The 135698-nt window shown below is 46.3% G+C and overlaps 1 protein-coding gene across 1 annotated transcript; it reads right to left on the minus strand.

Moving 5' to 3' along the window:
* Window positions 1-1115: 1115 nt before the first annotated feature.
* Window positions 1116-53054, minus strand: TNFRSF13C (TNF receptor superfamily member 13C). The gene is made up of 3 exons (XM_069233330.1): window positions 51950-53054; window positions 32530-32904; window positions 1116-1985 (listed from the first exon to the last, which is right to left on the minus strand). Exons 1-3 carry the CDS (start codon window positions 52023-52025, stop codon window positions 1702-1704), a joined length of 735 nt encoding a protein of 244 aa, XP_069089431.1. The 5' UTR covers window positions 52026-53054; the 3' UTR covers window positions 1116-1701.
* Window positions 53055-135698: the final 82644 nt, after the last annotated feature.

A 135698-nucleotide genomic window follows, 5' to 3' on the forward strand; every position in this document is an offset into this window, starting at 1 on the left:
CAAGGAACACTGGGGGGTTCTCAGTGCCAAGGCCACAAGTCCTGAAGTCTAACTGGCACCCTTGGAAGCTATGGCAATCAACATTACAGTATAACCACAAGACAGGACAACAGGGAACAGAGCAATGAAGAACAAAACAGAAACTGATTTCAAACCTGTGTTTCCCAGAGCCCAAAGTCAGGGGCAGAACTCTAATACAGGTCATGTTCAGGACTGGAATACAAAGACTTAGAGCAAGGAGAAAATAGAAACAGTAACTGGGCTCAAAAAAGCAGGGCTGGGATTAAAGTCAATTTTGTGAATGGAACACACGGACCAGACTAAGAACAATGACAATCACAGAAACAAGGAGGCAGTAACACAAGAGATAGAAACTAAATCAAAAGGCAAACCAGGTATCATAACAGAGAGGACATGACATGACAGAGGACTGGGATACTCAAAAAACAAGTTAGTTGCATGGAGCTGCTGCACATACAGAGCTGAAATAGATATAGACTCAGGGGAGGAGCACAGATGCAGGAAGGGAGACAGGTGCAAGAAGTCAGAGAACCACCAATGAAGGAAAGGCTGAACCGGAACTTGGAAAAGGGAAGAGCAGAGGAACCAGGAAACACAAGACAGGGCATAGGAAAGCCCAGAATGGAGTGTAAATCGGAGCCAATAAAGAATAAAGTCCAAATGCAGATATAGACGTGTCGTGTCAGAATAACTGAAGAATCCATGAACCAAGCTAGTGAACAGTAAACCACCACCAGGACATGATTTAGGAAGGGCCTGAAGACGGAGGGAACTACAAGGATCATAAAGCAATATGGAAGTGGAACAAAAACCTGGACTAAAAGGTGAAGTGAAGCTAAGCATGGTAAGTTTTGATGTGTATGTTGTCCTATACAGATGTAAAGGCAGATTTGTGAAGGGCCCTCGTGAGGGACATCTAGTGGCACAAAAGCAGATTCGTGACATAAGGGCATCCATTCAGGGCAAATACAAGGCTAATACTGTTGAAAAGATTAAATTACATGTCAAAACATTATTCTGTTTAAATCAATTTTCACTCTCAATGCTACTGTCTTCAAACTCTAGGACGTCAAACAATGACGGCACACCAGAGGCACTGTTATATATCTGTTTAATAGGCGTTTTTTTTTTTTTTAAATGCACAGTGTGACGTGTGCTGCTGCATAAGTCTAAGCCTTTTTCCTGCTTTTCAAATAGCTCCTCATAAATGACTAAGTCAAATCACGCCATTGAAACACTCAACTCGCCATATCACTCCCCTCTGCAAACTCCCCTTCTTCTCCAGAAGAAACCAATCCCGACCAGATTCCACCAAGCACCCTCATTAGCTTCTCCAACATTGGTATTGGGCTTCCTGATATTGCTAATGCTCTGTTTCCCCACGGTCAGATTTGAGCAATAGAAGTACTCAAACGCACAAAGAGAATATCTGCTGTGAGGTTCTGTGGTCAAGCGACGTGCACAACTGTTGTGGATGAATTAGTCAGTGTCAAACAGAGGTGGTCATATGAGCAACTAACCACAATATACTGGAGAACCGATTCACAGCACTGCTAGACAATTCCAATAAAAGGCTCAGGGATGGACTGCTGAGATTCCTAATAGTGGGAATTTAATTGTATAGATCTAGTTTTTTGAGACTTTTACACGCTGACTTTTTCCACCACCAAAGCCAGGCAACTACTGTACTGCACTTTCCATTGTGAAGTCCACAGTACTCTGCAGGGTTTTTGTGGTCACAAGGATGGCTGCTCCTAGGTCTGTGGCAGGCAACGGGAAGGCATGGTCAATACTTTCACTGTTGCTTGTGCTGCACTGGATAGCCACTGGGATGAACTGTGGCGCAGTTGCCTCTGTCGGCAATGCTTCTTCACGGCCAGAGTGTTGTGGTATGACCTTCACATAGGGCATCAGTGACCCCTTTTCCAGCTGGTCCTCAAGTGCTTGTATGGATTTACTGTCCTCTGTGACAAAAAGGACAAAACACAGAAATAGGGGTTGAGTAGCTATAGCAAAATTATTTAATACACATTTTGATACCCATGTAAGCATAGTCTTTGCTAAAGTAAATCTCACAAATAAAAAAATTATTTTTATACAAAAGTTCATCAAGTCACAAGTAGCTTCTAGGCACTATGTAAGAGATTTAATCAAAGGTGAAAAAATTAGGTGCAGCAAGAAGACAAAAAGATGATTTATGGTGCATTTATATTAAAATACGTGCAATTTCTTATTGTTTGAATTTTCACCTGCACAATTGTCTGTGCTCCAGAGTCGCACAGAGAAATTCAAGAATAAAAAAACAAGCCAAGAGGTCCATTGTCCTTTTCACCACTCTATTATATATGCAACTGCCCCCAGGTATAGAGTCGAACGGTGGGCACTTTCCGAATGACAGGGACAGTGGCAGCTCTTCACCTGGAAACACCATTTTCGGTTGGTGCCACTGCATCGTGTTCCAGGATGACATCTCATTATACTTTTCGTTTTACATTCTACCAGTATTTTCATGTATATGCCACATAATAAATACATTGTGTTAAGCTGCTCAATTCTTAAGTGTTTCTGATGTATTTTTATGATTTTTAATAACTCTACAATTCACAAATAAATTCTAGTGTCTAGGTTATATTGTCTGGGCCTAGTAGTTACTTTATGTTTCACAGATTTGCAGTCTTGTATTGTAAGAAGCTGGGTTATTGGTGAACGGGGTAGGTAGCCATCGCAGGTAATAGCCACAGTCTTTGTCAGGATAAATCCTTAAACTCACCAAATTAACCTGAGCTCAACCCCCTGGTAGCTATGGCACAGAGCAGACAGGCTTAACTTAGAGGCAATGTGTAAAATATATATGCATTACTAAAACAATAATAAAGTTGAAATGCAAAGTAATAAAAATCCCAAAACAAATTAGAATAACAGAGTAAAATATAATAAACAAAAGGACACCAATATGGCAAAAATCCAACTGGATACATTTTCAAAGTTTTAAGAACAAATGATGCCAAGAAGGATAAAGTGGGGCGTGTCTAGCGAGTTCTGAAACGGCTCCTGGCGGCCATTTAGTTACCCAACAAAGTCTCTGGGGTGATTGCTAACCATATTTTCTCCAAGGCCCATAAAAACAAGCAGGACCATATCTTATTTACTGGTGGGGTTTGTGGCACCCGGCCAAAAAGGATTGGGATGGTATTCACGGACTCAGAGGCCCATCCTTATGGCTGAAGGCCTCCTCCTTGGCCCTGGACCAGAACCAGGTGGCCTGTATCTACCCTTGCTAACTTCGAAACAGCGAAGGAGGGGGCTTGAGTGGCCTCCCCTTGTCCTATGAAGCTGTTGGGTACACCATGCAGGTGAGATTCTCACCCAGAGAGATGGCACAGAGATAGTCGGCAACTGGAATCCTTAGATTGGTATTCCCCTCCCTGGATACTGCCCCTGCACTTCTGCCCTCCTTACCTGGTGACCTGACCAGCAATACCTGAGGTGGGTCAGATTGAGAGTGCTGCGCGCCAAGCCATGACTGCCACCCTGGGAGAGATGGTGCCCATATACCTGCCTGCAATGGCCCCTGGAAACAGCTGAACGGGTCAGGAAGATTCCTTTGCAGAACTTGATGCTGGCGCCTGTGGACCTGTACCCTATTAGAGGGGCATCCTGATTGAGATAACATCATCCCAGGCCCCTGTTGATGTGTCCCCAGAGGTTGAAGTGGATATGATCGGAAAGGGCACAATGTGCGGATACTTTATAATTTATAAAAAAAGTTCCCCTACTTTTTATAAAAAGACAACCGTTCCGGGACATTTAATTTCAATAATTTAAATGCTTCAGCCGAAGTGCCATTTAGGGAGCCTCCTGTGCTGTGAAAATGAAGTTGGGTAGACAGCTAAACAAGACTGCCTGTCAGCGTGCCTGGTTGCCTGAAAGAAATGCAAATGTGCGCAACACATTAATCTTCAAATGGTGATCTGCAAATGTAAAGGATGCTTGGGAGCTGGTACTGGCTTTAATTAATCAAATCACTCAAAGCTGTGATGACAAAGAGTTAACAACTGAGCTGTGATATGTGTGCTAATTGTATTTACATAGTGCTACTATCTTTGATGGCTGTGGAAAGGTCAGTAATGTAAAAAATACATTACATACAGTCTGGGTAGCACTACAATCTATATTTTGGAAGCACCATTTTATCTTAAACCTTTTTTAACATTATGTAGCAGTGTATCTTATACTGTCTGTAATGCAAATTCAAAATAATAACTAACATTCACAGTGCTTTTGGTCAGAGGCTGTGACCTCACAGCACTAAAATACAAAAGTGACTATCCCCACTGCAACAATTAAGATTGAATTCTGTGGATCTCTTGTTACATACAGACCTCTCCAGTGCATTAACTAAATAGATGTTTCATTATGTACTGTAGTGCATTTCCTAGTGAGTAACAACTTGTTTTTATTTATTTTTCATTGAGGCTGACGTTATTTTATGTGTACCTAGCGAATGGTGAAAGACTAAAAAAACGTACAGAATATTTTGTTTTTTCAGCCACACCTTTGATCCTGCCCCCACACTCACTCACCCTGCACCCACTGCATGCAGCATCACGGTTTCCATTTTAAATTATTTTGGGTCGAGCCTGCGATAGCATGCGCTATCGCATGCAAATCGCTAGCGAGATGCTGTTGTAGTTAGAAAAGGGCTTGGAGCATGCACGTGTCTTACCATTTGTTGGCTTGCGTGAGACACTTCTTTACAGCCTCGTAATTCGTCACTGGAGGCCATATCATTATTTCTGTTCTTGACAGTGAAACAGGGACCAAGCGCTAACTAATTCAACTTAATCAGAGCCGTCTGATTCTCCCGACCTGATTGAGGTACTATTTTCTTTTTTTAACTTCTAGTACCCCACAAACAGAAGACTAGTGACTAGCAAAAATGTGCCCAGCAGGACAAACAAAATTGCAAAGTTGTAGTTTCTATAGTTAACGTTTATTTTTATTTTCCCAAGTCTTCTTTTCTCACTTTGCACTCATGTTTTTTTTTTTTTCCAACTTCTAGTGCCCTGAAAACTGAACGTGGATGACTGGCAAAAACGTGTCCAGCAGGACAAGAAAAACAGGAAAAGTTGTATTTTTGCCAGGTCTTCTTTTCTCACTTTGCCCTCATGTTTTGTTTTTGCTCCTGGGCGCGGTTCTTATAAAATGATTATTATTTTGTCCTGGATACTGCGAAGCAACATTCTTTCCTTCTTATATGTAAATTCGAAATTGTACTTTAACACATAATCGTGCAGTACACCCCTATCCATTCCAATCTGCCCCACTCTAATCCAAATCACTCACCCCAGTCCACTCCAGTCCACCACACTCCAATCCTCCCAACACACCCCACTCCAATCCAAAACAATCTACCCCACTCTCACCAAAAAAACAACTGCCCCACTCCAGTACAGCAATCCAAAACAATCTGCCACATTCCAATCCCCAAAAATGTGCCCCACCTCAATCCAAAACAATCTGCCTCAATCCAATCCAAAACAATCTGCCCCACTCCAACCCAAAACAATGACCCCCACTTCAGTTTGCCCCACTCCAATCCAAACCAATCTGCCCTGCTTCAATCAAAAACTATCTGTTCCACTCCAAAACACTGTACCCCTCTCCAAACAGCCCCTCTCCAGTCCATTGAGCCCCACTCCAGTCTAATCTGCCACACTTCAATCCAATCCACCCCACTCCATCCCAATCTACCCCGCTTCAATCCAAAACAATATGCCTCATTCAAATACAGCAATCTAAAACAATCTGTGCCACTCCAATCCGAAACAATCTGTGCCACTCCAATCCGAAACAATCTGTGCCACTCCAATCCGAAACAATCTGTGCCACTCCAAACCCAAAACCGTCTCTCCCACTCCAACCCAAAACCGTCTCTCCCACTCCAACCTAAAACCGTCTCTCCCACTCCCAGTCCAAAACCGTCTCTCCCACTCCAGTCCAAAACCGTCCGTCCCACTCCAGTCCAAAACCGTCCGTCCCACTCCAGTCCAAAACCGTCCGTCCCACTCCAGTCCAAAACCGTCCGTCCCACTCCAGTCCAAAACCGTCCGTCCCACTCCAATCTAAAACCGTCTGTCCCACTCCAATCTAAAACCGTCAGTCCCCCTTCAATCCAAAACCATCAGCCCCCCTGAGTCTGCCACTACAATCGAAAACATCTGCCTCACTCCAATCCAAAACAATACGCCTCACTCCAATATGTCCCATTACAAACCAAAATAAATGCCCCTGTAAGGAAATGCCTCCTTGGCATGGTTGCCCCCTGACTTTTTGCCTTTGCTGATGCTATGTTTACAATTGAAAGTGTGCTGAGGCCTGCTAACCAGGCCCCAGCACCAGTGTTCTTTCCCTAACCTGTACTTTTGTATCCACAATTGGCAGACCCTGGCATCCAGATAAGTCCCTTGTAACTGGTACTTCTAGTACCAAGGGCCCTGATGCCAAGGAAGGTCTCTAAGGGCTGCAGCATGTCTTATGCCACCCTGGAGACCTCTCACTCAGCACAGACACACTGCTTGCCAGCTTGTGTGTGCTAGTGAGGACAAAACGAGTAAGTCGACATGGCACTCCCCTCAGGGTGCCATGCCAGCCTCTCACTGCCTATGCAGTATAGGTAAGACACCCCTCTAGCAGGCCTTACAGCCCTAAGGCAGGGTGCACTATACCATAGGTGAGGGTACCAGTGCATGAGCATGGTACCCCTACAGTGTCTAAACAAAACCTTAGACATTGTAAGTGCAGGGTAGCCATAAGAGTATATGGTCTGGGAGTCTGTCAAACACGAACTCCACAGCACCATAATGGCTACACTGAAAACTGGGAAGTTTGGTATCAAACTTCTCAGCACAATAAATGCACACTGATGCCAGTGTACATTTTATTGCAAAATACACCCCAGAGGGCACCTTAGAGGTGCCCCCTGAAACTTAACCGACTGTCTGTGTAGGCTGACTGGTTCCAGCAGCCTGCCACACCAGAGACATGTTGCTGGCCCCATGGGGAGAGTGCCTTTGTCACTCTGAGGCCAGTAACAAAGCCTGCACTGGGTGGAGATGCTAACACCTCCCCCAGGCAGGAACTGTGACACCTGGCGGTGAGCCTCAAAGGCTCCCCCCTTTGTCACAGCCCAGCAGGGCACTCCAGCTTAGTGGAGTTGCCCGCCCCCTCCGGCCACGGCCCCCACTTTTGGCGGCAAGGCTGGAGGGAACAAAGAAAGCAACAAGGAGGAGTCACTGGCCAGTCAGGACAGCCCCTAAGGTGTCCTGAGCTGAGGTGACTCTAACTTTTAGAAATCCTCCATCTTGCAGATGGAGGATTCCCCCAATAGGGTTAGGATTGTGACCCCCTCCCCTTGGGAAGAGGCACAAAGAGGGTGTACCCACCCTCAGGGCTAGTAGCCATTGGCTACTAACCCCCCAGACCTAAACACGCCCTTAAATTTAGTATTTAAGGGCTACCCTGAACCCTAGAAAATTAGATTCCTGCAACTACAAGAAGAAGGACTGCCCAGCTGAAAACCCCTGCAGAGGAAGACCAGAAGACGACAACTGCCTTGGCTCCAGAAACTCACCGGCCTGTCTCCTGCCTTCCAAAGATCCTGCTCCAGAGACGCCTTCCAAAGGGACCAGCGACCTCGACATCCTCTGAGGACTGCCCCTGCTTCGAAAAGACAAGAAACTCCTGAGGACAGCGGACCTGCTCCAAGAAAGGCTGCAACTTTGTTTCCAGCAGCCTTGAAAGAACCCTGCAACTCCCCGCAAGAAGCGTGAGACTTGCAACACTGCACCCGGCGACCCCGACTCGGCTGGTGGAGATCCAACACCTCAGGAGGGACCCCAGGACTACTCTGATACTGTGAGTACAAAAACCTGTCCCCCCTGAGCACCCACAGCGCCGCCTGCAGAGGGAATCCCGAGGCTTCCCCTGACCGCGACTCCTTGAATCCAAAACCCGACGCCTGGGAGAGACCCTGCACCCGCAGCCCCCAGGACCTGAAGGACCGGACTTTCACTGGAGAAGTGACCCCCAGGAGTCCCTCTCCCTTGCCCAAGTGGAGGTTTCCCCGAGGAACCCCCCCCCTTGCCTGCCTGCAGCGCTGAAGAGATCCCTATATCTCCCATAGACTAACACTACAAACCCGACGCTTGTTCTAACACTGCACCCGGCTGCCCCCGCGCCGCTGAGGGTGAAATTCCTGTGTGGGCTTGTGTCCCCCCCGGTGCCCTACAAAACCCCCCTGGTCTGCCCTCTGAAGACGCGGGTACTTACCTGCTGGCAGACTGGAACCGGGGCACCCCCTTCTCCATTGAAGCCTATGTGTTTTGGGCAGCACTTTGAACTCTGCACCTGACCGGCCCTGAGCTGCTGGTGTGGTAACTTTGGGGTTGCTCTGAACCCCCAACGGTGGGCTACTTTGGACCAAGAACTAAGCCCTGTAAGTGTCCTACTTACCTGGTTAACCTAACAAATACTTACCTCCCCTAGGAACTGTGAAAATTGCACTAAGTGTCCACTTTTAAAACAGCTATTTGTCAATAACTTGAAAAGTATACATGCAATTTTTATGATTTAAAGTTCCTAAAGTACTTACCTGCAATACCTTTCGAATGAGATATTACATGTAGAATTTGAACCTGTGGTTCTTAAAATAAACTAAGAAAAGATATTTTTCTATACAAAACCTATTGGCTGGATTTGTCTCTGAGTGTGTGTACCTCATTTATTGTCTATGTGTATGTACAACAAATGCTTAACACTACTCCTTGGATAAGCCTACTGCTCGACCACACTACCACAAAATAGAGCATTAGTATTATCTATTTTTACCACTATTTTACCTCTAAGGGGAACCCTTGGACTCTGTGCATGCTATTCCTTACTTTGAAATAGCACATACAGAGCCAACTTCCTACATTGGTGGATCAGCGGTGGGGTACAAGACTTTGCATTTGCTGGACTACTCAGCCAATACCTGATCACACGACAAATTCCAAAATTGTCATTAGAAATTGATTTTTGCAATTTGAAAAGTTTTCTAAATTCTTAAAAGACCTGCTAGGGCCTTGTGTTAGATCCTGTTTAGCATTTCTTTTAGAGTTTAAAAGTTTGTAAAAGTTTGAATTAGATTCTAGAACCAGTTGTAGATTCTTAAAAAGTATTCCAACTTTTAGAAGCAAAATGTCTAACACAGATGTGACTGTGGTGGAACTCGACACCACACCTTACCTCCATCTTAAGATGAGGGAGCTAAGGTCACTCTGTAAAATAAAGAAAATAACAATGGGCCCCAAACCTACCAAAATACAGCTCCAGGAGCTTTTGGCAGAGTTTGAAAAGGCCAACCCCTCTGAGGGTGGCAACTCAGAGGAAGAGGATAGTGACTTGGAGGAAAATTCCCCCCTACCAGTCCTATCTAGGGAGAACAGGGTCCCTCAAACCCTGACTCCAAAAATAATAGTCAGAGATGCTGGTTCCCTCACAGGAGAGACCAACACCTCTGAAATCACTGAGGATAACTCCAGTGAAGAGGACATCCAGTTAGCCAGGATGGCCAAAAGATTGGCTTTGGAAAGACAGATCCTAGCCATAGAAAGGGAAAGACAAGAGATGGGCCTAGGACCCATCAATGGTGGCAGCAACATAAATAGGGTCAGAGATTCTCCTGACATGTTGAAAATCCCTAAAGGGATTGTAACTAAATATGAAGATGGTGATGACATCACCAAATGGTTCACAGCTTTTGAGAGGGCTTGTGTAACCAGAAAAGTGAACAAATCTCACTGGGGTGCTCTCCTTTGGGAAATGTTCACAGGAAAGTGTAGGGATAGACTCCTCACACTCTCTGGACAAGATGCAGAATCTTATGACCTCATGAAGGGTACCCTGATTGAGGGCTTTGGATTCTCCACTGAGGAGTATAGGATTAGATTCAGGGGGGCTCAAAAATCCTCGAGCCAGACCTGGGTTGACTTTGTAGACTACTCAGTGAAAACACTAGATGGTTGGATTGAAGGCAGTGGTGTAAGTAATTATGATGGGCTGTACAATTTATTTGTGAAAGAACACCTGTTAAGTAATTGTTTCAATGATAAACTGCATCAGCATCTGGTAGACCTAGGACCAATTTCTCCCCAAGAATTGGGAAAGAAGGCGGACCATTGGGTCAAGACAAGGGTGTCCAAAACTTCCACAGGGGGTGACCAAAAGAAAGGGGTCACAAAACCTCCCCAGGGGAAAGGTGGTGAGACAGCCAAAAATAAAAATAGTCAAGAGTCTTCTAAAGGCCCCCAAACACCTGCACAGGAGGGTGGGCCCAGAGCCTCTTCACAAACCAATCCTGGGTACAAGGGTAAAAACTTTGATCCCAAAAAGGCCTGGTGTCGAAACTGTAGTCAGTCTGGACACCAAACTGGAGACAAGGCCTGTCCCAAGAAAAGTTCCACTCCAAACTCCAATCCAGGTAACACTGGAATGGCTAGTCTCCAAGTGGGATCAACAGTGTGCCCAGAGCAAATCAGGGTCCACACTGAAGCTACTCTAGTCTCTGAGGGTGGGGTGGATTTAGCCACACTAGCTGCCTGGCCCCCTAACATGCAAAAATACAGGCAGCAGCTCTTTATTAATGGGACAAGTGTAGAGGGCCTGAGGGATACAGGTGCCAGTGTCACCATGGTGACAGAAAAACTGGTTTCCCCTGGCCAATACCTGACTGGAAAAACTTATACAGTCACCAATGCTGACAATCAAACTAAAGCACATCCCATGGCAATGGTAACTTTAGAATGGGGAGGGGTCAATGGCCTGAAACAGGTGGTGGTCTCCTCAAACATCCCAGTAGACTGTCTGCTTGGAAATGACCTGGAGTCCTCAGCATGGGCTGAGGTAGAACTAAAAACCCATGCAGCAATGCTGGGTATCCCTGAACTGGTGTGTGTGAAAACAAGAGCACAATGCAAGGCACAGGGTGAACAAGTAGAGCTGGAGTCTGGAAGAATGGCCCAGCCTACCAAGAGGAAAGGAAAGTCAGTTGGGAAACCAACTGCAACACAGCCAAAGAAAGGGAACCTCTCTTCTCAGGAAGAAGTTCTGCCCTCTGAGGGAACTGAGCCTTTGGAGCTTGAACCTTATCAGGTTGAGCTCTTAGGCCCAGGGGGACCCTCAAGGGAGGAGCTGTGTAAGGGACAAGAAACCTGTCCCTCTCTTGAAGGCCTTAGGCAGCAAGCTGCTGAAGAGTCCAAGGGCAAGAAAAATGGAACACATAGGGTCTATTGGGAAGATGGACTCCTGTACACTGAGGCCAGAGACCCCAAACCTGGTGCCACTAGGAGAGTGGTAGTGCCTCAGTCGTTCAGAGAGTTTATTCTGACCTTGGCCCATGATATTCCCCTTGCTGGGCATTTGGGACAAACCAAGACGTGGGAGAGGTTAGTCAACCACTTCTACTGGCCCAATATGTCCCAGAAGGTTAAGGAGTTTTGCCTCTCCTGCCCCACCTGTCAAGCCAGTGGTAAGACAGGTGGGCATCCAAAGGCCCCCCTCATTCCACTTCCAGTGGTGGGGGTTCCCTTTGAAAGAGTGGGTGTGGACATAGTTGGTCCACTAGAACCTCCCACAGCCTCAGGAAATATGTATATCCTGGTAGTAGTGGATCATGCTACCAGGTATCCTGAAGCTATTCCCCTTAGGTCGACTACTGCCCCTGCAGTAGCCAAGGCCCTCATTGGTATCTTTACCAGAGTGGGTTTCCCTAAGGAGGTGGTGTCTGACAGAGGTACCAACTTCATGTCAGCATACCTGAAACATATGTGGAATGAGTGTGGAGTGACTTATAAATTCACTACACCTTACCATCCACAAACTAATGGCTTAGTTGAGAGATTCAACAAGACATTAAAGGGCATGATCATGGGGCTCCCAGAAAAACTCAAAAGGAGATGGGATGTCCTCCTGCCATGTCTGCTTTTCGCTTACAGGGAGGTACCACAGAAGGGAGTAGGGTTCTCACCCTTGGAACTTCTGTTTGGTCATCCTGTAAGGGGACCACTTGCCCTTGTTCAAGAAGGTTGGGAGAGACCTCTCCATGAGCCGAAACAGGACATAGTGGACTATGTACTTGGCCTTCGCTCTAGAATGGCAGAGTACATGGAAAAGGCAACCAAAAACCTTGAGGCCAGCCAACAGCTCCAGAAGTTTTGGTATGACCAAAAGGCTGCACTGGTTGAGTTCCAACCAGGGCAGAAAGTCTGGGTTCTGGAGCCTGTGGCTCCCAGGGCACTCCAGGACAAATGGAGTGGCCCTTACCCAGTGCTAGAAAGGAAGAGTCAGGTCACCTACCTGGTGGACCTGGGCACAAGCAGGAGCCCCAAGAGGGTGATCCATGTGAACCGCCTTAAGCTCTTCCATGACAGGGCTGATGTGAATCTGTTGATGGTAACAGATGAGGATCAGGAGGCAGAGAGTGAACCTCTCCCTGATCTTCTGTCATCAGACCCAAAAGATGGCACAGTAGATGGAGTGATCTACTCAGACACCCTCTCTGGCCAACAGCAAGCTGATTGTAGGAGAGTCCTACAACAGTTTCCTGAACTCTTCTCCTTAACCCCTGGTCAGACACACCTGTGTACCCATGATGTGGACACAGGAGACAGCATGCCTGTCAAAAACAAAATCTTTAGACAGTCTGACCATGTTAAGGAAAGCATCAAGGTGGAAGTCCACAAGATGCTGGAATTGGGAGTAATTGAGCGCTCTGACAGCCCCTGGGCTAGCCCAGTGGTCTTAGTCCCCAAACCTCACACCAAAGATGGAAAGAAAGAGATGAGGTTTTGTGTACTACAGAGTGCTCAATTCTGTCACCAAGACAGATGCTCATCCGATTCCAAGAGCTGATGAGCTCATAGATAAATTAGGTGCTGCCAAATTCTTAAGTACCTTTGACTTGACAGCAGGGTACTGGCAAATAAAAATGGCACCTGGAGCAAAAGAGAAAACAGCATTCTCCACACCTGATGGGCATTATCAGTTTACTGTTATGCCCTTTGGTTTAAAGAATGCCCCTGCCACCTTCCAAAGGTTGGTGAATCAAGTCCTTGCTGGCTTGGAGTCCTTTAGCACAGCTTATCTTGATGATATTGCTGTCTTTAGCTCCACCTGGCAGGATCACCTGGTCCACCTGAAGAAGGTTTTGAAGGCTCTGCAATCTGCAGGCCTCTCTATCAAGGCATCCAAATGCCAGATAGGGCAGGGAACTGTGGTTTACTTGGGCCACCTTGTAGGTGGAGGCCAAGTTCAGCCACTCCAACCCAAGATCCAGACTATTCTGGACTGGGTAGCTCCAAAAACCCAGACTCAAGTCAGGGCATTCCTTGGCTTGACTGGGTATTACAGGAGGTTTGTGAAGGGATATGGATCCATTGTGACAGCCCTCACTGAACTCACCTCCAAGAAAATGCCCAAGAAAGTGAACTGGACTGTGGAATGCCAACAGGCCTTTGACACCCTGAAACAAGCAATGTGCTCAGCACCAGTTCTAAAAGCTCCAGATTATTCTAAGCAGTTCATTGTGCAGACTGATGCCTCTGAACATGGGATAGGGGCAGTTTTGTCCCAAACAAATGATGATGGCCTTGACCAGCCTGTTGCTTTCATTAGCAGGAGGTTACTCCCCAGGGAGCAGCGTTGGAGTGCCATTGAGAGGGAGGCCTTTGCTGTGGTTTGGTCCCTGAAGAAGCTGAGACCATACCTCTTTGGGACTCACTTCCTAGTTCAAACTGACCACAGACCTCTCAAATGGCTGATGCAAATGAAAGGTGAAAATCCTAAACTGTTGAGGTGGTCCATCTCCCTACAGGGAATGGACTTTATAGTGGAACACAGACCTGGGACTGCCCATGCCAATGCAGATGGCCTTTCCAGGTTCTTCCACTTAGAAAATGAAGACTCTCTTGGGAAAGGTTAGTCTCATCCTCTTTCGTTTGGGGGGGGGGGGTTGTGTAAGGAAATGCCTCCTTGGCATGGTTGCCCCCTGACTTTTTGCCTTTGCTGATGCTATGTTTACAATTGAAAGTGTGCTGAGGCCTGCTAACCAGGCCCCAGCACCAGAGTTCTTTCCCTAACCTGTACTTTTGTATCCACAATTGGCAGACCCTGGCATCCAGATAAGTCCCTTGTAACTGGTACTTCTAGTACCAAGGGCCCTGATGCCAAGGAAGGTCTCTAAGGGCTGCAGCATGTCTTATGCCACCCTGGAGACCTCTCACTCAGCACAGACACACTGCTTGCCAGCTTGTGTGTGCTAGTGAGGACAAAACGAGTAAGTCGACATGGCACTCCCCTCAGGGTGCCATGCCAGCCTCTCACTGCCTATGCAGTATAGGTAAGACACCCCTCTAGCAGGCCTTACAGCCCTAAGGCAGGGTGCACTATACCATAGGTGAGGGTACCAGTGCATGAGCATGGTACCCCTACAGTGTCTAAACAAAACCTTAGACATTGTAAGTGCAGGGTAGCCATAAGAGTATATGGTCTGGGAGTCTGTCAAACACGAACTCCACAGCACCATAATGACTACACTGAAAACTGGGAAGTTTGGTATCAAACTTCTCAGCACAATAAATGCACACTGATGCCAGTGTACATTTTATTGCAAAATACACCCCAGAGGGCACCTTAGAGGTGCCCCCTGAAACTTAACCGACTGTCTGTGTAGGCTGACTAGTTCCAGCAGCCTGCCACACCAGAGACATGTTGCTGGCCCCATGGGGAGAGTGCCTTTGTCACTCTGAGGCCAGTAACAAAGCCTGCACTGGGTGGAGATGCTAACACCTCCCCCAGGCAGGAACTGTGACACCTGGCGGTGAGCCTCAAAGGCTCCCCCCTTTGTCACAGCCCAGCAGGGCACTCCAGCTTAGTGGAGTTGCCCGCCCCCTCCGGCCACGGCCCCCACTTTTGGCGGCAAGGCTGGAGGGAACAAAGAAAGCAACAAGGAGGAGTCACTGGCCAGTCAGGACAGCCCCTAAGGTGTCCTGAGCTGAGGTGACTCTAACTTTTAGAAATCCTCCATCTTGCAGATGGAGGATTCCCCCAATAGGGTTAGGATTGTGACCCCCTCCCCTTGGGAGGAGGCACAAAGAGGGTGTACCCACCCTCAGGGCTAGTAGCCATTGGCTACTAACCCCCCAGACCTAAACACGCCCTTAAATTTAGTATTTAAGGGCTACCCTGAACCCTAGAAAATTAGATTCCTGCAACTACAAGAAGAAGGACTGCCCAGCTGAAAACCCCTGCAGAGGAAGACCAGAAGACGACAACTGCCTTGGCTCCAGAAACTCACCGGCCTGTCTCCTGCCTTCCAAAGATCCTGCTCCAGCGACGCCTTCCAAAGGGACCAGCGACCTCGACATCCTCTGAGGACTGCCCCTGCTTCGAAAAGACAAGAAACTCCCGAGGACAGCGGACCTGCTCCAAGAAAGGCTGCAACTTTGTTTCCAGCAGCCTTGAAAGAACCCTGCAACTCCCCGCAAGAAGCGTGAGACTTGCAACACTGCACCCGGCGACCCCGACTCGGCTGGTGGAGATCCAACACCTCAGGAGGGACCCCAGGACTACTCTGATACTGTGAGTACAAAAACCTGTCCCCCCTGAGCACCCACAGCGCCGCCTGCAGAGGGAATCCCGAGGCTTCCCCTGACCGCGACTCCTTGAATCCAAAACCCGACGCCTGGGAGAGACCCTGCACCCGCAGCCCCCAGGACCTGAAGGACCGGACTTTCACTGGAGAAGTGACCCCCAGGAGTCCCTCTCCCTTGCCCAAGTGGAGGTTTCCCCGAGGAACCCCCCCCTTGCCTGCCTGCAGCGCTGAAGAGATCCCTAGATCTCCCATAGACTAACACAACAAACCCGACGCTTGTTCTAACACTGCACCCGGCTGCCCCCGCGCCGCTGAGGGTGAAATTCCTGTGTGGGCTTGTGTCCCCCCCAGTGCCCTACAAAACCCCCCTGGTCTGCCCTCTGAAGACGCGGGTACTTACCTGCTGGCAGACTGGAACCGGGGCACCCCCTTCTCCATTGAAGCCTATGTGTTTTGGGCACCACTTTGAACTCTGCACCTGACCGGCCCTGAGCTGCTGGTGTGGTAACTTTGGGGTTGCTCTGAACCCCCAACGGTGGGCTACTTTGGACCAAGAACTAAGCCCTGTAAGTGTCCTACTTACCTGGTTAACCTAACAAATACTTACCTCCCCTAGGAACTGTGAAAATTGCACTGTGTCCACTTTTAAAACAGCTATTTGTCAATAACTTGAAAAGTATACATGCAATTTTTATGATTTAAAGTTCCTAAAGTACTTACCTGCAATACCTTTCGAATGAGATATTACATGTAGAATTTGAACCTGTGGTTCTTAAAATAAACTAAGAAAAGATATTTTTCTATACAAAACCTATTGGCTGGATTTGTCTCTGAGTGTGTGTACCTCATTTATTGTCTATGTGTATGTACAACAAATGCTTAACACTACTCCTTGGATAAGCCTACTGCTCGACCACACTACCACAAAATAGAGCATTAGTATTATCTATTTTTACCACTATTTTACCTCTAAGGGGAACCCTTGGACTCTGTGCATGCTATTCCTTACTTTGAAATAGCACATACAGAGCCAACTTCCTACACCCCACTCCAATCCAAAACAATCATCCCCACTCCAATCCAAAACAGTCTCCGTCACTCCAATCCAAAGCAATCATCCGCAATCCAATCCAAAACAATCTGCCCCACTCCAATCTGCCCTACCCCAACCCAAAACAATCTGCCCACTCCAATCCAAAACAATCAGCCCCACTCCAGTACAAAACAACCTGCCCCACTCCAGTACAAAAAAATCTACCCCACTCCAATCTGCTCCACTCCAATCCAATCCAAAACAATCAGCCCCACTCCAATCCAAAACAATCTACCCCATCGCAATCTGTCCTAGAACAAAACAGAACAATCTGCCCCACTCCAATACAAAACGATCATCCCCACTTCAATCCAAAACAATCTGCCGAACTCCAACACAATGATCCTTACTCCAATCCAAAACAATCTGCCCCATTCCAATCTGCCTGACTCCAGTCCAAAACAATCTGCCCACTCTGGTCCAAAGCAGTGAGCCCCACTCCAATTTGTCCACTCCAGTCCAAAACAATCTGACCCACCCCAATCCAAAACATGCTGCCCCACTCTAATCCAAAACAACCTGCCCACTCCAATCCACAACAATCTACGACATTCCAATCCAAAACAATCTGCCCCGCTCCAATCCATACTAATCTGCCCCACTCCAGTCTGCCCCACTCCAATCCAAAACATTCTGCCCCAAACCAATCTGCACCCACTCCAATCCAACCAACTCCAATCCACTCCACCTCACCACAATCAACCCCTCTCCAATCTGCCCCACTTCAATCCCCCCCACTCCAGTCTGCCCTACTCCAATTTGCCCCACTCCAACCCATAACAATCTGCCCCATTTCAATCCAAAACAATGTACCTACTTCATTCCAAAACCGTCTGCCCCACTTCAATCCAACACAATCTGCCCCACTCCAATCCAGAACAATATGCCACATTCCAGTCTGCCCCACTACAATCCAAAAACTCCTCCTCACTACAATAAAAAACAATGTGCCCCACTACAATCTGTCCCAGTACAAACCAAAGCCATCTGCCCCAATCCAATACAAAATAATGTGCCTTCTCAATCCAAAACAATCTGCCCCACTCCAGCCTGCCCTACTGCAGTCCAAAACAATCTGCCCCACTCCAATCCAGAACAATCTGCCCCACTCCAATCCAAGACAATCCCCCCACTCCAATCCAAAACAACCTAACTACCCCACTCTAATCTAAACAATCTTCCTCACTCTATTCCAAAACAATCTGCACCACTCCATTCCGAAGCAATCTGCCCCACTCCAATTCAACCCATCCCTCTTCAATCCAATCAACCCTACTCCAATTCAGTTCACCTCACCCCAGTAATCTGCCCCACTCCAATCTGCCTCACTCCAATTTGCCCCACTCCATTCCAGAAAGGTCTACCCACTTCAATTGAAAACCATTGGCCCGCTCCAGTCCAAAACAATATGCCCCACTCCAACCTGCCGCCCTACAAACCAAAAAATAGGCTCCACTACAATCCAAAATAATCTGCCCTACTCCAGTCTATCCCCTACTAAATCCAAAACATCTCCCCCACTATAATCAAAAGCAATCTGCCCCACTCCAGTCCAAAACAATCATCCACACTCCAATATAAAATAAACAATCTGCTCCACTCCTATCCAAAACAATCTGCCCACTCCAATTCAAAGCAATGTGCCCCACTCCAATCTGCCTTACTCACATCCAAAACAATCAGCCCAACTCCAGTCCAAAAGAATCTGCCTCACTTCAATTCAAAAACATCTGCCCCACTCTAATCCAAAACAATATGGCCCACTCCAATCCAAAACAATATGCCCCACTCCAGTCCACCCACTATAATCCAGATAATCTGCCCCACTCCAATCTAAAACATTCTGCCCTACTCCAATCTGTTCCAGGAAAAAAACGAAACAATCTGCCCAACTCCAATCCAAAACAATCTGCCCTGTTCCAATCCAAAATAATCTGACCCAGTCCAATACAAAACAATCTGCCACACTCCAATCCAAAACAATCTGCCCTACTCCAGTCCAAAACAATCTGCCCCATTTCAATCCACAACAATCGGACACCCCTCTATTCAAAACAATGTGCCCCACTCCAATCCGAAACAATCTGCCCCAAACTATTCTGCACCCACTACAATCCAAAACAATCTGCCACAATCCAAAGCAGTCTGTCACACTCCAATCAAAAAACATTTGCCGTACTCCAACCAAAAACCATCTGCCCCACTCCGATCAAAAACCATCTGCCCCACTACAACTTGCCCCACTACAACCCAAACAAATCAGCCCCACCACAGTTCAAAACTATTTGCCCCACTCCAGTCTGCCCCCTATGAAATCCAAAACAATCTGTCCCACTCCAATCTGCCCCACTCCAATCCACATTAATCATCCCCACTCCAATATAAACAATCCAAAACAATGTGGGCACTCCAGTCTAAAACAATCTGGCCCACTCCAATCCACAACAATCTGCCCTATCCCAATCCAAAACAATCTGCCCCTCTCCATTCCTATTAATCTGTCCCACTCCAATCCATAATAATCTGCCCTACTCCAGTCTGCCCCACTCCGATCCAAAGCAATCTGCCCAAACCAATCTGCACCCACTCCAATCCAAAACAATCTGCTCCACTCCAGGCTGCCCCACTCCAATCCAAAACATTCTGCCAGACTTCAATCCAAAACAAGCTGCCCCACTCCAATTGAAAACAATCTGCCCTATTTCTATAAAAAACAATCTGCCCCACTCCAATTCAAAACAATCTGCCCTACTGCACCCTCGCCCACTCCACTCAACCCCACACCACCCGCTCCAATCCAGTCCACCGCACCCCAATCTAATCCACCCCACTCCATCCCAATTCACCCTGCCCCCAACTACCACAAACCACCCCACACAATCCAATCCACCCCAATCCAGACCAATCTAATCCGCCCCTCTCCAATCCAATCCACCCCAATCCAGACCAATCTAATCCGCACCTGTCCAATCCAATCCATCTACTACAATCCAGTCCAACTCACCCCAATCCGCTCCAGTTCAATCTGCGCCACTCCAATCTGCCCTACGATATGCCCTACTCCAATATGCCCACTCCAATCTGCCCCACTCAAATCCAAAACAATGTGACCCACTCCAGTCCGGCCACTACAATCCAAATAATCTGCCCCACTCCAATCTAAAACAATCTGCCCTAATCCAATCTGTTCCAGGAACAAAAAACAACCTGCCCTACTCCAATCCAAAACAATCTGCCCTGTTCCAATCCAAAATAATCTGACCCAGTCCAATATAAAACAATCTTCCACACTCCAATACAAAACAATCTGCCCTATTCCATTCCAAAACAATCTGCCCCACTTCAATCCACAACAATCTGACACATTCCCATTCAAAACAATCTGCCCCACTCCACTTCATAATAATCTGCCCCAAACTATTCTGCACCCACTCCAATCCAAAGCAATCTGCTCCTCTCCAATCTGCCACAATCCAAAGCACTCTGCACTACTCCAATCAAAAACCAATTGCCCCACTCCAATCCAAAACAATATGCCCCAACCCAACCTGCCCCACTACAATCCAAAAAATCAGCCCCACTACAATTCAAAACAAATTCCCCCAATCCAGTATGCCCCCTATTAAACCCAAAACAATCTGTCCCACTCCAATCTGCCCTACTCCAATCCAAGACAATCATCCACATTCCAACCCAAAACAATCTGCCCCACGCCAATCCAAATTAATCATCCCCACTCCAATACAAACAATCCAAAACAATTTGGCCAACTCCCATCCACAACAAGCTGCCCTATTCCAATCCAAAACAATCTGCCTCTCTCTATTCCTATTAATCTGTCCCACTCCAATCCATAATAATCTGCCCCACTCCAAGCCAAAGCAATCTGCCCCAAACCAATCTGCACCCAATCCAAAACAATCTGCTCCGCTCCAGGCTGCCCCACTCCAATCCAAAACATTCTCCCAGACTTCTATCCAAACAAGCCGCCCCCTCCAATTGAAAACAATCTGCCCTATTCCTATCAAAACAATCTGCCCCACTCCAATCCAAAACAATCTGCCCTACTGTACCCTGCCCCACTCCACTCAACCACACACCACCCGCTCCAATCCAATCCACCCCACTCCATCCCAATTCACCCCACCCCAATCTACCACAAACCACCCCACACAATCCAATCCACCCCAATCCGGACCAATCTAATCCGCCACTCTCTTATCCAATCTACCCCAATCCAGACCAATCTAATCCGCACCTCTCCAATCTAATCCACCCACTAAAATCCAGTCCAACTCACCCCAATCCGCTCCAGTTCAATCTGCGCCACTCCAATCTGCCCTATTATATGCCCCACTCCAATCCAAATAATCTGCCCCACTCCAATCTGTCCCAGGACAAACCAAAACAATCTGCCCCCACCCCAACCTGCGCCACTCCAATCCAAAACAATCATCCCCACTCCAATCCAAAACAATTTGACCCACCCCAATCCAAAAACAATCTGCCCCACTTCAATACAAAAACAATCTGCCATAATCCAGTCCAAAACAATCTGCCCCCCTCAAATCCATAATAAACTGCTCCCCTCCAATCTGCCCCACTCCAATCGAAAACAATCTTCCCCAAACTATTCTGCACCCACTCCAATTCAAAACAATCGGTTCCAGTCCAATCTGCCCCCACTCCAATCCAAAACTGTCTTCTACACTCCAATCCAAAACAATCTACCCTACTCCAATCCAAAACAATCTGGCCTACTCAGCGCGCTCCAATACACTCCACCTCACCCCAATGCAAACCACCCCATCCCAATTCACCCCACTCCAATCCACCACAATCCACCCCACGCTAATCCAATCCAACCCAATCCAGACCAATCCAATCTGCCCCTCTCCAATCCAATCCACCCCACTCTAGTCCACCTCACCCCAGTCCCCTCCAGATCAATCTACCCTACTCCATTCCAAAAGAGTCTGCCCAACTTCAATCCAAAACCATCTGTCCCACTCCCATCCAAAACAATCTGTCCCACTCCAATCTGCCCTGCTCCAGTCCAAAACAATCTGCCCCACTCCAATCCAAAACAATCTGCCCCACTCCAATCCAAAACAATCTGCCCCACTCCAGTCCAAAACAATCTGTCCCACTCCAGTCCAAAACATTCTACCCTACTCCAGTCCAAAACAGTCTTCCCAACTTCAATCCAAAACCATCTGTCCCACTACAATCCAAAACAATCATCCCCACTCCCATCCAAAACAATCTGCCCCTCTCCAATCTGCCCTGCTCCAATCCAAAGCAATCATCACCACTCCAATACAAAACAATCTGCCCCACTGAAATCTGCCCTGCTCCAATCCAAAGCAATCACCATTCCAATACAAAACAATCGGCCCCACTCCAATCTGCCCTGCTCCAATCCTAAACAATCTGCCCTCTCCAATCCAAAGCAATGTGCCCCACTCCAATTCAGCACAATCAGCCCCACTCCAATCCCAAACAATCTGCCCCAGACAATCCAAAACAATCTGCTCCACTCCAAAACAATCAGCCCCACTCCATTCCTAAACAAATCTGTCCCACTCCAATCCACAACAATCTACCCATTCCAATCCAAAACAATCTGTCCCGCTCCAGTCTGAACCACTCCAATCCAAACAATCTGCCCCAAACCAATCTGCAACCACTCTAGTCCAAAACAATCTGCTCCACTCTAACCTGCTCACTCGAATCTAAAACAGTCTGCCACACTCCAAACCAGACAAGCTGTCCCACTGCAATCAAAAACAATCTGCCTTACTCCAATTGAAAACAGTCTTCCCCACTCCAGACCAAAACAATCTACCCTACTCCATTCCAAAACAGTCTGCTCAACTTCAATCCAAAACCATCTGACCCACTCCAAACCAAAACAATATGCCCCACTCCAAACCAAAACAATATGCCCCACTCACGTATGCCCACTGCAATTCAAAACAATCATCCCCACTCCCATCCAAAACAATCTGCCCTGCTCCAATCCAAAACAATCTGCCCCATTCCAATCCAGAACAATCTGCCCCACTCCAATCCAGAACAATCTACCCTACTCCACCCCAAAACAGTCTGCCCAACTTCAATCCAAAACCATCTGTCCCACTCCAATCCAAAACAATATGCCCCACTAAAGTCTGCCCACTACAATCCAAAACAATCTCCCCCACTCCCATCCAAAACAATCTGCCCCACTCCAATCTGCCCTGTTCCAATCCAAAACAATCACCACTCCAATCCAAAACAATCTTCCCCACTCCAATCTGCCCTGCTCCAATCCTAAACAATTTGCCCTCTCCAATCCAAAGCAATGTGCCCCATTCCACTTCAGCGCAATCAGCCCCACTCCAATCCTAAACAATCTGCCCCACACCAATATATAACAATCTGCTTCACTCATAAACAATCAGCCCCACTCCAATCCTAAACAAATCTTCTCTACTCCAATCCACAAAAATCTACCCATTCCAATCCAAAACAATCTGTTCCACTCCAGTTTGCACCACGCCAATCCAAAACAATCTGCCCCAAACCAATCTGCAACCACTCCAGTCCAAAACAATCTGCTCCACTCTAACCTGCTCACTCAAATCGAAAAGTCTGCCACACTCCAGTCCAAACAAGCTTCCCCACTCCAAAAGAAAACAATCTGCCTTACTCCATTTGAAAACAGTCTGCCCCACTCCAATCCAAAACAATCTGCCCTACTCCAGCCGCCCCATTCCACTACACACTGCCCCACTCTAATCCAGTCCACCTGACCCCAATCCAATCCACCTCACTCCATCCAAATTCCCCCCACTCCATCCCAATTCACCCACTCCAATCCACCACAATCCAGACCAATCAAATATGCCGCAATCCAATCTACCCCACTCAAATCCAATTCAATCTGCCTTCCTCCAATTCACCACAATCCAACCCACTCCAGTCCAACTCACCTCACTACACTCCAACTCACCCTACTCCAATCCAACCCACTCCAATCCAGTACACCCCATCCCACCTAACCCAATCCACCCCAGTCCATCCCACTCCAATCCACCTTAATTCACCCCAGTCCAATCCAGTTCACCTTAACCCACCCCACTCCATTCCATCCCACACCACCTTAATCCACCCCACTCCACACCAACCCGATCCACCATACTCCACACCAATCTAATCCACCCCACTCCAATCCAATTCATCTCACTCCAGTCTAATCCACCCACCCCAATCCGCCACTTCAAATCCAATCCACCCCACTCAGTCCAATCCACCTCACTCCATTCCTCTTTCCCATCCCACTCCAATACAATTCACTCCACTCAATCCATCTCACTGCAAACCAATCCAATCCACCCATTGCATTCCACCTCATTCCAAACCACCTTACCATACCCCAATCCAATCTAACTCACCCCACCCCAATCCAATCTCACCACTCCAATCCAATCCACCCATCCACTCCGATTCAGCTCACCACACTCTACTCCAACCCACCACACACTACTCCAATTCTACTCACTCTACTTCTATTAGCCCCACTCTACTCCAAGCCACACCACTTCACTCTACTCCAATCCACCCCACTTTACCCCAATCCAATCCACACCACCCCGTTCAGTCCACCAACTCCAATTCAATCCACTCCAATCCATCCTACTCCAGTCCAATTCAACCTAACCCAGCCCACTATGATACAATACAATCAACTTTAGTCACCCACTCCTGTCCAATACACTCCAGTCCAAACCACCTTAATCCAACCCACCCCACACCAATCCAATTCACCCCACATCAATCTAATCCACACCAATCCAACCTATCCCACTCAATCCAATCCACCCCACTCCATTTCAATCAACTGCGGCTCCTCAGCTATGGCGGTGGAGCGTCACCCCCTTTCCCTCCGCCATCAGCCGCAGCTGCAAATTGAAAAATAAAAACGATAATAAAGAATGTTTATTAACGTTTTTTATTTTTCAAGGGGTGTGGCCATGGAGGGTGACAAGCATGGAGGGGGGAGTGATGTGCACTCCCCTCAGTGCGCATGTGTGTTTGGCGGGCCGTCTCCAATCCACCCCACTTTAGTCCAATTTACTCCACTCCATTTCATTTCAATCCACCCCACTCCAGTCCAATTCACACCAGTCCACCCTGCCCCACCCAATACACCCCAGCCCATTCTAATCCACCCCACTCCAGTCTACCCCTCCCCAATTCAATCCAGTCAAACCCACTCAAATCCACCCCACTTTACTTCAGTCCCCCACCCAACTCTAGGCCAATCACCTCACTCTAGTCCAATCCACCCACTGTATCCAATCCATTCCACCCCACCCCAATCCATCCACTCAATTCCAGTCCAATCCACTACATAATTCACTCCAATCAAATCTACCTCACACCAGTCGAGTCCACCCCACGCCACACAAATAAATCCAATCCACTCCAATACTCCCCACTCAAGTCCAGTCTAATCCACCCTCTCCAGTTCACTCCACTCAAAGCCACCACAATACAATCCGCCCCACCCCTAATGCAATCCACCCACCCTAGTCCTATCACTTGAGTCCAATCCACCCACCCCAATCCAATCCAATCTAATTCCCCCACTACAATTCACCTCTCCCATTTCCAACAATTCAACTCCCACCTACCCCACTTTACTCCAATCCAATCCCCTACTTCAATCCATCCCACTACCTCAGTCCACTCCACCCTATTCCATCCCACAACACTCTGTCAGTGACCGACCATTGAACTCTACTCACCTACCCTACGGAATAATTTTTAGTCACTAACGTATAACATGCCACTTTGCCAAAGCCAATAGCACTTAAATAACCAAGTCCTATAGGCTTTGCCAATTGGCTTGTTAAAGCACTTGAACCGCTGCTCGTCCCACATCTGAAGGTGAGTCTCACACCAGCATCCTACATACATGCTCACTGAACAGGGGCTGAAGGGACATATTCATGAATGTTTCCCTGTGTAATATAATAGGTGTTCATGTAAAGCGCTCGAGTTCGCGCTATAAAAGAAAAATCAAAAAAGGCACCATCGCAACACAGTAAATTGAATGATCGGGCCCTTTCTAGCCCCTCCCTGCTCCTGCAAGATCGCGGGCACCCGTCTCCTCATGAGGGGACTCCTGCATTGGGTGATGACCTGTGAGGGGCCCAGTGCTACCAGATTTGTACCCTTGTTCCTGCCCTCCTCCCTGGGAGGATTTGAGACATGGATACTGCGAGGTATGATTTATTCCAGCGATTGAGTCACCCTACCCTTCCAAGCACCTCTGTTGCTGCTGCCTGGGCTGCTCGTGATGCACCCTTGTGAGGCCCTCATGCCCTCTCGCGCGAGACCTGAGCTGCGTGTTTCCGTATTGCATAACTGGAGGGCTTACCACCCTGGAATCGAACCGCTTCCCATCTGCAGGCATGGGGCGGGCTAAATCAACCAGCGCGGAGACTCCATTGTCAGGGAATCCTTTACAAGCTTTTGATGAGACCACACCGCCGTTCTCCTCTTATAAATATGGCATTGCACTGCAAGTCATCAGTTCTTGTCAGGAGGCTCTGGAAGCCAAGTTAGGCGTCATTGACGTTAGTTCCCTCCGAGCAGACACCCGTTCCTTCCTTGCCCGCCTGTTGCACTATCATGACAGGGACAAAGTGTTGCGAGCATCTTATCAGGCAGGGGGATTGAGTTTGAAAATAATCAGGGGCTGCTACTCCCAGATAATAACCTTGGCGTTCAATAACCACGATCCTCTCGTTTTGGCCTCAGGAGAAAGTTCGGCGACATGGTAAGTATTCCTTCCCCTCCAAACTTAAAATCATGTCAGATGGCAAAACGTTCTTTCTTACTGAGCCAGCAGCCGCCTGGGACTGGGCGGAAGGGGACAACTCAGCCTCGCAGTGTTCTGTGCGGTCTGTCATGCATATGGCCGGGGAGCCCTGTGCTTCAGCCGGGGGCAGGGCTCTTCAGTGCCCTCTCTGCAGCAGTGCTGCGACAGCTGAGGGAACCTTAGCAGTGGCGACCACATATTAAGACACTTCTACACTTCCCTCCGACTCCTCACCATCAGACGAAGGCGCATATCCTCGTCACCGCCCTCCCTGGACTACCAAACTTCCCCGCCGTTGGTAACAACCCCCTCTCCATCCCCCAAAAGCAGATGTCCTCCTCTCAAGCGCAAACCTTGCCCTGAACCGGTGCACATGGCTCCTGTTGTGTTTAGTCATGGGCCCGCCAATCACGTCCACATTTGCAGGGAGATGACATGAATATCCCCTGCCATAGTAGTAATGGTTGGGTCGGTGACGTAATCGACTTCAATAAAAGGGACTCGGGAAGTCTCCCCCCAGTCCAGTAACTAGCTAAAGGTTATTTCAGTGCGGCGGCCCAGTAAAGTGTGGCCTAGTTACACCACACAACAGTTCCGTAATCTAAAAAATCCAGCGTTGTTCTTTATCAAAGAGATATTGTGAGATGTTTTGAACAGATGCCGGCGTTCCCCTCGTTATCTTTCAGGGGAGTTCCTAGGACTCACTCTTGCTTTGTACGCATTAGAAACTGTATGGTATAGACACTGTATGGAAATACGCAGCTATGTCTTTCTGAGCTGCTTTTCCATCACTGCTCCGCCCTGCCCCCTCACACCATGCCTGCCATGGATGTCATTAAGGGGTCACAGCTACAAACCCTGGCTTGCCGTTTGCGATCCATGGCCTCAGAGGTGGCAAATTCAGTGCCAGGAAGGAACACAGGGACTGCTCCTTATGGATGTCAGTTGGGGCTCAACTTTCTTTGTTTTCCTTCAAATTTTAATTACACTAATAGTGAAATTGTGAAATGTAGAAAGTGGCCATATCTCTGTGCTTATAACTATAGTGCTTTGCAGTCTGACTCTGATCAACTCTGGGGCAGAGTGACAGCTCCAGTTTCCAGACAGCCATCGCACAGGAGTGGCTGGGGATGACAGAAGAGGCATCTGCATATTGAGTCTCCCTGAGCTGGGGAGAGCAAGAGTCGTCCACACCTTACATGTGAATTGGCTGTGTCCTGCCCTCACACAATGGACTGATTACCCCCTGCTGATGTCTGAAGACAGGGCTGGGTTGAAATGGTGTTGAGCTTCTCATGAAAGGGCTCTTGAAGTTACCCCCTGAACAAAGTCATTTCTGAGTGTAAGTAGAGGGGCTGTAGCCCCCTGATTTATAGAGCATTTTTTGAACTAGGACCAAACCTCTGCCAGAGGGATGGCTGAACTGCACAGAGGACTTATCTGGACTGCTCTTCTTTTGTTGACCTCCTGCCTGGTGTCTGCTGAGTGGCCAAAGAACTCATCTGGATTGCTTTTCTGCATGTTGCCCTGCTGCCAGCCTGTTCCATGACTCTGGAATTCTTCAGCACAATCGGACTGCCAAAAGGAACCACCCTCAGTTGCCCCTATGATGCTGGCCTACCGGCCTCCCTTCTTGTGCCCCCAGTACTCTTCCCTGTTTTTTAAGAATCCCAGGGTCTTAAAATATACCTTCTGAGCACTGCTGTAGCCTGTCCTGGGTCTTACTAACGTGTGGGGAGTGCTGACCTTGTCCCCCGCCTGCTTTGTCAATACCAGCGCAAGATGAGCACTCCTTCATTAGCCCTTTCTCTCCCCTCCAGTAGCGCAGGAGAAGCGATTTTCCAGTGACCAGGACGTATCATTGGCCCCAGGGACAGTCGGCACATGGTGAGCACTCTAGACTAACTGCGGAGCACCGTGGGGGCGTGGGTGCCATGATGCCGTGATGGGGCACCCGCTCCCTGGAGCCTGTCCTGCAGCCATGAGACTGCGCGGGGCCACAGGAGGCATTCGATGCGGCCCAATTGGGACTGCCTGGCACACCTCTGGAACCTTCCTCAGTGTACCTCACCTGAGTGCGGCCTGACAGACCTGATGTGTTGAGGGAGACAGAGGGCTGGGCGTCATGCCCAAGAGCCAGGAGGCTCAAACCACCCTTCCCATATTTCTCCTAGATGAGTGGCAGCCGTGGAGGAGAGAGCAGCTGTCCCTCTGGGGGGAGAGACTGCACCCAAGTAACTCACTGGTCGAGTCCCCGAGCCCTGAGGCTCATCTAACCTTACTGTATCCCGTAGTGGCCTCAGAGGCCCATTTGGAAACTGCACGGGGAGGGGGAGCCCAGGGTGGGTTCCCCCTTCATTTACCCCATGTTCCCTTCTTCTTCGTGTGGCATCCACAATACGGCTGGCAGGACGGAAATCCTCAGCTGAGGTGCCGTCCCAGCTGAGTTCTCCAAGATACCATACTTACTGAGGCAGAATGAACACCGAAGCTTCCAGCCATTTCCTTTTACTGTGCCAGGGTACCGTATATTGTATAACAGGTGCCTAGATGTGCTGTGCCCTACAGTGATGGGGAAAGGTTAGGAGATACATGTGGATTGGGGCACCCTTCCCCGTTTTACTGCTGCATTTTCCTGCTATATTATGTTGTTGTATGCCTTTCCCTGACAGGATAAACAAATAATATATCAGGGATGGTATAATCTGCTCAGTAATAGTGTTTGTGATGACTTGTGCAATGGAAAACGGCTTCTCTCATTTGTCCTATGATGATCTGACAATTGCCTGTTTGGCAAAAGCATTACTGATTTACGTCATTTTTGGTCTAATGAATTTTATGCAATATAGTTCATTTATTTTATACAACTTGTTGTGGTGTTTCTTTGTTGGTGTATTTATTGTGTCACTGGGTTGTGTGTGTTGTGCGAATGCTTCACACATTGCCTCTGGGATAAGCCTGACTCTTCATGCCAAGATACCAAGGGGGTAAGCAGGGGTTATCTTGGGTGTGTAGCTCCCCTGCCCTGACTAGAGTGGTGGTTTCTGCCTGGCTGAGGTGCATACCCTTGCCAACCAGGAACCCCATTTCTAACACCTACCTATCGTATTCCCCTACAGGTTGTAGTGCAGTGGATCCGCTGTTGAAAGTCACTGTGGACCACTTATTGGTTTTGTATTTTATTTTTTATTAGCACGTTAGATGAGCAGAATCAATACTTAGAGGTCATGACAAATGCCAATACACCTCTTTTGAGGGTCTAATTGTCAGAAACATGTTGGCCTATATTTAGTGACACTTGATAACAGGGTCAATTGACCAGTGCAGTGTCCCTCCTCTCTCTTTAATCCTGACCCAGGCATGCATGAATAAAGTTGTACGCCTGATCTGGAGTCAGTTTAATCATTTTTCCACTTATTGCACGCTCTGCAAGCCTCGCCCCCCTTTAGTTCACCATACGGCTTCTACCAACAATCTCAAAACATCCGAAGAGCCCCTCCTTCTCAGAAAGGGAGTTGTAGGCCGCACCATGATCAGATGTCACAGCACAAGGAGAATCCCAATGATGAAGCACGCCACCTATGGTGGGTGAGGAAATACTTTCTAAAGTTGGAACATTTCTGTTCAGCTAGGGTTTTCTAACTCTTCCCAGGTGTTTCTGTGCGTGTATATGTGTGTTAGATTAAAAAAGAAGTACCCATAAAAGGTGCATAATGAAGAGTGAGTTCTCAACGCTTGGCTGTCATCAGCCTTCCTGAAGCAGCAGTCAGGGACAGACAGAAGGTCAATCCTGGCCTAGAAACTTCCTAATCTTGAAACTGCAGTTCCACACCCGCCCTTTCACTAAATGGCTGTGCTCAGGAAGAAGTCATCAGCAGGCCTTGGTAACAAAGACTTCATGGAATTCCTAAAGGTAGCACTTTCTCCATCCCCTTCACTTCTGTGTCTGGGTCTCAACCTTCAAGCTGCAGGAAAGCAGGCAATGTGCTTCCACTACCCGGGGAACTATCCTCACACCTCCTCCTTCTACCATGCTAAAACAGGGACATCCGAAATGGATGCCACTGGCTTCAGTGCACACAGAAACTACTACCATACATGTGCCACATGCTCTATACACACACACAGGATATCAGTGCCAGGCTCTGGGTTCCACATAACAATAGAACTGTACACAGCAGGGATCAGAAGATCACACTTGCGGACACATTTTATTCTGTTTTTTAATGCTAGTGGCTTGCGGAAGCCTAGCAGGGGACAGACTGTGCAGCAGTTTCTAGTGCCTTTCGAAGTAACTAATGTACAACTAGCTCACATTCATATTACATTGTTTCTTCCTCCAGGTTTGAATCCTCTGATTGCATGAATTCACACAACGCATCTATTATAGTCCTAACATTCTTGATGGAAAGATTTCTGTAACCTAAAATGCAAAACAGTCGCCTCTTTTTGTTTTCTTTCAAATTATCTAACACTGCCCCACTTGTGATCACATCTCACTCTACATCATTTTATCTACCAGAACGGAAAATGGAGAAAATGCATGTAATGATTTCCTTGGGAACACAAAACTAATCCCAATAATCAACATCAACCAATAGCCATTGTATTAACCACTAATTTTGGGTTCTTGAGCAGCGTGCTGCCCAGAGTGAAGTTCTTCACTGCCTCTTTAGGGGTAATAAATGCTATATAAATCCAATACATAGGACAGGGTTTCATGGGCCTGCTGTGTGAAACCGCAGGCACTGGGATCACCTATGCAGCAGGGTTCACAGACTACCTACACAAGCACAGAGTGTGCAAACTCGAGGGCCCTTTGCCCCACCATGACACAGACACCCATACATACACACAGGAAGAGTGAGGGCCACAGGAACCCCTGATTCACCCTATGTCTGGGTTTTCCAACAGCGTCAAGAGAGAACAAAGTGAACCTGCTCAAGTTCATACAGTGTCAGCTGGAGGTGAAGATAGGGTGGGTGGAGGGGTGGTCAGGATATTGGAATTCCAGCCAGTTTAGGTATCTGTATGCCAAGGAAAAGAATGGAGAGCATATAGGGTGGGGAGTAAGGAAGAAGTAGGACAATGTGCAGATTAGATGCTCCCAATCTAAGCTATCTACAGAAAACCAGCAGTCTCACCAGCCAACATATTATGTTTGTTTGCATCTGAAAACTTTGGGGAGAATGGATGACATTAATCTGCAGAGACCTTTTGAGACGGTGATAGGCAAGTTTAGAAATGAGCACTGGATATAGTATGAGGCTATGTTGTTCTACAGGAAGCAGGGGCACAGGCAACATGGGGCCTGGAGGAAGCAAGCTGCCCCTCGGACTAGTCTAAAGAGAACTCACAGTGGTTAGAAGAAGACGAACAGTTTAGAGGAGAAGATGTGCCATTAAAACCAGAGGTGCCGCTTTCAGAACTGGGAAACCTAATTCGATTTTCTGAGTTGGTTCAACAACCTGTGGTTCTGGGCAAATCACTTAATCCTCCTTACCAAAAAAAAAAATCAAATTAATGCGACCTTGTTTAATGTAATGCAAAAAATAAAAAAGCTCTCTAAATTCCTTCCTCAGAATAGACTGGTGATGACTGGTAGGCCTGTTTAGGAATCCCCTACCCGAGCCCTCATCTCATTATGAAAGTCCCATGGGCAGGGTGGGGACTGCTCATTGTAGGCTTCCACACTGCCTGAAACTCAAGATGAGGAACCGAAAATGTGAGGCAATGTGGATGGGCTTATTAGATATGCATGGGGATTGAGCATATCATATCCTGCTTCTTCTCCCCTGGGTGCCACCCCCGTATCCGTGAAAGTGGTGTTTGAAGGAGGCAGTCTCTTACCATTCTTGCCAGCTACTCGTTTCCGCCACAACAGGACAAATAAAACCACCAACCACAGCAAGGTGGCCACTGAGAAGGTGACCACCACTGCCATCACTGGGAATGCAGAAGACGGAGGGGAGTAAGTTGCCATAGGAAGCCTTGGAAATGAGTCCATTCCCCCAAGGGCAGGTGAGGGAGAGACCGTCCTACGCGGAAGCCCACAAGCAGAAAGACCTGGAATAACCTCTGGAGAAGATATCATTGTTGGCGAGATGATTGGAGGAACTGAAATTGCATGTGGCCCAATCTTGGAAGGAACAGTTGGAGACACGAGAGGCCTGGTGTTGACAGCCGGGGTAACAACCTGCTCCTCACGCCCATCAGACACATCATCTGCAGATAGAAAAAAAGGTTGAGGATGGAGGGAGGTTGTAATTTCAAAACAAACACGTTTATTAGATCTTACAAAAGAGATCTAATCACAAACCATCACCACTGGTGCTCCTGTCTACATACTCAGGACATAGCTAGATGTGCTAGAAGTCTGGGCTTCTGCATTGTGCTCCTATGCAGGCCAAATGCTTAAGAAACTGCAGACAGTCAGATTCCTGAGCTCTCAAGCCAGCACTTTTCATTTGTACAAGTGCACACAGTACGTTCACTCAAATGCTCAGAATCAAATTTGTTCACAGAGGAATCTATAGCGGAAAGCTCATTCCTTACAATGGTGACAACAGTACCCATTGTCTATTTCTCTCAAATATACAGCACTCACTCTGGAAAAGCAAGCTTCTTGTGTTTTCCTACTTGAGAAAGGCCAGAGGTGAAGGTTGAATTAGCTAATAGATAGTTTTCGCTACAGATGTAGGTTCTCTTCCTGTCTTTCTGATCAACCCCCATTTCAAGTTATTAAAATCTAAGGACAGTAAAGGCTTCTGCCTCACAAAAGAAGCCACTGTAGACCTGTGAGTGGAGTGAAACGTGTGTATTTTTTGGGCACCATTTCCCATGTACGTCTCAGTAGAAGCAGTTTGCAGCTGCATTGGCATTAATTGAATTCCTTTACTGTTCCAAACAGGACCCTTTGGAATATACCTTTAATAGATTATGTAACTTCTATTATTGTGTTTTAAGTTTAAACACTGTGGTCCTCATTACAACCCTGGCGGATGGGGGAGAAGTGGCAGTAATACTGCCAACAGGCCAGCGGAAAACAAAAATGGAATTATGACCATGGCGGTTACCGCCATGGTCATCCGCCACTTCTCCACTCCGACCGCTGGGCTGGAGACTTCGGTCTCCAGCCCGGCGGCCGTCACCAGACCGCCAGTGGTATCACAACCCTGTATACCGCCATGGATTTCGGGTGGTTTGGAATGCCACAAAATCCATGGCGGTAGGCACAATCAGTGCCAGGAAATTCCTTCCCTGGCACTAATAGGGGTCTTCCACCCCCCCTGAGTCCTCCCCCCACACCCCACACCCTCTGCCACCCCCCAAAGGTGGCAGGACCCCCCTCCTCACCCCCAGATGCACAGACACACACCCCTACATGCACACATACACTGCAACAACACATACCCGCACATATACAGACATGCACACAGACCGACACGCACACATTTCACATACACACAACACCCCTGCATGCATACACGAACTCACACACCCCCTCTACATACTCACACCCCCATGCATGCACACAAAACCCCTCTCCCCTAATGGACGATCAACTTACCTTGTCCGTTGATCATCCGGGAGGGGACGGGATCCATGGGGGCTGCTCCGCCGCCAGCACCCTGTCACCAGAACACCGCCACACCGAATCATGGGACGTGATTCGGTGGGCAGTGTTCTGATGATGGGGCGGGGGAGGTGGAGAAACCTGCACTTCCCCACCGACCGCCAGTATGGCTGCTGGCGGCTCTCCATCCGAAAAAGGACAGAGGGCTGCCAGCAGTCATAATACGCTGCGCGGAAAACCGCCTGCACTGGTGGTCTTCAGCACAGCGGTTCCTCAGCGGTCTTTGAAAAATACCACTGAGGTCTAAATGAGGGCCTGTATGTCCAGTTTTTCACCACAGTACTGGGAGTTAGTGGGGACATTTACAAACCCCTTTTGGGGTCTGGCTGGCACCAGACTTTGTTTGATCAACAGAAAAAGAGCTTTCAAAAGCACTAGTGAGAAAGGGATGTTGGGTCTGCCCCGATGTCGATATCATTGAGAACAACATTTGATTTGGCAGAAATAAAGAGTGCTTGTCTTGTCTTTTTGCCCTGTGGAAAAAACATATGCTCAGCATGAAAAGGTCAATGGGAGCCCTTGAGAGGGGATTCCCATTGACCTCAGTTTGATCCGTTCCTGTCGTAAGCACTAGGCCCAGCCTCACAAATGGCGCAGCGTTTTTATTGGCACAAGTGAGGTAATGCTGGGTGGTAGGAATTTGGTGGATTCCTGTAGATTCTGAAATTTCCATCACCGAAGTGTATGGAAAATGCATGATTTCAGGCAAAGTTTGAGGTTTGAAAGACAAGAATGCGGGCTGCAACATAGAAATATATAACACACCATGCAGGAAAACCTGTCGGACATGAACCTGTCAGCGGACGGCTCCACTGACACTTACCGCGTTCAAGACAGCAGTAAGTCCTAGGAACAGACTGGAGTGATAATATGGTGATTGAGAGTATCTGAGTGAGTCTAAAGGAAGGAGTCTGTAGGGAAAGAGGTATTGTCTATTAGTTACCAATTTGTGATTTATATCAATAATACGTAATCAGACATGTACTGCTGCCAACCACTTACTTGATATGTAAGACTGAATAGTCATTAATACATTGTAATGTATGCATCGTCTCCTTGCACCATGATTCTGTACCGATTGCAAATAACATGTTACAAAAAAAAGGTTTGAGGTTTGAACGGCATTGTGGGTAGGAACACCTCATGTGATCCACGCACTAACCTGGAATCCCCTGGTTGTCTAGTTTTCATAAATTTCGGTGGTTCGCACGCGTGCTTGGGCAGCGCCATAGCACGGCCCCAAATACCTCAGCTACCCCTACTGCTTATCTTTCAACGTAGCACTTTAGGGGCTTTTTGTGTTGTGGTCTCTTGGCTCATGTACACAAATGGGTACCATTCTTCTCAGATAAAATATGGGAACCCAGGGTGGTAGAACATTTGTGGCTACCCACAGATTCCAGACCTTTCTGTCACAGAAATTTCTGAAAAATTTGTGTTTTTCTGACATTTGCAAGGGCTTCTGGGTAAAAATACTTAGTGAAAGCCACAGAAGTCACACACCCTGGAATACCCTAGTTGTCTAACTTTCAAAAATGTGCAACGGATGTTAGATCTGGCATCCTTGGCGTTGTCTCCCTTGCCTTATTTTTTGCCTTCTGACCTCCAATTTGATGACTGTTTTTGCTGGCTTTAGGACTCTTGGCACTTTACCACTCCTGAGGAGTGCTAAAATGCATGAGCTCTTTCCCTAATACATGTTACCATTGGCTAACCCACAATTTGCATATTTAATTTACTTATAAGTCCCTACTAAAGTGCAGTATGTGTGCCCAGAGCCTGTAAATTAAATACTACTAGTGAGCCTGGAGCACTGAGTGTGCCACCCACTTCAATAACCCTTTAAACATGACTCAGGCCTGCCCTTGCGGGGCCCATGTGTGCAGTTTTAAACTGCCAAACGCACAACTGGGTATAAGAACTGGACCCCAAACACCACCAAACCAGTACCTTTCTGGACACAAGGACATTCTGCCAGGAAGAAGGACTCCTTTGCTGCTGAAGGGACTTTCCCTCTGCTGGAGTTTACTGGAGTCCTGCTTTGCTTTGCCTGCCCTGCTGCCCTCGTTGCCTGGGAGTGAGAAGGAATGAACCTGCATCTCTACATCCCCAGAACCAAAGTGCTTCCAATGGCTTGCTGGCTTGCCTCCTGTTCTGCAGTCTCGGGGACATCAAAGACTTCATTCAACTCTGCTACCGCTTGTGGACTCCACCACCTGTGAGTCTTACCCTACAAGTGGTGCCAATCCAGTCCTGGGCTCTTGGAAGTGGGTTCTGCACCTGTTTCCTACAGAAATCCACCCTTCACTATCACCTCCCCGATTGGAAGCACCACATCTCTCCTCGATGCCAATGCATCGCCACTGAGGACAAAGACATCGCAATACACCGCCGCATTGCTCTCAGCCACAACTCATTGCCTTCGCATCGCTTGCTGCGTGGCTCCACGATAATGCATCGGCTTTACCATAAATGGTTCAACACCACTCCTCAAGGACAATGCATCAATGACTGTGCAGCTAGACGACAATGCATCTCTGACTACGCATATTAGAACAGAAGCATTACCTTTGCATCATCTCCTCTGCTCCTCACATCAGGGCTTCGACATTGATGCAACCCGCCACACAAGGTACTGTTCCAGCGGGACAAGGTTGGTCCCTGTAGCAGGCCCACGCTCCATCGCGGTCAGCCTGAACTTTTGGATTTACCCCTGTCTTGCGCAACCAGATAAACATAGTTGGCGCTTTATGTTTCTAAGCACTACATTTGAAATATTTTCTTTATAAATTCATATCCAGACTTCTTCTTATTGGATTTTTGTTGTTTTGGTCTTGTTTTGTTAATTAAATTAATACATATTGTTCTAAGGTGGTGTGGGTTATTTTTGTGTGGTGTTTTCACTGTTTTTAGTTTTGCACAAATATTTTACACATTGCCTCTTAAATTAAGCTTGACTGCTCTGTGCCAAGCTACCAGAGGATAAACACAACGCGGGTTAACCTAAGGAGTGTTTGTGGCTTACCCTGACTAGGATTGTGGCTCCTTCTTGGACAGGGTGCATACCTCTGCCAACCAAAAACCCAGTTTCTAACAGCAGCAGAGCTATGGCACAAAATCCACAGCTACCCACTCTGTAAAAAAAAGGGTTAGTTTTCAGTGGAAAAATGAGATGTATCCATGTTGTGTTTGGGTCAGTTTCCTACTGCAGGCACTAGGCCTAACCATGCACGTGAAGTACCATTTTCATAAGGAGTCTTCGGGGAATGCTAAATGGAAGAAAGGGTATGGCTCCCCACAGATTCCAGAACTTTCCATCACAGAAATGTGAGGAAGATGTGTTTTTTAGTCGAAGTGTGAGGTTTGCAAGGGATTCTGGGTAAAAAAAAAAAAACCTGGTTAGAGCCATGCACGTCACCCCACTCTGGATTTCCCCATGTGCCTAGTTTTCAAAATGTGCATGTTCGGCGATATTAGCAAGGAAGAGATAACACAAGTTATAACAAACCTACCCTACCATAAATGTCCAGGAGAGGACGGATTCCCTGCGGAATTTTATAAATGGGCTGGGGAAGAGGCAATCACTGCAGGACATGAAGCACTAACGGAAGCATGTCAGGAAGGCTCTCTGGGCGCTTTATCCAACAGGGCTACAATTGTCGTTCTGCCTAAGCCAGGGAAGGATCGCCTCCTCTGTGGCAGCTAAGCCCCTATGTCCCTCCTAAACGGAGACGTTAAACTCCTAGCCAGTGTTTTAGAAGCACGCCTACGCAAAGTGATACCATCTCTGATTCATAATACCCAAGTGGGGTTGGTACCGGGCTGCACTTCCAGAAACCACATGCGCACTCTCTACCATACACTGCGGGAAGCTCTACATATGCCTGAAGAGGCCCTAGCTTTTTCCCTAGATGCAGAGAAAGCATTCGACCGCATTGAATGGTCCTGTCTATTCACTACCATGAAGCAATTTGGCCTAGGGGAACAATTTATCTCTAAAGTTCGTTTATTATATGACCATCCCACAGCACAGGTCAACTGCGGGGGCTTCTTATCAGACCCTTTCCCTATTGGAAGAGGCACACGCCAGGGTTGCCCCCTGTCACCGCTTCTATTCCTATTGACCATGGAACACCTGGGAGCTACCGTACAGAACTCCCAACAGATAAAAGGTATTCAAATAACCGGGGGTTTATCCAAAATCTATCTCTACGCAGATGACATCTTATTTACCCTGTCCGATCTAGAAACTTCCCTACCCCCCACTGCTCTCTACCATAGAGGAATTCGCACCCCTATCCGGATACCGGATAAACTGGGACAAAAGCGAAGCACTACCTTTATCCTGCATAACGACGCGAGCAGCGGTACATGGCCTTCCATTCCAATGGACACCGACCCGTCTCAAATACCTAGGAACGTATATTAACCGAGGCCTGGAACACATAGTTAGGGACAACCTAGACCCCCTCATATCTAAAATGAAACAGGACTTTGCCAAATGGTCACTATTGGACCTGTCCATGTGGGGTAGGACACAGGCGGTCAGAATGACTACACTACCACGCTTTACATATGTGCTAGGCATGCTTCCCCTACAGGTACCCCTCCCTTTACTCTGCTCGATTGATGCATCCATAAGTACCTTCATCCGGGGCTCCCTACGCCCAAGACTGAAACCTGCAAGTATCCTGGCGCGACGACCCTATGGAGGCTTAGGCCTACCCTCGGTAGAACAATACTCACTAGCCTTACAACTATCACAGTTAGTATACACACTCCCAGACACACCTGATCCACCGCAATGGGTAGCCACAGAGAGTCTCCTAAGAGGACTGCACACAGAGATGTGAGGGATATATGCAGACCACCCCCCGCCTAACCCCATTCTCAAGGCCACCAACACAGCGTGGCACAGAGCCCACCGCTTACTAGGTATACACCCTTCCCTACATGCCCAGGCCCCTTTTGCAGGGAATAAAAACATAAAAATAGGAGAAAATCTCCTCATGTGCCCCAATGGCTCGAGGCAGGTATCTATAATATATCCCATATAATAGATGGAAATAATTTTCGAACCTTCGCCTCTCTTCAGGAGGAGTTCGGCATCCATAGTAATCAAGAATGGCGATACATACAGCTTAAACACTGTATGCATAGAATATTAGAGGCTCCCCCATGGACGCTCAAAACTTCACCCATTGTTACCTACCTCCAGAAATGGGGCCGACACAAAGGCGCTATGGCTGGCCTCTATGCCGAGTTAACAAATCATCTCTATTCACAGCCCCTCCTTGAACGACTACGCTTAAAATGGCAGGATAGACTTGAGATTACCTATACGGATGAAGAGTGGTCAGACATACTAGAAGCCCTTGACAGGGGAGTACGCGAAGCCCGCCTGAAATTCTGCTTATTCAAAGTTCTTCAAGACTGGTACTGGACCCCCGTTAAACTTCTCAGGGCAGGCCTGCTGCTGCATGCGAAATGTTGGAGATGCATAGAACCTCACTGCGACCTACTTCACATCCTATGTCATTGCCCGACGATACAGCCCTTATGGGATGCGGTACGTCACGCCCTATTGGACTTCATACAGATTCCAAATCTGACCCCGCCACCACTTATTTTCTTACACGATATACGCCCATACCCCTCCCTAACACGAGCCCAAAAAAGGTTACTTCACACAGCACTTGCCACAGCCAAAATATGCATACTCCGGCATTGGAGGTCCAGTACTGCCCCCACGCCGACAGAATGGATGACTGCCATGTATCAAACAGCCACCCATGAGCGAGTGATCTATAACTTACAGGACCAAGCGGCGCTATTCAAGGAAGTCTGGCCCCCATTTTTGACAAAGTCATGAAGCAGCTGGCGGATGGACAATGATCAACGGTCGGCGAGAAGCAACTGCCCTCTCAGAATCTTTCACTTTCTTATTTCCTTCCCCCCTGTTCTTCCCTTCTCCTCCCCCAGCTATTTTCTTTATCCTCTCTTCCCCTCTCCCACCTTCTAGCTGCCCCACCCAGACAAACGCACTAGACCCTGGACTAAACAACCTGACATCTTCCCCTGTCCTTTTACATAATCTATGTCTGGGAAATCAACATACATAAGAATAACCCATTCTTTAAAGGACCTCATAACAATGAACAAGTCACTATGGACGACCTCTTTATTCTCTTTTCCACTCACCCCTCCTTTGACATTACTCTCCCACAGAGGTTGGAACTCCTACCCTCACCTTACTCTATACCACAACAAATTAGGCCCATATGCCATATTGCCCACCTTCGTACGACAACTCACGCCGGATGGGGAACCATGGAACAACTTACACTCAGGTCTTGCCAGCCACAATACGGGGTCTATGGCCTCCCTTACCCACCCACTCGTCTCCCCCCCTAGCAGCCCTTCCCCCCAACTCTCCCCCTTCTTCCCCTACCTTCTTCACTCCACAAGACATACCTATCTCTCCCTTACTTTAAGATCAACACTTCATATTGTCTTTCTCTCCCCTCCCATACCTGTTCCTTCCCAAGAGTGTGTTTATAATCTTTCAACTATCCAGCCAGGAACACCTGTCAGATTGTATAAGTTTGTATATCTATTACAGAAACATGTACTGTATAAAAGAAAAAGCTTTGAAAAGTACATTTCTATACATTTTGAATCACCCTATATCTTTAATGAAACATTTCAAACGTTAAAAAAAAAAAGAAAACAAACGTGCATGTTTGCTAGGTTTCCCTAGGTGCAGGCTGGGCTAAGGCCCAAAATCCACAGCTACTCACTTTACAAAAAAAGAGTTAGTTTTGAGTGAGAAACTGAGATGTATCCATGTTGCGTTTTGGGCCGTTTTCTATTGCTGGCACTAGGCATACCCACACTAATGAGGAACCATTTTTATCAGAAGACTTGGGGAATACTGAGTGGAAGAAAATTTGTGGTTCTTCCAAGATTCTACAACTTTCCATCAGAAGAAGGTGAGGAAAATGTGTTTAAGTCAAAGTTTGAGGTTTGCTAGGGATTTAGAGTAAATAAAAAAAAAAACAGATGAGAGCCACGCAAGTCACACCCGTTCTGAATTCCACAAGGTGTCTAGTTTTCAAAAAAGGTACAATTTTCCTTAGTTTCCCTCGGTGCAGGCTGAGCTAAGGCCCAAAATCTACAGCTACCCGCTTTGCAAAAAATGGCCAGTTTTGAGTGGGAAAATGTGATGCATCCATGTTGAGTTTTGGGCTATTTCTTGTCACAGGCACTAGGCCTACCCACACCAGTGAGGTAACATTTTGTATAGGGAGACTATAATGGTGGGTGGAAGGAAGTCTGTGGCACCCCACAGATTCCAGAACGTTACATCACAGAAATGTGAGGAAAATGTGTTTTTAGTCAATGTTTCTGGTTTGTACGGGATTCTTGGGGAAAAAAACAGGTGAAAGCCACAAAAACCAGGTGAAACCCACTGTGGATTCCTCAAGGTGTCTAGTTAAAAAAAATATTCAAGTTTGCTAGGTTTACCTAGGTGCCAGCTGAGCTGTGGCCCAAAATGCAAACAAAGGATCAATTTTAAGTGGAAAAATCAGATGTATCCATGTTGAGTCTTGGACCGTTTCCTGTTGCGGGCACTAGGCCTACCTACACAAGTGAGGTACTACTTTTATTGGAAGACTTGAGGGTAATGCTGGGTGGAAGGATTTTGTGGTTCCTCAAAGATTGCAGAACTTTCCATCACCGAATCACAGAAATGTGAGGTCCACAAGAGATTCTGGGTACAAAATCCCAGCGACAGCCATGAAAGTCACCCTACACTGGATACCCCAAGTGTCTTGTTTTTTAAAAAAAATGTTCAGGTATGCTAGGTTTCCTTAAGTGCCAGCTGACCTAAGGCCCAAAATCCACAGCTACCCACAATGGAAAAAAGGATCAGTTTTAAGTGGAAAAATGTGCTGTGCCCATGTTGCATTTTGACCCGTTTCACGCCACAGGCACTAGGCCTACCCACACACGTGAGGTACCATTTTTATCAGAAGACATGTGGAATCATAGAACAGTAGCACATTTGTTATTACTGGTTGGATTTTGACGCATTGTGCCTTCCAAACTAATGTGTGAGAAAGAAATGTTTTGAAAAATACCCTCTAAATCATAATCTAGTAGGGGTACCCATAAATTGTGGGTATAAATAATTACTGCTCCTAAACTCCATATCTAGTGCCCCTTTCAGAAACACATAGGTTTTCTTGATACCCATTTTTCTCTCTACATATTTTCCCATATGAATTGGTCTAAACTCTGTACACAAATTAAAACCATTGTAAAATGCAGCTCAGTTGTTGTCTTTGGTTACCTTAGGTTCATGAAGAACCTACAAACACAAAAATCCCCTATACCAGAAGGGTCTAGCGGACATAATTATATATTGCTTTTGTAAATCGACTATTGTGACAAAAGCTTTTTTCCTATTTATTTTCAATATCTTTATTTCAACACTTAGGCTCATATTACGAGTTTGGCGGGCGGCAGAGGCCGCCCGCCAAACTCGTACCGCCACCTGACCGCCAGAACACCGCTTGTCCTATTACAAGTTCACCGCAGGGCCTTAACTTTGACTCGTAATCGAGCCGGCTGCAATGTAGAGGTGCGGTGGGTGCTGGAGCACCTGTTGTGCTTTCCACTGGCCCTAATTCAGGCAGTGGAAAGTGCAATGGGGCTGTCCATGGGGGCACCTGCACTGCCCATGCTAAGTGCATGGGCAGTGCAGGGACCCCACTGGGTCCCACTGCACTGCCATTCTGCCAGCCTTTCCATGGCAAAGGCTGGCAGATTGGAGAGTCGTAATCCCCAGGGTGGCGATGCATGCAGTGCCACCCTGGTGGATTTCAACCGCCGAGACCACTAGACTGTTGACTGGCAGCACCTTGGCGGTGTAGGCGGTCGACCATGTCAGCTCCGCCACAGTCGGAATGTGGCGGTTGGACTGCCACAACTGCTGCGGTCCAACCGCCACCGTGAGTCTGGCAGTCTTGTGACTGCCAGACTCGTACTGAGGACCATAGTTTCTTTGGGAAAATATTGAGGGATCTACACATATGACCCCTTGCTGAATTCAGAATTCTGTCTACTTTTCATAAATCTATAGCTTTCCTGGTTCACCCTGGGTTTCACACTGGTTTCCACCACTAACTTGAAGTAATATGAGGGCACAAAAAAATTTTTTTATTCAGCTCTGCAAGCTCTTGAAAGCTGGGGAGATAGTGACTTTAGCACAGCAAACTATTCACTGATGCCATGTCTAAGAAGAAAACAGACAATTTTATCCGGAGCACTTTTTTCCTATTTTTCCTGAAAAACTCAACATTTAGCTATCTTTTAACTATTGTCTTGGTCCCCTCCAGGGGAATCCACAAACCTTGGGTACCATTAGAATCCCCAGTAGGTTGGAAAAAAGGATGCAGATTTGACAAGAATAGCTTATGTTGGGAAAAAAAAACCTACCTCAAATAACCAAAAAAAAGGTGTGGGGCAGGCAGCAGTTAAGCGGTTAAGGCTAGAGGCCTGATCGTTTTATTATGGACAATTATGACAGAGGTAGTAGGCATGATATATTTATAATGAAAAGCGTATGCAAAGTTAATAAGCATTTAAGAGTGGATTTCATTAAACTGTGTTAAAGGGTGTAGACAGGCATTCGGTTACATTGAAAATCACAGATAAACAGAGCAGGCAAGGCATTTGTTGTTGGTTACCCACTCTGACAAACACATGGGTTAGAACATTTTCACTGTGATAATCTTTGCAAACCCTCCTAGGAGGGATTGTGTATTGTTTTGCAAACTGCCATTTGGAATATATGTGTAGTTTTATGACTGTATGACTGATGGTTGCCTTGAGGAAAAGCATAGGTTCAATACAGTCGGCCTGAGTTGGTTATTGTGACAAGCCAATGATAAAAGCAATAGACCTGATTGGTTCGTTAGGATATCAGATGCTGTAGGCCTGATCTATTGATTCAGAAAATTTATGAAACAAGCAGTAAGCTGACTTATTTATTACAGAAAGCAACTGCTAAAGTCGATAGATGTTTAAGGTTAGATTGTTATTATACTGTATTAAAGGTTCCAGATGTTTTGTTAAATATAATCTTAGAGATTACCATGCCAGGCAAGGATTTTGTTGTTGGGTATATCCACTGACAAAGCCTCAGAGTTGAACATCTGCAATGTGATCATTATTGTTTTGCCGTTTTAAAAAATATTGTATTCTGTGTTAGCAACTATCATTTTGGACATATTTTAATTTTATGACTGCATGCCTACAGGATTACCTGTTAGAAATTTAACAATCTGCAAAGTAGGCCTGTTTAGGTTATGGTGACAAGCAAATGATAGGGCTATAGTTTTAACTGTCCCAGGACTGTGATCCTCAAGCAGGTATCCACTAACTAGACCCCAGACAACAGTGTTTTTCCGAGGTACAAACAGCCTTTCTGCCTCCCCTTGGGACAGAAAGACAGCTAGACAACAAGGAAAAAGGACAAAAAAAAAATTGCTGGAGCGGCCAGTCCAGGCATTAGACCATGCCCCCACCACAGTAGAATTTCTGACCTGGGCAGATGCGGGCAGTTTATCCCTAGGCTGGGATAGAAAGCTCAATAGACACCAGGGAAAAAAGGTTTAAAAAAGGCACTAGCAAATCCAACTTTGAGGCCTAATGATTTTTTGTCTAATCCTTTTGGTGACATAGTACCACATCAGCAAAGTGCTGTGCAGTATGGTAAAAGAAAAAAGTTTTTAAAAAGCACGTTGAGGAGATGCAGCAGCATCATTCTGTAGGCCTGCGCATGTTTCGTGACATGCATGCATGTGCCTACACTAGAACACCGGTGCCATTTCTTTTATTTAGTGGTCCAGGATGGATCTGTAAACAAAAACACTTAATTAGAAGTAGCGTGCACGTTTTAAGGTGGAAGAGGTAGCAGAAATACACATTTTCTCACTTTAACCCTCCCTGGGAGCCTTGCTTAGGCTTTCTCATGCTCCATCTGCAAAGCAGAGTTGAAGCATGAGCCCAATGAAAGTTGGTAAGCACTGCTGCACTCCCAATTCAAATTCTTTCAATGTATTTGGGGTATATTGTGAATCTACAATGTCCAATCATCACTTTCACTATGTGGTACACCTTTGAGTCTGGTCCCCATTGTCGGATGGCAGCACTATATACTCTCCACTTAAGGTGTCTTGTCATGAACATTGTGTTTTTTATTTCAGACAAGTACAGGCTATGGCACCAGTGAATTCCAGCACATAGCTGACCTTGTGAACAGGTCGAATTAGACCCTATTGTTTACCTACTACCCACTGATGACAAAAAACATTTATAGGGTCCACTGGGAGGTGGTTAGTTTTCCCTTTGTACTCATCAATTTTTACACACCCATGCCTACCCCTTTGGAGAATTCCCTAACAACTCTGGAGTGCCCCTCTCTCGCGTGTTGTAGCAGGTACCAACACCACGTGACGAGTTGATGTGAGGAGGGGCTCGATGATGACGCATGCCACCTCAGTGGGGTGAGGGCTACTGTCTGTTAAAATGGACAGGACTTGCACACTTCAGTCAGACTTTCTACTCTCTCGTCATTTGACCATGAGCGCTCATTGAAAATGTATGTCACCACATTGTGTTTTGGGGATTTCACAGTTGCAGGCCATTGGCCTACCCAAACACGTGGGGTACTATTTTTATCAGGAGAAGTGTGGTACACAAGCAGGTAGGAATTTTGTGGATCCCTGTAGATTTTGAAATTTGACTTCACAGAAATGTGAGGAAAATAAGGAATTTTAGATAACGTTTGAGATTTGCAGAGCATTCTGGGTAAGAAAATGTAATGTGATTCAGGCAAGTCACACCTCACCGAACTCTCCTATGTGTCTAGTTATCAGAAATGTCCGGGTTTGGTATATTTCCAAGGCTGGAGGCCAAGCTCAGGTGCAAATTCTGCAGCTATCCACACCGCCAAAATGGGTTGTTTTCCATGATAAAAGTTTGATATCTCGGTGTAGTCTTCTGGGGGGCATTCCTGTTGTGGGTGAGTCCCCAGGAACCTCCATCTCTAACTGCTGCCCTGTTCCTGTGCCTGTGTCACTCCCACCTCAGTACCTAATTGCAGAAAAATTACCCCCTCACTGTGGGCTCAAATCCTTATCAAATTACAGTGTGCAGTCAACAAATTAGTGTTTAGGGTTTTGTTCCCCTCATTGGGGGCATCTCCAGATTCCAGAACAGTTGCCAACATTTTGCATATGTCCTCAACACTGGAAAGAATTTGAAACTATCCTTTGTACAACATTTTCAACTTCAACTGTTTAAACAGCGACGCCTGGACACCACCTGACTTAAACTGACTGAAAAGTCAGAGAATCTCCTTCCATCACCAACCTGCAGTTATTGACACGTCCAATAAACACCTGGAGTTTCAACTTCTCTACTATGGGAAATTCTTTATGCTTAATTGCAGCAGCCAAAACCTGTTCTATAATCCTATATTCACTGACAATCACAAGAATTGTTCACTGCTAATTCATGTTTCGACTCTGATGAGCTAGTGCTTGATTTGCCCAAATAATTGTCTGATCTTAATCAAAGCCAGGTAGAATATTAGTTCTTATCAACTTTTCCACCTGCTGGATCAGATGAGTATGGCCACCATGCATCTCCACACCTTCAGGGTCTCCTAAAAAGTGCAAGTTGAAGCGCCTGCTTTAGTTTTCAAGGTCTTCAATCTTGTTTAGTAGCTGTCGAATTTGTTTCTGGTCTGTCATTAATTCAGCTTCTTGAGCCTTAATTTGGTCTTGGAGTGTTGAAATTCTTTGCTTGACTTCCTGGAGTCTCCTAGGGAGCTATGTCAAAGCTTCTTAGATTTTCACCAGCCGTTGACTGTGCGCTTCAATTTCCTTCCTCTGTATGCGTTTAAAGTCTCTTATCTCGTTGGGGATGTTTTCTAAAAGGACTGTCAGCGGCTGGAACCCCACTGATTGTGCCAGAGCCTGATCTATTTCTGGTCCCACCACTGTTGATCCCCCCTGATCGCCAGGTTCTTGGCATTTTGCAGGCTCGGACTCTCTGAACTGGAAGAGGAATCTTGAGACTCTATAGCCACAGATCCTTCCTGGCGATGTTGCTCATTCAGCAGCCTTAGGAGTACGGTTTCTGCTATGATTTTATTTGTCTCTGGTTGGCTGGCTGCTTGACTTTCCTCTGGCTCTGTGCACCCCCAAGTCTTGGTGACCTTGAAAAGGGGGATACTCTCTCGCACTTAACCCCTTATTTGAGTCTGTCTCCCTCCGCATTGCCTGACTAGTGGGCTCTTTTGCAGGGGATTCTTGAACTGCAGCCCTGCTGTCCGGGACCCCACCTTGCTCATCCTCTTTTACTGCAGCTGGAGACCCTGTGGGTGGGATATTGAATTCAGCAATTATTGAGGGGGCTATTAGCACATCTGTGGTTAAGGCTGCATCATAGTTCATAGAGTTAGTGCTGCTTTCAATGCTTTCTCGCTCCTTAAACAAATGAACTCTTATTAAGACCGTCTTCTGCCACCCAGCTTCGGTTAAAGACATTTTCTCACCTTTTGCAGAGGTGAGTCTCTCCTGGACTTCAGGCCTTTTCCCTTTCTCAAGGGCCACAGCCATGTTATTGTCTTGAAATGGGTCCCTCAAATTCAGCTTCCCCATTTGGTTTTGCCTTCTATTGACTCTGGGTCCATATACCTTCTAGACATCACTTAGCACCCCTGCGCAAACACTGAGCTTCTTCCGGATGCCCTGACTTCCACTTAAGTGTTGCACGACTGTCGGTTCACCTCAGGTCGACACCTGTCCACCAAAACAAATTTCTTGGTTGAGGCTCTGGATTACTTTAAACACAAACAGGTCTCGGCCCAAGTATTGCTTCTAGATGCCGAGAAGGCATTCAACCTGGGTTGCTGGTAAAGTCTTTTTGTTACCATTGAGGAGTTTGTTTTTCCCGCTGGTTTTAGACCGATTTTATCTAGAATGTACAAGGGGGCTATGGTGTGATTAACTGTAAACTCAGTTGACATAGGCATGTGCATGGTCAACAGAGGAACACAACAGGATTTCCCTCTGTCCACAATATTGTTTGCTCTTTTCATAGAACCACTTCCCATAGCCATAAGAGAAGACAAGAGTATAGAACCTTCCCCCTCCCCCAATCAGTGGAATGACAAAAAACAAACTGTACGCTGATGATATAATTCTGTTCCTCAAACCTAGTTTGGAAAATCAGAAAAAGGGCTTTTGACATTTTTGAAGAATATCAATCTATGGGTGACTATAAGATCAACAGGTTAAAAACTGAAATTCTCCTATGCAACTGCACGATAGACACCTTACCTTTAGAAAGACACCCTCTCGTTAATTCCAAACCTAAGCGATATCGGGGAATACGTGCATCAGAGGATACATATAATTTATTTGCACTATATTACCTACCTCTGATTAGTTAGATTACATCACTACTTTCAGGATGGATCCATTTGCCCATATCCCTAATGGGGCGCATCACATTAATCCATATGTCTGTGTTAACACTGTGCAAGTTTTTATTCTCCTCTCTGTTTTTGCAGTATCGCTGTTCAATTTTCCTATGGAAAATTGCACATGGAAAGGGTGTTTTGGGACTTTATCCTTTTTCTCAGTCCCCGCTGGATGGAATATCCCAAAACTTTCCAGGAAGGAGCTGAGGTGGATAGGACTTGTTTTTGGAAAGTTTTGTGAAGATTTGTCAAGCAGCCCCAAAGTAATAGGTGAGCAAAACATCCAATTTCCTAACAATAACTATTCAACTGCAACTGGGAGGTGATTGTATGTCTGCCACTGGGTGATAATTGTATTTCTAATGATTGCCTTGTGAGACCACTTATGTTCAATATAACATGCCTCTCTTGGTTATGATTACAAGACAATATTAAAGGCTATAGAAAAGACTGGGACATTTGGAAAAGCTATGTCAGAAGCCATAGGTCTGATCTGTTCATTATGATACGTTACCATGAAGGCAGTGGGTCTGGTTTCATTATTATTAAAAGCATAGTTTAAATGTGAAAGAGCTTTAATGGTGGATTGTTATGACACTGTGTTAAAGCCAGAAGACTTGTATTTTATTACATAGCATCTCACAGATTTCCTTAGTAGGGAAGGATTGTGGTGTTACTTAGTCCTTTTGATGAACCTTGGTGGAAGACGATTTGCCCTGTGAATAATCCCTGCTAGACCCTCCTGACAGTTTTGTTTGCCACCCTCTTGCAAATAAAATCATGAAAAATACATACACACACATGTATCTATACGTAGAGGGCTTCAAGTCTGCCCTCTTCTACCGCAAGTTTGAGTTTCATTAGAGCCCTGCTATCATCCAGTTGCCAGAAAGTGCTGCCCAGAGTGTGCCATAGAAGGTCAAAAAAAACTAGGAACACTACCTGAAAGAAGTGTGCTTCAGTACCAGGGTTGGTGGAACAGTCATTTGGTTTTCCTTCTTCACAATGTACAAGTTTCCTTTCTTTTCTTCCTCATTTAATCTGTACTACTCTGCATCTAGAGCCTCTACATCAGGTGGCCATCTTGGAATGGAATTTTTCATAGTGTATGGTTGTATTTACCATTACAAGATGACAAATTTATTGCAGCCATGTTGAAACTTTAAAAACAACTATATACTATGTACAATACATTTGCAAGATAGCTGCGCACTGCTGTGTTTTATTTTATTTGTTATTGCAAGCATACGCCTGTCTGCTTTAGGCAACATCATATTTCCTTTATATTTTTATTATTTTAATTTATCTTGCATATGCTTGTCTAGTTAATGAATGTGCTTTATTGTGTATTGGAAAGTGAGTGAATGAAAGAATGAGTCAGTGGGTGAATGATGAGATGTATATGCAGGGCCACTGGAATTATGAGGTTGTGCAGCTTGAGCAATTTTTGCATAGTTCTAGATATGCCACATAATCCATGGTCTTCTGCATAATCTCCACATTTTAAGAAAAAAAATGTTTCTACTCAAAAGTTACTACAAATACAGCGACATTTGTGGCCACATGGTGAAAGGCCCTTTGCAAAGCTGAACAGATCGCCTTGCTGTTGCTTACAGCTATATTTGGGTCTTAAACTTGTACTAATGAGGTGCAACCAATGCCCAGACAGTTACCAAGTTTAAAAACAATGAAGTAACGAAGTAATACTATTACAAGATGTGCCACATAATTTGCTTTTTTTGCTGCATAATTTACTAAACCCTGCCTCATACTGTGCCTTCTCCTGCTGTATAATTCCAGTGGCCCTTCATGAAAGTGCAATGATGAGTGACAGAGTGCAAGGATGATGATTTATTGCATACCTACTCACCAGTGAGTTCAGAGATACTTTCAGTTATAATCCAGACCTAGTGGCATTGCCAATGCTTGTTAATATTTTATTTTCAAACGTTTACTTTCTACGCCTCTTTAGGAAAGGGCTATAACCTTAAGGTCAACTGCTTCTAGAAGAACTAAACCAGTGCTAAATTTGTGCTGGTGTTTCTCGGTGCTCAGCACCGGCACTTACTTAACAACACGGCACTCGGCCAATTTTTTAGCACAGCATATCAGGCAAGTATTTTAAAAGTATTTAAAATTATAATAAAATGATGTCGTCAACGCCATTCTTACAACCTTGTGTTGCATGGAATTGTCCAATCTGCCACATTTGTTGGGAGTGTGGTGGTTAGTAGGCAACAGTAGGAGAGAGAGAGAGAGAGAGAGAGAGAGAGAGTGTGTGTGTTGCATGCCTCTCGTGCCAGCCCCCTGCTTCCTTTTAATTATTGTTCGGATGTTTTAAAAGCCCTTGCTGAGAGATGAAGGTGACAAGACGTTGGTACCTGGCATCTCTTTCTTCAACCAAACTAGTGAGAATGGGTTCTAGATCTGCGGGTATTTTTGGAGGGCAATTCCTACGCTAGTTGAGTATTACTTTTGGAAGCATGTTAGGATTAACTCTTACAAGGCACGAGGAGGCACCTTGCTGACTGCTTAAAACCTCCTTGATTGTAAATGTAGCTTCAAGCCACAAGTGCCGATTCAGCCGTGGGGGAATTACCACGATGGTATTCAGATGATAAAAAGCCAGCCACTGAGGCCAGGGGCCTAGCTTGGTCAGTAAAATTGTGGGGCGGGGTACATAATGTAAAAATTCCTAATAAAATCCAACAGACTTCTCACCATACCCGACTGAAAGCACCTCTACCCAACTATTTACCAGACAATGCATTTATTAGGGGGTGTAACACACCAAACCAACGTCCCCTCCCCAGCGTGGCCCCCCTCTTTTCATCAAGACCCGGCATTGTACAAAAAAACACCAACAATGCATTCAATGTGCACGTTTCTAAAACGTCTTTTAGCTTAGCTGAGCTGAAGTGAATGTAACTGAAATTGGAAGTTAAAATAAAGTTTTAGTTTCACATTCCCAACAAATAAAAGCCAGGAGCTCTAGCAATGCCACCGAGTTTGTATGAACGAGAGACGGAGAGAGAGAGAGAGGTGGGGGAGCCTGGCTCTATTTTGCTTACCTCGCCCATCATAGTCCACACAGCCCCTAACGAGTTCATCATAGACCTGGTCGGGGTTCTGGCAGGGCCGTCCCATCGACGCTGCAAGGGAGAGGGCTCTTCTCTCTTGGTCTCCTGGGCAGCCCGCAGTCACCCAAGCCGCCCTCTCGCCCAGTCTCTCTTTAATGGAGGGCTAAGAGGTGCGCTCACCCTCTCTGAAGCCGTCCGTAGGTCCGAGAGCTGTCAGGCTGGCACAGAGCTTTCCCAGAATGTCTGTACGCTATGTCTAGGCACTCTCTGAAGAGGCGCGTCCGCCTCCCTACAATGCGGCCTGTCTCTGATGAAGGCAATCGCACTCGGAGGTGCAAGCCCCTCTCTCCACGTAACAGCCAGCCGCTAATACAGTCCGACTGTCTCCCCGGTGACCGGTGAATGCAGAGTGCTCACTTTCTGAGGTATCAGACTCTCTGAAAAGCTGGTTATCTCATGTACAGAGCTGCTTCTGTGCATATATATATATAGCGTATTCAGGCTGTCTCAGATGCAGAGGTGCTGTCAGGCTATCTGTTCGATGGTGTCTGTCTCTCTGATACAGAGTGCTGTCAGTCTATTTGATGCGGCCGCTCTGCCAAATGCAGAGTGCTGTAAGCCTCTCTCTGTAGCAGAGTGCTGTCAGTCTGTCTCTCTGATGCAGCGTGCTGTGAGTCGGTCTCTCTGATGGAGCTTGCAGTCTCTCTGATGCAGATTGCTGTCCGTCTGTCTTTCAGATGTAGATTGCTGTGAGTCTGCCTCTCTGATGCTGCGTGCGTCAGCCTGTCTCAGTAATTTGGACTGCTGTCAGTCTCATTCTCTGATGCAAATTGCTGTCTCTCTGGTGTAGATTGCTGTCAGTCTGTCTTTCTGCTGCAGCGTTCTGTCAATCTCCCTCTCTGTTGCAGAGTGCTGCCTGTCTTTCTCTTGCAGATTGTTGTCAGTCTGTCTCTTCAAAGTAGAGTGCTGTCAGACTGTCTCTGATGCAGAGTGCCATCGGTCTGTCTTTCTCTAATGCTCTCTCCGAGATGCTGCCAGCCACACTCTGATGCTGAGTGCTATCTGTCTGTCTGATTCTCCCGCTCTCTCTATGAGTGGTCTTTGCTCTCAGTATCGAGACTAAGAGGAAGGAAATGTGGCAGTGACGTCACTGCCCTCCCACCTCACCCCAGGAAAGGAACGAAGCAAGCCCAGCATGTGGGAGGGCGCGGGGGCAACTGGAGGGGAGATGGGCTGGGGGGTGGGGGAAGGGGTCGGGACCTTGGGGGCGGGTATTAGGGTTTAGGCCCACAGGTGTGTTTTTATCTTTGTACTGGAAAAGTAGAAGGTACTGCAAATCAGGACTCCGGTGCACTGGCAGAGCTGCCCGTGGGTCTCAATACCAGAAAATGCTGCACGCGGTGCAGATCGCAAGATAAGTTCACTGGACGAGTTGTGTGTCACTCTCAAAAATCGAAAATTCGGTGACAGATCAGGGCTGAGGTATACGGGCAGAGCTAGCAGAGAGAAGTGAAACTCTAGGCACATTTACAGGAAAGAGTGAGTTGCGCGTCACTGCACACGGAGGGCTCGAGGCATCCTGCACCCACGGTGGAGAAACTCACCTCAACATATTACGTGAGGTGAACTTTCACTTTTACATTCACCATCTACCTCTGTCAGCATCTCACACGCAGTCAGATCAGAGAGCTCTCGCCCAGAAGCAATACAGATTTGGCGCATACATTAACTTTGTTGAAGATCACGTAGTTCGCGCAGGGAAGGGGAGTTCCTTCTCTTCCAAGAATGTTTATTTTACAGCATCGCCTGAACAAGTGCATACCATTTTTGTTTAATTTCTGTTTCAGGAACTGTGGTGCTACCAAGATGTGTTTAGTGGGGATTTTCTAAGAGCTGGAAAGTTTGTTTGTCTTCCTCTGCTATACAAAGGGCTGGGAACCTTGTATGCCTGTCTGTGCTGTATGGCTTTGGGAGGCTCTTGAAGCTGCCTTTTGACTGTTAATCAGTGCTTATGTTTGTGGGTGACTATCACTAGTTCAAGGAAGGTCAGCATCATATATCAACTGTTCTCAACGGACCAGGACCTGGCATCCTCAAAGGAAATCATTCATGCTTACTTCCCATCACTCCTCTCTGTCTCTCTCAGTGATGTTTGAGAAGTTCTATCAATGTGTTGGAAACAAAAGTTGTACAAACTGGGGCATATTTACAATGAGTTGGCATAGGGAAGCGCCACAAGTTGTTTTGTTGCGCTGCCCTATACCAATTCAAAAGGGAGTGAATGCACTGTATTGCACCATGGTGTAAGGGTGTCTGCTTTGTTGGCAAGATTGTTTTTGTACAGGAAGGCACAAAAACAATGCATGGAGCTTTTTCTCCTCTTTACAACTCCTGGGAGAAGCACACAGTTTTAACGCAATCCCAGGTTTACGGATCCTTGTAAATCTGGGAATGCATCAAAACCCATTGGTGTTGCATGGGAAATCTCACTGCAATGTCAATCAAATCACCTCTCGACACAGGGTAAGGCAATGCAACGATTTGTGCTGCATTGCCTTACACCATATCTACGAGGCCATGGAAAGCCATGCAAAGTAGCCTTACGTGGTCTCGTAGCTATAAATCTCCACTATGTACCGCCGGAGCATCATAAAAAATGACACTGGTGGCGCAAGAGGCTTGTAAATAAGCCCATGAATCTCCAGGTTGTAGATGCCTGGCACATAGCACCAGCACGTTATGCAACAGTTCACCCAAAGCTGACTATCCGCTTCAGGCTGCCACCCTGCTCACCTTTCTGGACAATCAACAACCAAGCATCCTTTTTCCTGGCTGGTAGTGCACTCTTTTGCCACCTTTTGGGTTTTCTCTCTGCAAAGAGAACACCACTGCACAACCAGATTGCTCCAACCCACTTAGAAGCAGAACTGTCTGCCCCTTCCGACAGCCACACAGCTCCCGTAGTCCAAAGGCTACACCCCAACTGCATCTGTGCACTCCAGCTCCATGGCTTGCATTCCTATGCTGGAACAGTTTCAAGTGACCGGCCCGCCTCCTGCGCAAATTGCTGATTGTAAATGATGGATGGAGCACCTAGAAACCTACTTCCTGGCAATAGGCGTGGCAGATGAAAGGAAACGGCCACTCCAACCCCTTCTTGGTAGTGCTGATGTACACACGATCCACAAAACTTCTGTAGAGGTCGGTGCGCCTCACACCTACACCACCCTAAAAACACCATCACAGCGCATTTTGAACGGTTTGCAAATCCAGATTATGAACAGTTCCTACTACAGCAAGCTCGCCAGAAGCTGGAAGAGTCAATTGATGTTTTCTGTGCCAGCCTGCGAGACCTGGTCAGCACATGTACCCTACCCAATGAAGCCAACTAGGTCCGTGCGCAATTCTTCCAAGGGTGTGCGTTAGTGAAGCTTTGCGAACAAACACTGCAAGTGGCCAACATGTCCATTAGGGACATCTTAGCTCTAGGGTGCTCCAATGAGCTATCCAAGGCACTAGCAGCACATGTGAAAGCAGCCCTGCAACAACCAATAAAGACTGAACCTGTCAGTGCCATCACCAAAGACTAGCAGCTCCAAGATAGAAACACCAACATCCAAACCAGGTGGACGGCCCTGGGGGTGGTGCGGTTGTCTCTTCCCACATCCAGAGGACTGCCCCACAAAAGGAAAGAAGTGTGGTGCCTGTGCAAAATTAACAATTTCGCAAACGTTTGCTGCTCCACACCCAAACCACCAACGGCTAGATGCCCACTGAAGGTTCGTGCTGTGAACGTCATGTCCGAAACTGCAGACAAAAGCAATATGTATACCAATAGCCAAGAAACCATCCACATGATACATGCCATAGAACCACGCTGCACCTCAACCTGCACGTCTCCCAGGTGCAAAGTTACCACTCAAATTAAACCTGGGACTGCCCTGATTGACAAATGGGCCTTAATAAACCTTATGGTGGCAGACATTTTCCACATACTGCCAACACCACCGAAATTAAGCCGTACCAACGTAAAGGTTTTCGCCTTTGGCAACCATAAGCCCCTCCAGCTAGCTGGCGTGTTCAGCACCAACATCAGCCATCAGGAGACAGACACCGAAACAAAAATCTATGTTTCCCAGGAGGACAGTGGTTTCTGATCAGCTGTCCGACTGCTGAAGAACAAGGCCTCATCTGTTTCGCTTTCCACAGCCACACCAGCGAGATCGACATTCTCATCCAGGAGTTTGTGCTGTTATTGGAAGGAATCAGCTGCCTGAACAGGGCCATACTCAAGCTCCACATCGACAATTCCATCAAGCCAGTAGTACTCCACCACAGAAGAATGGCAATCCATGTGTGCCCCAAAGTGGACTAAGAGTTGAAGCACCTAGAAGACACTGGCATTATAAAAAAGGTTGCCCCCCTGGGCCCCACAACCTTTCATAGTCGTAAAGAAACCCAAGCAGCCAGGCACCATTCGGATACGTGTCAACATGAGGGTACCCAATGTTGCAATCAAAAGAGAGTGCCATCTCACCTCCATGATCAATGACATAGTTGGAGGACTAGCAAGTTCCAAATGGTTTTCCAAGATGGACGTGAGGAAGGGATACCATCAAACCCCCTTCACACAGAATCATGAACGATCACAATCTTCTCCGCACAAGTTGGTCTAAGGAGCTTCACCAGGCTCAACCTTGAAATCTCAAGCACATTGGAGATCTTTCAGAACATCATACGGACCGTTCACAGTGGATTGCCTGGAGTCCTCAACGTGAGCAATGACATTCTGTTCCAAGCCCCAACACTAGAGTGTCACCTCACCTGCCTGCAATCAGTTTTCCTGTGGCTCCAATGCAAAGGTTTGACCCTGCATCGCAAAAAAAAGTGCATTCTTGCAAAACAACATCAGCTTCTTTTGCTACCAGTTCTTAGGAGAAGGCATTGGTCCTGACCCTATCAATGTATGTGACATGCAAGACGAACCAGCCCAGATGTCAGTGTCCAGGGTACGAAGTGTCCTAGGCATGGTAACGTACATTTTATGCAGAACCTGTCTGACCTCACTGCCACTGGTTAGATGTTTTTGTGAGATCAGACAGGCGCCAAAGGGTGCCCAACAAGAACAAGCTTTCCAAAACACCAAGGTGCCTCTATCTGCTGACACCACAGTGGTGTACTTTGACCCAAAAAGGGAATCAGAGCTCGCAGTTGATGCCAGCCCTATGGGCCTAGGGGCTGTCCTGTTCCAACTCCATGACTGCGGGTACTGGGCACCGGTTGCCTACACAAGTACACCCACTGGGCAGATGTACTACCAAATCAAGAGAGAGGCCATTGCAATATACTGGGAATACAGCTATTTCCACATCTACATATATGGGCATCCTTTCAGAGTACTCACAGACCACAAACCACTTATTCCACTGTTTCAAGGGTTAGTATCAAAACATCCTCAGCGGATCAAAAAGTGGATTCTGCAGTTGCAGGAATTCGACTTTCCCATAATGTACTGGCCTGGCACATGCAACCCAGCGGACTTCCCGTCATAGCACTCAATACCAGCCACCACTTAGGAATCCCAAGATGCACATATTACAGAGGAGTACGTTCGGCTGATTTTCGACTGCTCCAAACCTCTCCCAGTGACGTTGGGGGCATGGTACTGGCCACATGACAGGATGGTTGCCTCCAGTTGGTAATCACAGCAATGCAAACCACTGACTACAAGGTTCTCAACACCCATTCAGTGCGATGGACTGAAGAGGCCAGGTTCACCCTGCAGAGCCTACACCAAGGTAGACAAGAGCTGTCAGTAACAGCAAAAGGGTGCTTGATGAGAGGCCACAGACTAGTCCTACCTCACAGCCTACAACAACAGGCTGTTTCAATAGCCTGTGGAACTCACCAGGGAATGGTTAAAACCAAATACAGACTCCACAGCAAAGGATGGTTCCCCGGGCTAGACCAGAGCATGGAAGCAGCAGTGACAGACTGCACCACATACCAAGCCAGCAAACCCCCGGACACTACAGGACCCGTCATCATGGAAGAAGGCCCTAAAGCCCCATGGCAGCAGGTGAGTGCAGACTTCGGGAGCCTCCCGGACATCACACACATGTTGGTGGTGATGGATGACTTCTCCAGATACCTGGAAGTGGAAATAGTAGCCTTCATGTCTGCAGCCAATGTGATTCCTAAAATGGATAAGATCATAGGGGCGCAAGGCCTGATCTGCGAGTTGCATACAGGTAATGGCCCCTCATTCAGCAGCCATGAGTGGAACAAATACCTAGTTCTACGAAACAAAGCACCGGCGCATCACCCCAAGGAAATGGAGAAGTAGAATGCTTTATGAGGAAAATCACAAAAATGATCTGACTTGCCACAGCAGATAGGCGGAATATAGAAGGTGCCATTTACTCATTCTTGAGGGAGTACTCTGTGAATCCACACTCTGCCACGGGGATAGCCCCTAGCAGGCTCAGCTTAGGCCAAGAAGTCCAGGATGTTATTCCACACCACCCCAGTGGTTGGAGCACCCAAAGCCTCCCAACCTGTCCAAAACTTGAAAAGGCCACAACAATGAGTACGCTTTAGAAAGGAGGAGAGCTCTGATCTGACTGCTTAGACCTGGTGACTTGTGCGTGACTGCTACCCTGCCAGAAAGTTCAGGTTGCCATTCAAGCCATCCCCATGGGGAGTGACAGACATAAAAGGGACAATGATCACGGACAGACGAGGAGGTGAGTTTGTCACAAGAAACATATCCCATTGACCAACAGACTGCTTGATAAAACAGCGTACTCTGAGCCATCCAAGGACAACCTTAGCTGGAAGGACAACATAATCTCTGAGAGGCTCCTGCATGGTCAAGGGTTTGCAAACCCCCTGCCTGTCTCTTCCTTGGCAGGCACGCCATCTGGCCCCGGTAAGGGGTTAGTATCCTCAGAAAAAGGAGTGCAGAGTGACAGGCAAGAACCCTAATAGTTGAACCAATGAGGAGGAGGTCAATGAGACCATCTCCGGGTGAATCCTGCTCTGTCACAAAGGTTTAGAGACTTTGTATTCGATTAAGACTCTCCATCTCCAAGAGGAGTCTGCTGTTAGGTCAGACGAAGCACCACATTGGTCCAGGTTTGATTGATATTTTTGAACAACACTCAGGTGGTGTTAAATTTCTGGAACTATTCTTGTTCTGTTCTGTTTTCAATCCAAGGTTAAGGAGGGATGAAGTGTTGGTAATGGTCAATAGGGGATCCAACAACGAGGGCATTTGTGGAGGGGTATGGCTATGTCATAACCCCATCATTTGTATATGGTTATAAACCCCCTCTCAACGCACTGACATGGTTTGGTCATGTGTATTCACATAAAACCGTAAATAAAAGGGCTAACCTAGCATGACACCAGGATAGCAAGTGATAGCCAGCAATGAACCTGTGTCATTATTTCTATTTTTATTAAGTGGCCTAGCTGTGGCATCACACAGGTGTATTTCTGCGATAAAGGCCACAGTCTCTGAATCCAACTGCTTGGGCAACACCGTAGATGAAACACCCTCCTGCTGGACATTTTCTGGGATTGCTGTCTCATGTCAAGCAAGGTCCTCTTGAAGGTTTTCCACTTTAAAATGATTTGCTCGGTGGCTATCAATTCCGCAAGATAGGTCAGTGAAATTCATACTTTTTCTCTTGACCTTCCAATGACTGAACCACCAATCCAAGTTTTCAAATGGTCACCTGTATCTGGCTCTGCCAGAGCCTGTGTCACACGCCTTTTTTCTGGTGTGCCAGGCAGAGAACAATCCTGTAAATGGAATGTGTGCAACTTTTACACAAATCTAGGGACACTTCCCTGCCTTCCCTTACATTGGAGTTACAAATATCTCACATGGTGGTATTTCCTCTTATGAATTATGTGATTCCTGGGGCATGGCCTGCCCCTTGCCAAAATGACCACTTGCGAAAGAAGCTCTGAGTGTCGCCTCCGACCCCGTGACATACCGGAGCCTGGGGCTGCCCCATGCGTAGGTAGGAAAGGGCCAAGCCCTAGAGGAGTGGGAGGCACGTTCTGGGAGGTGTAGTGGGCTTGGACCTCCTGGATGCCCCGAGCGATCAGCCGACTCCTTGCCGCGCCGCAGAATACAAGTTCGTGGTGTGCGGGCCTGAGTGCCTTTCACAGCCTCAGCCACCCTTCGGGTGGGAAGGCACAATAACCAGGCAAGTATAAGAGCAAAAGGCTGCTTTACTGGGACAGGTACGCAGACTCATTCACTATAACAAACTTGATAAAATAACCCCCGGCCTTACTAATACAATAGCGATCCTAAGGTGATTGAAGGAAGCAGCCTCCGCCCGATTGCTGGCCTGTAATTCACGTGAAGGCCACCTCTCCTCGTTGCGAGCCCCCAGGCCCTGTGCTGCTGTGGATGGTAGGGCAGCGGGGTGCTGGTGGCTGGCGACGCCTGACCGGCTATACAGAAAGCAACCTATGTGAAAGACACCTGTGCGAAGGAAGAGGGGCACTGCTGATAGGGGCAGGCGGATTACCATGAGCCCTGAACCTATGCCTTTACAGCTCAGCTGGTCCCAGAATGCAGAGGAGCGCCTGCATGACAATGGTGCTGTTGGGTGGAGCAGTAGTGAAGAGTTCCAATGCTGTGCCACCTGGGGCGCCCTCCGCTCTGTGTAGTGAGGACTAATAGTAATATACATGTGGGGACTCCCTTTACAGAGACTGTGACTATAATCACTGCCGTCTCCTGCTCTGTGCCTTAGCTCACACCTCTCCAATTCACCATTACATTCCTGACTGTGGTGAGTTGCACTAGCTCAGGGTCCCGCGTGTCATGGGCACCACCAAATTCACTAGAGACACTCTTGCAAAGAACCAGGAAAGTTGCAGAGCGCAGAGGTGAACATCCCCTCTCACCGTCCAGATAAGTTGGACAAGATACTAGTCACAGTGACGCCTCGTGAAGACCTATAGAGTGAAATAATCAAGGTGTCTGTGGACCTTGGAATCCTCCAGGCAACCATCGCAAGTTGGCAAACAGGGTGAAATGCAACACAGATCTGCTTGAGGAGGTGGGGTCCACCATCTGAGGACTGCAGGACAAGGTAGCCAACCAGCTCCACCAAGTGGACCTGTTAGACCAGCGGACGTAGGCTGCAGAGGGATAGCGCCATCAGAATAATATAAGGATCATTGGACTGTCTGAAAAGGCGGAGGAAACAGACATGGTGGCCCTGCACATCAGGGCCTCTCACTGCTCTTTTCCCTGGAGAGGGCCCACAGGGTTCCTGTGAGACCACCCCACCTGGGGCGCTGCCGCGCCAGTGGTCCTCCTGCTGAATTACAGGGACCTGATTCTACAGAAAGCCTGAGACCCCCGATGTTTCTACATTGATAGCGCCTTAGTGGTCATCTTTCCAGTTTACACAATGGCCATTCAGAAGAAGCGGGCTTCCCTCTCACTATTAAAAGAGAATTGAGAGAAGCAGGAGTGTGCTGTATGCTCTTGTTCCTTACCCGCCTCAAAGTTATAGTTGATGGGCAAGCTACTTTCCTTGATGACCTGCCTGCTGCATGGGACTGGCTGGAGGGCAAAGCCCCAAACCACCTAAACTGAAATGCTGCCACTGAAGATGGCGAGAACGTGCCAGCAGCGCACCCCCAACAAGAGGACAGGTGGAGATGGAGAGAGCAGCAGTGCTGGATGCAGCGTCCTCTTTGAGGAAGGCACTGGAGAGCCCACAGATCAACCTCTCCTCCGAGGGTTTGGAATCTGATGCTCTACCTGAGGAACTTGGGTCTGTACCATCTATGACCCAAAGGCTAGCAGATGACCTTTAATTTTGGGTGTTCCACACCTGCCACTTACCTCTGTTCCTTATCTTTCCGCCAGCTGGGGAGATGGGACTCTTGTGGGATACACTGCCTGAGAGTTGCTGTCACCTGGGTGGCTTTGGTATTTAACCTTTCTTTACTGGGTTAGCCAGGCTGTGCCAATCTTGATCCTCTATCATTTTGCTACAGGGGAGTTGGAGGCGAAGAGGCCTTTATAGTGGATGTTGCTGCAGCCACATCTCAAGAGAAACAGTCATACAACACAATGGAATTGGGGGGTTTGGCTTCTACATCTATGTTTTGTTTTCTGTTTTGGCTGGCAGGTCGTTGCTACTCTGCCCTGGGGTGGGGTTGTTGGGTTATTTGGTTGCTCACTTCTTTAAATTTTCTGCCTGGCTTTGTGCTGTCTGTGATGGGTAGAGCAGTGGGATGGGGGTTGGGTGAAGGGAGGTGCCGGGGGTGGACAGACCTGGAATCCATGCTGCGATGGAGAAGGTGATGCAAATTTCATTTCTCACTTGGAATGTTGGCGGAATGGGGTCTGTAGAAAAGAGATACAAGATCCTGCATTTCCTAAAGTGCAGGAGGTGGACAGAGCCCTTTTCCAGGAGACATACCTGACTGGTTCTGAGATTCTCAAGCTGCAAGGATGCTGGAGGGGATGCATATATGGGACAGGCTACTCCGCTTCTTCTAGAAGAGTGTTGATCTAGGTCAGGCCAGAAGTTACTAAGATGCAGATTGATGTCAAGGAATGGTAGATAATCACCTTCATATACAAATTGGCTGCTTTTATGCCCCGAACGAGAACAAATTGGCACACACAAAGTTTCACAAGAAATTTTCAGGGCTGTATGGAGCTGGTGACCCTGTGATGGACAAACCCCTGGGTGTCTTCTTGGACAGGGTGCAACTGTGGAAGCTGCCGGAAGGGCAGCAAGAGAAGCTGGGCGCCCCATCTCGGAGTTGGAAATCAGTGAGGCCATCAAAGGACTCATAGAAGGAAAGACTTCTGGGATGGATGGTCTCCCCTTCAAATTCTACCAGACTTATGCCACACAACTGGTTCCCAGATTGTCTGCAATATATGCCAGTGTGTTGGAGTGTGGACACCTTCCAATTACGACGAGGGAAACCTTGATTGTTTCCATTCCTAGGCCACTGAGCGACACCACTGATGCAACGGCATATTGCCCACTCTCTATGTTAAATTCAGATTATAAAATTCTGAGCAAAGACCTAGCAAACCGGTTATAACCCTGCGGCGGTGCATGAGGATCAAAATGGTTTCATCCCCAAGTGTAACACATCCCACAACATGCTAACGCCTTTATCGTGTGCCAGATGAGATGGATTGATTTCTGGAGCTCTGGTACTCTCCAATGACATTCAGAAGGCCTTTGATACCCTTATGTGGGATTATATGGTAGCAGTCATGAACAGGATTTCTCGGGGGTGGGGGGACAAGTGGTATTTGAGCAACTGGGTTTCTCTCTAAAGTATGCCGGTGCAGACGCAGTTGCGTATGAGAGTATGCATTTCAGACCCTTTTCAAGATCTGGGCAGGAGGCAGGGGCACCCATTCTCTCCTATGCTGTTCTTGCTAGTGATTAAGCTGATTTGCCTGCCTCTTGCGGCTGGAGGGGCGGGACAGGGGTATCCCATTGCATGATGGGGAACATATCTGTGCAATATAGGCAGATAACATTTTGAGCTTTTTGAGGAGTTCCTTAACAGGTATCTAATGGATTATAACACTACTCAATGACTTTGGACAGGTTTCCGGCCTTATTACGAATTGGTGGAAATTGTGCGCCTTCCTTGTTTCCCCAGAACATACAGGTCCTCCAAATCCAGTAAGAGCACATGGTTTGCAATGGGAGTCTAGAGCTCTCAAGTATTGGAGGATTAGAGTATACTACATTGTTAGAAACTGGGTCGTTAGTTGACTGGGGTGTAAATCCTGTTCAGACAGCAAACACAATCCTATTCAGAGTAAGGCAGAAGCAAAACCTAAATTAACCTGTGCTCATCCTGTGGTAGCTTAGCACAGTGCAGTCAGGCTTAACTTAGAAGCAATGTGTAAAGTATTTCTCAACATTTCAAACAGTAAAACAGTGAAACTACTGCACAGAAAGATTCCACTCCAGGTTAGAAAAGTAGATACAACTTTCAAAAGTAAATTTGACTTTAATAAATAAAACAAGACCAAACAACAAAAATCCAATTATTATAACTTGAGATATGATTTTTTTTTAAATAAATTGTAAAATAGTACTTAGAAGCAAGAAGTGTCAACTGGGGATATTTGGAGTGGGACAGTCATAAGTTCAGGCACATCACGATGGAGCGCAGGCCAGCTACAGGGACATAGTTGGAACCAAAGTACTTTAAATCCTAGCTGCAGAGCATCGCGTGGATCCAAAAAAGATTATTCACGCAGCCAATGCGATGCATTGGTTCTGAGAAGCGGCGAGGCTGCGGTATGAGGTCCTTTTGCCACATCATTGAGGATCCCGTCGATAGAGCTGCAAGTGTGATGAGGGATGCGAGGAGCTGGCGCCAGGGAAAGCGTTGTGCAGATGCAACAAAGCAAGTCTTTTGTTTGGTTCTGCACCCACAGTAGTGACGATGGACCGGTTTTGATCCACGCAGCAGTGGAGATGCGTAGGCCCTGCTCTTGCAGCAGTGGATGTGTCGGTTCCACTGGAGCAAACACCTTTAGCCCACTTCCAAGGGTCCAGGACTGGGGTGGCACCACTTGGCAGACCAGACCCATAAATGGTAGACTTCAGGTGCATGAGCATGGTGTTTGGATGTCTTTAATGTAGCTGAGACTTCAGATCAAGAGGCAAGCCAGCTAGCCCTTGGAGTCATTCTGGGTTCAAGTGCTGCAGGTCCAGTTCTTCTCACCCAGGCAAGGAGACAGCACAGCAAGGCAGCAAGGCGGCAGTCCAGCAGAGTGGCAGTCCTTCAGCAGCACAGCAGTCCTTCCTTGCAGAGTATTCACAGGTCCAGAAGATTCCTGAAGTGGTGTTGTCACAGGTCCAATACTTATATCCAGTTGGGCCTTTGAAGTGCAAGAGACTTCAAAGACAGGCCTATGAACTGCACAGAGGTCCTGCCCTGGCAACAGACTCACTGCAGAGGGGTTATACAGCCCGTTGTGTGTGGACTGGGCACAGCCTTTTCAGGTGTAAGTGAGGCTGTACTCTGCTCCTCCCTCCTATCCTCCTAGGATGGCCCATCAAGTCAAAATTGCTATTTACATTCTGACGTCATGATTCCAGACACCAAACTCAAAATGTTTATCTCTTCTAGATTGCGAATTACACTTATTAAGATCTAATAAGGTAATCATAATATTATCCTATGGAAAAGGTAGGCCACGCTGTAGTGATAAATTACTTTGGGAGTTTTTCACTACCAAGACACATACAACTTAAAAGCATATGTCCCGCCTTTTAAATACATTGCACCATGCCCTCTGGGTTACCCAGGGCCTAGCTTAGGGGTGACATATGTATAAATAGGGAAGGTTGGGGCTGGCAATATGGTTATTTAGCCAGGTTAAGATAGCAGTGGAAAACTGCACACACAGGCTCTGCAATGGCAGGCCCCAGACATGGTTAAAGGGCTACTTTAGTGAGTGGCACAACCATTGCTGCCGGCCCACATGTAGCATTTAATTTACAGACCCTGGGTACATGTAGTACACTTTACTAGGGACCTATAAGTAAATTAAATATGCCAATTGGGGATAAGCCAATATTACGATGTTTAGGGGAGACAGTACAAGCACTTTAGCAGTGGTTAGCAGAGGTAAAGAGTACAGAGTCCATATACCAGCAAAACAAGGTCAGAAAAACAGAAGCAGTAGGCAAAAAGATTGGGGGGAACCCACCCTAAGTCTGTCAGGTCCAACACACACTGACATTGATATTCGAGACAGAAATCTTGGGGGCATAATGAGGGGCCTCACAGGATGCGTGGCCTTTTGGAGGTCACTGCAGCTGCCAGTGATGGCATACACAGCACTGACCAAAATGGTGATCTTGTCCAGAGTTCTTTACTATTTCGTAAATCTCCCAATATGGAGACTAGGAAAGTGGTTTCACTTCCTAAGTACTTTGCTCAGACAGCTGATATTGGATGGACAGCAAACTATGGTGTCACCACGTACATTTCAGAGACCCACAACCGCCAGAGGCCGAAGCGGCCAAGACTATGAGGTGCATTACCTGGCTGTACAGCTGCAGTGGATCACCCAATGGCTGGCGGGATTCAGTTTGGCAGAAGTGGGGAAGGTCGGAGCTCCCAGTAAGGAGGGCGCATTATTGGCTTTGCTGCTGGGAGTCAAGCTCAGCACTCTGTGTAGATTGTGGCTTTGCATGCTTCGGTTTTGGAAGGCGGTGCATTGCTGCATGGGGATTGCTGCTTTTTATGCCCCTGCAATGCCACTGGTGGGCCTGCTGACCATAGTAGGGGGCTACTTCACTGCCTTTCAGCTGGCACGGTGTATGGGGGCAGAGACACTGAGGGACTGTTACTCAAAGTGTTTCTTCCGCACGTTGGATGAGCTGATGGCTGAAGATAATTTGCCCTCAGTTCTTCACATATGGAGCATTGACTGGAGCCATTCAACATCACCAGAGCCTCCAATGCGCAATCTCCTGCAGACCTTGCTTACCTTTGGCAGGGAGGGCAGCACCTGGGTTCCTGTGTGTATAAAACTGTCCTGGCTATGAAGGTAGATGACTTGCCAGCTTTGAAATCAAAGTGAGAGGAGTATATTGATCGACGCTTCGATGGGAAAGAATGGGGTCAGACCTTGGAGTGCACTTACACAAGATTCAAGTACATCCAATTCAACTACCTACACTGTAAATACCTCATGCTGCATAGACTGAATGTCATGTTCCACACTACTGACTGGAGGTGCCCCAGGTGTGCTCTGACCGATGCAGGCTTTATCTATATGTTGTTGAGCTGCAGAATAATAAATAGCTTCTGGTTTCAGGTCACGGTGAACCTGGAGCGTACATTGGGTGTTTCAGGCTTTACATGATTGAAATCTGCCTCCTTGTGTTGTATGCCCAGACAACAGAGAAAAAAAGCTAGTATTAGGTTTTTGGACCTAGTGTTGGGGACAGCTTGCCGATACATTGGTCATCACTAGAAATCTTTGCAATGCCCACCTCACAGTTGATGGCAGGCTGAGATGGATAAGTGGAATGCAGTTGAGGGCACCTCATTCCTCACGATGAGTACAGAGGGGTACACCGAAAGCCTACTGTGGATCTTGGATAGAGATGGCCACAGACCTCTCGAACTATGGCCCATAGATTTTGCTGGCGCAGGTGCACATTGGGAGTGTCCCCTTGTGGGGATCGCTTGTAGACTGTCCGGGTCGATTGAGAGCGGGGAAATGGAAACCGACAGACGATAGTGCCCCCAGATACAATAAGCCTTATCCTCCTGTCTGCTGTTCCTTACGACCCGATTAGATTTCGCCTTTCTGCTGATATAAACATCTTCAAAGTTCTCAAGCGCTGATATATTGGACACAACTGGGCAGGATTTGTTTTTGGGGTTTGGCATTCAAGCTTACATAATTATTTATTGGATGGAAAGGGATAAGGGAGCTACATACACATTGCTACTGGTGTAGTGTTTGACTATAGGTAATGCCAAATCTGCATATGGACCGTTAAATAACTATATTGGAAGACACTGAGGGCTATATTTCCTAAAGTTTTGTGTCATGTTTGCATCATAAAACTGACACAAGGTGATGCAAAATCTTTTGCTGGAAAAATCACTTGAAAGTAATACAAAGCAGTACATTGTGCTGCTCTGCACTACTTAGCACCAAGGGGCATTCCATGGGTCGTGCATGGGCATGTCCATGCAATCACCCATGGTTTCTGACGCAAAACCCTGTTCACTGAAAAAATAAAAAAAAGTAGACAGGTTTTTGGGTCAAAGAATTGCACCCTTTTCAAATAGGTGCTATTATGGAGAAATGCTTTTATTTCTCCTTTCTTTTCCGACTTTGCATGTGTGCTGCACTCTACAGCACATATACAAGGTGGGAGACGTGTTAAAGTGAGTCTAAGCATAGTATTGTATTTTCCTGGAAAGCATCCTTCTAGTACAAAACCTATGCTAGACTCACACAGACACCCTTGCATTATGGCGCAAAGGTTAATGTCTGTAGTGCTCAGCAACAAATTTGTGAGCCAGTGCTGGGGAGAGGGACGAGAATGCAATTTCTCTGTAACTATGGTGCTCTCCTGCTCTCTCCTTCTCACACAATGCAAGGCAGCATTTTTGGCTGCTGTGCTGCGTTGCTTGAGACTTTAGAAAATCTGGGCCTGAAAAGGTTGGTGTATAACTTATGCCCTCATTATGACTTTGGCGGTCAGCTGACACCAAGCCGGCGATGGCAGTAGTACCACCGTCAGGCTGGTGTTGAAGACCACCATTTTATGACCACGGCAGTGGCCTCCCCCCCCATATACAGCCAATGACCTGCCTGAACTGCGAGTGCAGTCCGGCCACTGACCACAGGGGTCACCACTTTCAGCCCTGAGGAGCACCATTTACCGCCCACCATATTACTACATGGCAGACCGCCAGGATTTCCCGGCTGGAGCACCGACCAGGAAAAGCCTGGCAGAAATGACCCAAATAAAAGGAAACACTCACCTCCAGGGACCCAGAGGAGTCCACGGCCGCCATGGAACCCGAACTGGAAGTCCTGGTTATGCTGTATCACGCGATGGGAGTCCAGGAGCAGCAACGCCGAAGAAGACGGTGAGTACAGCCGCCTAGCACACAAGGAAGGAAGGGGAGAGTGACCACACCCACAACACACACCATACTCACATACCCCACACATGGAGAACAATCCACTGAAAAGTACAACAATAACATAAGCGAGAAGAAAAGAAAGCCAGGACAAATACCTGTGATGCAACCACTGTATTCCTGTGGGAATAGCGACCACAAAAAAAACAGAACTATATACAAAGGGCCATTGGCCAGTCCAATTGTCCATGGCAATCCACAGGGCAACTAAACAGGCCCAACTTGACTCCTGACAGCCCGAGTGACTTCACTGGGCAGGGACATCAATGTAGAACGGAGGCATCTCAGTGGGTGGGGGGGGGGTGTTCTTCTTGGAAGGGGGTCATTGGACTTTGGTTTGGGAGGGAGTGGGCTCTTGCACCTCCGTTTAGGGAGTGGGCCTGGAGCAGGGGGGAGTGGCTTCCCGGTGCTCTGTAGTGGGAGGTTTTTTAGTGGTGGGAGGGACATTTGCACCACCAGGGGGGGCCATGAGAGGACTGGGAGCTGGAGAGATTGGGCTGGGGAGCAGGACCTTACGTGTCGGGACAACACGGGGTGAGGCAGGAGTAGGGAAGAGTTCAAGGTGGGAAAGGAAAGGTTTTTTAAGTTCAGTGGGGTGGAGTGTGGGAGGAGGTTTGGGAGTGGAGGTAGAGGGAGTGGTTGTAGAAAGTGTAGGTGTTTTGGACTGGTTTGTAGGTGCATGTAAAGTGTGCATGTGTGAGGCGGATGACTGTTGAGTGTGTGCGTTTATGTGTTTTGGGAGGAGGGGTGGCCGGGAGGGAGAAGACAAACAGGTAGTGTGAATGTATGTTGGGGTGGTGTCTGCAAGTTAGTTGGGTGTGCTGCATGTGGATGTGGTGGTGGTGGTGGTGACTGCGCATGTGGTGAATGGGGTGCTAGTCTGCATGTCTGCTGTTGTGGTGACTGTGGGCAAGGCTGAACAGGTGGCAAGATCTGGGACTGCGCCTGCAGGTGTGAGTGCTGATGTGAATGTGAGGAAGGAGGTGGAGGGGAGACAGTGGAGGCAGTGGCTGTGTGTACTTCTGTGTGCTGGCTGTGTGTATGTTTGTGGTGTGATCTGTGGTGCTTGTGCTTGTCTTTGCAAGTCCTGTCTGTTGTCTTGGGTGCATGCTCGTCTGATTTGTGTGCTTCGGATCGGTGGTGGGAGAGGAGTCTTGGACTGGGTACAGGTAGTTGGAGGGGGGACAGAGGAAGTAGGGACACTGGCTGCCCTCAAAGAGGAGGCCAGAGCCTGAAACGATCTCCGTAGGGCAGCCAAGCCACAGTGAATGCCCTCCAGGTAGGCATTGCATTGCTGCATCTTGGATGCCAGACCCTGGATGACATTCACTATGGTTGACTGCCCTACACAGATGGATCTCAGGAGGCAAATAGCCTCCTCACTGAGGTCAGCAGGGGTGACTGGGGCAGGGGCTGAGGTGCCTTCGGTGAAGGAGACACCCACCCTCCTGGGCCAGCGGGCACGGGCAACTGAGTGGGGGGCTACTTGGAGGGCGGTACTGGAATGGGGGTGGCGGAAGATGACGATGCTGGGGTGGTCCCAGAGGGGTCTGCCAGCACCAGGGAGCTTCAATCAGGGTCAGCTGTTGTAACTCCTATCTCCCCTGTGGTGCTCCTCTCCCCCTTCAATCCACTGGTCTCCTCGGCGTCAGTGGACCCTGCCTCCTGGGTCTTGTAGGCTGCAGCTCCGCAGTCGCCGGTGCCCCTGATCCTTCGCCAGATGATGCTAATGCACACAAGGACAGGAGAAGAAAAGTAGGGAGGGTGGGGGAGAAAAAAAGGGAGCAGAGGGTAAATAACAGCACATATGGCATACACATCATGACGACTTACTGGTAATTACACTATGCAGTAACAACCACAATACCACACCATTGCCTGGGAACAACATCGGAAATTAACTCTGAAGACACAACCATCTGCACACCTACTAAGACTCACTAATCCATGTCTGCCTGTTGACAAAGGCACAGCTTCACTACTCCGACAAAGTGACTGCACAACGTGCAATTGCCAGGTCACACACCACTTAGGCATTGAATATCAGAGCATCACTCCAACACTGGTGAGTCAGGATGTAGGCCCTTACTGAAGCTGGAATGCCAGCAAATGACCTATGCAGAACTTAACAACATAACCTACAAGGGCATACTGAGACATATGCTATTACCTTGCTATCCAAAGACCATGCCAGGCATTAGGAAAGAAACGTACACAGTGTGTACTCACCCCCTTGTGGCTGCTGTGCTGCCCTCAAGTGCCCATCCAACTCTGGGTTGGCCACCGCCAGTATGCGGGCAATTGGGGGCGGGGGGCAGGGTCTGACGGGCACCCCTCCCTCATTAAGAGGATGTACCCAGCTGGGCCTCCGCGGTCTTCCGGGCCCAGCATCGCAGGTCCTCCCACCTCTTTCTGCAGTGGGTGCTCTGCAGGCTATGGACCCCCAGGGTTCGCACATCTTAACAATGGCACACCATAACCCTTTCTTCTGATGGGCGCTGACCTGCATAAGAAACACAGACAGAAGGACACCATTAACTACACACTACATTCTGTTACAGCAATGGACTACATACTGCTTTGATCCCACATTCATCTTACACATCACTCGTACCTCTGTGTACATACTGCATACAGCAAACAACACTCCCTAAAGGACAAACTGCACACACACACATACATCTACTTACAGCAATATTGCATCCAAAATACCTAAAAGGTGCTCACCTGTTGATCTGGAGGCCCATACAACTGTCCATACAAAGGTAGGACTCGATCCACAAGCTTCTCCTGTTCTTCGGATGTGAATGCTGGGGACCTATACCCTGTAGCACGGGCCATTGTGGGTTCCAGACACAGGACACAGTAGCTCACTCAGTGGAGGTCTTGACAGTGTGAAGTCAGGAGGCAAGTGATATGGGCATCTGAAAATGGCATTCACATCCACGCCGGTAATCACCGTCACTGCCGGCAGTGATCATCATTGGATCTTGTGCTCCATAGACTGCAATGTTAACCCATGAGAAGTTGCACGGTGGTTCAGACCGCCCTCCGTCATGACGTCAAACGCCGGTGGAGTGAGATCACTTCCACCTGCTCTCTGCATGCAGGGCAGGTGGGTGCCATTTCATGATGATTATATCTATGGTAGTCAATTAAATGTGCATCATAAGTACATATGGTACACACCAAGGCAATTCCAACATGTCAAGATTTTAGGTTTGGTGGGAAACTCTGGCTCTTCAATGTGAGCTCATACTAGTGCACTGCTTGCAGAAGAGAAGTTGACAAAATATGTTAAATGTGATGGTACAAATCACGTCTTACGACTTCAACTACATCTGTGAGGCAGTATGGCAAATGAATGAGAATGTATGGTTTCCGAAGTCTGTTTGCATGTAGTGTACACCAGAGCAGATTCCAATCACAGGTTGCCTGAAATGTATGAGACAGCTCTGTTTACTGTGATGTTGTGTGTCTGTCCTTCCTGCTATCACACACTTCTGATTTTTGGTTTGTTTAGATACCAACCACTGCGGAGGAGGAGGAGGAATGCACCTGTATACAGACCCCTATTCGACTTGGCTACACTGTAGGAACGCCATATAATTCTCACCTATCGTCTGGACAGGGCCACAATCATTGAACTTTGCGCACAATTAAAGCCAGATCTTATTCCTGCTCTTCACAGTCCTCCTGCTATACCTCATACAGTACAGGTGCGGTCAGTGCTCCACTTCCTGGCCAGTGGATCATTTCAGGTGATAGTGGGCTTGGCTGCAGGTGTGTGACAGCCAATGTGTTCAATAGTGCTGAGTAGAGTTTTGACTGCCTTGATGAAACACATGAGCAGCTATATCTCACTACCCCAAAGTGATGATTTGCCCACTGTCAAGGCTGCTTTCTACACAATGGGACACATTCCACATGTGATTGGGGCCACTGACGGGACCCATAATGCTTTGGTCCCTCCCAGGATAAATGAGCAGGTGTTCAGAAATAGGAAGAATTACCATTCTATAAATGTGCAGATGGCGTGCCTTGCTGATCAGTATATTTCCCACATTATTGCCATGCTTCCAGGATCTGTGCATGATGCCTACATAATGAGGATCAACAGTGTCCCATAGGTGATGGCACAACTACAGAGCGAGAGGGTCTGGCTCATTGCTGAGCATGAAGTTTCACACAATGTATGTCACCTGGAGTTGTCCTCGGTGCTACTGTACACATGTAATGTGAGTTTCTCACTATTTCCAGGTGACTCCGGCTACCCAAACCTATCCTGGCTGTTGACAGCAGTGAAGAATCCAAGGACAGGGGCAGAGAATCGATACAATGAGGCACATGGACGGACCAGAACAGTCATCAAAAGAACATTTGGGCTACTGAAAGCCAGGTTCAGGTGTCTCCATATTTCTGGTGGATCCCTACTCTACTCCCCTGGAAAGGTCTGTCCGATAGTGGTGGCCTGCTGCATGCTTCACAATTTGGTCCTCAGGTAGCACGTGCCATTCCTGCAGGAGGAGGGGGGAGACAATGCACCTGTGGCAGCAGAAGTCACTGAAGGAAGTGATGAAGTTGGGGAAAGAGGAGGATGTGGACAACAGGACACATCTGATACACCAGTACATCCAAGACTGTAGTTCTGTTCACACTACCATTTCAATGAAGAGCTGTGTGGCAGCTGTGATGTACCAAGCACAAATGTGTGCATTCTGTACCCTGACACTGTTCCATCTGTGGTCAGTCATGCCAGTGGTATGATGATTGTGAAAAAGCTTATTCTGCCTGTGGAATGTATCAGCTGTTTTGCAGTTTCAAATACATGCCCATGTCACTGTCCTCATTCCATACAGTACTTAGCATTTGTTGCTGAGAATGTTGTGTGAGTTACAATGTGCTTACACAACCGTTCTGTGTCTTCATTGTCCCTGACAGTTTGGCCTGGACTAGGTGTTCCAGAAGAGGTATTGGCATATTGACAATATGGCATACCTAAAACGGTGGTATCTTGTTTGAGGCCATTCCGTAAATTGTTTCTCTTTACTTCTGGTGTTTGGAGTCAACTACAGTGCAAATTTTTGAGTTGATGTGACCAGATGAATGTAGGCTGTTATGTTACAGGGGCTCATGTTGCTAATGGTTTCCCTTTTTACAGATGTTGGTGTGGTCACTACTGTGAACTCTTGTAATGCCTACAGACTGCTTTCACACAGTTTGGTGGATGGTGACTTGTGGCATGCTCTTACACTGGTAATGTGTACCCCAAGCTGACTGTACATTGGATGGATTCAAACTTTACATTTCATTTGCAGAGGATAATAAAAGGTCAAGTCATTGCATATTGATGAAATAAACACAACTGAAGGATTTGTGCTTCTAAGTGTGTTTATTAAAGTGACAAAAAGAAAGGGATAGGGCAATAGAGTGGGGTGATGGTAGACTAAATCCTCAGTGTCGTGGCCCAGTTAGTTTGTAGCACAGGTCCAGTATCCATGGGGCCATAGGAAAAAAGGAGCAATGGCAGTCCAAAGTAAGCAAGGTGTCTCAGTGGCACACAAGGGAGACATGTAGGAGAGGCTAACTTCCTGTCAGTGGTTTGGGTCTTAGCTACAGTCTCCGGTGGATGTCTGGCTCGCAGGGAACGTTTTCGGGGTGGTTCTACTGCTGCAGAGGGAGGGGTGCTGGTGGTCTGTGAGTCATGTGGCAGGTCCTCCTGTCCACTAGCTGCAGCAGATGTGGAGGGCTGGTCAGTACACTGGCTAGTGGTGTCCCGTGGGCTCTCATTATTCTAAATGAGACTACTGGATTTCTGGGTAGCAGGATCTATAACCGTGTGGGGGACTGAGTCTGACCCACGTGTAAAGAACTCTGTCACCCTAAATCCGGTTTTTGCTCTGGCTAACTAGCAGTGCCTCATTTCTCCCATGTGGAAGGAATGATTTGGCAGCCGAGCGCATGACATCTTTGGAACTTCTCAGGGAAGTCGTGGTTACTCAGATCCAAACCAACTCTCTTATTTCCAATATGATCTCATACACAAATGACAAAGACAGTATAAGTTTTATATAATGTTTTAATAATACAACTGTATTTTAGATATTAAGGCGTGAGCCACAATAACCAGAACGATACAACACAGTAGGATTGAAATAGTCACCAGGAGAGTAAAACATAAAAACAAAGCTATCATATTGTCTAACAGTTTCTACTCTCCCTCTGCTTGTTCTATTTAGAGCACAGCATGTTAAGCTTCTAGCTTGCCTATTAGAATCACTGTGGAGACATCAGCCCTCATACCTGAGCAAAGACCTGTGATCTTGGTTCAGCATCTGCAACGAGGCAGTCAGCGTCTAGTTGTGGTTCACTGGTTGGAATCTCCCTCTTGTGTGTATTGGGACAAGGAAGTGATTTTATAACTCACATGTCATCAGGATCACAAAATGTCCCTACGCAGGAATGCCAAGTCTAAACTCTTACCACGTCTATCGGCAATGTACCAGACTGTATCCTTGACTGAAGCACAGAGTAAATATGTTATGGAGAACTCCAGTGCTGAAGTAGGCAAAACAGTGTGATATGAATAAAAAAACAATACCGTAGAACTGTCTATTTGAAAAATAACAGTACGAAGCCTAATAAAAAGCATGTAGAGCAAAGTGCACAGAGGCTCTAAGCTGTCAGCAAATGAATAAAATATATTCAGGGCAAAGTGCACAAAGGCCTAAAGCCTGAAGCTAAAGCGCAATGAATACGTAAAACTAACCACACTACACCCTCCCCTTGTCGGTAGCAAGTGGTTCCAATAATATAAAAGGATGCCCCAAATAGAAACAATACCTAAAACAATTATTTCGACAAAGTGAGAAGACAACAAAGTCATAAATTTAGGTAACACGTGACCATAAAGCCAAATTCAATATAGTGTCAATTTCGTAAAAATCCAATCGTCAGATAGAAGCAATAGAACGCAGGAGTTCCTCCACTTCGATATATGTCAATATCGGAAAATCCACGCCACAAAGCACCATGGAGCAGGTGTGATCCAAAGCCCCAAAACCATTCAGGGCGGCACCCCGTGCAGGGCCTATGAAAGAGACAATACCATCTTCCTCCAGGAAGGGAATCTCATAAACTGCCTCACGAAGCAAGCGCATCCGTAGTGCACAAGTCTGGGAATGAGCCCTAATCGGGAACATCAACAGATCAGTATCGACCATTGGAGGGCGCTGCAATGAGAGACAGAGAGCCAGTGCATGTTCAAACGAGCACCAAAGGCACCGAAACACGGGTTGCACACAATCCAAAACCGGTCTGAATGACAGAGACCAGTCACACTCCAAATGTCCCAGGAGTGTCGCTCCAAAATGCTGCAACATGCGTTCACGACACAGCTGCGCTGATGGGAGCAGCAATACAGGATCTCGTTGTGACGGGACAGCCATTGCGAAAAAATAGCAACAACAGCAAGACTCCAGCCAATAAAGCCAAAGTAATCGGGAAACCCCCCAAAATGCTTCCGAAAATAGAATGAATAGCCGAAGGTATCAAACCGAATATGGAAGAGAAGGTGTGAGCGAAACCAACACCAACGACTTTGAAAAAATGTGCAATACCAGCAGTGCTGGATGCATTAAATATACGTCCCACAAGTTCACCGAAGTGATTCAGAAAGTTAGTATTCAAAAGGGACTGTATCTCCGCCGATGACCTTGCCACTTGAAGTGCGTAGGTCTCACTAGCAGATGTAAGGGCCACATGCTTTTGAAACAATAAAGCTTTTAGCCGACTCAATTTGTCAAAATCAACCTTGAAAGTAGCAATATGAGGCCAGATGTCCGCTACCTCCCTAATTTGAGTGGGGGGAAACAACACATTCCCGCAGCACGTAACGGCCTTGTTGACAACGACGATGTAAACTATTCCGGCACGCATGCCACAGCAGCGTTCGCTGTTAAGGACAATGTAACTGCCGTTAGAAAGCACCTGGAAAGTGTTTTTAATAACCGGGACTGGAACTCCCTTCAGATAACAAGCTAAGTTAGCAATCGAAGCGTTACACGCCCCGTGCAAGGACAGCTGTTTACAAACCATTGAATGGCTGACAGAAGCTTCGCATTCGCTGCCGCTAAGAAAAACCTCCTTCAAACCATTAACACATCTGTACTGAAAGGGAAGGTCCCACACCTCGTGTATGTAACTGTCTCCCAATAGTTCATATCTTCCCACCGGAATGTGTTTCAAACACGAAGTAAATTGCAAAGTAGAGATAGGCAAATTAATAACCCCATGAATCAACCATTCAGCTGACGGAATCTCAGCTACCGTGAAAGGCAGTTTCTCTAATTTCTCAATATTTAACATAACATATGTCGCTTCCTTCTTAGCCATCAGTTGTTGTTGACGAGTCAAATTAAAAGAGATAAAGATCTCTCTGGCACGAACGTGCTGCCACGGAACGCGACCCGCCTTCAAGGTCTGAAGAGTCCAACCCAGCTGCATGATGGACCGCGTCTGACTCTGCCCATGATATAAAGAAGACATGTCCGATTTAATAATGTCAATGGCAGAGGAAACAATGCTGTCAATCGTGTAAACACGGTCAGAAAGGGTATGCATGCCATTATCAACAACAGACAAAGTCTGCATCAGATTTTCTTGATCAATCTGCCTCAACCGGGCTGCAGCCTCCTGTTGTGAAAGCTTCCAAATCTCATTATAAACCTCGTATAAGAACCTTTTCTTTCGTGGTACTTTGGGACCTGACAAAAAATCATGTAAATCAGTATCATTAGACAGTAACGTGAGATGTGACTTAACTGCATCCAGCGTGGATGACTTCAACCATTGCTGACAAAGCTTCCCCACACTGTATGTAGTTATATCATCAGCATGTTCTGGTGAAACGTAACGAGGGTCTGCCCTACTAGTCCTGAACCCCCCTGAAGAGGTAACAAAACGTTGATGACACATATTAGTGTCCACAGGCCATAATAACCACCCGCCTGGATGTAACGATGAAGTGTTAAGCGTACCATTCTGGACCCAATGTGTAAAGTCACTAAAAGTAGCATTCACATAGTGCTGCCAATTTTTTTATTTAGAAGGGACAGGTATACTAGGCAAAGTCAACTCCCTAATTGTCGCTAAGCCCAAACAGCTAGTCTGTTGTACTGTGTCATTGAGGAAAATCATCTGCACAGGGATAATGCATGCTCTAAATAGCGTGTCCCTGCCTTGCATGTGCCAATTTTTCGAACCCCAAACACTTTTCAAGTCAACAGTTTTAAACCAGTATTCATATCCCTCGACCGAAAGTTGAGATACAAACAAATTGGAATACAGTAGTTTAGTATCGGTCAATAACATTTGCTTATTAGAATACGGTGCAACTTTAAAATAGTAGGACTTAGCATTTCGTTGATCATGCCCAGAAAAATATGCAAATTTATCATAATACGTTTTCGAACTCCCTTGTGGAGGAGTCGAGCAATGTTCCCATTGCACATAATTAAACATGGGCTTAGGGCTACTAGCTTTATGAATAAAGTGGTGTCCATAATAGTTGTAACAAAACATGTCACCATGATTATCTCTAAACTGGTAAGCATCTTCATCGTCATAGACAGTATAATATTGCAAATCCGTTAGCATAGAATCTACTGTCTTCACATCCCAATCATCAGAAACAATGCCAGGTATAACAATATCATTCATTGATAATTTGAGGACATACGGTATTTGAATCAATTCAGTGGGACCATATATATCAAACATTACTTTATCCCACACAATTCCATCCGGAACTGGTATAGCAGAAATGTTTACTGTGGACAAGTCTCTTCGAACCATATGAGACGAAAAATGTGGTTTTAACACAGTCTCCACGTGCTCAATGTCAGATCGATCAGGAAGAAAATGACCATGTATGATCAGAAAAAAAGTAACCACAAATCCCAACCATAATAAAATAGTCATCACGGCCAAAAACAGCCAAAAATAGTTCCAAGGAAACACAAAATATGTGCGTTTAAGCCAACCCAGCAGCCGTCGTGGACCGTGGACAGAAGACATTGAGGACGAGGAGCCAGACCCATCATCATCAGCGTCGTTGAAGCAGCCAGAAGCAGTTCTAGCAAAAGGTGCAACTGTGAACGAAGAAGCAGATGGAGGCTCTCGCCGTGGCACGCTATAAACCACATGTTCAGAAACGTCAGTAGAACGTACAGCAATTTGATCACAAGATTCCATATTAATCGCCGTCGGTGGAACAATCGCAAGATCATCATCCACCCTCCCCAAGCTCGGAGAGGAAACAGAGTCGGTGAAAATCACCTGCAGCGGGACTTCCTCCCCAGTAGTGAGAGGGATTCCGGAACTACTGGGTGTCCCTCTTGGTCTGCTGTGCAGAATCGGCCACATGTTGTAACTTGACATTATCAATGGAAACAAAGCGATTTCCTTTGGCCCCTCGCAGCGGCGGTAAAATCACAGTTCTCGTGCCGCACACCCCCAACACAGGGACAGGTTCTCGATAAGAAGGACCAAATTCTTTTTTAACTGCGACCTTTTCACGCACTAGATCCCCAATCCTGGGTATCCAACCAGTAGATGTTACTGGCTCATCCTTAATTCCTGAGGAGGCAGCACTGGCAGAAGAGTTATCTTCACGGAATTGTTGTAAATCCTGCAAAACAGTGACACGATCATTTATGTCAAAGGGCGTATCTGCCGCCTCCACACCAGGACCATCTAGATCAGGAACATACATTTGTGTTCCAAACAGGCACTCATATGAAGTACGACCCCCCCCAGTGACCTTCTAGGCAAGTTATTAAGTGCTCTCTGTACTCCATATAGGTGGGCTAGCCAACCACGACCCGTACCTATAACTCTGGCCGTTAAGGACTGCTTTAAATCACGATTTAAACGCTCCACAACAGAATTTCCCTCGGGATGAAATGGAGACGAGAATTGGAGTTGGACCCCCAACGAAGCCATGGTGTCCCTGAATGCCTTAGAGGCAAAAGCAGGGCCCTGGTCCGAATGAAAAGCCGCAACTGCAAATATATCGACAAAGATGCGCAAATCTTTAATAACAGTTCGAGCGTCAGCCGAGCGTTGTGGCCATACCCATACAAATCTGGAGCACGAATCTACAGCAACCAATATATATTTGTATGCACTATCCGGTGTCAGCGGACCACAATGATCCAAATACACACACTGTAATGGTTTATTTGAAATCAGAAGGGGCGTCTGCTGCGGGCGTCTAGCCGACGATGCTTTAATTTGTTGACAAACGTCACAACAAAGGACATATTGCTTCGTCTCTTTATAGAGACCAGGCCACCAGTAACGAGCCTGTAAAAGTGAAATCGTGGCAGCCACCCCAGCATGTGCAGAAGCCACCCCCTCATGTGCTGCAGAAATCAATCGAGGTCTCTCAATTTTATTGGGAATTTCACCTACACCAATGCCTGGAATTGTAACAGTAGCATTTAGAGCACCATTCAAGCAGTAACTATATTTTGAAGGAAATCCTTTAGGAAAGGGCGTGCCATCAGCCGTAGCCTTTATGGCAGCCGAAATTTCAGTGTCTGGTTTGGAACTCGAACGAGTCACTGCGGCCACAGTGGCGACGGCCACAGTGGCGACAGCCACTGCCGATTTCGCGGCTTCATCAGCCAAAGTATTCCCAGCAACGTGTATTCCAACGCGCTGGTGTCCAAGTGTATGCACAACATGGACTTTAGGAAGCGTTTCCTTCAGATCCGCAACCTTACCCCACAACATTTTATGTTTAATGGTGTTGCCTTTAGAATCTCTAAACCCATTCATCTTCCAATAGTGTAGATATTCGTTGAAAGACTGCACACAGTAGTAGGAGTCACAGACAAGCAAGGTTAAAAGCGCTGGATCCGCGTGCTCCAACGCTAACAATAGAGCTTTGAGCTCAGCCAGCTGTGCCGTGCAATCTCCCAAGGTTTTAGTATAAGTATGTCGGGGGCAGAACACTTCCCCCTCCATAGTGCCGCTCACCACCGCACATGCAGCAGAATACTGTTGTTTAGTTCCATCCGCTGGTTGCGCAGAGCCATCGGTATACATGACCACTTGATATTGGTCAATAGGCAACGTACCAGCAGGAACAGGGTATTCCATCTCATATTGAAGAAATTCTTGAGTCTGCAGTTTAGGGTCAAATACATAATCTACATCAGTGGCTGTCAAAGACGTAGCCCATTGTATCCATCGCGGGTGTAAAGCTTTCGAATTAGGAACACTCGCTTTTGTAACAGCCTCTAAGACCGGAATCGGGGAAACGACAACGATGCGTTGACCCTGGGCCAGCGGTCTTTCTTTAATAACAGCCATCTGTACTGCAGTGAGAATTTTCTCAGTTTGTGCAAAACGTTGCTCTGCAGCAGAATACAAGTGAGACTTGTATGCAATCGGGACTGTCTCCCCTTCATTAAAGGTGACATAAGTAAACCCAACAGCCCCAGGTATCACCCTGATGACTAAATGTGTCTTATTGTCCTGTGTATGTAAGTGTTTAACTGCTAAGAGATCACTCTGTAACTCTCGCAGTATGTGTGTGTTCAATCGTCCAAAATCTACTCGAAAAATTTGGGCGAATCAACTCGTATAAGGGCTTTATACGCGTCGCATATTCAGGAATGTAAGTTCTGCCAAAATTCAGAAACCCCAACAATGACTGGAGCTTCCGAACCGTATTAGGAGGCTGCAATAAAGCACATTTCTCCAAAAAATGTGGCGCTAGGCTCTTGCCCTCACTCGACAACTCATATCCCAGGAAAATGACGCTGAGGAAGGCAATCTTTGATTTCTTAAAATTAAATTTATAGCCTATATCAGCAAACCCCACAACAATGCGCGATACACGCCTTAGATGTTGCAGAATCTCATCATCTGTCAGATATATGTCATCGACATATGATAACGCTTCAGGGTCGAACTCATGCAGCATTTCAGTTACACGAGCCGAAAACAGTCCTGGGCTATTCTTATACCCCTGAGGCAAACGACAAAAAAAATTCTGAGAGCCAAACGCACTGAAACAGGTATAGTCCCGACTCTCGGGCGCTATATTCTGGCAGAAAAATCCATTCGAGATATCCAATGTTGTCTTGTATTTTTTACGCACTATATTATTCATAAGCGCTGCGCTGTGTGAATTTTGTATTGCATATGTGCGTGTATGACTATTCAAATGTCGGTAATCCACCACTATCCTATAAGAATGGTCCGGTTTAGCAACCGGAAACAAGGGATTATTCATCGGCGAGACACAGGGCACAATTACACCCTGGTACTCCAATTGTGTAAGAATGTTCCTAACCGATGCCCTTGCTTCAAATTTGATAGGATACTGCGGTTGTGGCTGAGGGTCGCCCTTTATTGGAATTACATGATAATGTGATTGTCTGTCCCACCCCACATTATTTCTATACAAGGCGGGAGCTTGTGCTAGAGCCCATGATTTACTATAGGACTCCGCGAGTTCTCTCGGAACAAGAGGCGAGAAGGAAGGTGTAATAACCTCCTCCCCAACCGGACAGTCGCGAACAAAGTCAGGTAGCCAATCTTGTTCGGCCAGCAGAACATCATATGATTTTACCACATGGTCCCAAAAAATGGCGTTTATAATACGGTCAATGTCCCCTTCCAATCGCAGAGTCACTTCATATACTCTATCAGGATCAGAGACTCGCATATCCGCCGTCTCGACTTGTATGAAGTCATCAGTTGCTTTCACCTCCAGATGTTCTAGAAGACTCCGGCGAACTATTGTGACCTCTGCCGCGCTGTCTAATAGTGCTAACGCCCATGTCTTGTTCGTCAAGAGAACTCTCTTCTTGAGCGGCATGTCTGACTGAGACAGCCGCCACTTTCTTCTTTTTAAATTGCTGTTTCTGTTGCAGCGGTTTCTCTTCTTGTTTAATAGAAACCTCCGCTGAGCGTTGTGAATCCTGTCTCGGTTTCATGTACTCCGTCCTCCGCTCTGACCGCCTACCTCTCTCACTTCTCTTATCCGAGGAGTCCTGAAAGGAACGAGATTGGCGTGTATCAGTATATTGATATCTATCAAGCGTCTTCAAAGTATCCCTATTCCTGAGATTATACTTATTCTGCGGGGTCTCCGATTGCGGAGACTGCCCACCATCCTTCTTAGGTGTTTGCTGTTTCTTTTCCCAGCGCTTTTTTGAACCCTCAGGTTGTTGCTGTTTAGCATTGTCTTTATTTTTTTTACCCTGTAACTGGGGTTTTTGTGGCCTAGCCCCCAGGCTATCACGACCAATACTAGACTATGTTTCCGCTATTATTCTCAGAAGCTCCCGCTCCTGATTAAGCAGCGGAACATCCCGAAGACGCATTCGCACTGCTAGTGCTACTGCCTCTCCTTTGAGATTACTCAAAATAATAGAAGAAACTGTGGCAAAATTGCCCAGCAACTGCATGCCCAAATCCAAGGCAGGGGCAGCCCCATATTCATCCTGAATCTGTTTAAGTACGTCCGGTAAATTAGCTAATGTCGGTGTACCGTGTGCCGTAGTGTAGAGCGCGGCAAATACCGTGCCCCAGGTATTACAAAGGTCCACCGGAGGAACCATCCCGTACGGCAAACACATCGTCAAAATTCTATGTTTATCCTGAGGTCCCGTATGGGGAAATACTGCTTCCAGCGTATTCATTTTTTGCGCCAGCCAAAATGGAGTCTCCTCTCGTTTAGCCGGTGCTTTACCCATAACCGAGTGCACAGTGGCCGGATTAATACCCGGAACCACAGCATTTTATATAAAAAATAGCTTCAGGTCAGAGAAGGCACACCAATATCGGGGTTTTCCTTTTCAAAGTTCAAGCTTGAACAACCAACCACTAAGCAACAGGAAGCACCTATGCCGTGGCGGCGGAAACCCTCAGCCCCACGGACGTCTCTGTATACGGAACCGAGGAGTCAAAATATATATGAGACCAAGAGAGTCAGTCGTACCTAATCATTAGAGCCAGACCAAACGTTGGCGGCGCCATGTCGCGTGGGCTCTCATTATACTAAATGAGACTACTGGATTTCTGGGTAGCAGGATCTATAACCGTGTGGGGGACTGAGTCTGACCCACGTGTAAAGAACTCTGTCACCCTAAATCCGGTCTTTGCTCCGGCTAACTAGCAGTGCCTCATTTCTCCCATGTGGAAGGAATGATTTGGCAGCCGAGCGCATGACATCTTTGGAACTTCTCAGGGAAGTCGTGGTTACTCAGATCCAAACCAACTCTCTTATTTCCAATATGATCTCATATACAAATGACAAAGACAGTATACGTTTTATATAATGTTTTAATAAAACAACTGTATTTTAGATATTAATGCGTGAGCCGCAATAACCAGAACGATACAACACAGTAGGATTGAAATAGTCACCAGGAGAGTAAAACATAAAAACAAAGCTATCATATTGTCTAACAGTTACTACTCTCCCTCTGCTTGTTCTATTTAGAGCACAGCATGTTAAGCTTCTAGCTTGCCTATTAGAATCACTGTGGAGACATCAGCCCTCATACCTGAGCAAAGACCTGTGATCTTGGTTCAGCATCTGCAACGAGGCAGTCAGCGTCTAGTTGTGGTTCACTGGTCGGAATCTCCCTCTTGCGTGTATTGGGACAAGGAAGTGATTTTATAACTAACATGTCATCGTGATCACAAAATGTCCCTACGCAGGAATGCCAAGTCTAAACTCTTACCACGTCTATCGGCAATGTACCAGACTGTATCCTTGACTGAAGCACAGAGTAAATATGTTATGGAGAACTCCAGTGCTGAAGTAGGCAAAACAGTGTGATATGAATAAAAAAACAATACCGTAGAACTGGCTATTTGAAAAATAACAGTACGAAGCCTAATAAAAAGCATGTAGAGCAAAGTGCACAGAGGCTCTAAGCTGTCAGCAAATGAATAAAATATATTCAGGGCAAAGTGCACAAAGGCCTAAAGCCTGAAGCTAAAGAGCAATGAATACGTAAAACTAACCACACTACAGTGGAAGGGGCCTGCTGGTGTGTTGTGTACTCACGCATGATGGTAGCCACATCACTGAGCACCGCTGCAATGGAGGCCATGGTGGAATTGAAGGCCTACAACTGCTGCATGACCTCCTGGTGGTATTCCCCCTGAAGCCTCTGGTTCTCCTGCAAGATGGTAAGTACCTGGCCCATCCTGTCCTGGGATTTTTGGTATGCTCCAAGGACCTGTGACAGTGCCTCCTGGGCAATCGGTTACCAGGGTTGGCCCACAGATACCCTCCCACTGGCCCTGGCCTCCTGTGCCTGTGTTCCCTGAACTGTTTGCCCACTCCCACTGACACCAAGACCTTCTTCGTCTTGCCTTCAAGCTGTTGACTCGGATCCCTGTACAGGTGGGCACAATGTTGATTAACGAGTCCTGGGGACCGAGGTTTGGGGACGTTGGGTGGCTGCTGTGGTAGTGGAGTCCGATATAGGGTGGTCTGGGGTGGATTGGGTATTGCCTGTGGTGTCTGACTGACCAGTGGTACCAGATGGGCCAGGGAGACCTTCCACATCCAGAGTTGCTGTCATCACTGGGACCTTCTTCTGGTGGAGGACTGGGTTGACGTGGCACATGCTGCCAGCTAGGGTACCTGTGGACATGTATAATATTTGTTCATTTCATTCTCAGATACATATTCATCATTTTTGGGTTTCCCTATGGGATGGGTGTGGTTTTTCCATCTTTGGTTTGGGTGTGGTGATGCATTGTGGGATTGGTAGTGCTTAATGCTGACCATGCATTACTCGTGTGTGAATGAGGACATTGGAGAGGTGTGCTTGAAGTGGGTAGGGCATGCAGGGGAAAAGTGTGGAGGGTGGTTATGAGGGTGGTTCTCAGTTTGGGATGGAGTGGGTTGAAGGGAGATATGGTGACGGGGAGACATGCCATGCAGATGTACGTGGAGAAGTAATGGTAAATTACTAGTGTCAAGCCCTAAAGTGATTCCAGTGAGGCCCTCAGGATGAAGGATAGCCAAGACTTTCTCCTCCCATGTTATAACTGTGGGGGAGGAGGTGGAGGTCCACCGCTAGTCTTCATTACGGCAATGTGATGCCTGGATGCCATTGCACGCACCTTCCCCCGTAGGTCGTTCCATCTCTTTCTAATGTCGTCCCTTGTGCATGGATAGGTTCCCACAGAGTTCACCTTGTCCACGATTCTCCACCATAGCTCCATCTTCCTGGCAATGAATATCTGCTGGACCTGTGCACCTAGCAGCTGTGGCTCTACCCTAACAATTTCATCTACCATGATCCGCAGCTCCTCATCAGTGAAACGGGGTTTCTTTTGTGGGGACATGCCAATTGTGTAGTGGGTGTAGTGTGTGTTGTGCAGGGGGTGGAATATTTGGCGGCGGTGCAGGCTGTATGTGTATGTGGGATGCTGTGAAATAGTGATTGAGTGCAGTGTTGTGTGTGTTTGGTGTGTGATGCGTGAAGGGTGTATAGGTGGCTGTGGTTTGTGTGTGCAGTTCTGGGGATGTGTGGGCTGGCAAAGTGTAGCAGACTTTTTGAGTTTGCAAAGGATTGTGGGTTGTGTAGGGGTGTGATATATAGTGCTGTTGGTGGGTGTGTACGGTGTGTATTTGTGTGTCAGGTGTGGATTTTTCAATTTGGCCAGTGTTGGCTTCTGTTGTTGAGGAGTGACAAAATCAGCCGCAGCAGTCCGCATCGCCAATGGGTAACCACTGTTGAGTGACCGCTGTGGTGATTCGTGGGTCATGATTTGGAGGGCGGTTTGTTGTAGGTGTGGCCGGTAGAGTGGTGGGACCAACTCTCCCACGCCTTCGTCGGCTCTAGCGTGACTGTAATTTTGGCTGCTTTCTGGCGGTTTTGTGTTTGTGACTCATGATATGGCAGGTGGATTGCTGCCTCCGCGGCGGTCTTTTGGCGGCCGTCAAGACGCGGTCTTCGGTGAAGAACGCCAAAGTCATGATAAGGGCCTTAGTCTGTTCGCAATAAGCAATACTTTACTGACTACATGCAATGTGCTTGTGATTGGATATTGCCATGTGTATATCTGTGCTCCGATGTTTTCTTGAACACAAAATAATGTTTTAAAAAAAATGAAGTTAGTGACTCTTTAAATGTGTTTTTGTTCTAGATTGTTGTTGTCTTTACCAATGCCCATCCTGTCTCAATGGGGTCCATGAAATTCAGTGTTTCATTTTGGCTCCCCAATTGACTGTGCAACACAAGAGCTTTTGAATCAAGGTCCAACAGTACGTGGCTTTCCCAGTGTCGCTTGACATGCTTTTTTTCCCCATTCAGGGAAGAATTCTTCTCTAGGTATTTTTTAACTTTTTAGTGCAGCTGAGGCAGCTTTTTCTGGGTTACTTTAGCGCTACATTGGCAAAGCAAACATTGAGGAACCTGCTTGATGGTGAGTTTTTCCTCACATTGATTTATTTTGTGAGGTAACAGAGCAACATATAGGCCCTGAAAAGTTCTGAGCAGAATCAGTTTTAAAAGGTTTAATATGCTATTTGTTGGCTGGCCTGGAAACTAAAATTAGTCCTCGAAAAAATATTCAAATACACTACAGGAGGCCACAATTAAAATGGAGCCACTGAGTACAGTTGGGTCACAGCACCGCCTCCTGTTTGGAAAGTGGCTGCCTAGCCTGCAGCTCACAGACTGGAAGATTGGGGTGCCGGCGGTGACATCCAAAGGATTTCCATCCCCAGAGGTATTTGGGAAGGTGGTGCATTCCAGGCATCCAGACTTGGCATTGGTCTCTCTGGGTTCGGGGCAGGGTCAAGGTGACAGTTTTCTGACACTGTCAGTTAGGTTTAGCCCCTTTTCAGTGCATGTGGTCCTGGAGGAATGAGCTGGTCAGGTTTTTGTCAGAATAAGCCTAGTTAAGATAGTGTGGTTAGGTCTGTTCAAATTTGGTGAACTAGTTTGGGTATTTGAAGTATTGGTGTGTCATGGCGGAGAAAGCGCAGGCTTGCATTAAAAATACTTTTTGATGCCAGTGGGCAGGATCTTCTGCTACCTGGCATTCTATGGCAAGCAGGGGTCGGTTTCACGCAGCCTAAAAGCTCAGCTGCGAGCAGAGTTGCAGCTGCTGTGCTTGATGGTTCCCCCCTAAAGCGAAAGTGACAGGTGTTAGTGCAGCGGAGGATCTGTATCTATAACAGGTGGGGCATATGGGGTTCAAATGCACTTACGGCAGAAAAGGATCCTGATATGTCTGTAGGGCAGTGGTCTTCAAACTTTTTAATGCCGTGCCCCCCCAGTTGAAAAATAAAAATCATTGGGCCCCCCCCTCAGAATTTTTCACAATTATTTTAGAAAGATGGCAATGTTTAAATAGGTCTAAACCTATTTAAACATTGCAGTTAAGTACTGTTACATTTTTAAAACTGCAATAACATGCTTTTGCTTAAAACAAAGGCATGTTATCTGTATAATATTTCTTTTGGCCAGAGTTTGGCGCCCCCCTGGGATCACTTGAGGCCCCCCAAGGGGGGCCCGCCCCCCAGTTTGAAGACCTCTGCTGTAGGGTGAGGCAGGGCTTGTGTGCGGGGCTCGCAAGTGCAGAGCTCTGCTAGTGTGAACCAGTGAGTATCCGAGTCATCATTGGGAGGTGTGTCGGCAAGAGCAGCATCGACCCCACCTTCACGGAGGTAGGGCCGTAATAACAGGTGGCAGCAGTGTACTCGCCTGAATGCCCAGACGCGAGCACATGCGATTGAGGGCCATTGTAAGTGAGGAAGGACTGCTGCTTCTGCAAGACAGGAGCAGGCGGGGCCTATGGGGGGGGATGAGTAGCGTTGACCTCCATCAGCAGGATTTGGAGCACTTTAATACATAGTGGGGCACCGCTGTGCAGCATATTGAGCGCTATTGCTCCCAGCCAGGTATAAAAAAAAAACTGACAGTGCTTGAGCTAAGGGGCAATTAAGGAGAGTTCTCAGTTTACAATGACAGGACATTGCATTCATCAAGAATATGGTGGAGAGGGGCAAATTGGATTACAGAAAACAGACACAGCAACTTTTAGTCAGGTAGGGGCAGGCAGCAGGAGTAAGTTTAGGTGGGTTTGGGTGGAGGATGAGGTAACCCTGAGCAAAAGGAGGAGTAAGCAGCAGGGACTAGGGGCCAGGACCACATATCCCGCAGGTTGGAGCAACCTGCAGGGCATCGGAGGGAAGATACAACAGGAATTGGCAAGCTGTGATGGAAGAGATCCGGAGAGGTTGAGAGCAACCTTTGGCACTGAGTGCGGAGAGAGGGAGAGGTGTGTGGCGACCGTCCTGACATTGCGGGAAAGAACAACCATGAAGCAACACATACAGGGTCCCTGACCAATTGAGGAGAGAGATCCAGAGAAATATACAAAAAGTAATTCCTATATCACTCTTCTATGTATTCAAAAAGAACAACACAGTCTTAACAAATCATAATATCTAACACATAATAATTTATTGATACAAAAACAATTTATACCTATATAATTATATATACAATAAATATTCTTCAGGAAAATAGAACAAACCCCCCCCCCCCTAAGTGTCAATCCCAAATAAACCAAAACAGATATGTAAATCAACAACAACAAATATAGATGACAAAACCAACACAAGACACACATATATATATACACACAAAAAAACACCTAAGATTCACACAGACGGTTATAAACACATCCAGTAACACCACAAATATATATGTTCACTAGTACCTATATTATATATCACCTAAATATTATAATCAAATGGCTTTCAGACAAATAAACTTTCAATAACAAACTGATATATAATTCATGTATATCTTTTCAACCAATGTACTAATAATAGTAAACAAGAAGGGGACATGACTAACACTGATTGCACCTCAGAAGGGGCAAAAAGGGATATTTTAGCTGCTGTTCTGAACAAGAGAGGTTGGTGCTAATGGCTGATTGGCGGCAGACTCCTCTCACTTAGGTTGACACACTTTTGTATAATTTTACCCTGGGCTGTTTGAGGACAGTCCACTAATGGATTTTTTTTCTCAGTATATGCATCGCCAAACTTGACACAGCGGACGGAGGGGCAAGAAAAACGCCTTTACATGTTTTTTTCTTGGTGGCAGTAAAGGGGGACCTCAAGACCGGCTGGAAGGGTTGGGTGTGGGCATGGCTGAGGGAATGCAGGGGAGAGATGCTTGGGGGGAGTTTAGAGGACAGTGCAGGAAGGAAACTGATTATGATGACTGAATGCTTGGCTGACATTTGGGGGACTGTTAATTGGCAGGGTGAAGTTTTAAGTGTGGGGCAGTTAGAAATTCTGTTGTATTAGTGAGGCCAAGAACTCTCAAGATGGTCTGGTTATTCGTGCCTTCCCGCCCAATGACCAGTCTGCCTTGGGAAATCTGCAAGGCAGCCACTTTGTTGAGGGTGCAGTATTAGAAGGCAGTCTTGTGTGGATTATACCACCAACTGGGACGGAGCCGAGTCATTTTGATGTAGGGAATGTGGAGAGAGATTTCCCAACCATCAATGCGATTCCAATGGCAGTGAGGTAGCTTTGCGCGCTAACGCACTTATGTGTCTAAATAGATGTATGTGGCCTCAAAGTTGTAGCTATTTTAAATTATGTATTTAAAATAGGGTGAACCAAATGCAGAAGAGCTGCAGACCACTATTGGGGGGATTTGTTTATTTCAGTAGGATGCCTGAAACATTAGGTGCTGTACAAAGGGTTCCATTCTGCAAGCAGTGTGTATTTGAAGCCTACGAAAAAGTCAGAACATGAAAAGAAGGTGCATGATAGGAATAGGTCATTGGAAAGATGCATGCACTGCCGACATCTTCCCTATAAACATACGGCGTGGGATGAAAAGCGCTGCCAGTTTACTAGTTAATTACCCCACTTTCCTTGTTCCCAAATAATTTGTCATTTTCACCATAAAAAATAAAAGGTACATTATTTGACAACAGGGTGAATTCAAAAAAATGCTAGTTTTAAAAGGATTCTCAGCACCACACAAGAGCCATCCAGTCCTTTGTTTATTCCTGATCTGTTCTGTGTGAGCGGGAAGAGGGGAAGGGCGTAACAAAGGCCCCCACGGCGCAGGCCTGGCGAGCTCCAGGCCCCCCCCCCCCTCATCATAGTACACTGTGGAGGGCCGGCAGGGCCCCGACTGCGTCCTGGGGATGGGGTCCCCTCTACAGGTACTTTGCAGGGGGACCTCTCTAAGTTTTGTCACGCCACTGGGGGAGGGGTGGTGTACACAAGTTAGGTAAAGTTTCATTGAGGCGTGGGTGTCTCCTGTGAGGGCTGCTAATCGTAGAGGAAAAACCCAACCACAGACACTGCTAACCTGACTGGAAGCCCCTGGACCCAATTACCCATATCAGAACCCATTTTATTGGGGGTGTTACACCCCAAACCGCTTTTGGGGTACCGTTGGGGCGGATTGAATCACTCTTCTCGCTCACAGCAGCCCTCTTCAACTATACTACGTTAACGATGTGGTCGCGAGAACTCCCCTTCCCCAATCCTCCCTCCCCCCATGATAAACCGAAATTTGCTATGAGAATGAGCTTTGAGGGAAACCACCATAACTTACTGGAGGTGGTTTCATTTTAGGGGCGAGGGGCGGAGGGAGGCTCCTTCCTGTACAAGATGTGCTTCAGCGCTCGAGAAATGACGCCGCTCTCCGAATAAGAGCCTGGCAGGTGCGTGCCTTCCTGGGGCCTGGCCGGGAGGGAGGGGGCGGGGGGATTGAGTTACAAGGGACCCCGCACCCCCCAGATGCGCGAACGAGTCTACTGTCTGAGACCCTATGCGTGGTGACCCTGGCTTTCTGCAAGATTGTTGCACCTTGTGGAGGAAGGGTGGGGTGGTGGGGGCAGCGGGATGAGGAGCGGGAGTCCAATGGTGCTCAAGAGCAGTCCAGTGCCTGTGACCTGCAGCGTCTTGAGGCTTTATTTATTCAATAATCTGAATTTTTGAACTGAGCGGAGTACATCAGGTCCAGTGCTCTCCATTGGAGTGGGGCAATGAGGAAAGTCCTGCTAGAGCATACATACATAAACACAATACTGTAGCATACATATTGAAAGTCAATCGCACAGATAATACTGGTCGCAGAGAACAACTTGGTCAGCAAAGTAGCAAAGATTCCATAAACACATCTCCACGTTTTAGGGGGATATTAAGGTTTCATGTAGTGATTGAATAGATGTAGTGTAAAGTGGAGATATGGAGATCCACACAAAAAGCAGTTTAATATAAAGATTAATAAAAGTCGCAGGGAGCCCACAGCCAGCGCACACGTGCTACCCGATGTCCAGGAGTAACCGGCTCAAGGAAAGAGTTCAGCCGAACAACCGGAGGGTGGAACTGGAAAGTGAAACCAAGGACAAGCATAAACAGGTAGGTAACAGGGTAACTATGTACGTAAGTACAGTCCCTCGTGCAGTCTATCACGCACACTTTGAGCTTCTTAATATGAACCCAAATGCAACCTCAAAAGCAAGAGTTTTGACATGATTTTTTTCTCCAAAATTACGTTTAAAAATGTTCTGTTGCAGAGACACCTTAGTAACAAGTTCATTCCCATCACCTTGTGAAACATCATCTGAATCATGCAAGTCTCTTATACAGTCAGTACAAACCTTAGTCATTGTAACTCTATTCTTTAACAGGTTAAAAGGCATAATAACAGTAGTACTATGTGGTGTAGTAAGCGATGACCACAATTTATTTCTCAAACATTTATCAACATTGCACCCCAAGCTATGGCTTTCTGAAGCCCGTCTTTCAAAAACCTATTCACCCTCCCCACCAAGCCACTGGAAGAGGGAGAATACAGGACAACAAGCAAATGTTTAATATGAAAGGACTCAAATTGCCTCATCTTAAAGAATTAAAACGAGTACTGTCAGAAATTTGTTTTTTGATGGTGGTGGGGTGAAAACCGTTCAAGCAACAATCACAATCCTTATGAGATTAAACCACAGAAGTCACTAAATTAACTTGTGCTTAATCCTCTGGTAGCTTGGCATAAAAGCAGTCAGTCTTAACCAAGAGATACTTTAAAGCAGCACACAAACAGTGATAAAGTGAAAACCCAATGCACAAAAAATCCACCACAACTTTAGAAAAACAGAGTAAAAGTTAATAAATAAATTGACACCAAAACAACAAAAATCCAATCAGTAGAACCTGAGATATGCAATATCAAATATAAAAAATAGTGCCAAGAAGCAGCAGGGATTTCAAAACAGCACCAAAACTAACAAGAGGAGTAAACAATATTACCTCTTATGGCATGGCCCACTCACACACACTAAAAAGGGAAAAAACAGTCTTCCTGCTCCAAAGAGGCATATGTAACAAAGTACGGGGGCAAACTCTGTAACCCATGAGCCCGGGTAAATAGATTTATGAACAAAAGGTCCGTGTGGGGGAAATGTCAGCCTCGATGTCCACAGCAAAATTCACTTACCCAAAATGTAAGGTACATACAAATAAATTGCGTAAAAGGTTTCTTAATTTCTTTTTTAATTTACTCTAATAATTTTTAATAAATCCTTTCTTACTAAAAAAAATACACACCAAGAACAGACTCCACATATAATGTCCAAGGTAAACATAAAATTCTTAAAAAGAGAATGAGTATCATGGTGCTCCTCCAAGGTGACCGCGCAGTGCAAAAGTGCATCAGTGTTATTTACAAATATGTACAAGCAGAAATGTGTCTGTCAAATAATTCTTTGTTCAATAATGCCACATGCGTTGTTTGCATATCATCAATCAACAGCTATGTATTTATCTACAGTCCACAGTAAATTATTGTCAATGTTTCTTTCTACCCTGATGATAAATCCATTACCAACAGGTCATCATCAGGACCAAAGAATACAGTAGGAAGCACCTAAAAGAAAGAAATATGAATCAGACACCTTAAATCACATGATCACTACAAGGCTGAAGACCTTGAATGAATGATTTACACAGCGGTGCTACCCCAATTGTGTGGTTTGGCCTACTAACCGCAATAGGAACGTGTAGGCAAGTACCCGCTTTTCGGCATGGTTACCCTCACTTTTTGCATGCTGTCATTATGCTTTGACTGTTTTCAACTGGGATCCTGCTAACCAGGACCTCAGTGATTGCGCTCTCTCCCTTTAAATGTGGTTGCACACCCCACAAGTGGCATACTGGTGCCCCCATATAAGTCCCTAGTATATGGTACTTAGGTACCTAGGACATTGTGCTGCAGCATGTATTGTGCCATCCGTGGGAGCCCATGCAAAATGTGTCTGCAGGCCTGCCATTGCAACCTGCATGAAAAGGTGCATGCACCCTTTCACTACAGATCACTGCACCAGGTCAGTGTAAGTCACCCCTATGGTAGGCCCTCCAAGCCCAGAGGGCAGGGTGCAGGTACCGGTGTGTGTGAGCACCCCTGCATGAGCAGAGGTGCCCCTACAAACTCCATCCAGCTCCTTTACACTGGACTTCTTAAGTGCGGGGAAGCCATTTTACCCATGTACTGGACATAGGTTACTACCTGTGTCTAACTACATAACGGTAACTCTGAACCTGGGCATGTTTGGTATCAAACATGTCAATCATACCCCAATACTGTTGCCAGTATTGATTGCATGATCCCATACACTTTGGGTGCTCCTTAGTAGACCCCTAGCATTGCTCCTACAAGTCTTCAGGGGTTTTCCAGACAGCCTGCGCTACTGCCACCCCTCAGACAGGTTTCTGCCCTCCTGCTTCTTGAGCAGCTCAGGCAGAGGAAGGCAGAACAAATGATTTCCTGTAGGAGAGGGAGGTAACACCCTCTCCCTTGGAAATAGGTGTTACATGGCTTGGGATGGGTAGCCACCAGTATGCTTTGAAGGGCTCATGTGGTGCCCCTCCTTGCATAAACCAGTTAGCACCAGTCTGGGGACTCTGGTGCCTACTCTGGCACGAAACTAGACAAAGGAAAGGGGAGTGTACTCTCCCCTGTCCATCACCACCCTTTGGGTAGTGCCCAGAGCTTCTCCAGGTGGCTAACTGATTCTGCCATCTTGAATCCAAGGTGAACAGAGGTCCCTGGGATCATCTGAGTGACCAGGTCAAGTAGGTGACGTCATAGCCCCCTACTGATAGGTGGTCGCCCTGCTAGTTGAGCAATCCCCCTTCCTGGGCTATTTAGGGTCTCCCTCTTGGGTGAGTCCTCACATTCGACATGCAAGATTCCAGCAGGACTTCTCTGCATCGTTTACTTCATCTTCTGGCCACTGGGACTGCAAATGGACCCTCCAGGAACCAACAGTCTGCAACTTCAGCAACGACTCTGCTCTGCAACATTGTTTCTACAGCTCCCTTCCAGCAACTGCAACATTTCCCTGGCTGCCCATCCTCTGAGGGCGGCGAGTCTTCATCCTGCGCAAGAAGGAACCTCCCTTGGAGTGAAGGAGTCACTCCCCTGCCTCTGCAGGCACCAACTGCAACAACGACCAGCTGCATGGAGCTGCTCTCCTCCAGAGTGACATGGATCCTGCATCACAAGTGGTGGGTTGGAGTGGTCCCCTTGGTCCTCTCTACCATCTATCCAACTTGGGAGGAGGTAAGCCATTGCCTCTACTTGCAGGAGAGCACCCCATTGCACTGTGATTCTTGCAGCTACCAAGACTTGTTTGTTCCTCCTCCAAGGGATCTTCAAGCTCTGTGTAGCCCCAGCCTCCAGTACTTCTTCCAGCGAAGGATAGTCTCCTGCCTGCTGCTCCAGCGACGTGGGATTCCTCTTCAGGTGTGCTGAGTGGGCCTCACTGTGACCCCTATGCCTGCTTCCAGTGGGTTGCCTGTGGGGCTGCCTCCTCTTCTTGTGACTCTCCCAGCTGATGAGGGTCACTCCGGACTCTTCTCTTTGGGTCAAGTCCCCTGGACCTTGCTGGACCCCTTCAGCCTTGCAAACCTTCTCTGTCTCTTGCATTTGCCAAGGCTTGTTGGTGGTTTTCCAGCACCAATAACTGACTGCATCTCGACCGCCGACGTGGGATATCACTTGAATCACTTTTGGGACTTCTCTCCATCTCCTGTGCTGCACTGCTGACCTTCTTCGTCCACCGTTGACCTAGTTCTGCATCCACAGAAGGGCGGGTAGTGGCTCCTGCCACAACCGGACACTCCATCACAAACTGGACTTGGTCCCCTTCCTCTGCATGTCCTCATCTGTCAGGATCCACCTTTGGGTTCTTGGTTGGATCTTGATTAATCCTTTTCCAAAGTCCTCCTATTAGTTTTGGGGAAAACCAAGGACTTACCTCTACTCTCCTGGACGCTGGGGTTACTCTGGTACTCAACATTTGAGGTTCTTAGTTCTTCCAGCTCTCTTCTACTGATTCCACTTCCTTTGGTGGGAGACTGCCTTTCACATTCCACTTTTTTAGTATATGGTTTGGCCCTCCTCTAGGGCCCTCACTGTTTGCTATTGCTTTTACCAGTGCTCATTGCTTTGTATGCTATTTACTGATTGCTAAGGTGTTTATAATAGTGTATTTACTCACCTCCAGTTGGGGGGTTGCCCATTCAGTATGCTAGTATTTGTGCTACTATAATAAAGTACCTTTATTTTTGTAAGACTGAGTGTTTTTTTCATGTGTCTAGGTGTTGTGTGACTATAGTGGTATTGCATAGCGTTGCATGTCTCCTAGATAAGACTTGGCTGCTCATTCACAGCTCTCTCTAGAAATCCCTGGCTTCCTAGACACTGCCTACACTTCACTAATATGGGATGATTGGACCTGGTATAAGGTGATAACACCATCGCTGCTCACCACACACCAGACCAGCTTCCTACAAAACAGATCAAACCAGTGTCAATGGAAGTCGCACAGTGGAACTCTGATTAAACATTGGTTTGATATGTTCCTGTTGTGGGCACTACCCCCAAGCCACAGAAGTTGGTCAGCGTTTGTATCGGGAGAAGTGGGGGAACACTGAGTTCCAGGAGTTTCCATCACAGAAATGTAAAGAAAATGTGTGATTTTAGCCAAAGTTTGAGGTTTGCTAGGGGATTTTGGGTAAGAAAACTTTGTGAAATTCAAGCAAGGCACATCACTGTGAAATCACCTGGGTGTCTAGTTTTCAAAAATGTCTGTGGTTGGTAGATTTCAAAGGGTGGTGGTCCAGCACTGCCCCAAATACAACAGCTACTCATATCGCTGATGTCCCCACGTAGAGCCTTAGAGTTTTTTGTGTGGTGGTGTCTTGGCCCACCCAGACAGGTGGGGTACCATTGTTATCGGGAGACATGTGGGAACTCTGGGTGGTATGGAATTTGTGGATCCCCTCAGGTTCTCTAACATTCCTACACAGAAATGTGAGGAAAATGTGTTTTTAGTCAAAGTTTGAGGTTTGTACAGGCTTCTGGGTAGAAACATGTGGTGATTACCACACCACACGTCACCCTACCCTGGTTTGCCCTAGGTGTCTAGTTTTCAAAAATCTACAGCTACCTCCTTTGCAAAAATGGCCAGTTAAGTCTAGAAAAATGTGACGTGTACATGTTGCATTTAGGTCCCTTTCTTGTCGCAGGTACTAGGCCTACCCACACAAGTAAGACACCAATTTTACTGGTAGACTTGGGTAATGCTGAGTGGGAAGAAGTTTGTGTCTCCTCAAGATTCAAGGATATTCCATCACAGAAATGTGAGGAGATGTGTTTTTTATTCAAAGATTAAGGATTTGGTGGGGTTATGGGTAAAAATAAGGTAGTGGGAGTCATGCAAGTCACCCCACCCTGGATTCCCCCAGGTGTCTAGTTTTCAAAAATGTACTTAACAAAACTGTACCCCCAGACATATACTTTAAGGTTTGGGAAAGGGGAAAAACAACAAAAATCAATAATAACACTTCTGCTTAGCCTATCTACATTCATCAATAGACTTAATCCTATGTGGAGAAACCCCAAAATAATTTGTTTACATTTTTATTTCATGATTGATTTTTCTGACAGTGTTTCTTGTTTTCATTTTTACATGCACTTTCTCATAAATACTATGCTTAAAACTCATACAATGATTGACAATACTACAATAAATACAAAATCACAATACAGTACACAACAATAATATATCAGATTACCTCACTCACCAATCACTATCTCTCACTCATACACCACTCCCATCGACTCCATATACACAAGCCCTTCAAATTCCCGGAACAAAAATCTTTAAACAACAAAGAAAATCATTCTTCTTTAGCCTTCCACTGAAATGTTTTGAACTGGGTTTGTTCGAAAAATTTGTCAACACACATTTCAGAGAAACAAAGGTACTTTGAAAAACCTTCTTAAGGACCCAATAATATTGAATTTCTTAATTAACCCAATACAACAAATAGGGTAACCTCTAATAAAGTAGAAACACAGTTCACAATCACAATTTCAAACAAGCATACCATAAAAAGGTTGAGATGTCAGTATTCTAGACCAAATATCACCGTATCAGGCATAGCCCAGTGTTTTGAAAAGTAAAGTGAACATTATGAAAACATGGTTAGATTCTTAAAGGCAATAATGGTGCAAAAATCAAAGTTCCTGCCACCTTACAGACCCAGAGTGCTGCAAATTAAAACAAATTCAGGGTGCCAAGAGAGAAGAAAAAACACCATCACATGCTCTCAGAAATGTTCTATCCAATGGTAGAGTACCATTAATAGTACACTGACATTCACCTAGGTCTTATATCATATCGACTACGGCTGCATTACTGAATTTGTCAGTTGTTTGTATATAATCCGATATGGTCCACTTGGGCTTGACAGAAAATCCTAGTGGAAAAATAAGGGCACACAAGTATTTATTACGTGCTTGCCTAGTAATATATCATCTACACTATAACTAGCTAGGATGATATTTACCCCACAATCTGTCTAACTTCCAAATCAACTTATGCTTGGGTCTATTAAGTTTGCAAGGTAGAAACAGCAATTACACCCATCTTGGAGCTAATCACACACACAACCTCAGGCATGAATTAGGAGTAAATAAAGAGATGGCAGATGATCAATACATGTTTTTTCCGGAGTAGCATATCTATAAAAATGCCCCATTGGTACTGTATCTTTTCAAACTGTTAAAAACGAGTTAAAATGCAGTTTTCCAAGCGGACCCCATAAGATGGAGAAATGCACACATCTAAAGTGGGCAAGTTTCTGACTCCTTTTGAGGGACACCAAAACAAACCTCTTCCAGTCATGTTGGATACATAAGCTCCCGCCTGCCGTGACTCTACTAGGCATATATAACAATGTGGAAACTAAGCAGCATTGGTGCTTAAAACACATGGTACATACTAGGTACTACTGTGGTACTCCGTAAACTTTAAAAAAATATTAATTTACTATTAACATTTTATTAAATTTGTAATAAGTAGGAAACAATAATGAAAACCTAATACTTACCTACATTTGAGGCCCTAACCCAGAACACAGCTAGAGTGTAGTAAAAAAACATACCTGGGAGGCAGAGCTAGCCGTACCAGCAAGATGGCTGTATAGTAGAACAGTTCCCGCTGGTGTTTTTACTGTTCTTAAAAATCCTACACTGAAACAACAGAAAACTGACCCGGAAGCATTGTATTATTTCCCCCTAGATTCTATGTCAGGCCGGAGGCGAGGATTATACAGATCTTTCTTCACTCTTTATTACATAGCAAGTTCAAAGTTCAACAACAAAACCATCAAAAACCACAAGTCCCATGAGTCTGCTTCCATAGCAATCATTTTTCAATGAGACTCCGATGTTGACAACTGTATAAATGCCATCGACCACGTCACTCTCCCTCTTTCTTCACTTCTCCAGTGACAGATAAGTGCCTTTCTGCCTCAGAGCATTTTTCAAGCGTAAAAATTATGTATTTTCACTGAGATTGTGTCTTGTGCACGTTCGCTTTACTTTTGAGTTTGTTGTAGCTACCGCCGTTGCTACGTCACATTGCCTCAGCACGGTAGGCTTTTTAGCCCGAGCGCACTTTCAGCACACGGTGATGCGTCAGGCCCACTAGAGGGCGAGCGTCTTGGAAATAGCGTGTTTTTCATAGCGCTCGAGCTGCTTTGCGCTCGGCGCTTGGAATTTTTACATGCCAGGGGTCCCTGCAAGAGCCCGGGCTCTCTTTAACCCCTCCAACCCCCCACTTACACCGTGTTTGCAGTCTGCAGTAACCCCAGAGCAGGAAGAGCGCTCTAGAGCCATTTAGACGCATTAAAGTAAGTGCGTCTTTTTTTCTTTCGGCTTTTGCCCGCAGTTGGGTCCGTTTGGTGACAGAAGTGTGTGGGGGGGGGTGCCCTCTTTATTATCTTGTGGTGTATTCTTCAGTCATTACCTCTGAGTCTCGTGATGCAGCCTGCTCAAGAGCATGATTCTTTTTCCCCTTATGTCCCCTGGTGAGGGCCCTTCTCATCGCGTCCTACCCCCTGGGGTGGATGTGTTGCTTTTTCAGGCTATCGCCCAGGCTCTGGCCCCTACTAAGGAGAGTGTGGCGCAGCTTGCAGAGCAAGTATCCAAAGGGCCAGGCATGTTTGGGGTGACGGGCGTTTGGTCTGGAAATCGCGGAAGCTTGACGTGGGGCACCTTGAGGACGTCAAGCTTCCCACCGATGTCCCCAGAAAGAGTGCGTGCATGCAGACGCGCCTACCCTTCCGGGAGGGCTCACTACCCAGCATAATGTGAAAAGCTTCACCAGCAATTCGGACCTCACATGGGGTCACCTAAGGGCATAGCAGGAGACTCAGAGGGGGGACTCCTCCTCGGTCGAGGAAGTAGAATCTGGACACCCTTGGTGCCCTGTGGCCTCCCTACTGGACCCAGAAGATCTGGGGGACTCAGACAGGTGCAAGCCTGAGGGTATATATCATCCTCTCTCTTCGGAGTGGCACCCAGACCAGAAAGTGGCTGACTATGTGGCGAGAAAAATTTGCCAACCTCTGGACAAAGAGGTTTGGGCTCGTCTGAAGGCAGAATGCCCGCACCCTACCTTGCCTGACAAGGTAGCGACTACCCCTGACATCGACCCCAAGATGTGTACTTTCTTTGCTAAGTACGTGAAGGACCCTAAGAAGGGTATTGATTGGTCCTGGACATCGTGGGACCCTTGACACAAATTATACAATTGGCGGAACGTGCCAAGCAGTCAAATACACTCCTTCCGACGAACGTTGTAGCGGGATGGGCCCAGAGGGCACTGTGCCTCTTGGGCAATGCCAACTGTGCTATTTCGGCAGAGAGACGCCGCTCCCTGCTGATCAAAATAGATCCCAAATTAGGGGAATTATCGTCCTCAGAGGCAGGGGCGGTTGCACAGGGCAATGTATTTGGAGACACCTTTGTCAAGGAGCTAAGGAAGTTTGTTGCCACCTTCTCGGCCATCGATAAAGCGCAATCTTCAATCAAGAATATTTTTCCCGGCAAGGTTTTTGGAGGGGCCGGACAAGGGAGTGGTCGCTCTTCCGGCCGCCAGCACCAGCAAGGCCCTGGTTCCTACAGACACAATGGATGGCAGGACAGTCGCCAGGAAACCTTCTTCCCCAACAGGGGGAAAGGAAAAGGCAGAGCGAATAGGATCGCCCGGGGAGCAGCCAATGCCCCAGAAGGAACTTCGGGTAAGAATTATCCGTTCTTCCCCTCAAAAATTGGGAGGGAGGTTATGCCTTTTCAAACGAAATTGGGAACTCATAACCTCCGATGCGTGGGTGTTACAGACTGTGTCTGGTTTTCACAACGAGTTTTGGGGAACTCCGATTCAAGAGAAACTTCCCACACCTTTAGTTTTCTTAGCAGCAGATTCCGCCCTTATAGATTGAGGTTCAAGAGCTCCTGCGCAAAAGCGCCATATGTACCTCAGCTCTCCACCCAAGAGGCTTTGTAAGCAATCTTTTCCTGGTGGAGAAGGACAAAGGGTTTCGACCGGTGATCAACCTTCGTTCATTCAACAACTGGGTGATCTACCGACATTTCAAAATGGAGGGTATACACTTGTTTTGGGATATCCTCCTGTGGGGAGGCCGGATGGTCCGTCTGGACCCCAAGGACGCTTATCTCAGTGTGCCAATCGTTTCTCCTCATCGCAGGTTCCTGCAGTTTCTGTGGAAAGGTCAGGTGTTCAAATTCACACCTCTCTCGTGTTCAAACTGCCGTCAGCTCCTTGGTGCTTTACCAAGCTTCTCAAGGGGGATCCGCCTCATTATTTACCTGGACGATCTCCTCTTGATGCATCACTCCAGGTCACAACTTATATCCAATGCGAACACGACTATTGCTCTCCTTGAGGACGTGGGGTTTGTGATCAGCCGACAAATCAGATCTCCTTCCTTCGCAGTCGACGGTTTGTCTGCGGTTCCTCATAGACTCCCAGGTGGCATCTCTCAGTCTCCCGACTCAAAAGATCTCCAAAATCAAGAAGGAGTTAAGGAAAATATTGAGACGCAACAGGATTTCACTACAGCAACTTGCCAGAGTGGTGGGTTTGCTCTCCTTGTCGATTCAGGCCATTTTTCCAGGCCCACTTCACTAAAGGGTTCTCCAGCGCCTCAAAGCACATCACCTTCACCGCGGTCTGACGTACTCCGAACTGGTTTCTGTCAACACGGAGGTCAGAACGGAGTTACAGTGGTGGCTGGACCACATGGAGGCATGGAATGGCAGGGCCAGTTTTGGGGCCTCTCCGGACCTGGTCATAGAGTCGGATGCCAGCCGGCACGGATAGGGAGCCCGTTGCGGGTACATCTCGTTAGGGGGACGTTGGACCCCTCAGGAGCTCAGCATGCACATCAATTGTCTGGAGCTTTTAGCGGGCTCATTTGCGATCAGATCCTTGACTCGAGGCAGGATCTCTTACGTGGTCCTACTTCGGATGGACAACGTGTCCGCGGTGCAATACATAAACCTTCTCGGGGGTACTCGGTCGAAGGCCCTGGCGGAGCTGGCGAAAGACTTTTGGCATTTTTGCCTCGAACATCAGATCTCTGTCACGGCGGAGTATCTTCCGGGTTCCCAGAACTCTTTGGCGGACTGGAATTCCAGGATCCTGTCAGACTCCAGCAATTGGCAGCTGGATCCAGTGGTCTTTCGGGCGATCATGGAACAGTGGGGTCCTTGTTCGGTGGACCTCTTTGCTTCCAGGTGGAACACCCATCTTCCTCTGTACTTCAGCTGGCACCCGGATCTGGGAGCAAGGTCGGTGGATGCATTTCTGCAGGGGTATGTGTTTGCCCCCTTCCTGCTGATTCCGAGAGTATCAGCCCAGGTACGTCGCCAGGAAGCGACAGTGATCTTAATAACCCCCCTGTGGTGTTCCCAAGCGTGGTTTCCATCTCTTCTGGAGCTCTCATGCGACTTTCCAACCCATCTTCTGGATTTTCCTTAAATTCTTCGGGATCAGACGGGTCACTTCCATCCTCTGGTCCTTCAGGGCCATCTATCACTGGTGGCCTGGAAGATTTCAGGACTCGCTGGCAGGACTGCTGACTTTTGCAGGAAACTCAGGGTTTCACTGCAGAAGCCTGGGCTCCAGGAACTGGTAAGCGGTACAGGTCCGCATGGTCTAGATGGGCTTGCTGGTGTATGGACAGGCGTACCAATCCCATGGGAGCCCACATTATCGATATCCTACATTTCTTGGCAGAGCTAGCGGGTACTGGTTTGTCTTATTGTACAGTGAATTCCTTTAGGTCGGCCAACTCGGCGGGTCACCCTCACCTCGATAATCATCCAGCGGGGGTGGGGAACACCCTTGGGTGTGTAAACTTCTTAAGGGTATCAGACTCTCCAGACCTCCAGAACCCAGGTACTCAGAGTTATGGGATGTCAACCTAGTTCTGCGTCTATAATCCTCGTGGCATGACAATCAATATCTCTCTAGGAAGGAGTTATCAGCTAAACTGGCAATGTTACTGTGTCTCATCTCATGCAAAAGAGTGTCAGATGTCAGAGCCTTAGATGTTTCAGATAGGAGTGTTTTCTCCGGAACAAGTAACTTTCACAGTTTTGAGTAGAACCAAATGCAATACCAGGTTAGTATCGTACCCGGCGTTTCCTCTCACTTCCAAACTGTGTGTGGTGCGATGCTTAAAGACGTACGAGGAAGTGACAGCTGATCTTCGTCCTCCGGGCGAACGTCAGCTGTTGATTTCTTTGAAGAAACCTTTTAAGGCGGTCTCCTCCCCTACCATTGCTTGGTGGATCAGATTGGTCCTGGCGGAAGCTGGTATCAATATACAGGTATTTGGGGCACATTCGGTTCGAGGCGCCATGGCCTCTAAGGCCATCCACGTGGGCAGTAGGTTGGAGGACATCATGAATACAGCAGATTGGTCCTCGGAGTCGGTCTTTAAAAAGTTCTATTTTAAACCGATACACAAGGGAGCCTCTTTGGTGGTGAGTAAGCTTTGAACCTGCATAATCCTCGTCTCCGGTCCTGACACAGAATGCAAAATTTCCTAGCTATTGTGAAGGAAAGTCTCAATTCTATTAAGGACACAGAGGGGAGGATTATCCCACCCTACACGTGATACGTGTTCTTCCCACCCGGAAGTTGTCTTTTTTGGAGATTGTACGAAGGTGGAATTCATATGTTATATTGTTATACATATGCACATGTTTTGCAGATTTTATTCTTGCTGTGAGCGGCTGTATCTGGAATACTCTGTAATTTCGTTTTCCTATTTGTTTTAATGGTCTAAGAACCTAGACGTCTGCAATCATACAGGTTTTAAGTATTGCTTAATGTATTGTGGATATGCCTGGTTTAATATTGTATGTTTTCTGTAGGATCTGAGGCAGTGGCCACTTGAAGAACCAAATGTCTCTTCCGCAGTGAAGTTGAGGGAGAGTGACGTGGTCGAGGGCAATAATACAGTTGTCAACATCAGAGTCTCATTGGACAATGGTCGCTATGGAAGCAGACTCAAGGGACTTGTGGTTTTTGATGTGTTTTTTGTTGAACTTTGAACTTGCTATGTAATAAAGAGTGAAGAAAGATCTGCATAATCCTTGCCTCAGTGTCCTTATTAGAATTGAAACTTTCCTTCACGATAGCTAGGAAATATCGCATTCCCTAGCTATCAGTGAAGACCCGTGGGGAGCTGATCGGCTGGGCTGATCGTGACGTGACACAATCTTGGGCCTGGCGGGGAGGTGCCATGCAGCGAGGGTGGCAGTTTCTGGTGTCCAGAGGTAGATCCTGTGCTGCCTGGGCCCGGGGGCTGCCCGTGCTGTTGACGGCTGAGGTGGCTGGGCCCTGACTGACAGTCGTGGGCTGTGCAGTTAGTCATACTGCTGTGGAGGGACCAGGCAGTGCCTGGAACCAGTGGAGGTCAATCGGCGCTGGTGGCTCCCCCCGGGGGGTCAGAGCGGGATCGCCCTGCACGGGAGAGGCTGTGTGGGCCCTGGGAGGTAAGGAGCATGCTGCTGAATGAGACAGCCAAGGTATGGGGCTGCCTGGGCACTGGCCCTGCCAGATAGACTTACAGACTGTCCCAAGGGTGAGCTGTCACCCGCAAGCAGCCTTTGGGAGCATGGGGGGGCGCCAGGATGAGGTAGGGAGTTACCTTTGGTGAAGTGGAGGCAGCCTGCAGTGTCTGAGAGGTGAGTGAGCCCTGGAGTTGGAAGAGTGAAAGGCAGTTTATAGCACTCCCTGGATCGTCTCTCACAGAATGGGTTGTCTCCGTAACTGGCAGGAGTTTTATCTGCCCTTTCTCTATGCGCTATATTGCTGGCTGAAACGACCCTGCAGAAGGGGACTGGTGCTCGTTGGTAGTGAGGATCAGCTGGAGGTGTGGGATAACGAACTCTGCTGAGGCTGGACTGTTCTACTTGGTGCGGAGAGGAGTGCTTGCCTAAGACATGATTGATCTACTCGAAGGAGAGATGGTGGAGATACCAAACCGCACCAAGAGGAATAGGCAAGCCAGATAAATTTCAGCAGAAACTCCAGTTTGATCAGAGGAGGACACCAAAGGCCCAGAATAAGGGTGCTGCTCCTCCTGAAAATAGATCCAGCGATGCAGATATGGACATAGAGTCTGATCTAAAAGAAATACTAAAGACAATGCAGCAAAGCTTAACAAAAGTTTATAGTAAAATTGATGCACTAACATTCCGTATGGATCAGATTTCGGATCGTCTGGCTAAGCATACTGAGCGCCTGGATCAAGCCAAACGCAGATTCTCAGAAGTGGAAGACAAACAGGTCACGATGGCAGCGTCACAGAAGAGGGCAGACCAACTACTCTTGGCCCTCCAATCCAAAACAGAGGCTTTGGAAGCGCGGTCCAGGCAAAACAATTTGTGAATAGTAGGTGTAGCAGAGAGCACCAATATATACAATATGGAGAGGTTCGTAGAGCAGCATCTTATTGACATTCTGGATCGCAAGACTGTTACTGATATCTTAGTGGTGGAAAAGGCGCATCATGCCTTGGCGGAGAGACTGGTACTGGGGGGCACCCCTTCGCTCTGTAATAGCTTGGCTGCTGAACTATAGGGATAGGGATGCTGCGCTCTGCAAAGCATGAGAACTCAAGATACTCAAGTATGTGGGGACAGAACTTTCTATATACAGAGACTTCACCCACCAGGTAAAGGACGCATAAACGCAGTTCGCCCCCAGTAAGCGAAAACTGAGGGAACTACAGCTGGAGTATAACATGCTCTTTCCTGCCCGACTCAGGGAGGTAGTGGATGGGAAGCCAACCATGTTCACTGACCCCAAAAGCCTTACAGCAATTCATAAAGAGCATGGAGCGGAAAGTTGCTCACCGCAGTTCCCCGGGATCTGGCGCAGCAACAGAGCCTGACAATTAACTTGGCTGGCTCTTAATGTTTGCTGTTCATTTTCTTCTAAGAGATAGGCACTGGACGGGGGAAGTAGCTTACCAGGTGAGGGCCTTGTGCTCTTACTTGTGCTCGACGTCCTAGCTGCCCCAGGACCTGGAGACTTACACATTTACTTAGGCTACTATTCTAAAGGGTGTTTGGCTATTAATCCTTGACGGGTGTACTTTTAACAATTGAGGGGGTGTACCTCGCAAGATGGAATGATAGGGTATGGTGCCGACATACAGTACAGTGCAAGACTGCTATTACATTATTACTGAGTAACTACACCTCTCTCTGATGGGGGCAGATGTTGGTTGCATTCATTTTTACTTATAACCTGATGTATTTCAGTGCAAATTCATGTTACTTAATAGCAAGCCTATGTTCATAACACCTAGAGTCCAGGTATGGTGTTTGCATCCCCCCTTAAGTGTGTCCCACATGTTCTGCAACAAGGGGATGTAAGTTGGGGAGGGGAGTGGGAGGCTATACGATCATTGTGTCAGTTGGGGAGTAGCTCAATGTGGGTCAGGGGCTGGGTCTGTGACACACAACATGAGTTCCTAGTTAAGCAGGAGTACAGCACTAGTGGAATGGCGCAGACAGAGTACAAAGTATTGACGGATACTAGAGATTTCAGATGAGGAAATCTCCACTGCGACGACAGGGTCCGGGGTGAGAAGACACTTAGATTGGTTACCTCGAATGTACGTGGCTTGAACGATCCAAGGAAGTTACTTAAGGTAGTGACATTTCATAGATATTGCAGTGCTGCAGGAAACACACTTGGCACCAGAGACAGGGTGCTTACGCATCCCCACACTACAGGGTGCAATACTGGGCTGCAGGGTTTACCATGCACGCTAGAGGGGTTATGATCTGGTTCAGAGAGGCGCAGGCATCCTGTTACAGGAGTTTAGCGTGGACCCAGGGGTTGATATGTTGTGGTGTGCTGTAGTAAAAATGCATTTAAGGCATTACTGGTAGTTGTGTATGGCCCTAATTATGATGATCCCTGCTTTTATTATTCCTTACGGGATTGTTTAGCTGCGTAGGGTGGAGTCCTGCAGATGTGGGGCGGGGATTTCAACTGCACTATCTACCCAGTGCATGATCGTTCCAGGGGCACCATGCATATTGCTTCGGCGGCGGCAAGGACAATAACGGACATAGCTGACCAGATTGGCCTCACAGATGCGTGGAGAAATCTATTTCTTGACGAACCAGTTATACACAGTATTCCACAGTTCTCTATGTGCATACACAAATTAATTATTGGTTGGTAGCAAAGGAACTAATGCCTTGGGTTCGGGACTGTAAGCTTCTCCCACGCACTTACTCAGACCAGTCGCCGATTTTAGTCTAATTAGTCCTGCCAGCGCAGCGTGGGGTTCCATTCACGTGGTGTTTCCCACCATATTCACTGTGGGATTCAGCATTTAGGGAAGAACTAGTGCAAGACATTAAAGAGTTTTTTCACTTCAACGTGGGAACCGTTAGCAAATTTGCCAGAGTTTGGGAAACATTTAAGGTTTATATCAGGGGTGTCATGCAGTCTAAACACGCAGGGGTCCTCCTCTCCATTGGTAACCGGTTATCTAGACTTGAGGCGGAGCTATAAGAGGTAGAAAAACAGCATACAGACACTGGTAATCAGACACTACAAGCCAAACTTAAAACCAAACTAGATGAATACCATAATTCCCAAAATGAAGTAAATCACATAGGCAAATACGCAGTAGTCCAGACGTATGGGGAGGGGTAACGCCCAGGGGCCACTCTGGCTGTACTGTTACAACCCAGACAGGAAGAAGATGTGATATTGGAGGTACTAAATGATCAGGGGGGTTCGGTGCAAGATCCCATGGCAATTGCGGAGACCTTTATGCAATATTACACCGAATTATACAAAGCACAAGCAAGGGAGGATGGAGACTCAATGTTAGACTATTTGGTGCTTATAGCCATGAAGTGGATCGCTAATGAGCACTGAGAAAAGTTGACGGCCCGTTGCAACCCGGTGAGATAAGTGCAGCGCTTCAGGGGATGCGGTCTTAAAAAGCTCCTGGTACAGATGGTCTAACGGTAGACTTTTATAAAGCATGCCAGGACCTACTGATTCCCCCGTTAGTCACCTTTTTAAACAAATGGCAGCAGACGGGCCGCCCTCTGTGAACGAGACGATTCTGCTGACCTTATTAAAGCTGGGTAAACCTGCCCAAAAATGTTCTTCTTTTCTCCATTATCCCTACTTAATGTAGACACCAAGTTGTACGGCAAGGTACTGGCAACCGCATGGCGCCGCTGCTCCCGTTGCTAGCGGGATCCGAGCAGTTGGGATTTATACCTCCCGCAGTTTATCATATACTCTCTGGACCTTTTTCAGTGTAGTGCAGTGCCTAGACCTGACCACACGGGTGAATGCGCCGTTTATGGACGCTGAAAAAGCGTTTCATCCAGTGGATTAGAGTTTCATGAGAGCGGTACTAAAACGTATAGGGGTAGGCGTTGTCTCACTACAACTAATGAATGTGCTATATAGAAACCCGTCTACACGTATAAGAATCAATGGCATGATATCGGAGCCAGTTGAATTATGTCGAGGCACCAGGCAGGGTTGCCCCTTGTCTCCTCTCCTGTACGACATATATTTTTATATTCTTTGTTCAAACGTCTCCTGTTTGGTATTGCGTAACCCTTCACCAAATTAGCCCACTTTTCCACACTTTCAAAAGTGGCAGTCCAAAACCTTTCATATTTTAAAAAAGTGGCAGCATAAGCCCCCTGTGGGCAAGCAATGGATATTTAATGACCACAAATCCCAGCATACATTGTAAAAATAACCAAGGACAGACTGGTGAGTGGAAACAGGACCCAATGACAAGTTAATTGAAAAATGTATAATGAATGCACAAAAGGAGTAGAGTCCCTTGGTTACTAGCTGATGGAATATGAGTGTGTGGTCTTATATTCCTGTGAAGGAACTGCCTAAATGTTACGACATAATGTTTACCTGTGAACAAGGTCCAGGTGGACGAAACGTGTCCGGGATTTGTCAGAAACCTTTTGCTCACCTGATTTAAATTTGAATTAAATGCAAGCTTTAAACATGTGTGGGTCTCTTGTCTTTGTTTCTTTCGAAGGTGGGGTTGTGATATATATATATATATATACACACTCAATGCTAGTCCACTGTATGCCATTCCACTGTATGCTACTCTATGCCACTTTATTGTATGCAACTCCACTCTCCCCACTCCATTCTACACTATTCCATTGGACACCACTCCACTGTATGCTGTTACTCTACCCCATTCCACTGTATGCCACTCCAGTCTACACCACTTCACTGTACGCCACTCCGCTATATGCTATTCCAGTCTATGCCACTCCACTGTACACTATCCCACTGGATGTCACTCCACTTTACACTACTCCACTCTATTCTACGCTAGTCCATTGGATGTCACTCCACTCTATGCCACTTCACTATATGCAATCTCACCCAACCCTACTGCACACTACACCAGTCTACATCACCCCGTTCTACAATATTCTACTGTACCCTATTCCACTGTACGCCACTCCATTCTACGTTATTACACTGTAAACAACTTCAATCTTTGCCCCACTACTGCATGGTTTTCCACTTCACATCACACCACTCTATGCTGTTACACTCTACCCCACAATACACCACTTCAGTCTAAACCTCTTTAATGTAAGCCACTCCACTTTACGCAACTACACTATATCCTATTACACTTTATACCTCTTCACTGCATGCTACTCCAGTCTACGCCACTGCAGTTTACTCTCCTCCACTCTATATAACCCCACTCTGCAAACTCTACTACTCTCTATGCCACTCTACTAGACTCCTTGTACACCCTACTGCCCAAATTTGTAACTTTATGCCAGTACTTTCAATTGCACAACACTCTCCTCCAGTTTATGACAGTTTCCAACACTGGATGACACACCACTCAAGTTTAAAACAGTTTCCTTGACTCTACACAATGCCACTTCAACGTATGCCACCCCACTCTACACTAATCCAGGGTACCCTACTCCACTCCACTGTACACCACTCCACTCTATGCCACTTCATACTTCTACACTCCACTGTACATTATTCCTCTGTTCCCCATTTCACTATAAGGTACTCCACTCTTTACGGTAATCCACTCTATGCCACTACAGTGTTCGGCATTCCACTCTACACTGCTCTATTATATGACACTCTCCTCCACTCTATATAACTCCACTCTATAAAAGCCTACCACACTTTATGGCACTCTATGACATTGTACTCCACCCTATCCCCCGTACACTCCACTGGCCAACTCTATTCTCCACTCTATGTCTGTACCCACCAATGTACAACACTCTATTCCACTAGACGACACTTTTCTATATGGCACAGGACTCCACTCTAATTTATAACAGTTTACTACCTACGCAATATGCCAGTACACTTCACTCCATGCCACTCTAGTCTACGACACATTGAATACACTCTATTGTACTTTACTCCACACTACGTTACACCACTCGATTGAGTCTACTCCACTGTCCAACACTTTACCTTATTCTACACTACTATACAACTATCCACTGTAAGCAGTTCCACTGTTTCACACACTAATGTACTCTATGCACCTCCACTCTACAAAACTGTACTACACTGTATGCCACTCTCATGCACTGAACTCCTGTCTATACCCCTTCACTCCACTATGCAACACTGCACTATACTCTCTGCCACTGTATAATACCCTACTTCACTCTACAATAGTTCAGTCCACTATACAACACTGTATGCAACTCTTTGTATGCCACTGCACCACACTTTACTCCACTCTAAGACAGTACTCCACTATACGCCTCTCCACACCACCATACTCTTCACTGTACCACATTCTACAACACTGTACTACACCACTCTACAAAAATCAACTTGACTGTATGTCAGTCTACTGTAGCCTACATCAATTTCCAATACTGTACAACACCCCACTACATTACACTCTACTGTACAATACAGTACTCCAATTTTTTAGACTTTACTGAACTGTATGCTTCGCCACTCCACTGCACTGCATTCCACGCCACTAAAGTCTATAACACTTCACACTACACTACCCCATTCCAGTGTACTCCACACCACTGTATTCCACACTACACTTTTTCCCACTGTTCTATACTACGCTCTGCACCACTCCACTGTATGCAACTCCCCTCTACAACACTATACTACACTATGCCACTCTATACTCATCCACTCTATGCTACTGTACAGCACTATATGACACTCAATGATACGCCACTCAACTTCTCTATGATACACCGCTCCACTATATGACACAGCACTGTATGCTTGCTGTGCTGGCATGCTGCTTCTGTCCTGGGAGTGAAAGGACTGGACTTTGCTTTCTACATCCTGCTTCGAAAGGTTTTCCAAGGGCTTGGACTGAGCTGGTAAGAAGCCTCAGGGACATCAAAGACTTCTCTACAAGCACCTGGGTTCTCTTGCTGAGAGTCCAGACTTGCCAAGTGGTGCCAACTGCAGTTCCTGGGCCCTTGGGAGTGAGCTCTGGAGTAACCAAGGAGAAACAAGCACATCGACTCCAGAGAAACATTGGAAGCAGCGCCGCTGTCTGACTTCACATCGCTGCCTGCACCAGAGCCGTGGTCCCTGCTGAGTGCAACGAACGTGACAGACGCCGCAGAGACTCCGAAGTCCCGTCACGTTGAGAGTCCCAAGTGCTGTGTCACAGACGTCCAAGACACCGACTTTGACTCCACCGCAGCACCTGTGGCCCGTGGTGTGATTGCACCATGTGAAGTTGACGCCTCATGACTTGACCTGCTGTATTCATCGACCCCGCCTTGTTGTAAGAAACAGACGCCTCGCCATCACCTCCCCTGCATCGGTAAGGCACTGAGGTCTCACATTCCCTGCCTAGCAGTAAGGAACTGATGCCTTACCTCCTTGGTAGCAATGAGGAACCAACACCACACTAGCTCCTGCGACCCCTTACCTCCCCGACTCCGTGCAACATCTTCGTTTCCTCTTTTTCAAAGGTACTGTACCTGGGGTCCGTGCGACTCCATGACCGGCCAGAACTCCCTAGGAAGTGGCATCGGACTGTTGGGAATGACTCCGTCAAGACGTTGTGATAGCACCAGTTGGAGCTATTATGTTTCTAAGTGCTACGCTAGGATTTAGGCGGTCATTTTGAACCTGATGGTAAAGACCGCACCACCGGCGGTCGCTGTAACTATTTCGCCAACAGGCTGGCAGTCCAGACCACCACATAAAGAAGCACATGAGAAACAGCCAGCGGCCCAACCGCTCTGGGAGTGCAGACGACGGCGGAGGCCATCTTCAGGCTGGCAGAAAGGCCCAACGCGGCCACCGTATTATGAATCATCACACCGCCAGCACTTCCGGGGTGGGAACCACTGCCACGCAATGCCTGGCAGAAACAACCCCTATAAAGGGAAACACTCACTGGAGCCCCACAGAACACGCCGACATTGAGCGAAAGTTGGAAGTAATTCCAGTGCTACTCCTAGCCATATTCCTCCAGGACCGTGACCGCTGACGAATATGATGACGACGGTAAGTACAGCAGCCTAGCACACATGAAAGGAAAGGGCACAATTACACACCCACCCATCCCACCCACACCACACACCGAATCCCTCCCACCACCCCAAGCCATCCATACCCAAATAAAATGTACTTACCAGACATATGCTATCATACATCTGTACAAATGCACACACTTGTGTGCACCACTCACCCACAGTTAAATGCTGGACAACGGGACAAAACTGAACCAACAAGTCCGATGTATTAAATGAACAAAATAAATAAAAATAAAAAATGTTCAAAGAAGGCCATAGGCCAGTCCAAAAGCAATGTCCAGAATGGCAAATAAAGCCCACACTTGACTCCCACAATTACTGAAAGGCTCCACTGGGCAGGGGCACCAATGGGGCAGCCAGGCACCTCAGGGTTCAGGGGCTGGGGGTGAGGACTCAGGTTTGACAGGGGGGGTATTGGGCGTAGGCTCTGGAGGCGGAGAGGGTGTGGGCTTGTTGTTGGTAGGAGGAGGAGTGGGCTTGGACCGGAGGGTGGCAGAGGGACTAGGGGCAACACGGGGCTTCTTCCTCCCTGGGGAAGGGGCACAGGAACGGGAAGGGTGGACTGGGGAGGACTTGGAAGAGGAAGGAGTGGATTTGCTGAGGCCAAGGGAATGTTTAGGGATGAGATAAGGTTGGCCAGTGGGTACGCACAGGTCATCATGGGAGAGGGTAAGCTTTCGAGGACCAGTTGGAGGGGTCTTGGAGACAGGTTTGGGAGTAGAGGTTGAGAGAGTAGGTCTGCTGTCCTTGGATGCAGGTGCCTGTTTAATATGCTTATGTGTGGTGGGTGAATGTGGAGTGGATGTGTGTGCGCGTTTCTGTGCTTTGAAAGGAGAGTGGGTGGACACAGTGGGGGAGGTGGATGTTGCTCTGTCTGCTTTGGTATGTTGGGTGTGTGCCTGTGTGTGGTGGGACGTGTGGTGCTTGTGATTCTCTGTGTGCTTCTTCGGTGTTGATTTGGGTGCATGGCTGTCTGGATGTGTGCTTGGTATGGGTGAAAGGAGTGGGGTGCTGGAAGGGGTAGAGGTGGTGGGAGGGGGGACGGAAAGACCAGGGACACTGGCTGCCATCAAAGAGGAGGCCAGAGCCTGAAAAGATCTCTGTGGGCCAGACATGGCACCGTGAATGCCTTCCAGGAATGCATTGAATTGATGCATCTGGGATGCCAGCCCCTGGGTGGCATTCACAATGGTTGTCTGCCCTACAGAGATGGTTCTCAGGAGGTCAATAGCCTCCTCAATGAGGGCAGCAGGGCTGACTGGGGCAGGAGAAGAGGTGCCTGGGACGAGGAGACGCCCACCCTCCTGGCTGAGTGGGCCTGGGCAACTCAGTGGGGAGTTACTGGGAGGGAGGTGATGGAATGGGGAGTGGTGGAAAATGGCAAAGAATGGGTGGGCCCACTAGGGTCCACCACCACCAGGGAGCTGCCATTGGAGAAGGTGCCGGAGTCACTACCTCCAGTGGTAATTGCCTCCCCCGTGGTACTCCGCTCACCCTCCAACCCACTGATCCCCTTGGAGTCGGTGGACTCTGCCTCCTGGGAACCATGGACTGCAGCATCCCCACTCGCCGGTGCCTCAGCTCCCTGGCCAGATGATGCTAAAACACACAAGGACACAAGAGCACAGAGGGTGGGGGGGGGGGAGAGGGACAAAACAAGAAAGAAGTATGTCAGACCAAGGTGAAACATACCTGTTTGCACACATACATCCTCACCCATCTCGGGCACCAAAATCCCAGCAGACACAATAATTGACATGAATGTGCCCCTGACTGCTAGGCATGATCCCACAGTACACTACATGACAATCCTGGCCCTCTACCCTGACACACATTTTAATGGGATACAATGAGAGATGAAGGCACTGCAAATCCATGAGTCTACAGCTGAACCAATAGGCCAAACAGGGGACCCTTCACAGGCCTACATACCCAGCCATATCTACCTAAGTACACCATCCCACGGACGTAGAGGGGGGACAGGACTGCATGGACACACCTATCTATGAGCCTGGCGCTACACTGCATGCACCCCATGGCACCTAACTACACACAGCATAGTGGCATCACAATAGTGTTGGTACTCACCCCTTGTGGCTGCTGTGCTGCCTTCAAGCGCCCATCCAGATCGCCAGTATGCAGGCCATTAGCAGGGTCAGGGTCCGACGGGCACCACTCCCACGTTGGGAGGCCGTCCCCAGCTGGGCCTCTCTGATCTTCCTGGCCCAGCGCTGCAGGTCCTCCCACAGCTTCCTGCAGTGGGTGATCCGCCAGTTGTAGACCCACAGGGTCCGCACTTCCTTGGTGACGGCTTGCCACAATCCTTTCTTCTGCTGGGCACTGACCTACATGGGACACACAGAGTAAAGTAAAAGACGTCAGTGTGGGTGAGCCATTCACTAATGCCATGGCAGTTCGACCTGACATGGCCACATAGACAATAGCCATGGCAACAACTGCCAGACACATTACGGCTCCGCATCCATACAGACCACAGAAACGCCTACAGGCATCCGCCACATTCACACACATTAATGGATGTCAAATAGCAACTTACCTGAGCCTCTGGTTGCCCATACAGGAGTAGGACCCCGTCCACCAGCTTGTCCAGCTCCTCTGTGTTGAAGGCTGGGGCCCGTTCCCCTGTAGCACGTGCCATCTTAAGGACCAGAGTCAGGACACAGCAGGACACCCAGTGGAGTACAGTCCTTCTCGAGGTGCAGGAGTCAAGTGGCGAGGGCAAAGCAAAATGGTGGTATTTAGCCACGGCGGTGTGCACTGTAACTGCTGGCGGTGATCATGATCGGCCCTGCTTCCCCATAGACACCAATGATAACCAATGAAGAGGTGCACGGCGGTGAACACCGCCTACCGCAATGACATCTAACGCCAGCAGAATGAAGTCACTTCCTACACTACCTGTAGGGCAGGAGGCTGCCATTTTGCACCCACCACGCCTTCATAGTCTTCCCAGGGCCCCAGCCCATGCCTCCATTCCAGCTCCCCTTTGACGAGTACTGGTAAGTACACTGGTCATCATCATAGTATCAAGGTGGGTTGTGTGCCTGCACTGTGCTGCAATGTTACAAACACACCTCACCACACATTGCCCTGACAGGAATGCCACAGTGTTTGGGTCTGTATGAGGGACAATTATGTGGCATGTACAATATTAGTGTGACCTTGCAATGGAAGTGTATGCCCCAACTCATTGTGTCTCTCTTCCTCCACCATAGGTACAGACCCATGTGGCGAGGGAGGGCCCCATCTGTTTACAGCCCCTGGTTGATCTGGCCACCATGGAGGAACATCAAATCATTATAAATTACTGCCTCAATCGAGCCACAATCCTGGAACTCTGGGCACTAATGGAGCCTGTTCTGATGCCAGCTGATGGAAATCACCATGCCATACCTACAACTGTTCAGGTACTATCTGTTCTACATTTTCTTGCCACAGGCTCATTCCAAGTGACAGTGGGCATGGCAGCCGGTGTATCTCAGCCAATGTTCAGCCCCATCCTGTCTAAATTCCTGTACTCATTTGTGCAACACCTGCAGACTTAAGTTCAGTTCCCCCAAAGGGCTGATCTCACCACCATCATATCAGGAATCTATGCATTTGCAAATATCCCCCATTTGATAGGTGCCATTGATAGTACCCACATAGCCCTCATAACCCCAAGAGTAAATGAACAGGTGTTCAGAAATTGTAAGAACTTTCACTCCATAAATGTCCAATTGGTGTGTTCTGCAGATCAGCACATTTCCCATGTCAATGCAAGGCTCCCAGGCCCAGTCCATGATTCCTTTGTCCTGAGGAACAGCAGTGTACCACACATGATGGGACAGCTACAGGAGGACAGAGCTTGGCTCATAGGTGAGTGTGCATGACACTGTACTAGTGACATAGCTGATAGGCAGGTTGAATGCAAGTAGTAAGTGTGTGCATTACCCCTCTTTCACCCTTTTGTTACAGGGGATTCTGGCTACGCAAACATGCAATGGCTCTTGACACCTGTGAAAAATCCCAGGACTGATGGTGAAATCCATTAGAATGAAGCACATGTTCGCACTAGGAGGGTGATAGAGTGGACCATAGGACTCTTGAAGGCAATGTTTTGTTGCCTGCATCTCTCTGGAGGATCCGTGTGCTATGGCTCTGACAAGGTGTGTCAGATAGTGGTGCATGTTACACAGCCTGGCTGTGAGGAAAGCTATCCCTCTTCTGGAAGAGGAGGATGTGATTTAGACATGTTCATCCTGGTATGAAAAAACGTGTTTTGGTGCTTTCTGGACAGACCCACCATCAATGACGTATGCCGTCAAGAAACAGTCAAAATCCTGCTACTGGGCTTATATTCAGTCATTTTCATTCTTCCACCTTAGGAAGACTGATAAATGAATTTCTTACTTTAAAAGACGCTCCATCATATGAGACATTGTTAGATATTTCCCAATTACCATTGGCAAAAACTTTATATTTGAAGTTGCACTACAGTATACTTGATAGGGGCCTTTCTATCCACATGGAACACTGGCAGGAGCACTGACTTTAATGATCTTTGCACAATATGCTCCTTGGCAGCTAAAGAAACCACGTCATGTTTTTCTGCCCTGCATATAGAAAGTCGAGAAGCAAATGGATTTGCCCACTCTGTAACCATTTAGCTATTAGAAGGCACACTGAGGCCCTAAAGGTACTAAAGGGTGATACATCTATCTGTATAGTGGCTACGCTTAGCAAATATTTATTTTCAGTAGGGTTAATAAGGAAAGAAAATAGTCAAACATTTTAGGCCTGGCTGAGTAGGCTGATTGACAAGGCACGATAAGCTTAATCAAGCACATTTGTTCCCCTTTTAGACTGACTGATCAATTTAAAAAAAGGAACGACGTATGCTGTTTAGTAAACGTGCTAGGGGTTGGTGAACATTCCCCAGTTCATAATGTATTGAGACCCGTGTCCAGTTTCTCGTATGCATTTATATTGTTCGTGGGAAAATGCTTATAAAACAAACACTAGGCTTGTTTTATAGTATCTGGAAATTATTATTGCACTAGACACTCTATATTAGTTTTTAACTTCTGTGTTATCTGATTTTAAAGTATGCCCAATATAATCTGTTATTTCCATCCACTGGAGGATGGGCATAGAACGGATGCAAGATGGTATAGACTGCTATTATGCACACTGCACTTCTTGTTTAGCCTTAGAGCTCAAGTGTTCCATCCAAAGGTTGGACTAAAAAATAAATAAATAAATAAACATTTTTATTATGTGTATGTTTTATGGAATTAAGTTTTAAAAAATAAGCATTTTACTATGTCTATGTGGGAACACAAAGCAAATTATGCAGTGTAACGAGGTATATTTTGTGTTATTACTTCATTATTTTCTGGGCATAGATTGCACCTCATTAGTAATAGTTTAATACACATAGTAACTAACAAGCCAAACTCACGTCAACTTTTGCAAAGAACGTCCCGCTATGTGGCACACATGTTGCTTTATTTTTATTAACTTGTTAACCTTTTGAGCTAGAAACTAAATATTTTGTTAAAATCTGCTGATTATGGAGCAGATGATGGATTATGTGGCAAATCCATAACGACGCAAAAAACTCAGCAGCAGCATAACGCATAATTCCAGTGACCTTGTTCATAGCTCATTGTGCTTTGTTAAGAATGTATTTTATGAACTGCAATTAACAAAAGTAGCTTTGTAACAAAAACAGTAACCCACTGAACTACCTACATAAACAAAAAAAAATAGGGTCGAGAGTGCAGGCGCTCTGGCCTCTGTTGTAATCTCTTTGTGGGCTTTTAAACACACCCATGTCACTTTCATCGAGTCGTGGGCTTGCCTTTTAAAATTAGCTTGATTTCATTTGTGAAAGGCATGCATACGTCATGCCTTTTCAGGTGTTTAGCCCTCCTCAAGTGCACCAGCCAACTACTGAAGACATAGGAGGCTTCATGTTTTCATCATGGTTTCTGGACTACTTTTTCTTTTTATTTCCTACACAGCGCAATCGCGCTCGTTGAAAATTTCTTTTTTTTTAAAATCAATCTATACTTTTTTGTATAGTTCCCCCATCCCAATCCACACCCCTGCCCGCCCTCCCCTTGAGATTTGCAGCAGCCGCTGCTGCACATATGCATTGCCATGCGTCCTCTAATTTACAGCACTAATAACTAACTCGAGCAAACCTGACACCCATTGCATTGCAAATGCTTGTTTTTATAGTGTTAACTGTCTGCACTATTATAGAATAACGCAGGAACTGTGTACCCAGTGCAACTGTCAGCACCAAAGAACAAACTAGTCACAAATGCCTTGGAAATCAGTTTTGCCAAATTGCTACAAATATAAAGGCATTTGTAAGGAGCCCCCTAGGCTAATTCATAATTAAATATACATCCAAGATAATGCACCAAAGAACGGTGAAGTTATGTTTCGGAACTCCAACGGTACTAACATGCACATATTTTGACATAGATACGTCAATGCAAATTTCAAATTTTTAATGTTTTTATGTTTTTTTAAAGCGAGATACTGACTAAATAAACACTTTAGCATATAACAGATTCAACGAAATGATCAAAAATAAAAACAGCGATCACAAGTTTTCAAAGTTATGGGCTTCAACCCAGAAGCAGTGGGAAGCGCTAGAATCACTCAAGGTATTTTTTTTTTAAATTGGACGATTAGCTTTTGTATGCCGGTGTCAGTGTGGTTCCTCTGTCTTGCTGCTCTTTTTTAAGGGCAAGGCTCCACGGGTGCCACGTCAATGCACCCTAAAATTGGGCTTTTTGGGCACAGGGAGGGGGGTGGTGCACTGTCCGATGGATTCATGACGGGTTGGATCTGTCGGGGTAGGGAGGGGGAGAGCTTCACAGGGGGGTTGGGGGGTTCAAAAGGGAGCTAGAACGAAAAATGCAGGTGCTAGTTATCCAACTTAATTGCTTGCTTGAGGAAAAAACACAAGACAAAAGTTTTGTTAAACTAATAGCACAAGGGCGATGGGATCTAGCAGGAAGGAATAGCATTTTCTGTAAGGATGGAATCTAAATTAAGAGTAGCCTCCTGTAACCTGAATGGGGCCAATAATAATGTGAAATTTTGCACCGTGCTTGGCTGGCTGGAAACAGCACAGGTTCAAGTGCTTCTTGTACAGGAGACACATTTAAAGCTTAATACTAAGCAACCTAGACTTCCACCATACATTGCCAATTCTTTTTACGCTTCAGTGGAAGCTGCAATACGAGGCCGAGCAATCTTGTTCTCCAGGAGATTTGTAGGGAAAATAAATAGGGTTTTTCGAGACCCACAAGCGAGATGGATAATAGTCACCACAACAATGGCAGATAAGGAGGCCCATTTCGTAAGCTATTATGGTCCGATAGAGGATGATATAAAACCAATGCAGACACTATATATGCATTTTTCCCTTCTTCATTGTATTTTATAATAGGCGGGGACTTTAATGTGATGCCAAATACTTTGTGGGACTCATCACGTAAGAATAAAGCACAGAAGAAACCAAAAACTTCTCAATATCTAGCAAAATTGATACAAGAGTCAGGCTTAGTAGATGCATGGTGAGCTGATCATCAGTATGTTAAAGAGTACACGTGTTATTCTAAAAAGTATAATACGGCGTCAAGAATTGATTTTATTCTGGCCTCATTTAGATTAAAATGGCACCGAACAGGAATACTCGCAAACTCTTTCTCAGACCATTCAGTTCCTTGGGTCGATTTTGATGACTTCAAGGATTTGGCTAATCAGCATCGTCATTCACAATGGCGCCTTGATAGGTCGCTTTTGGCAGATGAAGACTGGGTAACTAACCTCAAAGTATAAGTAACTGATTTTTTGGAGATAAATAAGGGATCCGCCCCTGTTTTTTTTTTATATATGGGTGGGCCGTGAAGGCCTTCATACGAGGGGAGGCTATCTCCTTCAAAGCCCATCTAGGTAGAACAGCTTGTGAAAAGAGCTCTAAACTGCAAAGTGAGCTAGAACTGGCATTAAGAAAAAAGCAACTATTTTCTAGTCCAGAGACACTACAAGGGTTGGCAAGGGCTCAGGCCAATCTAAGAAATGTATTTCTTTCTAAGGAAATACTTAACAGGAATACTAGTTATCAACATCAATATGAAGAAAGTGAGCATGCTGGTAGAATTCTTGCTTGGTCAATCAAAAAACGTGCCAGTATTAACTTAGTAAAAGCCATCTTCGATGAAGAGCAGGGTAGGATGGTCATGCATTCTAAGGAGATTGAAAAAGTATTTCTTTCCCACTATGCTAAGCTTTATACAGCGAAAAAACAAGTAAATGATTTACAAATCCAACAATATTTAGATGCAATACTTCGAACTAGGCTAGATGTGGAGGCACAGAATCTATTATTATCTCCCATTTCTTTCCAAGAAGTTATTAGAGTAATAAGGGATGCTTCAGGTGAGGACGGCCTCCCGGCAGAAATTTACAAAATTCTAGAAGATCAAATCGCTGATATATTAACAAATTTATTTAATGCAATGTTAGAAGGAGTAGAGGTTCCCTCCGAATTTTCAAGAGCAATTGCAGTTAGTTTTATTAAAAAGACAAACCACTGGAATATCCGGGATCATATCGTCCAATCAGTTTGTTAAACCAGGACTACAAACTTTTTACTAAGATTCTGGCAGTTTGTGTAGCTCAGGTTGCTCAACCATTGGTACATGAGGATCAGTGCGGATTTCTGCCGGGTAGGCTATTATCCACTAGCATAATTATTTTTATTACAAGCCATAGATTATCTATTGCATAGCTGACATCTAGCGGTAATTATGATGCTTGCTGTCGAAAAGGCGTTCGACCTAGTTCAATGGCAAGTGTTATTTTCGGTGCTTGCAAAGTTTGGTTTTCCCGGGAAATTTATCCAGATTATATAGACTCTCTATACAGGGGCTCAAAGCAATAATTTCAGTCAATGCCCAGACAGTAGGATCAGTGCAAATCACGCGAGGCACGCAACAGGGCTGCCCTCTCTCTCCAGTTTTGTTTGCACTTTTCATAGAGCCGTTAGCTGCAGCGATCCAACAGGACTTAAATATTCAAGCCCCTCTAGCTCCCACAGTAAAACTATTTGTGGATGATAGGATCTTATATCTTAGTGCGGAACAACAGAATATCGATAGAACATTTGAAACAATTAGGGCATTCTCCGAGCTAGGGGGCTACAAAATCAATCAATCTAAATCAGAGGCTTTGCTGTATAATGCGGGGATGTCGGTCTTGCCGCAAGGTATCCGTGTTGCATCTTCAATCTTGCATCCCATTAGATATCTTGGTATATACGTATCTCCGAATTCGGCCGATTTGTTTCAACTGAATCACATGAATGTTTTAAAAGAAAATACAAGGATTGTTATTTAAATGGCAGGAGACTCCTATGACTATTATAGGAAGGACTGCTTTGGTCAAAATGTCGATCCTCCCGCTACTACTATTCGTTTTTTCAAGTGTGATTCTGCAAGTTCCGAAAAAGGTTTTTGATAACTTAGACGTATTAATTAGACAATTTATCTGGAATCCAATAGGCTAAGTTATCTTTCTCAGTGGAAGATGGAGGGTTAGCTCTCCCCAATATGGTGACTTATTATGAGCAGCTTTATTTGATTGGGTGTCGAGAGTAGCGCAAAAGCCAAAATTGAATTTTTATCTCAGTCAGATGATGTTAGAAATGAATGTCAGTTCGTGTTTTTTGAAATTCCCTCGCCTACCAAAAAGGGTCAGGTATAAATTACCAGTCATGATTCAAACAATTATATCACAGTTAAAACATAAATATCAAATTGATATGGTATTTTCGTTCCACAGAGTAAGGGACATTGGGTGTTTAGGAGTGGAATTAAGTCAAAGCAATATTCTGCAAACGGAAGAGCTAGGTTTTAAGACCTTAGAGGATTTTTACGTAGTGGATCATTTGAAAACATGGGCACAGTGTGTAATGGGCGCATATGATATTCCAGAAAACGTAAAATTTTCATACTGTCAAATTCAACATTCTTTGCATCTAGTGCGACAACCATTAAACTGCGTAAATAAACCCATCGCTCAGGCCTTCTATAATAATCAACCAGGTATTGGTAAATGGTATAAACTACTTCAGGATGCAGGGGCAACCAAGATAACCGCCCAACTTTTGGTGCGAATAACCAATATGACAGGATGCAAGATTGAGATACAGCATTGGAGGAAACACAACGAGCTATCGTACAAAGTACTTAGAGGGGCCAACTTAAAAAAGATTATTTTATTTTCTAGGTGGTTGTTGTACTATACCCCCGCTGTAGTAAGAGATATGCATCCTGAGACATCAGGCTCCTGCCCACGTTGTCAAACCTCCCGGGGGGATTGGATACATATGTGTTTTAGTTGTATATCTTTGGCAAGGTACTGGGAACAGATTTTTCAGAGGTTAAGCTCCTGGATAGGCCATGTGATCACCCTTAGTCCTTTGGTTGCCCCTTGGGGCATGACACAAAATACTAATCTTTCGAATGCTTCCACACCGATGATATTTGCAGGTACAGTGGTAGCTTTATCACTTATTCTGCAGGCATGGAAATCATCATCACCCCCCCACCCCTGACATACGCACTATGGGAGGTGAAAATGGAATCTACTAGAGTCAGAGAAAAATTGTATGCTCAGCGGATAGGAGCCATGAAAAGATATCACGCGATTTGGGCCAAAATGAGTAATTTGGCGGAGGGTAGGGGCAGTTGAGGAAGGATATTAAGTAATTCAATTTTGAAAAATATGAAAAATTCAATTTTATGCTATAAGTCGAAACATTAATGTGAGCAATGATGAAAGTTGGATTAATTCATACATGTATGTAATGCAAAATTACACCTGCTGAATAAAAAAACATTTAAAACAAACAAAACAAAACATGGACAGTACCAAACGGGGTATCTTAGCGCTTAAAATAAGAACAGTTACTATTGTATTCAAGCAGTTTACAAAGGACTAGTTGCTAAAGTTTATTTACAAAAGAGCATTTTACTGTAGTTAAATATATTCAAACACAAGACACATACATGAACCAATTTCTGCAAAAAGTTATACACTTGTCATTAGGATATGTGATAAATATAAAATAAAGGCAATAACAAAAAAGAAAAAAAATACAGAAGCAGTAAAAGTCGGGGATGCGCAGTACCTGCGGGCTGGCACCACCAAGGGCCAGATGTGGGAAGCAGTTTGCAAGTTGCAAACAGTGAATTTTGCTGTCTGCGATGTGCAAAATGCACTTTGCAATGCACAAAACCCGTTTTGCGATTCGGTAACCTGCTTACCGAATCGCAAAACGGGCATGCCAGTCGCAATTAGGAAGGGGTGTCCCCTACCTAATTGCGAGTCGCAGTGCAATGCAGGATTGCTTTGTGACCACGAACGCAGTCACAAACTGATCACAGTTTGCACCCTTTTGAAATGGGTGCTAACCCATTTGCAAAAGGGAAGGGGTCCCCATGGGACCCCTTCCCGTTGTGAATGGCACTGCAAAAATTTTGAGCAGGCAGTGGTCCTATGGACCACTGCCTGCTCTGAAAAAACGAAACAAAAACATTTCATTTTTCGTTTTTGTAATGCATCTTTATTTCCTTTAAGGAAAATGGGCTTCATTACAAAAAAATAAAAACTGCTTTATTAAAAAGCAGTCACAGACATGATGGTCTGCTGTCCGCAGCAGGCCACCATCCCCGTGAATGCCGCCACTCGCAAGGGGATCGCAAATTGCCACCCACCTCATGAATATTCATGAGGTGGGCCTTTGCGACCCCCTTGCGAGACGCAGATGGTGTCAGGGACACCATCCAACATTCCGAATTGCGACTCGCAAATTGCGAGTCGCTCTGACTTGCTATTTGCGGGTCACAATTCATAATATTGCTACATCTGGCCCTATGTTCCTCTTGATAGTAGCCCTGTGCCAATACACAGTTGCCAGGCTACACTATCTACACCAGTATTCGTTTAAAAAAAATATTTTGTAAAGGAGAGGCTCTGGTCAGCTGGCGAACCTTGAAGTAATGTCGCTGCGCAAGGCCGACATGCTGCAGCGCCATGAGCGGCTGTGTCACTCCCGTGTACTGTGGATTTTCAACTGAGGTGGAGCATGAACAAGAGTGCTCCGTTACAAATACACATCGGGTATTGTATTGTACTAGATTATTTGTATAGCGCTCCACAAACCTGACGGGCCGGAAGCCCTCAGACTCTAACAAGCTCCCTTTGAAAGGTGTGAGGCTAGAAGGGTGAGGATGAGAGATGCGAAAGTGCACACCTACTTAAGGGTTGGTATGGGCCACAGTCAGCGTTTGTAGTGCAGAGAAGAGCGGAGTATATACCCCTTGCAGAAGTAGTGGGGGCTGTCAATACTGCGTGTTGGAGCAGGCACTGAATTGAGAGGATGTGGTCAGGAAGAAGTCAGGTAGCCACAGAAGTGATGGCAGGGACGTAACACACAGCAAACTAATTAACAAGGTTTGTGGATAGGGCTACAGGATACCTCGAGGTGTAGGTTATGCAATCCTAAAGGAAGCACATTACTCAAAGCAGCCTAAGCTAAGTTCTCAAAATAACATGGTGGGGATGTGGTGTCGTGCAAAAATCACTTGGGGATGTTCATAAATCACTTTGCCTCTGGAACCACGCTTTTACATGACTCCATGACATGTATGTGTACCGGACCATCATGCATAGTGATGCGTGATATTTTCTACATACACAGCACAGTTACAACCAGACAGTGGTGCACCCAAAATGTGAAGATGAGTGACAGCTTGCTATTGCGGCCTTCAGTTGAGGATTTGATCTACTTACTATGAGAGTGAGAGGACAGTGATGCAGAGCTCTGAGACTGAAAATCATCTATCGGGAGACAATGGTAAATCCGGAGAATAATCAGTGGGAATTACTTCCACCATGCAATCCTAATGAGGAAGAAACCTCCGTAAGTGCATCTTTCTCAGTGTTAGCATCTCTTTCAGAAGTTGGAGGGTTTGAGTAAGAGTCCCAATCAGATACCAATTGCGTGAAAGCTGTGCCCTAAAAGAGAATCGTGGTTCATAGGGTGACTTGGTGGACAGCGTGCTGGCACAGAGCCTGGGCATGGTGGCTAGTGTGGTAGAAGCAGAGCCACTGGAATTATATGACACTGGAGCATCAAAGTATTCAGTAGAGTTGACTAAACTGTCAAGAAAAGGCAAATTATGAAGTATTCTGCGGAACATTCTCTGACAGCATTATTTCACTATTTTGACATTTTAGCACATTAATACTGTCTGGGCAAACGTTTCTCCTCATTAGCATCATTTTAATTTCTAAACAAACAAACTAAAAGGCGGTCACTTAACCTTGGCAAAGCGCTTGGCACGCCACATCGTGTTGTCTTTTCTTTTTTTAATTATACAAACTTTTTATCCATTTGAGCGAGAAACTTTATTTTGTTGGAAAATGTAAATTATGTGGCACATTGTGATTTAAGAGGCAGGTGCGTTAAATTTATAACTATCCGGAAAATACCATGGGCGCAGAATCGCATAATTCCACAGGCTTTGGATATATAAGTAACCATCAGCTTGTGAGGGTAGGGACGAGACCGGTTGCATACAGGAGACTGTTTGTGTTTTAATGAGTGCTATTGACATTCTGGCACCTAGTGGCACTTTCATCCGCAGCTAAGGTACCCATTTCGAATATATAACAAAGAGAAAAGAAAAAAAAAAAAAAGATTTTCATACTCCCACTACTCTATCACCAGTCACTGTTTTTGTACTTCTCGGTATTTATATTCTCAACATTTTTAAAGTGCCTTCAACCAGTAGCATGACACCAAAGTGCTTTCTTAATCTGTGTACCCTTGTCATACTATTCTGTGATTCCCATCAAAATTTTAACTGGCTGTGTTTTGTTGCTCATGTTTAGTAGAGGTCTGTTAAAATTCTAGTTTACCAATGATTCATGGTAGCAAACGCAGATAGATTGACACTGAAAGTGTCAGCGGGGCTTTAGAGAGGGGTCAGGGAGCTAAGCAGTTTAAGGATCACGCGCTCTGGTGGGAATTCCAGCTCACGATGAGCAATGTGTGTGGTCTTGGGCCCATGCCACCACTCTCTTCCCCACATAAAAATCAATTTGAGAAGATTCGTGCTTAGGAAGTAGGAACTGCCTAGTTTGGCATGAAACAGAATAGCAGTATTTTGCCTAACTGAAGTCTCAATGTGCCCCAAAAATAAAATGGCATGAAAAGGCCAAACATCAGGCACCCTCTTGATCTTCTCCAAGATAGTCTCGAGTGAGATGTTGCTTATATACAGTAGAGTATATTTTTGTTCCCCTTCTAAAATGCAGGAGATATCGATAATTACATGATTAATGATTTTAAAAAATATGTTTTTTTCCTGGTATTTCGTGCCCACAATGCGTGCTTTTTAAAGATGTGCATAACAAATTTGTGCAATACTGGAATTGTCATTGTACCATATGAAGTATTTTTTATTGCCTTTCTCAAGACATCCGCTTTTATCAACTATGAAATGGTTCTGAATCTGATTCCAGCTAGCTGCTAACAAGCACGTTAAAGGAAAATGTACAACATAAATGTAGTAATTATGGTGTGCTGTCATGCCCGGATATATTTGCATACTATTTACTCTCATTTCAAACCCCCAGGGATGCTGAACTCCCTTAACAGATCCATACTATTATCCAAATTGACCACTCACTGCACAAACATTGCTTTAAGACTAGCACTTAAAAGAGCAGCTCCACTGGTACCAACAGAGTTATTTGAATACATGCAACTTATAACTTTCACTAGTGCCAATCAAACTATTAAAGTAACAATGAAATCATCCCATGTGCCCAACAACAGTTTCGAACTGGCCGGTAGGGCAATGATGGGCTGGTCTAACAGGTCAGTGAGTGGCCATTTTTTTTTTTGGATGGTGGTAGGCTTCTTTTATTGTCTGGTAGGCCGGTCTTTACTGTTGATTTCCCCGATATTAAAACAAACATTGCCTGCAGCAAGCACAAATCCATGCAGTCTTTCATATCTGGCAAAACACTTATGCAGCATGTCTTTACATGCTCAAAATATACATGATTTTCAAACGTGGGGCACTTTTTTTTTCCAGCTATCTTATTCACCAATGCCCAGCCCTATTTTCTGTCCCAGCCCGACCCTGCCCAGCAAATCTTTCCCACTGGAACCAACTGAGCACAAACTTAGCTACCTACTTCTCTATCTGAACTACCTTGGCAGTTCCAAAATATATTCCACGTTCAACAACATAAGCACCAAAGAAACTCTCCAAGAGGCATCAACCGAGATGCTGCTCTGGCACCAAATTAATTATCCTGGAGGCACCAAGTGTGCTGTCTCTTTGATACCAACTGTTGTATAAGCCCAGCACCCACTCAGCTATCTTCTCGGCCAACTCTGAGCACCAAATGAGCTAATCCATGTGCATCAGATTACCCATCTCAGAGGTATCAGCTGATCTATGACATTGGTACCTACTAAGCTGTCTCTACAACAGCTGTCTCTCTCTAACAGCAACTGGAATAGCTTAATGGCATCAACAGAGCTATTCTGAAGGTACCAGTTTCATTATTTCATTGGCCAACTGAGCTATATTGCTGGCTTCAAATGAGCAGTCCTGAAGGACTTCAGAGAGCAAACTTGCTCACTGTCCATTCCCAATCAGGAGCATCACAGTGATACCAAGTAAATTGCCTAAGGCACCAAGTGAACTATAGTAAGGTAACTAATCAATTTTAATGACACCTACTGAGGCATACCACCAGCACCAACTGAGCAGTGCAACAGATACTAACCCAGCTATAACACTAATATCTACTATAATATCCCACTGGCACCATCGGAGCTATCCTAATAGCATCACAGAGCGGTCTCACACCTAAGTGCCTGGACCGAGGTATTACAATGGCACCAACTCAACTGTTGCACAGTTAACAACTGAGATAGCACATGGGTAACACCTAGTCTATCTTATTAGTATCAGCTGATATTGGCACCAACTGAGCCATCTTAAAGGCACTGAATAAGAAACCATGTACATCAATTTAGCAATCCCACCACCATGCATGTAGGCCTCATCCCACTAGCATGATATACATGACGCAATGTCTGCGTGGAAACAAGAGGAGTGCAAGGATCGACGTTTGGCAAATAGGGATCAGAGAAAGAATGAGACAGCGTGCCAGTGAAATGTAGTAAATGAAGAGAGAGCTAAAGGGCACAGTACAGAATAGTGTTACTTCAAAGAAAACCTTTGTAAGTTCACCCCAAGAGCCAGAGTACTGTTGATTATGTTTAGAAGAAAATTTCAAAGATTCATCTAGAGAGATATGTAGGCCCATTTATCTATAGGTCTGATGTTAACTAAGATCTTTTAATTTTTGTTATGTTTTTTTATATTGTATTGTATTGGTTTCAGGAAGCCCTGTCTATCCCTTGGTCTCTTGCTGGGTCATTTACATTTGTCTTTCGTCCAATTAGGCATATAGCAAGGGGCACAGTCAGCCTACTTTGGCCAGAGGCTAACTTCAATGTGAGTGACAGCATTCTGCCCCTTTAAATGGAGCACAGCCACACACAAAGTATCTCCAATCAATGAGAATGTGTTCTTTTTTAGACCAAAAGCAGACTCTTGCTTTAATACAACTTTTCCAATAGATTTGGGAGGGCCCTGTAGCTCCCCCAAAAATATAGTTTTACAAAACTCATGAAAAAACAAAACACGCTGGGTAAAGTCATATGGCTGGTAACAGACATCAGACCTATAGGCTTTGAGAGTTCAGCTGCTTGCCAATATGCCATCTTAAAAGAAATCATTTGTATTATACTACCATAGTGAAGTTCTGTTTTTAGGTCGAGGGCACATGCGCTTCTGGCATGTTGTAATCTTTGAAAAATGCACAGGTTTGGTAGGTTTCCCAAGGTTCCGGCTGAGCTGGAGGCCTAAATCCACAGCTAGACACTTCCCCCCCAAAAAAAAAAACCACGTCAGATTTCAATGTAAAAATGTGATGTTTCCTTGTTGCGTTTCCTGTAACCGGCATTAGGCCTACCCACACAAGTGAGGTACCATTTTTATCGGGACACTTAGGGGAACACAGAATAGCTGAACAAGTGTTAGTGCCCCTTGTCTTTTTCTACATTTTTTCCATCCAAATGTAAGAGTGTGTAAAAAGAACATCTATTTGAAAAATGCCCTGTAATTCACATGCTAGTATGGGGACCTCGGAATTCAGACTTGTGCAAATAACCACTGCGTCTCAACACCTGTGCCCACTTTAGAAATACAAAGATTTCCAGGATACTTATTTTTCACTCTTTATATTTCACCAAATGAATTGCTGTATACAATGAAACCCCCCATTGCAAGGTACAGCTCCTTTATTGGCTCAGGGTACCTAGGGTTCTTGATGAACCTAGGAGCCCTATATATCCCCGCAACCAGAAGAGTCCAGCAGACCTAACGATATATTGCTTTCGAAAATCTGTTATCGCAGGAAAAAGTTACAGAGTAAAACGTGGAGAAAAATGGCTGTGTTTTTCACCTCAATTTCAATATATATATATTTTTTTTTTATTTCAGCTGTTATTTTCTGTGGAAAGACCTTGTAGGATCAACACAAATGACCCCTTGCTGAATTCAGGATTTTGTCTGCTTTTTTAGAAATGTTTAGCTGTTCAGGACCCAGCATTGGTTTCACACCCATTTCTGTCACTAACTGGAAGGAGGCTAAAAGCACAAAAAACAGTAAAAATGGGGTATGTCCCAGTAAAATGCCAAAATAGTGTTGAAAAATGTGGTTTTCTCATTTAAGTCTGCCTGTTCGTGAAAACTGGGAAGATGGAGTTTTTATTTATTTATTTTTTTAAACATTTTTGATGTATTTTGGCTATTTTCCTGGTGCCCTCCAGGGGAACCCACAAACTTTGGGTACCTCTAGAATACCTAGGAAGTTGGGAAAGAAAAAAAAGGACACAAATTTGGCATGGGTAGCTTATGTGGACAAAAAGTTATGAGGGCCGAAGCATGAACTGCCCCAAATAGCCCAAAAAAGGCCTGCCACTTAAGGGGGAAACAGCCTGGCAGCGAAGAGGTTAATGATTAGTCATTGTTGTTGACTCAGCCCTAGAACACATTAAAACATGGTTTTTGCTTATATTTGCTGTTTGAGCCATGTACCAATACTTGCCATAAATACTAGTTTTAGGTAATTTTGCTTATTTTTATACTGGGTGAGACATTCAAGTGCCAGTGGTGTTGGTCAAAAAACGGTCAGGCGTCAACTTAGAAGTAAACAGCCTTGAATAAGTGAACGAAATCCATTTTTTGCAAACTTATATAGCGCAACTTGATCCAACGGTATTGGGGCACTTTACATGAGTACATGTTACATTACAAAAGGACACATTCACTTTTTGGCACAAGATTAAGTGATTTGCCCAGATTCATAAGATGTTGAGCGGACGCCAAACTTGAATGTGGTTTCTCAGCTGCAAAGTCGGCAACCCCAGCCATAACACCAAATCTTTATTAGTGGGAGGTTGGCTGGCACAAGCCACATGAAAGCTCGGATCATTATGTGCTTGAAGTTACAACAGGACTGAGCAGAGCCAGGGGGAAAGCCCTTGGTGCCTATTTCTCACAATAGGCCTGTTTCAAAGTGCCATACTGTCTTCTACTTTGTCAGTGGAGTGGTCAAGCCACAGGGAGTATTATTTGCCCATGATCAAACTGTTAAACTAGTAGACCCAGGACTGCAGTACACTGCTACTTGGTGCAAATTATTTTTACCACTGTACTGCAAAACAGGTGATTATACCATGTGACTGGGCACTTCTCTCCTCCCAGGTATTATTCAGTCCATTTCAAATCATGCTGACTAGCAGTTCTCACATTGAATCAAAATACTCTCAGTCTTGCCAAAAAGGTAGCAGAAGAGCAATAAGCAGGGCCACTGAAAGTATGTAGCGGGATAGGGCCAAATTATGCGACAGGGTTGATTAAATTATGTAACAAGAAAAGCCACATTATGCAGAACATTTCATAATATTAATAATTCCCTATATTGTCATTTTTACATTTGTTAACTGCATGGGCATTCGCTGCACACTGTTACTACCAGTTTAACACCCAAATGCAGCAATAAACGACAAAGGTGTACAGGCAAGCTTAGTGTAGGGTTTTCATCTGTGTGACAACACGTGTCATACTGAATTTTTATTAACATTTGAGCTAAAAACATTCTTTTGTGAAAATCTGCAGATTATGTGGCAAAACTATAATGCGAAAAACTCTGCAGCTACACAATCACATAATTCCAGTGGCCCTGGCAATTAAGTTCAGAAACGTGATTACGCAATAGCACACAAATGGGGCTGGATTGAAAATCGCATCTCCTGGTTCGAAATTGTCCACTAACCACAACTGGGGTGTCAGTGATTCTGATTGCAAGGATAAAGGGCTGCCTTTACATGGAAATGTCACTCTGTTATGGGCCCTGCTCAGCTTTAGAAAATGCGGCTTATTTCCATTATAAATCTGATATTAGATGTCAAATATTCTAGTTCTGTGATTAAAGCGTACTGGTTGGATCAGGTCCTGTGCCAGTGGGTAATTACTGGATAGCATGGTTGGTGGACACGGAAACACCTGTGGTAAATATCAAAGTTTAAGACTATTTCATTCTGTTTGCACACATGAGTTCATTTTCTAAAGTTGTTGCTCAAAATCTGCAATAGCGAGCAGTCAATCCTTACCCCAGGAAGTGGTCAAGGGATCAGAACTCCAATATAATGAGAGTAATGAAAAATTGACCATCGTAGTTAGCCCTTGCAGCGATAACTGGGCATCATGGCTGTGAGGACCAGGGAAAGGGACTCTCCTCCTAGTCCTGGCCCATTAATACACCTGCATAAAAAATGTTGCCCAGAGATTTTCATTTTTGATTTGTGTTTTTGTATCATTAGAGAAGTATTTCAGCTTGGGTACACATTGATAATCCAGGCCATTTTTTTCTGGACAACATTTTTAAAAATGGGTGAAGTATTGTAGTGATGTAATACTTCAGGAACCAGGAGACCTATAAACTTCATTTTGGTGTCAAAACATAGGTTTTACGGGTCAGGTAGTCTTTCACAGAAAATAACTCCTCAGAGCAAACTTTCTGCCATTTCCCCAAATGGCAGCTCAATAATGATGTGTTTTAGCCATCATATTGGTAATTTATTTCAATATTGTTTTTGTTTTCAGGTTTTCCATTAATTCAAATTCGTAAACATGAGTAAAGCAGGTGGTAGGAAAGGATCTTTAGCTCCAATGTTGCTACCTACAAAATCTGATGACTCCTTCAACAAAGAAAAATGTCATATGCCAAACCAATCCGAAAGAATAGCTAACATCACCTGCAGCTGGACAGCAGAGAGTCTGAGATGCTGCAGAAATACGGCAAGATGAAATTCATAAAAGATTGAAACTGATGGGTGAAAAGGATCAAATATTTTATTATTGTAACAAGGGTTATACATCAAATACAATAGAAAAAAATCCTGGGAAAAAATTTACAAAAAATAGCAGAAACCAGTAAGTTACAAGACGAATCCGAGTCTTCTGAGAAAGCGACGACAACCAAATCCAATGCCCAACCACTTAGAAGATCGATGGCTAGCCCTCATCCACTTCCAACAACTGATCAGAAAGCAGAGCATCTTCAATGTGTTATATGTGGTTTAGCCCGAACAAGGGCCAAAGGGATTGAGAAAAGAACAAAGTACAGAGTATGCAAGTCTCAAAGGGCAAACATTTTTTTGTCTGCAGCTAGTTTCTTCCAAGATTAAGTTTTCAGCCGAGTAGCTAATCTAAACAGCGAGGTGAATGTATTTGCAGCATATTTGTATGCCCACCTGAATTGCATGCATGCACATATTTGAAAATATGAATGTACAATGAGCTCCCAGCAGCAACATAACCGCCAGCCTTCAGTTATGTTTGCACTCTTGAAAAAGCAAATTCACTTTTAAAGCCACTCTTGAGTACTGGCTACGGGTTCAAACGAGGCGGGATTAGAGAAATGATGGTCAAAATAGATGAAACTGTATTGATGCATAATAATGAAATTAAGATTTTTCTGGTGAGAATGTACAATGACAGAAACAAATGAGCCACTTATGGTGTTCTCAGCTGATTTGATTCTGGAAGTTCCTGCTGCCAAAATAGGACTACAGGATGCAGTAAAATCAGCAGGAACCATTTTAAGAAATGTCCTGAAAGATTTAGATTTTGGACTTAATGTCACATTTTGTGATGCCCCAGAGCTCTACAAACCATGGGAGACAACAAGAATGCCTGATGTTGTCTTGAACACTTTTTACATCATTGTTTAGTAACAGCAAAGCAAAACTGTTACAAAATAAAGTTCTTGAGTTCGGAACAGAAGCGGACAACATTGATGGCGGCTTTGATGATCGCAGCAAAGAAATGGAAGACAATCCCATAAACTGACAGGCTTATGCTGTGCAAATGTACTGTATTTTCCAAATTATGTTTTAGGAATTACATCACAGCAAAAAGAAAAATCCACTACACATGATGACTACCCACGCAATCTAAGACAAGTGCAAAATTAGTGAACTAATCACTTTAATGAATATGATCGGTGAATCAACAAGTTATGACACAATAAGGAGCAGGAACTTGTTAGCAGCTCATGCTGTAAAATCTTGTGAATCTGAGAGCACACTGCTTCCAAGTCACTTTACCAGGAAAGGATTTGCAATTGCTGCTCTTGACAAATTTGAAGACAGCTCTTCTTTCTCTGAAACATCCAGCACACAATACTGCAATGGGGAATTTTCAAGACTGTACCAATAGAGTAGCTACTGGAAAACAAGCTGTGTCAGGTGTAATGTTGAAATAACCAGCCGAAAGTAGGTTCCAATACAGTGTTTATTTCAAGATTAAACATGGAAGCGGTGCCGACACACAAATGCGACTGTCTGCCGTCGCCTCCAACCGTCACATACCAACATTCTGTTCGGCGGCCAACCCCAACCATTCCAAGTTCTACATTCCGTCCCTAATGCCACACATCTTTCCCCCCAACAATTTTAAAAAACAAAAATTAAAATACAATTGGTTATAAGGTTTTAAAATACAATTAGTCATGAATGAATATGTGATACAAAATTCCCAACAATTTCATTACATACAGTACAAAATGACAGTATTTATATGATAAACTAGTTAGTCACAGTCATCCAAATAGGCTGGTGTCTCTTTCCCTTCCACTACGTCATAAACCATTCTCACAACCACCATTACCCTCTTGAACATTACTAT

Source organism: Pleurodeles waltl, chromosome 4_2 (genome assembly GCF_031143425.1).
Source record: "Pleurodeles waltl isolate 20211129_DDA chromosome 4_2, aPleWal1.hap1.20221129, whole genome shotgun sequence".
Classification (NCBI taxonomy): domain Eukaryota; kingdom Metazoa; phylum Chordata; class Amphibia; order Caudata; family Salamandridae; genus Pleurodeles; species Pleurodeles waltl.

What these genes read in the sequence shown, in the direction of transcription:
- TNFRSF13C (XM_069233330.1), bottom strand. Translation starts at nt 52,025, where the DNA reads ATGGGACGGCCCTGCCAGAACCCCGACCAGGTCTATGATGAACTCGTT. An exon ending in TGTGGACTATGATGGGCGAG is followed by an intron (nt 32,905 to 51,949) that starts GTAAGCAAAATA and finishes TTCTATCTGCAG; the next exon opens with ATGATGTGTCTGATGGGCGT. An exon ending in ACGAGTAGCTGGCAAGAATG is followed by an intron (nt 1,986 to 32,529) that starts GTAAGAGACTGC and finishes TTTTTGTCACAG; the next exon opens with AGGACAGTAAATCCATACAA.